Source organism: Rhineura floridana, chromosome 22 (assembly GCF_030035675.1).
Source record: "Rhineura floridana isolate rRhiFlo1 chromosome 22, rRhiFlo1.hap2, whole genome shotgun sequence".
Lineage (NCBI taxonomy): Eukaryota > Metazoa > Chordata > Lepidosauria > Squamata > Rhineuridae > Rhineura > Rhineura floridana.
The window spans coordinates 803,410-947,588 of record NC_084501.1 but is presented as its reverse complement, the minus strand read 5'-3'; the positions used below and the strand labels follow the sequence as shown (position 1 = coordinate 947,588).

Sequence of the window (144,179 nt, the reverse complement as noted above, 5' to 3'; positions counted from 1 at the left end):
GGCACAGACTGCCAGCTTACATGACACAAGTTAGCATTTGGTAGGTGGCCATCTGTAGTATTCACCCACTAGAAAATCCTGCAGAATAGTTTGGAGGATTTTAACCACACTTCTTCCCCCAAGAAGAAATCCTCCTCCCCACTTGGCAGCTGACAAAGCGTGACACAGCGGCACACACAGGAGGCTGCCTGCCTTACCCCAGGCACCCTCCGTTTGTCTAACGAGCCCAGGATGGTCTCCTCTGACTGGCAGCTATTGACCCCAGTCTTCGGGCACAGAAGGGTCTACCCCATCACCTGACCCTTCTATAGATCCCAGCACGGATTGAACCTGGGAACTCCAGGGACCACGCAATGGCCCTTCTGACCATTTGCATGCCATCCACGTTCAAGACAAGTCCTGCCCAAATATCATGGCAGTCCTGAGGGGGCTTTTTACACTGACCTCTCTCGACTGCCTGTCTTCTGCCACAGAGCGGCCAGATCTGCCCTTCCCGCATGAACAGGACGGAGCGGTTCGCTTGCCGGCTTGCTTCAGAATCATTTGGCATCTGAAACTGATGACACTCCCCACAGTCTCTCCCTTTCCAACGATCCCAAGGAGGCGTGGAGATCCAGAGCCTGGAGCCAGTAATGAGCAGCACGAGGACTAGGAACTAGAGACTAGATCCAGGCAGGGCAGAGGTTCCTCTGGTCAGCAGGTAGAGTTACAGTCTCAGAGTTCAGCCACCGAGGGAAAGGGTTGTGCACCCTCCTAAAGTACAGGCATGCAGCTTTGGCACATTTCTTGGATCTGGATTTTAAGTCCTTGGCTGTGGCCCGGAGCACCTTTGCATAATTAAGATTGGCATGCCAACCGTGTCCCTTCCCGGAAACTTCCTCTCTGACTATGAGGATCCGTGCCTAACAGCACATTCATTGCCTGACAGTGCATCGTAATGCACTTTATGTATGGATTTCTTTGAAGACTACACAGAATGTGGCAGGAAGGATCCTCACAGGGTTGGGATTTGGGGCTCCTTTACCTCCCCCCACTTTGTATCAACTGCTCCCGCTGCCTATTCATTCCCAATGCAATCCAAAGTGCTGACTGAAACCGATAAAGAGCTAAACAGTTTGGGTAAGTTGAAGGGCAGCCTTCCTCCATATAATCCTATCCAAAAACTGAGATCTTCCACAGACTCCCTCTCACTGTCTCTTCAGCTACTCATAAGATGACAATGCAGGAGATGACATTTTCTGTGGTGGCTCCTTGCCTCTGGAACTTCCTCCCTCAAGAGACCTGTGTGGGTCCTTCAGTGCTTGTACTTATGAGGGCAAGTTAAACGTATCTCTAATCCGTCTTTTGCACAGTACTTGCATTGGCCCTCCACCCACCAGAGAGCTTACAAATGGAGGGACGAGTCAGCCGGTGTCTTGCTACTTCACAGGACCACCCCCTGGCAGCGATGGGAAGGGAAACTGCAGAAGGAGCCAAGTGGCCCAGGGCACCAATATGGGCACTGCTGGTCTTATACAAGAATTGGCCTGGCCTTGCCATAGACCCTGGTTTGCTCCATGGGTCTATTCAGCCCAGGGGGCCAGCAGTGCCCCCAACACTCTCAACCATCATCTCTTTCCCCAGAAGAAGCAACTAGCTGAGGACCCCAGGACTGCTGCCCAGGATAGCTGCTGTCGTGCCTCACCTGACACTGATGAACATCAAGTTTACCTGCCACGTTATTGCTCATCCATCTCATTTGTTTGCTGAAACCTCTTTAGTGCGGGGGGGGGCAACTTGTCAACAGTCTTTCCTGCCTTGCACCATTGGCACATTTTGTACCCAAAGGCTACACTTGCACAAAACATTTTCTTTTAAGGTAGGAACAGTGGCAGCTCTTTGGCATTAACTGTTTTGCTTCTGCCTAATGTGTGTCTGGAGCGAGAAATGCCTGACATCCAAGCTGGATTTTGAAAGGGAAGAGGCACCAGAGATCGAATCACAAACATAGAATCACAGAATCATAGAGTTGGAAGGGGCCTTGTAGGCCATCGAGTCCAACCCCCTGCTCACAGCAGGAAATCCACAGCTAGAGCATCTCCCGCAGATAGCTGTCCAGCCTCTGCTTGAAGACATCCAGCGAAGGGGATCCCACCACCTCCCTAGGCAGTCGGTTCCATTGCCGAACTGCCCTTACTGTCAAGATGTTCCTTCTAATGTCCAATCTGAATCTACGCTCCTGCAACTTAAAACCATTAGACCTAGTCCTACCCTCTGGGGTAGCAGATGCTGGATAATGGAACAAACCAAGGAATTTCAGAAGAAAATCACCCTGTGCTTTATAGATTACAGCAAAGCCTTTGACTGTGTAGATCATGAAAAACTCTGGAATGCTTTAAAAGAAATGGGGGTGCCACAGCATCTGATTGTCCTGATGTGCTACCTATACTCTGCACAAGAGGCTACTGTAAGGACAGAATATGGAGAAACTGACGGGAAAGGGTGTGAGACAAGGGTGTATTTTATCACCCTATTTGTTTAATCTATATGCAGAACATATCATACGGAAGGCGGGATTGGACCAAGATGAAGGTGTGAAAATTGGAGGAAGAAATATCAATAATTTAAGATATGCAGACGATACCATACTACTAGCAGAAACCAGTAATGATTTGAAACGAATGCTGATGAAAGTTAAAGAGGAAAGCACAAAAGCAGGACTACAGCTGAACGTCAAAAAGACTAAAGTAATGACAACAGAAGAGTTATGTAACTTTAAAGTTGACAATGACAACATTGAACTTGTCAAGGATTATACCTCGGCACAGTCATTAACCAAAATGGAGACAATAGTCAAGAAATCAGAAGAAGGACTGGGAAGGACAGCTGTGAGAGAACTAGAAAAGGTCCTCAAATGCAATGATGTATCACTGAATACTAAAGTCAGGATCATTCAGACTGTGGTATTCCCGATCTCTATATATGGATGGGAAAGTTGGACAGTGAAAAAAGCAGATAAGAGAAAAATCAACTCATTTGAAATGTGGTGTTGGAGGAGAGCTTTGTGCATACCATGGACTGCGAAAAAGACAAATAATTGGGTGTTAGAACAAATTAAACCAGAACTGTCACTCAAAGCTGAAATGATGAAACTAAGGTTATCGTACTTTGGACACATAATGAGAAGCCATGATTCACTAGAAAAGAAAATCATGCTGGGAAAAACAGGAGTAGAAAAAGAGGAAGACCAAACAAGAGATGGTTTGATTCCATAAAGGAAGCCACAGACCTGAACTTACAAGATTTGAACAGGGTGGTTTATAACAGATGCTCTTGGAGATCGCTGATTCATAGGGTCGCCGTAAGTCGTAATCGACTTGAAGGTTTATAACAACAACATGTGTCAGCATTATATTAGCCTTTGCCAACCTGGTTCTCTCTAGACATTTTAGACTGCAGCTCCCATCAGCCCCAGTCAGCATAGCCATAGGATGCTGGGACTGATGGGGAGTGTGGCTCTGCTGGTGGAGGTTGATGGGAGTTGCGGTCCAAAATATCAAGGGGGGAAGGGGGAGAGAGAGACAGAAGCAGTCATGCACAGGTCTGTATTGAATCTCACATACAGGCATTTCACCTCTCTTTGCAAACAGCAATGTTGTTTGCTAAAAAAAAATGCATTTTTTTACAGTATTTCATGTCTCTACCATTTTTGCATAGCTGCTTCTTGGATTTTAAACCACCCCCATTAGTCTTTGCTTGCCTCCAGGCTTTCCCACAAGGAGGTAGCGTGCAAAAGAGCACTACCCTAGTCCACTGAGCTATTAGTTATGACTTAGGAAAGTATTTCTGATTGCCTTTCTGCCTGCAAGGGGCCACAAGGCAATACACAGTCAACAGCAACAACATTTAAATCCTCCCACAGGAGCCCAGGATGGCAAACATACAAACAATAAAACACATAAACACATCTAAAAACAATTCCAATACAGATACAAACTATACTGCAAACACAAATACAGACTTAGAAATCATCAATGAAAAACAGAACATAACCATGGCTACAGCAAAACTAGAGAGGATGAAAAACCCATCAAAAGCCAGGGGAAACAGCTTATCCTGGAAACCCACCAACCCAGGCTCCGTCAGGGTAAGGTGACCCTTCCAAGATGCTGGCTCAAAGCTATTTAGGGAGGACCCAACAGCACGAAATTGGCTCTGTGCCACAGCCAGACCCCCAAAGCTCATCCCTCCCCCGTGGCTTCTGTGGACAGGATGCAAGAAGAACTAGAAGCAGAAAAGCATAAGCAAGTGGTCCACAAAGACTTTCAGCTACATTCAAATGGTTTGGGGGGGGGGAAGCTTGGAAACTACAGGACTAGAACTCAGAGCCCTCCTCCCAGATGGACTGCAACCACACCAGGATGTTTACCAGACTACGCTTTCCATTCACAAGAGCTCTCCCTACAATGAGACAAACGTGTGATCCTGGAGGAGGGGGTTATCCCCCTCCCGTCCTCAACTGCCCGTAGATGTCTTGCAAAGAAGACATTCCCAGCTCTAACAGGGTTAAGTTGACATCTTCCTCCTGGAAAGAAAGGAACAGAGATACCCCTCTGAACTGGGGGGAGGGGGGGAGGCTTCAGGTTCATTCTTGTGGGAATTGCTTAGGTTTTAAATAGAAACCAGAGGCCCAGCAACTAAAGACAAATAGAAAACAATGACTCAAGGGAGATGGACAGACTCACTTAAAATTCAGTACTGAATTTGTTTGCTGTTCCTGTACTGAGCTCACAGCTCTGTCACCCAAAAAACTACTACTGGTTCCTCCCAAAGCTGGGGGGGGGGGCAGATGGCCAGATGTAGGAAGCCTGGTGCTCTCACCTCTTGGCTCCAAGGCCAGGCAGGCACTAATGAAGACTAATGAAGAAAGGAGCTTCTCCAGGGATGTGGCTCCATCAGAGGAGGACTTTGGGGAAGAAGACAAGGGCCACTCTCAGCAAGATAAGCAGAGGGGCCCAAATGCAAGTGGGCCAGATTCCACATTTTGACATAACTGAAGTAATACACATAGCAAGAACATAAGAAGAGCCAGCTGGATCAGCCCATGGGCCTTCTAAGTCCAGCATCGTGTTCTCACAGTGGCTAACCTACCAGTAATATTTTTATTTATTTTTCAAAAAATAAATGCTCATCCCTCTCCCCTCTCCTGCCAGTAAACCATTAATTCCAGAATCTAAAACTGCAGCTCTGAGTCTCATCATCTCCAGGTGCCCTGCTCTGGACCCTGCAGCCTTCCGAGGGGGTGACTGGAGGCAAGGCATATTCCAGGGATGGTGCCCTGTTGGTAGGATGCTTTCCCCACAGAGGTGTCACAAAAAGACTATTCTTTGCCCGGGCCATCCTGAGGCCCTCCAGATGTGGTTGGACAATTCCTATCATTTTATTTATTTATTTATTTATTTATTTATTATTTTATTGATATCCCACCCTTCCTCCCAGCAGGAGTCCAGGGTGGCAAACAGAAGCGCTAAAAACTCTTTAAAACGTCATAAAAACAGACCTTAAAATACATTAAAACAACGTTAAAAACATTTTTTAAAAATCCCTGACCATTGACCATGCTGGCCACTGGGGCTGCTGCAATGCAGAGTCGGGGGGGCTCAGATTGCCCCCCACTGCTCTGTAGAAAGCTGGGGTCCCCTTGCTCCTTTTTCTCACACACCTCAAAGGGCTCCAGATTACTGTTGTGGTTCAGAACAGCTGTAGTTCTCTAGGGACTGATGAAAAGCCCCATAGAGTGGTCAAGGTCAGAGAGTTCTGGATGCCCTGAGGCGGCCAGCAGTCTCTTGCTCATAGTGGCTTGAGGAGCAATGACGGTCCTGCTGGAATGGCTGAATCTGGAATAAATAGATGGGGCCTTTGGTTGCCGGCTAATTTTCACCATAACAGCTGCATCAGGCTCACCCACTTGAGGGTGCTCCCTGTTCTGCTTTAAAAAAAAAAATCTGATTGTTATTATATTTTTATATTACCTTTCCTTGAAGGAGCTCCTGTGAAGCTTCAGTCCATTTTTATCCTCACAACAAGGAGGTTCAAGGTTCTAGTTTTGGTGTACAAAGCCCTGTACAGCTTGGGGCCAGGATACCTGAAAGACCGTCTTATCCCATACATACCCAGCCAATCAGTGTGGCGGCATCTACTCTGTGGAATTCCCTCCCTTTGAATATTAGGCAGGCGCCATCTCTGCTATCTTTTCGGAGCCTTTTGAAGACTTTCCTCTCTCAACAAGCCTTTTAAGTTGAGACCTATCCCAGTCTGTGTTAGAATTGCTTAATATGGTTTTTAGTAATGTTTTTAACCCTTCTTTAAAGTTTTTTAATGTTTTTAATGCTGGTTTGTTTTAATGTATTTTAAGATCTGTTTTTACGATGTTTTAAAGTGTTTTTAGCACTTTGTTTGCCACCCTGGGCTCCTGCTGGGAGGAAGGGCGGGATACAAATTAAATAATAAATAAATAAATAAACCTGTGAGGTAAGCTAGGCTGAGAGATGGGGATTGGGGCAATATCACTCAGTCTCCCCAGACCTAGCCCAACACCCTCGCCAAGGTGGGGGCTTGTGGCTCTCCAGTTGTTGCTGGACTCCCACCCCAAGCAGCCCTAGGGTCAGTGATCAGGAGTGTGCAGTGTTCAGCAACTGCTGGACAGCTCCCATACTCTCCTCTACTCGTGCTCCTAGCTGGCCGGCAGGCCACTCATTCAGAGGAGCTCTTTATTTTATCAGCTCTTGCCCTGTTATCAGTAACACTGTAAGGAAGAATCCATGCAGGGATGCAGGGGGTGGGGGATGGTTCTGCTGTTCTTCTCTGCGATTTGCATCCAAATCCTGTCCAACCCTGGTGACCAAACTGCTGTTTCATTTTATCAGTTTGCTCCAAACGCTGCTCCTCCTGACATTATTTGAGACAGCTCTGCAGATTTATCAGCTGAAATTAATGGCTCGGGGTGGCTATGTGTGTGTGGTGTGCGTGGTGAAGCCTCTCCAGCTTCTGTGCCCTTGAAGAATCCACGGGGCTCCTTTGCATGTTGCGGAACTCCCAGAATAAAAAAAAATCTGAGATGCAGGATTCCCCCCCAAAAAAGTACTGGGATCAAGCCCCTGCAGGAACCAAATATTCTGCTTGCAGACCTAACCTGTATAAAACACATGCTGATGTCTACTATTGCACTGGAGACTGAGGTGGCAACCCTGCACATACCTCCCTGGGAGTAAACCTCACTGTCGGAAGGCAGAGCTGGGGTCCCAATCCCGGGGAGCTGGATCCCGGAGAGTTGGGAGAAGAGTATTCGGATGGATGGCAGAGGGAAGGTTGAGGAACTTCCCCCCTTTGGAGCGAAGACGAAACAGAGGAACTGCCAGTGATAAGGTCACTTAGCAACAGGGAGCCTGAGCCCTCCCTGGACATTCTCACGCCTCCCCCTCTTTCAGGCTCAGAGCAAGAGGGGGAAGAGGGAGGGCTGCTCACAGCCGAAAAGCGGGGAGGCAGTTTACCATCAGCCCCTCCCCTATCCCCCATCCTGGAATCGGAAACTTCAGAAGAGGAGGGGGTGATGCTTCCCCCCTCACCGCGCACACGAAGACAGCTGAAAAGACAGGAGAGAAGGGGGGGAAGGCGGGCAGTACCTGAGGGGCAGTTAAGGAGGAGCGAAAGATTGCGCGCCCGTTTGGCCTCTTCTTAAAGAACAGGCGGGAAGAAGTCCCTTGCTCTGTCAACTTTCTCCCAGTGCCGCAGGACCTGTATCCCTGTATTGCTTCATGAGAAAATGCAGTCTTTGTTTGGACATTACCCTAATAAAACACGAATTAACTACAGCCGTTGGTCTGGTTCCTGAGTCACATCCTGGGCCTGACAGCTTGACAGAGCCACCTAAATCACCCTCAACGCTCTCTTCACTTGACTGGGACAAGATGTCAAAGGGAGCAGCGGGGGGGACGAACCCCACTTCTGAGACGGAAGAAGTGGAACTCTTGAGGACTAAGGTAGCTGATTTGCAGACGGATGTTCAAGCCCTGCTAGCAGCAGTCAAGGCGCTGAAGACGGATAATCAAACCTTGAAGGCCACGATAGACCAGATGCGAACAGCCCCTCCAGCTGCCTTAGTAAAGGTTCCCATTGGATTGCCCCCAAAATACGCGGGACAAAGTGATCAGTTGGCAACCTTCGTGGCTCAATGTGAGTTATATCTGGATGTCAGGCACACGGAATTTCCAGACGATGGGCCTAAAGTAGCTTTCGTGATTAGCCTCCTGGAGGGAGAAGCTGCAAAATGGGTGACTCCGTATCTCGTGAGAAAGGATACTGTCTTAGGAAGGTACAGAGGAAGCAGGAGGTCCCGAGATACTCAGCCTCGGCATCCCACAACAAGACCCTTCCCACTGCAGGGATGCCAGGTAATGCAACTGAGGGACAGGGAGGGGCTAGGCCAAGACTGTCGGAAGAAGAAAAGGAAAGACGACACCAGGAACGTTTATGCTTTTATTGTTCAAAGCCGGGCCATGTGGCCAGAGACTGTGGACTGAAAGGGGGGAAAGCCGAGCCGTCGGGAAACTAGAACACCCAGTCCACGTGCAGGCCGGTGGACTGGGGGCAGCATTGTATAAAGGCCCCCCAATGATCCAACCTCCCTCAAAGGGGGTGTTGGTCTTGCCTATTCGGATTACAACTTCCAGAGGAGTGGTGTTTAATTCCACTGCCTTAATTGACAGTGGGGCCTCCACAAATTTTATTGATGCAAAGTTAGTCAAGCGTCATGGAATTTCCCGGTGGAAACTGGACGCTCCCCTAGCTGTGGAGACTATCGATGGGAGACCCCTGAAGTCAGGAGGGGTGACACAAGCCACGGAGGAAGTGAAACTTCAAATCCCTGGGCACGAAGAGTTCATTTCGCTATACGTGTCAGATCTCTCGAACTTTGAGGTGATTCTGGGAATGCCCTGGCTAGCAAAGCATGAACCCAAAATAAGTTGGAAGGAGGCGGTGGTGTGGTTCACCTCACAGTATTGCCAGGAGAACTGTCAACCTGAAGGAATCAAGAACACCATAGCGGGGGCAGTGCAAGAGATCGAGCAAGTGACCCTGCCGCCAAAGTATGAAGAATTCAAAGATGTGTTTGATGAAAAAGAGGCAGAGACTTTACCCCCCCCACCGCCCTTACGACTGTGCGATTGACCTAGTGCCAGGAGCCAGCATCCCATCAGGGAGAATCTACTCTCTCACAGAGAATGAGAGGGAGGCCCTGAAGGAATTCCTGGATAAAAACCTGAGGCGAGGATTCATACGCCCCTCACAATCCCCTGCTGGAGCGCCACTATTGTTTGTGCAAAAGAAGGGGGGGGAACTCAGACCCTGTAACGACTATCACGCATTGAACCAGATCACCATCCCCAACAGCTACCCGCTGCCCGTGATCTCAGAGTTGCTGGACCGACTGTGCTCTGCAAAAATCTTCACGAAGTTGGATTTGAGAGGAGCGTACAATCTGATCAGAATGAAGGAGGGAGATGAATGGAAAACAGGATTCTTGACCGCTTACGGACAGTATGAATACCTGGTCATGCCGTTCGGGCTTTGTGGAAGTCCACGAATTTTTCAAAAATTCATGAACGACGTGTTTAGAGACTTGTTGGACACGTATGTAATCTGTTACTTACATGATATCCTGGTGTTCTCAAAGAACCAGGAAGACCACGACCAGCATGTGAAGACGGTGTTGAAGAGACTGAGAGAAAATCACCTGTATGCTAAATTAGAGAAATGTGGATTTGACCTCAAGTCTCTAGACTTCCTTGGATATCGAATCTCAGCGGAAGGCGTGGAGATGGACCCAGGGAAAGTAAGCTGCATATTGGACTGGGGCCAACCTGTCACCAAAAAGGATGTACAACGGTTTTTGGGGTTTGCCAATTATTACAGAAAGTTCATTCCAGGGTTTTCCAAATTAACAGCTCCTCTGACTGACTGTTTAAGGGGGAAGAAGAAGTTTCAATGGACAGAGAACGCCACCGAGGCCTTTGAGGAGCTGAAGAGAAGGTTTGCTACTGAGCCCATTCTGCGCTTTGCTGATCCGAACCGCCCTTTCGTAGTGGAAGCAGATGCTTCAGATTTTGCCATCGGGGGGGTCCTACTACAATTAGACCAAGAAGGGAAGGAGCTGCACCCCTGTGCGTACTTCTCTCGGAAGTTAAAGCCTGCAGAGAAGAACTACACAGTTTGGGAGAAGGAGCTGCTGGCCATCAAGGACTCTTTTGAAAACTGGAGACAATACCTAGAGGGGACCTCTCATCGAATTGAAGTGCGCTCCGACCACAAGAATCTTGAAAGCCTCCAAACAGCCAGAAAGCTGAACCAGAGACAGATAAGATGGTCCCAGTTCTTCACTAGGTTTAACTTCCAGATTACTTACCATGCCCAAGCCAAAAACCAGAGAGCGGATGCCTTATCCAGACAGCCACAATACAAAGAAAGTGAATCCGAGGACCAGCCTCAGTACGTAATCCCGCCAGAGAAATTAACGTTGGGAGTATGCCAGCCTTCATGGGAAGAGGAACTCAAAAAGGCACAACAAGAAGATGCAGACATGCTAAAATATCAGCAGGAGACGGGACAAGGTCAAGACTCAGAAGTAACCTTTCACTGGAGAAATGGACTGTTATGGTTCAAAACCGCCAGATATGTGCCAGAAGGGGAATTAAGGCTCAGAATCCTACGCCAGTGTCATGATTCCATCACAGCGGGACACTTTGGGATTTACAAGACCATTCAGAACGTGGCCAAGGACTTCTGGTGGCCTAAAATGCGTCGGGATATTGAGAGTTATGTAAAGTCCTGCTCTGTCTGTCTGCGGACAAAAACACAAACAGGGACACCAGCAGGACTGTTACAACCGTTGCCTGTCCCACACGAACCCTGGAAGGACCTCTCCATGGATTTTATAACTGATCTACCCAAGTCCCAAGGAATGACAGCCATCTTAGTAGTGGTGGATCTACTTACCGAAATGGCACACTTTCTTCCTTGTGCAGGGGCCTTAGAGGCTAAAGAAACGGCCAAGTTATTCATAAAAGAAGTCTACCGGCTGCATGGATTGCCAAACAGCGTAGTCTCAGACCGAGGAACTCAGTTCACAGCCAAATTTTGGAGAGCAATGTGGAAACAGTTGCAGATGGAATTAAAACTCTCCTCCGCCCATCACCCCCAGACAGATGGGCAGACGGAACGCTTGAACGCCGTTTTGGAAAGATATTTACGAAGTTATGTGTCCTATCAACAGACTGACTGGGTATCATATTTGCATTTTGCAGAGTTCGCCTACAACAATTCTCTGCACTCCAGCACTCAACAAACCCCGTTCTTCGCTAATTATGGATTCCATCCTAAAGGCTTTCCAAGCAGCTCAGAAGGAATGCTGGTACCGGCAGCTGAGAACTTCCTTAAGGAATTGCAAGCGGCGCAACAGACACTGAAACAGCAGTTAAACGAAGCCAAAACGGAGTACAAGCGAGTTGCTGACCTGCACAGGAAGGAGGGCCCCCCCCTTCAACCGGGAGACCAGGTATGGCTGTCCACCCGCTTCCTCCAGATGCCGGGCAAATGTAGAAAATTACAAGACAAGAGGGTGGGTCCTTTCGAAATAGAAACTCAAATCAATCCCGTGGCGTACCGACTGAAGCTGCCTGACACGTTTAAAATACATCCTGTGTTCCATCGATCCCTCTTAACGAAAGCCGCCCCTCCCAGTGAGTTACGGCCGGAGGAACCTCCCAGAGCTCCACTCCTGGTAAATGAGCAGCTTGAGTTTGAAGTTGAGGAGATCTTAGATTCCAGGATCAGACGCCACAAGCTGCAGTACTTGATTCACTGGAAAGGCTATGGGGTGGCTGACAGATCATGGGAAGATGCAGCTGATGTGCATGCTCCAGAATTGGTAAAACTTTTCCATCAACGTTTTCCCCACCGTCCCAAGCCAGACAAGGGGAGGGGGGCACAGCCTGGGAGGGGGGATGGTGTCGGAAGGCAGAGTTGGGGTCCCAATCCCGGGGAGCTGGATCCCGGAGAGTTGGGAGAAGAGTATTCGGATGGATGGCAGAGGGAAGGGGGAGGAACTTCCCCCCTTTGGAGCGAAGACGAAACAGAGGAACTGCCAGTGATAAGGTCGCTTAGCAACGGGGAGCCTGAGCCCTCCTTGGACATTCTCACGCCTCCCCCTCTTTCAGGCTCAGAGCAAGAGGGGGAAGAGGGAGGGCTGCTCACAGCCAAAAAGCGGGGAGGCAGTTTACCATCAGCCCCTCCCCTATCCCCCATCCTGGAATCGGAAACTTCAGAAGAGGAGGGGGTGATGCTTCCCCCCTCACCGCGCACACGCAGACAGCTGAAAAGACAGGAGAGAAGGGGGGGAAGGCGGGCAGTACCTGAGGGACAGTTAAGGAGGAGCGAAAGATTGCGCGCCCGTTTGGCCCCTTCTTAAAGAACAGGCGGGAAGAAGTCCCTTGCTCTGTCAACTTTCTCCCAATGCCACAGGACCTGTATCCCTGTATTGCTTCATGAGAAAACGCAGTCTTTGTTTGGACATTACCCTAATAAAACACGAATTAACTACAGCCGTTGGTCTGGTTCCTGAGTCACATCCTGGGCCTGACGCTCACTAAACACAATGGCAGATATTCCTGACTGAAGAGGTAGAGAATTGCATCCTTACTTTGGGGGGGGGGGATTCTGTTTTTGTGACAACAAACTCCCCCTTGCTAAGAAGTCTTGCACTTGATCCGCAGAAGCGCTTTGCCTGAATCCCAGATGTTTTGCATCTGGGGGTGTTTAGCCACTGCCTCTCCTTTCTGACACCAAATAATGGTAGGTTGATTTGGATTCAAAATCTTTCCAGGCCAAAGCAGCTCCTGCTGCCTCCTCCTTCACTGAGCCGAAGAGATGCCCTTTGCCCCAGCTCTGGTGGGCCATTAAGAAACCATCAGAAGTCAATGTGGAAAAGGAAGTTTAGAAAAATCCCAGGGAGGGAAAGCAGGGGGGAGGTCATTCAAGCTCTTAATGGCCTGGCAATCTGGGACCCCCTGGGTGGAGAAGCACAAAGAAGAAATCTTTGCTATAATCTCTCCGAGAGCCAGTAAGTACCTGAGGAATTCTTTGAGGGCCTGAAAAAGGCAAGGTTGTTGAAAGCTCAGTCCTGAAGTTGGGAAGCTGGCCCTGTCTTCACAAGCAAGAGAGCCTCTGCTTTTGTTACAACTGTCATAAGAACAAAAATAATCCTAGATTTCACGTCTCTGTGACTCTGCAATATATATTTTTTACTCCCTCCATCTACCACTCCTTGATTCCCAAAGCTTTGTTTACTCAAATTCATGCTTGGAGTTTGCTTGAAAGGCCACGGCACTTCTGTTCTGAAGTCAGAAGCCAAATGAAGAGGTCCTTCTGAGGTTCAGACATCCCCCCCAAACCACTCCCCTTGGCCTGGAAGCCTCTGCCTTGTCCCGCTTCTCGCACCCGGGATATCCAGCAGAGTGCTGGATGGAGCTCCATGCTTCAGGGTTTATTTATTTATTTTATTTATTTAATTTATATACCGCCCTAAGCCCAAAGGCTCTCTGGGCAGTGTACATAAAAGATAAAACAAAAGGGTTATTTTTATGCACAGCAGCAACGACTAGTGGCAGCAGCAACTCTAATCAAGACCTTAAAGTGAAACACCTTAAAAGATCCATAGATTTCAATCTATGGTTCACTCTTCTGCCAGAATCAAACGGGATTTAAACGTGTTTGACTTTGTATCAACTGTGTCCATCCTTATTAAAAACAAAAAAGCCCACATGCAGTGGTGTCACTAGCGGGGTGCGGGGAGTGCAGACCGCACCCGGGTGACACCCAGAGCCGCCGCGTCGCAGGGCAGGGCACCCGCGCCGTTGCCTAGCAAGGGAGCCGAGAAGCACTCCGGGTCAGCATCAGAGCAGCCAACTCCTCCTCGGAGGCAGGCAGGCGGGCGGGCGGGCAAGACCGGCAGCAGCGTCGGCGGGGCGAGGGAGGCGCGCCGGCATTCCCAGGCCTGCTTCTCTGGCTGGGTGCCCCTCCAGAGCGCACCCTCCCAGGGTCATGGGTGGCTGGCTTTATGCGCGCATCCACGCTCAGCAGAACATTTGGGGGCTCACCAAGAAGTTACCGCACGGGGTGACACCAACCCTAGTGACGCCACTGCCCACATGACTGAACAAATGTGAAGGCCAGTGTCAGTATCCTTTGCACCAAGCTTCTATCTGGCCTCCCATCCCCAAGTCTGGAGTTCTTAATGTTCCCAAAACCCTAGGTTAGGGAACTCAGATTATTTCTTCCTTGTGAATATTCTCCAGTACTGAAAAGCCTCCTCTGAAGAAAATGGGAACACTTGCCTTGCATTAATTGGATTGATAAGAGTTTGTCTCAACATATACAAGGTTGTTTAATAAAGCTATTACAAAATGAGCAGTACCCAGTTCTAAGATGTAATTTTTAAAAAAGACATCAACTTTCAGACACTACAGAAATTTAGAGATATGCAGGGCTCCAGTGATATTCCAATAACATCACATAAATTTTATTTGGGGCAGTTTTCAGAAAGACTGGGGAGGGGGCACTTTGTTTAGGTGTTAACATTTGAGGAAGGTAACCCTACAAAGACCAGAGGACCCACCCAGGAGATCCTGTTGTGCCCATTCACCTCATTTCACTCTCCCTGCACCTGCTGCTGTTAAAAGACAGCCAGGCTGAAGATATTGATCCCCAAAATATGACCTTGAAGGATCAACCAAAGAAGGGCATCATTACGCAGCCTCAGAGGTGGTACCCTCCCCCAGAATGTTGCAAAAGATGGGGGCAACTGCTGATTTCTGAGGCAGGCCCTACTGGCTTCTTAAATGATAGCACAGTATTCAGAGCCTGACTGTGGGAAAGGCAGGAAAATTAATGGCCATTTAGGCATCCATAAGAAAAACAACAGAGAAACAGAGGACTTTCCATGACTATTAGTCATCATCCCCATTAATAAATGGAGGCACCCAAAAATAAGACAGTGGTTTCTGCACACTCAGGGAACTGCCTAGATACTCAGAGGTACATAAGATTCTGAACTGAAAAGTTGTTAACAACACACCAGAAATGGCCTCACAAGCACCTGAGAAGTCTTACAGGACTTACAAAACTTTGATTGCAGGATGGGAAAAAAAACATGCAAGTCTATCAATTAAGCCTATGGTTGAGAGCAGTTGAGACAAGGTATGTTTAGGAAACCTTTTTATGCCCAAGGGCCACTTCCCTCTTGACCACCACGTGGCCAGTGGTGGGAGGGGTCCAAACGAAGAGTATGTATGGCTACCCCATACTCTCGCGCACATCACGGGGGCGCACAAAACACAAACACACACACCAGCCCACCCATCATTTCAACTTTTCCCCCCAAGCCCAATTGCCAAGGGCATGATTTGCACAAAGACTGCACTCTCCACAAAACACAAGCAAAAGCAACAGGGAGGCAGACCAAACCAACACCTGGGCTTGATGTTTTCAGAAGTGGGATTTGGTCATTTCTTCAGTAAGGTATAGCTCAATACCTGCAAGCACCTAACAGCCACTAAATAAGCAAGCTCCATCTTTCGACTGAGTCAACATGCATACCTCAAGGATTCAACATCCAGCCTCATTTGTGGCAGTGATTTGCCGCCTCCATGAGCCTTGTGTAACCTCTAGCCTGATGAAGAGTTCTGGAAAACATGGAAGCTGACACACTATTTTGCAACATTTCAGTTAGTCCTAATAAAGGCATTGTCCATAATAAAGGCATCATCCAACTGTTAATTATGATGCTTTAAATGTGTATTTTAGAATAGACCTTCATCTGCAATGTTTTATCTTGATATTTTGTAATGCTTTAATTTAGGTTGTAATCCACTTCAAGATTTTTTTTTAAGTGTCTGGAAATGATTTAAAGAAATAAAACTGAATAAACCATGCGGTTTGATTTTTTTCTCCCCTTATGGACCAAAATGGTTATACAGTATTTGTTTTTTAAATGTATAGTGAGTTACTGAAGTGTTGGAACTGTTTCCTTGAAGGAAGCCTTACAACAGAGAGGTCCCCCAGCCAGCCCACTTGTAACTACACAATGAAACCCCGGAGGTAGTCAAGAAGCAACTATTGGGATGTTGCAGAAAAGACCCCATGCAATGATGGCCTTGCTAAGTTGGGCCCAGAGCAGCCTGGCAAGCCACAGGGAGGCATGGGATGCTGGATGTCTGCTCAGATTAAGCACGGCAGCTCTTAAACCAAATCCTAGAACTGGGATTTGGCTTCTGGCCATCTGGCCCAGTCTTCTGCTCGATGCAGGCAATGCACAGCAGGAGCATCCTCACCCTCTGCTTGCAGACCCCCAGTGAGGGAGGGCAGCCCACCTTTCTAGGCAATGGCTGAACTTGCTATTATCACCATCCAGGCGTTTGAGCTGAAATGCCCCTTCTGCAACTTAAGCCCACAAGATGTAAGATGTAGTCCTGCTCTCTGGGTCAGCAGCAAAGAACACGTCTTTTCCTCTTCGGTGTTACAGCTCTTCAGGTAGGTAAGGCCAACACCCACAGATCCTCCAGACAAGGCCCCCACCCTCCCAGAGACCTCCACGTGCAACCCTTTGCAAGCCAGACGCAGGCCTTTGGAGGGGCCTGTCTGCCTGCCCCAAGCCTTGCTGCATATGTAGGCAATAGTTGCTCCAGCATATACAGCATCCCCCCAACTCAGAAAGCACATGCCCAGTTGTCCCATCTTCCCTGCCAGAGTACGGCTGGCTTTTGATTCCTCTCTTCCAGATTTCAGCACACACAAGCGAGCACTTCATCTGAGTCAGGGTTGATCAGAGCTGAGCTTTCGGGGGGGGGGGCAGGCCCAACACTTGTGGTGGCTTTGGACATGCATTCATCATGCCCAGGTACCTCCCCAGCACACCACACCCCCTTTGTTCCAACCATTCTGTTACCGCCTTTACCACTTGCAAAAACAGCCTTTGCCTGAAGACCTAGAACCCAGCCCCCCCCCCCCAATCCACCTGGGGTGACTCCCCGCCCTCAGTGTGTCCTGTCCGGTCCTGTCGAGACTTGCTTTCTGGTCTCCCTGAGCCACCTCCCCCCGCCCTCAGCCAGCACTGCAGTGGACCCCAGCCTGCCTGCCCAGACGTGACCTACCACAAGGCCCCTTCCCCAGCTCCTGGTGACACAGAAGCCACCGTGCAGGCATGCAGGAGCCCGGGGCCACTCCAGATGGCTTTGAAGATGGGATACAGGCAGGGCCTAGGAGTCCCCTGGCCTTCACAGCTGACATCCTGGAGGCTGCCCCATTGTTTCCCGGCTCCCTCGCCCTCCTCTCTGCCAGCATCTCTCTCCCTCTCAGAGATGGTGTTGAAACAATATTAGACTGCAGATTTACAGCCAAAGATTTGACTGGTTATATCAAATCACCGCTTGAAAGTCAAAGACATAAAACAGACACTGCCATCTATGCAGCTTGCCTGGCCTCCTATTTCACTCAGGGCAACAGGTCCGTTGGAGTCTCTGCCCCATGCATGGGGCGGGGAGAGAGGGGTTTCTCCCAGCCAAACTGACCACTCTCTTCCATCACAGCAGCCAGAGTGTTTTGCAGCATTCTACTGCTGGCCTCTCCCCCACCCCCTGAACAGTTGGAATGTTTGTGAGCATCCCATGATGATGGCATCTCCAGCAGTGGTGGTGGTGGAAAATGCTTGCAGATAGACTAAGAACTGGCTGGTTACCTGGCTGTTACCTGATATAAGACCCAAAGAGACACAAGAGTTTAGGTTTTATTGCTGCCTCTCATTTTACAAATTTGTCATAAATGTTGATATTTTGTTCTATTTTCTTCCGTTATTAATAGTTACAATGCTCCCATGGTTCACTGCCGTGGAATTGATTTGGATGAAGGGCTGTCCAGAAATATTTTAAGTGAAACAGAGAAAAAATAAAGCACCGACTCCTTAGCTGTCCAAGACACTAGCTCACCCAAGTCTTCCCCTGCTGACAAGAGCCCATTCTCAGACAGCTTTAAAGGGGGCTTAGGTCAAGTCAAGGAGGATATGGCTGTCAATGGCTACTAGGCACAATGGCTACACACCGACTCCAGCACACAGCCTCTGGACGCCAGCTGCTGGGGCACAAACAAGCCTTGCTCCAGGCTTCCCAGAGGCGTCTGACTGGCCCTCACAGGCTCCTCTGAGGCTCACACATTCCCACAGAAGGACTCTGCTAGGGAAGCAGAAGAGCGGCCTGACCCCCACCCGACCCCATCCCCATCACAGAAGCACATGGTGGGAGGAAAACGAAACGCCACCAGACTTAGCTTTATGCAGAGTCAGAGCAATGGCCTCTCTAGCTCAGTATTGTCTACACTGACCGGCAGCTGTTCTCTGGGGTTTAAGATCATACGAACCACCCTGTAGCTGGATCAGGTCAAAAGCCCATCTAGTCCAGCATCTGGTGCTCAGAGCAGGCAAGCAGATGCCTCCCGGAAGCCTGAAAGCAGGACCCGGGTGCAACAGCAGCTCTCTCTCTCCCCCCATCTGCAACACCCAGGCACCGGCATCCAGGGCTTTCTGCCTCCGAGAGCAGCAGCGGAGCACAACCTCATCCTCCACGAATTGGTCTAATCCTCTTTTAAAGCTATTGACGTTGGGGGCCATCACTGTGGGCGGGGATTCCATAGTTCCCCTATGCACTGTGGTGAGATGTACTTTCTTTTGTCTGTTCTAAATGTCCCAAGATTCACCTTCATGGGATGTCTCTGGGTTTTGGTATTATGAAGGGGGGACTTTTTCTGTCCACTTCTCCCCACTATGCATAATTTTATACTCCTCTACCATGTTCCCTCTCACTCACAGAATCATGGAATAGTACAGTTAGAGGGGGTCTGTAAGACCATCGAGTCCAGCCCCCTGATCAATGCAGGAATCCAACTTACTCACTTTTCCTCTAAACTAAAAAGCCCCAAATGCTGCAACTTTTCCTCATCAGTGAGTCACTCCATCCCCCTGATCATTCTGGTTGCCCTCTTCTGAACCTTTTCCAACTCAACAATATCCTTTTTGAGGTGAGGTAACCAGAGCTGTACACAGTATTCCAAATGCAGTTGCACCATAGATTTATACAATGGCATTCTGATATTGGCAGTTTTGTTTTCAGTCCCTTTCCTGATTCCCAGCACAGGATTTGCATTTTTCACGGCTGTCGCACACTGGGTTGACATTTTCATTGAGCCATCCTCTATGACCCCAAGGTCTCATTCCTGGCCAGTCACTGTCAATTCAGACCCCATGAGCAGATATGTAAAATTAGCGGGGGTTGCCCCAGTGTGCATCACTTTACACTTGCTTACATTGAACTGTATTTGCCATTTTCCTGCTCATTCACTCAGTTTGGACAGACCCTCTTGGAGCTTCACACAATCCTTTTGTTTAAACTACTCTGAACAATTCTGCACTGCTGACCTCTAATTATGGTTCATTTATGAACCAGTTAAAAAGCACTGATCCCAATCCGAATCCTTGGGGGACTCCACTTTCTACATTCCTCCATTGGGAGAACTGTCCATTTATTCCTGCTCTCTGCTTCCTGCTCTCTGCTTCCTGATCCTTAACCAGTTAGTCATCCACAAGAGAAACTCTCCTCTTATTCCACAACTACTAAGCTTACTCAGGAATCTTTGGTGAGGTATTTTGTTAAGGTAACTGGTCTGTAATTTCCAGGATCTCCTCTGGATCCCTTTTTAAAAATTGTTGTTACTTTGGCCACTTTCCAGTTCTCAGGGTGGAGGCTGATCCTACAGACAATCTACTGCACAAGGTTTTGTTAGACAATAGGTACAAAGAGTTCATTCAGCTTCTCATAATCTCCTTCTCCTCCTTTAGCATACCTTTGATTCCCTTGTCATTCAAAGGTCCAACTGCCTCCCTAGCTGGTCTCCTGCTACTAACGCATTTAAATATTTTTTGCTGTTGGTCTTTTATGTTTTTAGCAATGTGATCCTCAAATTTCTTTAAGCATCTCTTATTGTCTGCTTGCATTTCTTTTGACAAAGTTTGTGTTCCTTTTTGTTTTTTACATTTGGACAAGACTTTCATTTTGAAACGAAATTCTCCTAGTGGAGGGCTGTACAAAGCAGAGTCAGTATGAAGATTTGTGCTCTTTAACTTTTTCATAAGTGATCTAGAGTTTGGGTGCACAACTAGTTTCAGATTGAGGGGGTCTTTCTAGCTCTACCTGGAGATGCCAGGGATTAAACCTGTGACCTTCAACATGCAAGGCAGCTACTCTTATCAACCCACACAAGGACCCAACCACAAAAGAAACTCATGCAATCACCCAAGCCTAATACTTTAGAGGAAAGCAAAAACATACACACACACACACAAAATACTAGAAGGTTTCACATGCACAACAGTTCATGACAGCTTTGCCTTCCACTTGCTTTAAGCTTGTTCTGTCACCTTTCCAAACCCCCTTAACTGCTCATCAACATAGGCTCAGTCACTTTCTGCCACTTCAAGCCAGCTAGCAGTCCCAAGGGGAGGCTTTCTTTGGATGCCCAGGTTTGCTCTCAGACTCTTTGGAAAAGGAGTTCATGCAGGCAGAGATGTCTCACCAGAGGTCAATCCCACCCACCCACGTTTTAATGCAAAGGTCCTGGACTCCTCTTTCATTAAGGAGTCCTTTAGGAACATGTGGGGCTGCCATGGGCCTCATCCATATTGCCATCTAGCCTAGGGGTTTTCAAACACCCCACCAGCACAGACCATTTGGAAATTTCTGGGGGTCTCAGTAGACCACTTAATAAGATTCTTAATGAGTCATCCTCCCTGTAGTGTGGAATGGGTTACAGGTGGGATCTTTTTCTACCATTTGAAAGATGTTTTTGTATGCTGTAACCTACTCAGGGACCTTCTGTAAGAGACGCAATAAATAACAATATCAATAATATACTGTAGAGTGAACATAACATTTCAACTCTGGATTAAATGCAAAGAAAAATTAAATAGCATGATCATTAAAACCAGCACCATATTAAGAAAATGACTTTCTTTGGGCCAGAGAATGGCCTTTTTCACTGGTGATTTTTTAAGGGGGAAATAGATTGCACCAGCACTATGCAAAAATCAAAGGCCTCGGCCAGAACCTGTCAGCCTGTTTGATAATCCAACCCGGATCAAAACAGCCTTGATCTCCACTGTCAGAATAAAATTAATCAAATATGGGGCCCAGGGTAGGTACTCTCAGCTGTTACACAGATCACCTGATTGGAGCTCATGGACCACAGACTGAGGCCCTCAGGTCTACTCTGACTGGAAGCAGCTATCCAGGGACCGTCTGCATGCAGACCATGCACTCTACTACTGAGTTATGGATGCAGCTCTGCAGGAGCTAGCTGTACTAGCTCTGATCCTGGGGGAAACTCTGTCACTCAGGGGCAGAGCAGGCTTTGCATGCAGACTGTTCAGTCGTCCTTGGCTGAGCCCAGTAGTTGGTCCACACCGCCTTTGGTTTTTCCAAAGGAGGAACTGGTCTCATTGGCTGCGTTAGCAGCTGAGGGAAGCTAGCCAGGGATATACATTTGGAATGACTTAGCGAGGGAGCCCACTTCATGATCAAGGGGGGAGCCTCAACTGATGAAGTGTCAAGCCAACAGGCAAGTTCAGCAGCTGGGCAAGGAGGCCAGGGGAGACTGCTCTCCCCCTCCCCTCTTTGACCTAACACATAAGTACTGAACCCTAACTCAATACGCTCCAAAGACAGATATGCAGGCAGAATGCCAGCAGGACTGTGAGGGCTTTCCAGCGTATGGCATAGAATGCCACAGGTGCAACTATCTGCCGGCTGGAGGGAAGTCCTGGGGGGGGGGGCTTGGTGCATTATCTCCTGGCCCACTCCAGGGAATGAGTTCATTTCCTTGAGGCTAAGGTGGCTGACACAGAGATACTAGAAGAGGCAGAGAGGTGGGTGGACCAGGCATTTGGGGACATTATAATTGTATCCCACCCCTGGGGTGGCAGCTCCCCTGGTGTCCTGGAGAAGCAGGGAGTCACACTGAGGAAGAAATGGGAAACGATCCTTTAGACGGGACCCATTTCTTGAGGGATGAGCAATTATCCTTTCACTGCCAAGGACACTCTTCTGGGAGACCCTAGCGGTCATTAGGGACATGATTAGCAGGGTGCAGGATGGGTGCCTACCTAATGTGAAAGTTGCAGCTGTCACCCACCTGGTAGATAATGCTGGGGAACTGTCAATGGTTTCAGTGCATGTTGGCACCAATGATGTGGAGAAGTATAGCTGTGCAGTCTTGGAAGCAAAATTTAGGTTGCTGGGTGGGATGTGGAAAGCCAGGACCTTCAAAGTAGCTTTCTCTGAATTGCTGCTGGTTCCACATGCAGGGCGAGCAAGACAGACACAGCTCTGTAGTCTCAGCTAGAATGCATGTCACAGATCAGGAACGGTACCACCAGGGCCATGAGGATGCCAGCATGGTTAACAAGCAAATAAACTATTAGAAGCATGCAAGTTTCTTTCAGAAAACAGAAGTCTTGTGCAAATGAGGAGAATAAAAAGGAACACAAACCTTGGAAGAAGAAATGCAAAGCAGGTTAAAAAAGCTAAAAAAGAATTTGAGAACATTGCTAAAAACAAAGCCAAACAAGAAAAAAATCTAAAAACATTAGTAGCAGGAGGCTAGTGAGAGAGGCCTTTGGAGAGCAAGAGAGTCAAAAGTGTACTAAAGGAAGATAAGGATATTACAGAGAAGCCAAATGAATTATTTGCATCTGTCTTCAGAGTGGAGAATATAGGGCAGATGTCTGTGCATGAACTAACTTTCTCAGGAAGAGGGTCTGAGGAACTTAGTGGTAACAAGAGACAAGAGTTCCAGACCTTACTGACAAATTAAAGACTGACAAATAATTGGGTACGGATGGCATGCACCCAGGAGTTCTTAAAGAACTCAAATATGAAATTGCTGATCTTCTCACAAAAAATATGTAACTCATCCCTCAGATCAGTTCCCACACAATGAAGGTTGGAAAGTGACTAATGTAATATCAGTTTTTTAAAAAATGGATCCAGGGGTGTGAGGATTTGGGAAATTGCAGGCCAGTTAACTTAACATCTGTTCCAGGAAAACCAGTGGACCTTGGGCCAGTCACTGCCTCTCAGTCTAACCTACCTCATAGGGTTGTTGTGAGGATAAAATCGAGAGGGAGAAGATTATGTTTGTATGTCACCTTGAGCTCCTTGGAGGAAAGGTGGGATATAAATGTTATATATAAATGTTATACATAAATGGCTGGGAGAACAGGATTGTTTTTACTTGCCAGTGGAAATCCATCAGAGTCTCTACCATCCAAACTTCCAGGGGAAGGGCATTCCAGAATTGGGGAGTGGGCACAACAGAGCACCCTCTCACACATCACCAAGACCAATGATGGGAAGGTCACAAGAGGCTCACAGAAGAAGAAAAGGTGGCGGACTAAGGTATAGTCTGTCAACCACTGGTCAAGAGATTCAGGGTTGAACCACATATTATGGGATTTATTATGTGCCCTCAGGCAAATGATTCTCTGTGCACCTTAAGTTTTCCTATAGGAAAGATAGGGATAGCCCTAAGTGTTAACAAGCTTCCTCACAAGGTTGTTATGAGAACAGACAAATGAAAAGATATGAAGCACATTAAAAATGCTATATGAAATGAATAAAGAGGATTGCCCTGTTAACAGATTTGCAAAGAACTTTTCACCTGATGCAGAAAGAAATATAAATTTAATATTTGAAGATGCAGAAGGACCCTCAGCTCTGGCTAGTACACCCTTGCAGGTCTCCCTCTCTCCCATGACAAGATCAGCTTTTAAAACCGGTTTGCAAGATCAGGTTCAAATCCATGCTCACAAAACACACACACCTCCGCAAATCGCATTTCAGGCGCCCAGGAAAAAAAATCAATTATAGCCCGCCCAAGGGCTCATTTTGTGTATTTTCTTGCTGCAGGGAGAGAAATTATTCATGTAAAATTTATCTGGGCCAACACTTTAAACCACTCCTGAAGAGGACAAAGTAGTCTGTACCCACAGAATGACATGTCTTGGAGAGATGGAAGAAGGTGCAATGGGAGGGGTGGAGAGGCGGCTCCCTCTCAGTCCTGACCAAGGCTCAAATGTACCAATTTGCTACAGTGGTGATTTTGTTTTATAATTGGAGGGGGTGGAGAGAGAAGAGAAAGGGGGCAAAGCAGCAGGCTGTGAGGGAAGAAAAAGCAACAGAGTGGGAGGGAGACTCCATTTAGAAAAACTGGCACCAGCTCACACACACACACACAATCTGGAGTGAATTAAAGGAGTTCTGGTGTGAACATTGCAAGTGGATGATAAGGAACTCCAACAGAAAGAGGAATTCTCAAGAGGTTTATGCTGCTGTTTTTTATCTGAAGTGATAACGCCTCTTCCAGTGAAATATTCCAAAGGGAAGCTCTGCAAAGTATACAGCAGGTATATATATATATACACACACACATACACATACATATATATAATATATATAAAAAGAGCAAGCAAGAGAAAGAAACCTGATAGAAAAATGTCTCCTCTGCATGAACCCCGGTTATGCAAAGTGGAATTGGTGCTCATTCTAGGGCTGGCCCAAGACATTTTAGTACTTTGTGCAAGCATCCCGGCATCATCTCTCTCTCGCCTTCTATCCCACAATTCCCACTAATTAACAGTGGGCATGATCCAACACAAACTTCTTCTGTGTGACACAAACCCTGTGGAGCTGGCACTCGCTCCTCTGGGACTCGCGCAAGAGAAATCCCCATGGACTGTGCCCATTTCCCTCCCCAACAGAACCCGGGATGGTCTGCCTGGCGTGGCCTGGCCTGGCCCCACCAAGCAGCTCCTTCTTGCCATTCCAGTTGTTTGCTTCCCTTCTTGGCAGGGAGAGGAAGGGCCTGGCTTCCCCCCCCATGTGTTACCATAAACGGCAGCCAATGCAATGTATTCAGCACCTCATTTACACCCATCACCTCCACCCCAGACTAGTCTTCAAGGTCCAAGGAGGCCTTTAGGGCAAGCATCCAGGCCCTACCCAGCAGAATGAGCAGCAGTGCCCCAAATGCAGCAAGGCCACTGGCTTCCCACGTTATGGAGAGAGTGAAGGAATGCACAGACCACCATCGCACACAATATCACACAATCCATGGCACAAAGCCAGAATCTAAAATTACCTTACTAGACCTTTGCAGAGATATCTTTGGAATGACACCACTGCTGTTCCCTTTCTTCAGACGGAAAAGGCAAGGCAAGCATGCTCAGGGTGGAGACGAACTCAGACACAGGCCTGACACCTCATCGTGGGTCCCTACCTGTCTTTCCACATGAAAGGTCTTCCAAGCAGAACAAACTCCTAGATGATAGCCCACTTTCAGGTCATCAAGAGCAAATGCGGGGCAGAATTACTCCCCAGTCCTGGCAAAACTAAAGGTCATCCAATGTTAACTAAATGCCAAACAGCACCAGAAACAGGAAGATGCCGGCTTAGATCAAGTCAGACCATTGTCCATCGAGCGGAGGGCTGGACTCCAACTCCCATCAACCACAGCCAGTGTGGGCAATGGTCAGGGATGATGGGAGTTGTCGTCCAGCAACATCTGGGGCCCCACAGGTTCCCCACCCCGATGTAGCTCACGGCTGTCTACAGGGACAGGCAGCGCCTCTCCAGGATGTCATACAGGGCCTTTCCCAGCCCTGCTGGTGGGGATTGCAAGGACTGAACAGGGGCTTCTGCTTCTGGGACATGTGCTCTGGCCCCTGTTCATCCCCAGGTAGCTGAGGACCCCTTTTCAGCGCACAGCTATTGGGCAAGGTCACCCTGCAAGGCTGGCAGGGCAATAGTGAAACAAAGTCCCCATGTTACCTCTGTGATTGACTCATTTAAGACCTTTGCGCCCCACCTCCTCTCCTGGCACAGCTGGATGGATAAACAGGGCAGACACTGCTTGGAAGGCTGGCTGCCACCGATTCTTTTTAAGATGGCTACTCAGAAAGTGCTGTCCTTGTGCCCGACAAATCTCTAAGTGCCCCTTGAAGAATCTCAACCCATGCAGAAGATCACACCCTGCTTAACACCTGATAGCTAAAAAGACCAGCTTGGCTTGGCTCTTACCACCCATAATGCCAATTATGAATCTTTGCACTCTACTGATAAAAGCAGGTGAAACATTCAGGGGTAACGGTGCAGACTTCAACAAGTTGCTGTTTCTCAGCCTCAGTTCCCCTGTTCTGTAAAGTGGGAACAATATTCACCTCTTTCAAAGGGAGGAACGGAGGCTTCAACAAAACCAAAATGGTAAAAACAGGGACTAAGATGCTGTGGGGTGGGAGTGGGGAATGTAAGAGACCTGAGCAGCCTCAGGCAAGTCCTTCTTTCTCTGTCTCTCTCAGAGCCCACCTCACAAGGCTGCCGCAAGGATGAACTAAACTGTCACAAGAATCACAGCACACCCTGTCATGCTGAAAATTGTATCACAAACATTAAAGACCATTTCCAGCTGATCCGGTCCCTTCACCATGGGCAGACCCAACAAAACAGCCTCACTGCAACAGGAGACACACCCCCACCGGAGCAGCCATCTCCAGGTGTGGACAAAGCAAGCCCCTCAAGCTGGAGGGAAGGCGCTCATGCCCTCTCTTCTCCAGGCCTGGCATTGCACCCAACCGCAGGGCTTCCAAAGCAGTCCCCAGACTGAGCCGCCTCCCGGAGGTACGGCCCATACAAGCATGGCTCTGCTGCTCTGCTTCAGCTTCGCTCGGCCACCATCCCTGGGGCCAAACTGCTGAGGCTGTAGCAGGTGTGCTCCTCAAAAGGACAGCTCCACACCTGAGCCGCTGTAAATACCTGCCACTGACATTTCTCTCTCTGGTGCTCCTGTAGAAAACATATTTGTCATGCTGCCCTCTTCCCCCTCCTCTGCTTGGAGCTGCTGCAGCCCAAGGATGCTTCTTGGGCTAACAAATATCCCTTTGGCTTCTTAATAAAAATTAATTAGCACCATTGAACATGATGGCTTTCCCCTTTGCAGAGAGCTGATTTTCCCAGAGAGAGAATCATGTAGCGGTTTTATTTATTTGCAAGGAGGGAAATTGGGATTTCTTGCCATCTCTTCTCTTATTCCTAAAGAAAGGGCCCTTTCAAATATAAGCAAATTGCTAGCAGATTTTTTCAAATATATATATATATATTTATATATATATAAATTTCAAGGCAACCACGCCACTTGTTACCAATCTTTCTGCCCTTCAATATTGCCACTGATCTTGTGATAGAAATTGACTGAGGACACACAAGAGAGGGAAGAGTAACCCACAACACCAAATAAATAATATAAATGTCTGCAACACGCAAGGAGAGAGAGCACTACCAGCCAGACAGCCCTCCTTTCTGGAGCCCCCCAAGGCAGTGCTGCTCTTACAGCCCCCTCCCATTCCCAGCTCTTTCCAAAGGAGTGCATTACTCCTCTTCTCCCCCCCCTTCTTTGCAGAGAGCCCCTTTCCCTTAAAATCCACATTTCTAAGGAAGGAGGGAAGCTTCATGGCGCATGACAAAGGCTTGAGCAGGACCTGTATTGCTGGGATCCATTCTCAGTGTTGGGGGGGATTCTGCCCACAACTCCTCCTTTAAGCCCCCCAACCTACTAACATTGGGTCACACTCCACCACCCCGGTAGAAAACCGTTCCTGCAAAGCCCTCATGACACAAAGAGGGAGCTGCCAGACAAGCTGGGTGTGTGTGTGGAAAAAACACCCATTTCAATATATTTAGATCCTTCTACATTAAACAACCCAGTTCCTTTCAGCAGGGATATTCCTTACCAGCAGAAATATAGCGCCAGGAGAATGCCATTTTTCTTAGCACCTTCCCCCCTCCAGACACACAATCACACAGCCCACTTGTGCAGCAATGCTCCCTGCACACACACCCCCCATGGTGTCAAGCAGCAAAAGCAAGAGGCTGGTTACCCTGCAGGAGAAAGCGCAGAGGGAAAAGATGCTCTCCTCCCCCCCCCTTTTAAAAGATGCCAGCCACATCTGGCTCCAAGGGCTGGGTTGGTTTTTCCACAATAGAGGCTACCAGGCTGAGGCAGGATCAGCCCCTGCCTAATAGTGAATGGCGAAGGAGGACCGGCGGGAGCTGGCATTGCAGGGCTGCGGGGCTGCCAACGAATACGGCGGCTAATCTCACCGGGCGCTCCGAGCTGGGCGCTCCAGCGGGCGGGAGGCGGACGCTGCCCACACCAGCCGCCTGGCACCGGGCATCGGAGCGGCTATGATTTGCACCAAGGCTGCACAGCGCCAGACTCGGCAAGCGAGGAACATCGGGAGATCTGGGTGGAAATGTTGGGGGGGGGAGGCGGGATTGGAGGCGCCGAGAGAAAAGACTGTCCGAAGGGCATCGCCACCGCCCCACAACGAGCCCCCCAGAGGGGATGTCAAGCCCGAAAGGCGGCGGCGACTGAAAAATAACCTCCACCTCGGGAGATAAGGCGGGATGGACAAACGCCCCTTAGCCGGGGGGTGGGGGAGTGAAAAAGCAGCCCACCGCGGCTGGCGCCCCCTCCCCGAGACCCCGCTCGCCCCCCAGCCCCCTCCCCCGCAATACACCTCCATCCCGGGCAGAAAGCCAGCGAAGCAAGCCCCCCCTCCGCTGGTACCGCAGCTCCCCCCCCCCCCGAGGCGCATGTGTGGGGCGCGGCGGGGGGCGGAAAGGCGACCGCGGATGCTTCCTTGGCAGCCGCCCAAGCGGGGCCCCTCTACCTCCGTCCCCTCCCCAATGTGCCACCGCCTGCAGAGAGGACCCACCCCCACCGCAAGGGCGCACCCTCGGGGTACCTACTCGCCGGCGGGCGGAGGCGATGCGGCGGCGAAGGAGCGAGAGAGACAATGGCCGGGGCTGCTACTGCTGCTGGCCCTCCTCCCCCTCTTCCTCCTCGACGGCGGCGGGGGCTCGAGCAAGGCGGCGAACGAGGCTCCACCGGAGGAGGCGGACGGAGATGCACGAGGCGGGGCCTGGACGGGCGGCGGCACAGGCCGAGGCAGCGACGCCGCCCCTCCGCCTCCAAGCGCCGCCCCGGCTCGGCCCTCCCCCTCTGCCCGCCCAGCGCCTGCCCGCGAAGAAGGGGACCGGGCCGGGTCGGGCTGGCGTTGCGCCCGCCCGGGAGGGAGAGCCGCGCGCCACAGCCCCCTCCTCGCCCCCGGGCCCCGCCTCTCCCGCCTGAGAAGGGGGCGAAGGGGCACAAAGGGGGAAGCAGCAGCAGCAGCGGTTCCCGACGGCGGAAAGGCGGCCGTCGCGCCCCAGGCCAAGGGGTCTCGGGCCCAGCCGGGCGGGGGAGGGGGCCGCGGCCTTCCGCCCAGGCACCCGCCAGGCGCTTTGCAGCGATATCTGCCCGTGGCCTGCCGAGGGGCTTCCAGCGCGCCAGGAAGACAACGGAGCATGTGAAACCAAACGCAGCACATGCTCAGAGACCGGCGTGGCCGCCGCCGCCTCCGTTTCAAACCCTCCTCGTGTTACTTCGTTTGCCCGCGTATTTCCACATCCTCGGCTTCTGCCAAGGAGCACCGGGCAGCGTACATGGTCCCCCCCCCCGCAACACCCCTCTTGTCTTACCAACAAGCCTGCCAGGTAGGTGAGGGAAGGAGCGGCCTTGTACCTCCAGGCCATTCGTCCACCTAGGTCGTTATTGTCTACACTGACAGGTAGCCGTCCAGGGATGGCTCGGGCTCCTGCAAAGAGGCGGGGGGGGGGGCTCCTCTGTTAGTCCGCCGCGCCTGGTTTAGCCGCTGCACCCGGTTGATGCCAGCCAGCCAGCCAGCTGGGTCTAGCCATTGGCCTGACTTCCCAGAATGCTCCAGGGCAATGCTCGTTTGGGGCATTGTTTGAAAGAGCTCAAGATGGCGGCTAGATAGAGGTGCCTGAACTGTTCGGCATTGGGGGCCCGAAATTAGGAGAGGTGCAAGGGCAGCAGCAGTGGGCACTGTCAGGGTGCTAGGGCCCTGATAGCTGCCCAAGGGTGCCGCATGCTGACGCCAGCCCTGACTCCCATCAGAACCTGACTCCCATCGGAAATCTTGGAGAGTCAGCACCCGTCAGTATTGCCATGACTGAGGGGCCTTCCTGTGCCTGGTCACTTGGGAGAACCTGTAACTCGCCTCAGACAACTAGGCTGAGCAGAGGAAGTTGCTCTCTACCCAGTCAAACCGGGCAGCAGCTCTGCAGGGCCTCAGATTGGGGACCTTCCTGGTCCCAGCAAAGGGACTGAGGGAGAGACTTCCTTAGAAGAAGGGACTGGCTCAAGGTCACCCGAGGGCTGTGAACCTGTGTGCTAGTCCTAGCAGAGTAGACCCATTGACATTAACAGACATGACTAACTTGGGCTCACTGATTTCAATGGGTCTACTCTGAGTAGAGCTTAGTTGGATACTAAGATCACCCTGGCCCAAAAGGTTAATGGTTACTCCGCCCTGACTCTCTTCCTGCAGTTTCCTTTCAGAGCTGATCCCTTGGCGCAAATTAAACACTGGCTTCTCCATTCCCAGCTTGGCAACTTTTCTCACAGTGGGATTCCCAAAGAACATGAGATCTTCACAAGCACAGCTCATAAATGGCTATTTGGCAGCAGTGGCCACAGGTCCAGCAGGACCAATGGCCCTGCGCTGCGCTGCCCTGCCCCTTGCCTGCCTTCTTAACGCGTAGCCTTCCGAGGGTGGCCCCCCTGGCTGCCAGCTCCTCCCTCTCAGCATTGCCCTTGCCAAACTCAGCTGGGAGGAGGAGGAGGAGCCAGCTCTGGCTCCGCCTGCTGACCTCACTGCCTTCCGCGCTCCCAGCCCCAATGAGCAGCAACCCCCACTGTCTGTGGGTGGGGCCTGTCACATTCGTAGCTCCACCGCAGGCTGAGGGCTGGCAGTAGGACACAGCCACTGAAAACACACAGACACAGTGTGGGACCTAACAGGAGCCTCAGCTGTGGGTTGCACATTTCAGTGCTCAGTGGCCCAGCCCTGGAACTTGCAGATGATGTAATCACGATCTAAGTGCCTCTGAGCAGCTGCGCTCTGGGCATCTTTCACTGAGGATAGTGCCAGGAACACACACCACATATGCTCAGAGGCACTTGACTGTGGACTGGCCACAAATACTTCAAGCTGAGAGACAGGGCTTTTGGAGCACAGGGGATGTGGCATCCATGGCTTGAACCACCAAACGTCTTGCTGCCACCATCAATGTGCAAAAATGGTCTCTTGAAATTCCCCACCCTTGTCGTGGGCAGAAAAATGGAGGTGGGGAGTGGACATTTTGCCACTAGTAGCGGCAAGGAAGCAGCCCCTGGCTTTGCCCTCCCTTCCCCCCTGCAAGTGGCTACAGCAGCTGTGCTGCCAGCCTGGCCACCCTCTGGCACCTGCCCCAGTGCCCCAGGATCAGCCAGATTCAAAGTGTTGGTATTAACCTATAAAGCCTTATACGGCGCGGGACCACGATACCTGTCGGAACGCCTCTCCCGATATGAACCAACCCGTACACTACGGTCTACTACGAAGGCCCTCCTCCGGGTTCCGACTTATAGAGAGGCCCGGAGGGTGGTGACAAGATCTAGGGCCTTCTCAGTGGTGGCCCCCGAATTGTGGAATAGTCTCCCCGAGGAGGTGCGCTTGGCGCCGACATTGTTATCCTTTTGGCGCCAAGTTAAAACCTTCCTCTTCTCTGAGGCATTTTAATTTAAGTGACTTAGTTTTAAATGCATTGTAACTGTTCTTAGATTGTTTTATTTTTATATGCTTTGTTGTATTATATTGTGTGATTTTATTTCTGTTGTTCACCGCCCAGAGAGCTATTGCTAGTCGGGCGGTATAAAAATCTAATAAATAAATAAATAAAATAAATAAATTCAGGGGGGTGGGGAGGCAGCCACCATTTTTTTAAAAAGGTGGAGAATATTCACAGAAAATTCTGCAAAGTAATTTTTTCTAGAGCGAGGTCTCTGAAATTTTATCAGAAAAAATGTCTTGAGAAGTTTCCGTCCAGCTCTAGCCCAGGCTGCAAAGAGAGCGCCAGGCTTATTACTCTGGCTTCCTCTGCTTATCCTGTCCGATGCAAGAACAGCTTTCTCCCCACTCAAAGTACACACACACTTTCTCCAGATCCCTCTAGATAACTTGCTGCTGTCCAAATGGCCCTCCAGGAACACAACTGTCTCCGTTTCCCCAGTAGTTCCTCCTCCTCTCCCCCCCCCCACTGGCTGTCTGAGGCAAGTGACCCTGCCCCTCTAAGTGGGCCACAGCCGCCAGGAGGGGCAGGTTTGGGGAGCGTAGGCTCCGCCTAGCATTGTTGGCCTATGCAGGGCCATGGAGGTTGCTGGATCCAGGCACTCCCAGCCACAGGCTGCCAACTGTGTGGGGAGCTGGACTCCAACAACCCATGGAGCACTGGAAGTGTGGCAGGAGCAACTCCTCTTGATTCTCTTTGCCTTCCTACAGGGAGGGGAGAGGGTCCTCCAGCAGGCTATGCTGCCCGACCTTCTCCATGGTCCTCCACCTGTCTCCCTTCCATTGTGAACCCATAGTCTCAGGGAGCGGTCCTCGCTTCCAAACTCCTTCCTTCCTTCTCCATCCAGCCGAGGGAGAGGAGACATTTTGCCTTTGTTCCTGTCCCCAAGCCTGGCTCCATTGCACTTCCAAGTTAGTTCAGACTGGTTATGCCTTTGATATCAACGATGTATTTCTATAAATAAAGCAGCTTTTCTTATTTTACAAAGTGATTTGAATGCAGGGCAAAAGCCTGCTGCTTTCAGGTAAATCACACACAGCACACGTAGCTTGGCTCCGCTGTATCTTAAATTCTCTGCTAACATGTAACATGGAGGTTCCCCAGCCCGTCTGTTGCTGTGACAGAACAAACCCACAACCCCCGGTCCCCTTCAGAATCTCCCCTCCACCAGTTAGAAATGAGCAAAGCATCTGCACACAGGTGGGCTACTCCGCAAGACAAGGCTGCAGTGCTAAAGTTTTCTGGCACCGGGAAAGAGGCCCTTTAATGAGGCCTATAGGAAGCTGCTGCCTGTTCAGCATATTCCGTGCACTGACTGGTAGGCTCTCCAGGGCTTCAGACATTCCCAGCCATACTTGGAGATTCCAGAGGTGGAACTGAGATCTTCTGCAGATGCTCTACCACTGAGCCACAGTCCATTCCCACAGGTCCTCTACCATTGAGTTGTAAGCCTCCCTCAACAGGAAAAGGAGCTTTTTTCTTTTTCTCTGAAGCCTTAGATGCACCACAAGCCCCCTGTGGGCACATGGGCTAGCAAATGTTCACATGGGCTACTAGCTTTTAAGACTGATTTGGAAAGGGTGCTCCTGAGGACGTGCAAACTGCATCACCCCCTCATCACTAGCATGTGACAAAGCTAGCCAGCACTTACAGAGTGGATGGATGGATGAGTCCCAGCAGGCGAATCCTCTGCAGCCCCAGAGAGCTGCCATCATCACAAGCCACCTTGGGTGGGTGAATGAAGCCTCATCCTTCTCTGCCTGCTTTAGACAGCATCTAGCACACCACCGGCAGCATTATTGTTTAAATACATACACAGTGCCCACGACTAAGCCACCAGCACCATGCCACCCCTTTCCAGCCAGGACTTGTTCTTCTGTCGCCTCCTGTCTTTAGCTCATATCATCTTGCTCCTTCGTTACTGTCAAGTCCTCCCCCAAAAAATCTCACCACAATCTACTGTCTGCCTGGATGGACAGACAGACAGACCAGCTCAGTTGTCATTTGCATGAATGCAGCACGGAGCGCTAATGCAATATTGATCCCTGGGAGCCCAGCCAAAAGCTGACAGTGGCAGAAGATGATTGGAAAGGGAGGGAGGGAGAAGTTGATACAGGAATGAAAGGGAAAGGACAGTGGGGGCTGGAAACCGGGGGGGTGCGGGGGTGCAGATGCTCACTCTGGGCCAGGGTGACAGAGCTGTGGCTTTCAAATGAGAAGCTGATTTTATGCCTTCTACATTAAATTTTACCCTTGTAGTTCCCTTTAGTACAATATATATATTGTATTTTATGTATTTTAATTGTATTTTATGTATTTTAATTGTATTTTATGTATTTTAATTTATTTTAATATTTTTGTGATTTTATTGTTTACAATTTTATTATGTACGTGTTTGATTTTATTTTTGTAAGCCGCCCTGAGTGCCCTATTATAGGGTAGAAGGGCGGGATAGAAATATTTGAAATAAAATAAATAATAAAATAAGCGTCGTTCAACCAGTGAAGCTTTGCCGTCCTACCATAGCCAAATCAAGTGAGTAGCTTTCCAGATGGTTTATTTTAAAGGACTCCGACTGTCTGAACCCCTTATCCAAACCGTGGGGCCAGCCACCTGTCCATATGATGCTAACCACACATCCTCAGAAGTTAGAAAGCAGGTGAAGCACATCATGGGGGTCCGCCAAATTACAGATCACACAAGCAAGCAAAGCTGCTTGTTGCCAAGGATGGCATGGGGGGGGTTAAGAGAGGGCAAATCCCTTTCAAGCCTTAGGGTAAGCAGCCAGATGGCTAGCCAAACCCCAAAGCTGCTCAGTCATCCGTCCCAAAAGGAGGTTTTACAGGGTGCAGCTCCATGCCAGCAATTTTCCTTTCTCAAGCAGCAAGAATCGACGAGGCTCCTCCGAATGCTGGGGACTACAACTCCCATCAACCCCAGCAGCACTTCCAGAACCTCAGAAGACTCAACTGAGACCCTCCTGACATCAGCCGCAAGATGTGCTGCATCTTTATAGACGTGTCTCCAACGCTCCCCTGGTCATTCCTGGGAAAGGTTTCCCAGAGTTCAGCCCCTTCTGCTCCTAGCTGTGGCTATCTCAAGGGATACAGCATGCTGTTTCTTCCCTGGAGCTTCCTAAACCTGAGCAGGATGGTTAGCGCTACATGGAAATGAGCATGGCACAAGCCCAATTGCTCAGTCGTCCCAAGAGCTCCTTGCACACCTAACAGGCTGCTTTGATCAGACATGCTTCAAAATTGGGAAGCTTAAATATTTAAATACTTCCTCCTGCGTTTGTAGGGTGATGTCACATTAACATGACTGCGTGTCCAAAGATTTTAAGATTTTCCTTCCAGAAAAATCCACCACACCTTGTACTCTCCCGTCTCCAGGATAAGGAAGGCCTTGCCTAGCAGAGAGCAAATATGCCCTTTCGTGGCTAAAGTAGATACGAGACCATCTACATAATTAGCAGTTGCATGAACGGTGCTGATTTAAAATAAATAGCAGGTTCAGAGCCCTCAGTTTGGATCATTACCCTGGCATGGGATGGGGGGTTAAATCATTTGCTCCTGTTGTGGTCCCAATCAGGACTTCTCCCCCCACCTGCCATTTGCCTTGCCCAGATAGCTCCTGTTCACAGCAAAGGAAGCTTTTCTTTCAATGCAAATGACATGCATAGTAATGGGGGCAGAATCCAGACTGGGACCACAGCAGGGGCAAAGGATTAAAGTCCCCTTGATACCACCCTCCCTCTATCCAGGGCCCCAATCCACTAGTTCTTGCTGTTTATTTTGTAGGAAGCTGTTCGCACAACTGCCAACGGGGTGAATGGCATCCCGTCTAGTTTGGCCTCACCACCTGACTGTTCACAAGAATGGAGGATGGCACACCTCACCAGGCCATATAAATAAACCATGCACTTTCTCCAAGATCATCTTTTTAAATTAAAATATTTTATTTTGTTTATTTAAATTTTGTATCCTCTGCCTTTCAGAAAAAGTTCTCAAAGCAGAGAACAATAAACATGAAAAACACACAGTTTATCCACTAATTCAATCTGGACAGGAACAGAAATGAGATACATAATCCAGAGTTTCTTAAAATGATCAAAGTTCAAAAGCTTGACTAAACAAAAGGTTTGCAATGCATGAACGGACGAACTCCATTGCCCCTCCCAGGGGTTTTTCTGGCAGTGTCAAGCCGGCCAGTTCTGAAAATGGGGTGCTGTACTGCTAGATGGTTGCTGGGCCCAATCCATCAGGGCTCTCGTGTTGAATTACAGCCTGCTGTAAAGCTCTGGGTGGCCTTCTCCCTCTTGCAATGAGTTATTCTAAGAGGAAGGAAATAATGATATAAAGTAAAGGTAGGTGTCATGTCGATATTCAAAGCACAGGGCTGGGGGACAGAATAGACCTCCACAAGAGAGCTCCCCCCCCCCAAGGAAGGCCAACTGTGATCCAGAACCACCTTCTGGAACTGTCCAGGGTTCTGGCCTGCTGGGCACAGTGGTGGATGCTGAGAGTGGCTCAGGCAGTGGGCAGCAAGTACAGTGAGGCTGGCATTACAGGACCTTGGACAGCGCCAAAGACAACTCTCTCCGGTCTCTTTCAAGGACCCTTTCAAGGCGGGAGGAGTTTGAAACGCAGGTCGGCTGGACATCCAAGCACACCCCTCCACTTCTGAGGGGCCATTTGTCCCCAGCAAAAACAAGGACAGATATTTAGGGGGTGAGATTCTAAGGATGTTTTGGGAGGGTGGCCACGGTTCCCTCTCCCCCACCAAGCCACTTCAGGCAGTAGCTTGAGTGCTTGCAGCAGCCCAACAATGTTATGGAGAGACAGAGCACCAGAAAGGACATGGGGGGGGGAGAGAAGAGAGATAGCTTCCTTCATTGGCTGATTGACAGTTTCTCTTCCAAAAAAATATTAAAAATTGCTGGGCCCACACTAGTTTTCAAGGGGTCATCCTCTAGCCTGGAGATGAGTCCTCCACCACCTCTCAGGCACCTCTTGCTTTCTGCATTGCCTATATGGGTGAGCAGATCCCCTGTGATATGGGGGTGCTAGTTACTCAGGAGATCTGGCCCAGGGAGTTCTACCTCTGAGGCCTCCAAGTTTGGAGGCCGCTGGGTCAATGCAAGGGCCATCTGGCCTAAAGGATTCTGGTCCAGCTTAGTGCTGGGGCCTGGATCCCACTCCAGAGCCACCCCTGTAGCTTCTGCCCTTAATCTTCTTGATCTAGCCAGTTCCTCTCCCTTCTGAGTTAGTGGCTGCTTTCCCTGCTGCTCCAGGTCAGAGTGGGGGGCATCCAGTGAGACAAGAGGAGCACACTGCAGAGGGGTTACTCCAAGCTCCTTGCATGGCCAACAGCATCACAATCAGCTGAGAGGCCTGGATCATTGCCCTCTCCTGTTTCTACCTGTGAAGGCCACCAAATCATATGGTTGTATCCCACCTTAGCCATTCATTTCAATAGGTCTACTGTGAGCAGTTCCTTTAGGATGCACATCTTAATGTGGTGAGAGGGTTTGAGAGTGTTGAAGAAGCTGAGAACAATTCCATCAGATGTCTAGAACAAGAAGCTAGACTTCTAGCAGGGGCACCCAAGGCGGAATGGTCAAAGTTGAGACACCAGACTAAGATGCATCCAAACTTGGAGGAAGGCAATGGTAAACCACCTCTGAATACCTCTTACCACGAAAACTCTATGAACAGAGTATCCAAAATGCAACACGAGATAGTGCTGGAAGATGAGACCCCCAGGTCAGAAGGCACTCACCGAGCTACTGGGGAAGAACAAAGGACAAGTACGAGTAGCGCTGTGACTAATGACGCAGCTGGGTCAAAGCCGAAAGGAAGCTCAGAGGCTGATGCGCACAGATGCGAAAGGAGAGTCCGGAGTTGTATGACGCACACAGTAGGAACATGGAATGTGAGAAGCATGAACCAGGAAAAGTTAGAAATTGTCAAGCAAGAAATGGAAAGCATCAACATTACAATACTTGGCGTGAGTGAATTAAAATGTACAGGAATGGGACATTTTCAATCAGGCAACTACAAAATATTTTATGCAGGAAATGACAAATTAAGAAGAAATGGGGTTGCTTTAATAGTGAGAAGTGATGTAGCAAAAGCAATTAGGAGATACAATGCAAGGTCTGAGCGAGTGATATCAATGAGATTACATGGGAAACCTATCAACATAACCATCATCCAAGTCTACGCTCCAACATCAAACGCAGAAGAAGAGGAATTGGAGAGATTTTACGCAGAAGTACAGGAAGAAATTGATCACACAGATATAATGATAATCATGGGGGACTGGAATGCAAAAGTAGGGAACAGAGAAGAACTAGGAATTGTGGGGAAATGGGGCTTAGGAGACAGAAATGATGCAGGAGAGAGACTTACAGAATTCTGTGAAGCCAGTAATTCATTTCTTGCAAATACATTTTTTGAGCAACCGAAAAGACGACTGTACACGTGGACATCACCAGATGGTCAATATAGGAATCAAACTGATTATATAATTGGTAGCAGAAGATGGAGAAGCTCCATACTTTCTGCGAAAACAAGACCAGGAGCAGACTGCAGTACGGATCATGAACTGGTTGTATCAAAAATCAGAGTAAAACTAAAGAAGAACGACAAAGCAATCATAATGCCAAAATACAATTTAAATAACATCCCAGAAGAATATAAAGATCAAATAAGGAACAGATTTGAGGCTTTAAACTTAGTTGATAGAGAACCAGAAGAACTATGGATTGAAGTCAGAGACACTATCAGGGAAGAATGCAGAAAGACAATACCTCTAGCTAAAAAGAGAAAAAGACCTCAATGGATGTCTGAAGAAACTCTTAAAATGGTTCAAGAGAGAAGGAAAGCAAAAGGAGATAGAAACATGGTTAGGACCGTAAATGCAACAATACAGCAACTAGTACCTACGGACAAAGAACTATTACAATAGTTATTGTAGAGAAATAGAAGAGGACAATAAAAAAGGGTAGAACAAGAGCCCTATTCCAAAAGATTAGAGAAATGAAAGGGAAATTTAAACCAAGGGTAGGGATGCTGAATAATCAACAGGGGAACACACTGACCAAGATGAAATAAAAGAAAGATGGAAGCAATACACTGAAGAACTCTATGAAAGAGATGCAAGGATAACTGATTCATTCACAGAGAAGAACCAGAAATGTTAGAATGTGAGGTGAAAGCTGCTCTTAAATACTGGGAAGAAACAAATCACCAGGAACAGATAGCATACCAATAGAGTTACTAAAAGTTACTGAGATTGAATTTGTCCAAATGTGACAATACATTGTCAAGAAATATGGAAAACAAAACAATGGCCTTCAGACTGGAAGTGTCCAATATACATCCCAGTTCCAAAGAAAGAGGATCCCAGGGAATGCAGTAATTATCGAACTGTTGCCTTAATATCCCATGCAAGTAAAGCAATGCTCAAGATTCTACAACAAAGCTCTTACCATATATGGGGCGAGAAATGCCAGATGTCCAAGCTAGATTTAGAAAGGGAAGAGGTACCAGAGATCATATTGCAAACATACGTTGGATAATGGAATGGACCAAGGCATTTCAGAAGAAAATCACCCTGTGCCTTATAGATTACAGCAAAGCCTTTGACTGTGTAGATCATGAAAAACTATGGAATGCCTTAAAAGGAATAGGGGTGCCACAGCATCTGATGCACAACATATACTCTGGACAAGAGGCTACTGTAAGGACAGAATATAGAGAAACCGATGTTCCCTATCGGAAAGGGTGTGAGACAGGGGTGTATTTTATCACCCTATTTGTTTAATCTATATGCAGAACATATCATAGGGAAAGCAGGATTGGGCCAAGATGAAGGAGGTGTGAAAATTGGAGGGAGAAATATAAATAATTTAAGAATTGCAGACGATACCATACTACTAGAAGAAACCAGTAATGATTTGAAATGAATGCTGATGAAAGTGAAAGAGGAAAGCACAAATCAGGACTACAGCTGAATGCCAAGAAGACTAAAGTAATGACAACAGAAGATTTATGTAACTTCACAGTTGACAATGAGGACACTGAACTTGTCAAGGGTTATCAATACCTTGGCACAGTCATTAACCAAAATGGAGACAATAGTCAAGAAATCAGAAGAAGGCTAGGACTGGGGAGGGCAACTATGAGAGAACTAGAAAAGGTCCTCAAATGCAAAGATGTATCACTGAACACTAAAGTCAGGATCATTCAGACTGTGGTATTCCTGATCTCTATGTATGGATGTGAAAGTTGAACGGCGAAAAAAGCGGATAAGAGAAAAATCAACTCATTTGAAATGTGGTGTTGGAGGAGAGCTTTGTGCATACCATGGACTGCGAAAAAGAGAAATAATTGGGTGTTAGAACAAATTAAACCAGAACTGTCACTAGAAGCTAAAATGATGAAACTGAGGTTATCATACTTTGGACACATCATGAGAAGACATGATTCACTAGAAAAGACAATGATTCTGTTGGAAACAGAAGGGAGAAGAAAAAGAGGAAGGCCAAACAAGAGATGGATTGTGTTGCATGCCTCCCCCAATCTCCGAGTGTGAGATTTCTGGGGTCCCTGCACTTCTCCAGGGTTTGGTTTCCTTTGGGAAGAAGGTCAGCGGAGACTGCGGTGTCTTTATGAAATATGGTTTATTTATTTACACACATTCCAACCTGAGCTTAAGAATGGAGGGGTTCAATGCATCAGCAGTCCAATATCCAGCTTTTCCATCTGGGTTACAGGAGGCACCCCAAATGCCATGGTGCAGACAGCCAGTCTCTCTGCCTGCCTTCCAGGTCCCCACAAATCTCTAGACACAACTCAAACTACCAGCCTCTGCTGGTCTCCAGGATGGGGGGGATCCTCTCCTGAAGAGTTTCAATGACAAAAGGGTCTCCCTGGCCCATTCACCATTGCTAGGCAACTGATCGGCCCATTATCTTACCAGGCCATTCTATTTGGTTAACAAAAGACTCATTTGACCAGCAGAGTTCCTCATTCCAAGGCACAGGATTCCAAATCAAAGGCTGGAAAGGGGACCCACAGGAATCATCCATCCCAACCCCCATGCTCATAACAGATTGATTCCATAAAGGAAGCCACAGACCTGAACTTACAAGATTTGAACAGGGTGGTTCACAACAGATGCTATTGGAGGTCACTGATTCATAGGGTCGCCATAAGTCGTAATCGACTTCAAGGCTTGTAACAACAACGTGTGTCTGCATTATATTTTATCCTTTGCCAACCTGGTTCTCTCTAGACTGCAGCTCCCATCAGCCCCAGTCAGCGTAGCCATAGGATGCTGGGACTGATGGGGAGTGTGGCTCTGCTGGTGGGAGTTGATGGGAGTTGCGGTCCAAAATATCAAGGGGGGAAGGGGAGAGAGAGAGAGAAGCAGTCATGCATTGGTCTGTATTGAATCTCACATACAGGCATTTCACCTTACTTTGCAAACAGCAATGGATGCTATTGGAGATCACAGATTCATAGGGTCGCCATAAGTTGAAATCGACTTGAAGGCACATAACAACAACTCTGAGTAGGGCCATTAATGTCAATGAGTCTACTCTGAGTAGGACTAAGTTTGGAGACAGCCTAAAGTCAGTTCATTTATATGCCCACAAAAGCAGTTCACAGGACAGGCAACTTAGGTAAAATAACCATTACAAATAAAAATAATGAACTGCAGTTATATACCATTGACAGTTCAACAATTGCAATTCATTGAAAACCCATCAAAAGTTTAAATGAGCATGAAACATACCAATAGGTCAGTAAACAATATCCAGTAGCAATCACATCAACATTATACTCGCATCACAGAGCCATTCATTCAGCAGCCCATATTAAGAGACCTCACAATAAGATGGCTCACAAAGATCAATCTAACAGCAAAAGAGGGAAATATACAAGTCACAAAATCGAACTACCCTTAGCTGCATTCTCCAGTCAAACTCTGCACAAATACAGCTAAAGGCCCAAGTAAAGGCCCCACTTTTGTCTAGATGACGCACACACACGCTCCACTCACTGTTGATCCCCACTCAAGCCTCAAAAGAAGAAGCTTGATAAGTACAAGACACTTCAAACAACCGACCCCCTTGCAACAGAACGCCATCCTCTTCTTAGCAGGGTCTCCTCTCCTAAGCCAAGAAAAGGCACCCTGTAAGGAGCAAAAGAAGCCCACCGGGGGAAAACCCTCTCCCCTGGCAGAGGTCCTCATGTTGAGGGTAGTGCTCAAGGCAGCGGAACGTAAGAAGAGCCTTCCTGGATCAGGCCAGTGGCCGGTCTAGATCGAAGCCGAGGGCAAAATGGCTTTTACAGTAGGGCCCCGCTTTACAGCGCTTTGCTTTACAGCGTTCCACTAATACAGCGGTTGTCAATTGCAGAAAGGCCCCGCTCCTAGGGCGCTTGTTCCACTTTTATGGCTTTTTTTGGCCATCGGGTGCCATTTTGGTCAATGTTAGTCAATGCGTTCCGCTTTACAGCAGGGGTCCAGAACGTAACCTGCTGTATGAGTGAGGCCCTACTGTACAAATATTCAAGGAAGTGCCCATACATTTTACAGTTGCACACAGACAATTTTGGAACGCAATTGTGTTTTGAATTTTAAGGCTTTGAATAGCTGTAAGGAAGGGTTTGCAGTTCAGCGATGCATTGATCTTATCTGGATTCTTCAGCTGGGATTACAGAGTTCTTTTTGCCTTTTAGACAGTGAGGATAAATAAAAATGGTTTTACAAATGTAAAAAATGAAAAAATGGAAGGTCAGATGTGAGAGGGATTACTAAGAATTAAATATATGTCTGTTTCCATGGGAAACAGTTTTGTGTGTACATGTGTGATTGTATAGTTGTGTGCATTCCCTGGTGTGTGCTAAAGGTATCCAGTTATGTGTGGCTCTGTCCTTGACCCCTTTCTGGTCTTGCTCTGCTGACTGCTCCCCCACAACTCAGCCTGTTCAACTAACTCATTGCCCTATCAGGAGTCGGCACAACAATCCCTGCTAATCATAATTTAATAATAATAATTTCATTTTTAGGCCGCCTTTCGGGCCGAAGCCACTCTAGGCGGCGTCCATATTAAATTCAATAAAATACAAAATACAGTAAATACAATAAATACAATAAAATACAAATAATCAACAGTGACAGAATAGCAGCAATTGTAATACATAGCAACGGGCATTGAGTATGTAATTAGCCCATCCCGGCGGTCCCAAAGGCCTGTCCAAAGAGCCAGGTTTTTAATGCCCGGCGAAATATATCCAGGGAAGGGGCATGGCGAAGATCGAATGGGAGGGAATTCCAGAGAGTGGGGGCCGCCACCGAAAAAGCCCTCTCTCTAGTCCCCACCAACCTAACTACTTTTGTTGGTGGGATTGAGAGAAGGCCCTGCATGGCGGATCTTGTCGGGCGGCATAGTTGGTGACGCTGGAGGCGCTCCTTCAGATAAACCGGGCCGAAACCGTATAGGGATTTAAAGGTTAACACCAACACCTTGAATTGGGCCCGGAAAACTACTGGAAGCCAGTGTAGATTAAATAATACTGGTGTAATATGATCACGGCGACGGCTGTTTGTAAGTAAACGAGACGCCGCATTCTGTACCAGTTGAAGTTTCCAGACCATTTTCAAGGGTAACCCCACGTAGAGCGCATTGCAGTAGTCTAATCGAGAGGTGACCAGGACATGTACTACCAGTGGGAGCTGATGAACAGGGAGGTAGGGTTGCAGTCTGCGTATGAGGTGTAGTTGGTACCAGGCTGCCCGGCTCACTGCCGAAATCTGAGCCTCCATGGACAGCCTGGAATCAAGAACAACCCCCAGGCTGCAGACCTGGTCCTTCAGGGGCAATTGTACCCCACTAAACCTCAGGTCAACAGGACCCAGCCTACCCCTGTCTCCCACAAGCAGTACCTCGGTCTTGTCAGGATTTAGCTTCAGCCTGTTCCTTCCCATCCATCCACTCACGGATTCCAGGCACTTGGACATGGTCTCCACAGCCAACTCTGGTGAAGACTTAAACGAGAGATAGAGCTGTGTGTCATCCGCATATTGGTGACACCGCAGCCCAAATCTCCTGATGATAGATCCCAGCGGCTTCATATAGATGTTAAATAGCATGGGAGAGAGGATAGAACCCTGTGGCACTCCACAAGTGAGGGGCCAAGGGTCTGAAACCTCATCTCCCAATGCTACCTGTTGGTGCCTGTCAGAGAGAAAGGAACGGAACCACTGTAAAACAGTGCCTCCAATTCCCAGTCCTTCCAGGCGATCCATCAGGATACCGTGGTCAACGGTATCAAAAGCCGCTGAAAGATCTAGGAGGACAAGAAAGGTGAATTCTCCCCTATCTAATGCCCTCCTCATATCATCCACCAGAGCGACCAAGGCTGTTTCAGTTCCATGTCCAGTCCTGAAGCCCAATTGGTATGGATCCAGATAATCCGTTTCATCCAAGTGTGCTGACAATTGGTTAGCCACCACTCGCTCAATGATCTTGCCCAAAAATGGTAAATTCGAAACAGGGCGGAAGTTGTTCAGAACTTGGGGATCCAGGGAGGACTTCTTTAAAATAGGTCTTATAATTGCCTCCTTGAGGGCCAGTGGCATCACACCCTCCACTAAGGATGCGTTTACCACCGCCCTAATCCCTTCGCCCAGTTTCTCCTTGCAATTCACAAGGAGCCATGATGGGCAAGGATCAATCAGACAAGTGGTAGGCTTCACAGATGAAAGCACCTTGTCCACTTCCTCAGAAGGGAGAGGCCGAAACCGATCCCACTGGACCGGATTGCAAATGGTCAACTCTGGTTCATTCACTGCATCCACGGCGTACAGAATCGAGTTCCTTAGGTGTTCGATTTTATCAGCAAAGTGTTTTGCCAATTTGTCACAGGAGGTCTTAGAATGTTCCAGGGGTACCTGAGCAGCTGGACCGACCAGGCTTCGGATCACCTGGAACAACCTCCTGGGACAACACTCTGCAGATGAAATAGAGGCAGCAAAGAAATCCTTCTTTGCTGCCTTCACTGCCACCTGGTAGGCAGCTACTGCTGCTCTGACCTGTGTCCGAGCACCTTCGGAGCGAGATTTCCGCCACCGGCGTTCTAGTCGTCTCACCTCCCGCCTCAGATTGCGCAACCGTGGTGAATACCATGGCGCTATCTGAGTTCTGTTCAGGGGGAGAGGACGTTTCGGGGCAACTCGGTCCAATGCCCCGGTGATCCCCTCATTCCACTCCATCACCAGGGTTTCGACCGAGCGACCTTCAGCAGGTTCCAATTCCCCAAGCGCAGTCAGGAATCCATCTGGATCCATCAAGTGCCTGGGGCGGACCATTCTAATAGGTCCTTTGCCCCTGCGGATGGCGTGTGGCAACGAGAAATCTATATTCACCAGATAGTGATCTGACCATGACACAGGGGTATAAGAAATAGCCCCCACTTTCAGAACACTTCCCTCCTCTCCCAGGACAAATACAAGGTCGAGAGCATGACCGGCTACGTGGGTGGGCTCAGTATTATTAAGGTGCAGTTCCCAGGAAGCCATGGTTTCCAGGAAATCCCGAGGGGCTCCAACGAGAGTGGTCTCAGCATGCACGTTGAAGTCCCCGAGAATTAATAGCTCTGGGGACAACACTCGTACATCTGAGATCACCTCGAGCACCTCGGCCAGGGAGTCTGCTGTGTTGCGGGGCGGGCGGTACACAAGCAGAATCCCTAAACTGCCCTTCGGGCCCAACCTCCAATACATGCAATCAACAAACTTGGTCCTCGGGAGCGGAGGTCTGGTAAAAACCAAAGATTCCCGATAGATGACTGCCACTCCCCCTCCCCGCCTTCCCACCCTCGGCTGCTGGGCGCAGCGGAAACCCGGCGGACACATGGCCTCAAGAATGGGAGCTGAGGCCTCGTCCAGCCAAGTTTCCGTAATGCACACCAGGTCTGCGCATTCATCCAAAATCATATCATGGATGATAGATGTTTTTTGTGACACAGACCTGGCATTACACAACAACAGTCGAAGGTCGGTAGGAATCCTGCGTCTCCCAGTTGTCTTCTGGATTTGGGCAGACCTGGAACAAGGGATGGATATTATACATCTATCTCTTGGTCCTCTAGACTGACATGGTCTGCCCCCAGCATCAACCCAGCGTCTGCCGCCCAATCTTGATATAGCTTGGCCCCCCTCCCTCTCTGTCATAACCCCCCCGGATCTACACATGCCCCTAACCCTGTCCGCTTAATGGACAGGCCACCCACCCTAAACAATATACAAAACAGAGGCCCACATCCGTAACACACGCTGAGAACAATCAGCTAATCCCTCAATTAATGGGAGGGTACATCCAACTGCAACAACACTACTAAAATATAAGAGTTATAACCACTACATCTTCATACATTCCCACATACAATTCCTGTCACAGGACTCCCTCTCCTCCCCCCACACCCCCAGATGCCCTGGAGGGCCAGGTAGACTCCCCAAAATGCTTACACTGATGGAACAATCTCCTTAGCACTACACTGAATACAACCCATAGTCATGGCCGGGACCAGCTCAGCCAGCAAGCCTATTTCTGTTTTGATTCCAGCAGTGCCCGAACAGAACTCCCAATCTAGTCCTTGTGCCTAGTATCAAACAGGCACCCTCAGTTCTGATTGTATCCCCAACGTGGTCACTGGCCCAGGAGATGCTGATGTTATGGGCAAGGTCAACAGGTTCGCCACCTCCTCACTCTGATGCTCCTTCTTCCTTTTCTTTTTACTTGGAAATTACTCTGAGAGCTTTTGTTATTGGGTAGTACTGTATATAAACATTATAAATAAAACAAATATGCATTTGGCAGCAGCTGAGCCTCCACTTCATCCAGCCTGATCCCCTGTTGTAAAGGCCAGCCTTCCTCAAGCTGGTGCTCATCAGATGCTTTCCCATCAGCCCCAGCCAGGAGGTCCATGTCCAGGGAGGATGGACGTTGTGAATCCAGAAACATCGGGAGGCACAATGTGGAAAAAGGCTGGCAGCATATTTCTCCAGAATGAAATTGCAGCGCTTGTTTTCTCTGCAACCAGCCTGATATTTAAAAGGGGGCAAGTTAAGCTTCTGCGCGGTGCTGACATGAACTCCCTAAGAGCAGAATGTTGGGAAGATGACCAGGAGTGAACAGAGCTCTTAATTGCCTGAACCCCCTTCTCCCTGCCCCCATTGTGGCATGCCACTTCCTCATCACCTCAACCCAACCAACTCCACAACCGGGATACCAGTTGTGTCTTCCTTCAGTGCCAAGTCTGAAGACACTCAAGGAAACAAAGCCAAGAGTTTACATATCTCAAGACTTCTATGATATGTGCCCTGGTAAACTCGAGGCTAGATTACTGCAATGTGTTAAACACGGGCTTCCTTTGCAGACAGTTTGGAAACTGTAGCTGGAGCGGAATTCAGCAGCCAGATCGCTCACTGGGGTAAGATGGTCTGAGCATATAGCACCAACTCTGGCACAACTGCACTGGCTATCAATTAGTTTCTGGGCTCAATTCAAAGTGCTGATTTTGACCTTATACAGCCCAGGCCCCAAATAGCTGAAGGACCGCCTCAATCCGGACCCTGCGCTCGTCACCTGAGGCCATTTGTGTGCCCCTCCAACCACAGTGAATGGGCTGATCTGTTCAGAAGAAGGCTTTCTCTCAGACAGACTGGTGAAGCTATCCCAGGGCTTTGTAAGTCAGCAATAAAACTGTAAAACTTGGCCTGGTAGAGAACAGGCAGTTAGTGCAATTCCTTTTCAGTCCAGCAGACAGTGGGCCATTTGACAGGTGGGCAGGGGTGCCCATTTGTCAATCACCCAGCATTACTATGACGTCAGGGGGCCATTGTTCCTTTGCAGCACAGCTTGAACTCAAAGGAAGATCCTAGCCAATCCAAGCGTGGCTCAAAATCACCAATGACTAGCTGATCAGCAGCAGCGTCAAGCTGCACTTGGATCAGCTACACTTCAGAGTTCCCAGGTGGAACCAATCCCAGCGGGGCTTACATTTGGTGCCAAATCTGAAAGCTGCAAACACAAGCCCTACATGCCAAGGAACAAGCAGGAGAGCATGTTAAGACTCCCAATTGTTCCTTTACCTGCTCGACAGCTCATATATAACATCAGGGGGTGGGTTGGGGAAAATGGCTTCTTGGGCCAAGTTAGGGGATTCTGCACCACGGATGTCCTCAGGATGATGCTCCACTAGCCTCCTGGCTATCATGGCATTTTGCACTAGCTGCAGCTTCTGAACCAACCTTAACAGTACATAGCAAGAACCCAATAGGGAGATTCTTTCCTAAAAGGGGCTTTTAATGTATTTATTAAAATGAATTTATGGGTCACCTTTCTGCCCACAAGGCAATAGGCAATAATTAAAAAACAAATGGTTAATTATGTCACCAGTTAATAATGGAATAGAACCATTATTAGAACAAAACCAGAGCAGAATTTGAAACTCATCAAAAACCAGGTGAAACAGCCCACCTAAAGCTTGGCAGAAATGGGGCCAGCCTGGCGTCCCTAGGAATGGAGCCCTACAATCGGGGGAGGGGGGACATCTGCAGAAAAAGGCGTCCCCTGGGTGGGGACCTCTCTGGGGGGTGGGGCATGCAACAGTTTATTCCCTATAGCTATTCCCAGACAGAAATCCAAGGCCAACCAAGTAGCCATGCCAAAGGACATGCAGCAAGTCTGTGGCAGAGGTGCCTTTTGAAGTTAGGTCTCCAAAGTCCTGCTTCCCAGCCACAATGGGTCACATCATAGATACACTTTTCCCTGTTTAGGAGCTGCAGATGGGACATCTCTAACCTTTATCTGGAATCTATCCTGATAAAGGGTAGCATATATAGATAGCCTACAGAACTTCCCACTGTCGAGACGCAATTCTCTATGAATTGTACTCTGTGGTGCCCCACATCAGACACATCCCCCTCTATATGCCCTCACTTTATAACATTTCCACACACAGTCTGAAATCTTCAGTTTAAAGCTTCAGTTTAAAAGGAATGATTTCTGTGACGAGGTGCACCTGGCGCCAACACTGTTATCTTTTCGGCGCCAGGTCAACACTTTCCTCTTCTCCCAGGCATTTTAGCATGTGTTTTTAAATTGTTTTTATATTGTTTTGAATTTTAAAATTGTGTTTTAAATTGTTTTTAAAATATGTTTTTAAACTGTGTATTTGTTTTAATGTTTTTGATTCCTGTAAACTGCCCAGAGAGCTTTGGCTATGCGGCGGTATATAAGCGCAATAAATAAATAAATGAGCAGCCATGGCTACAATTTCATTCCTAACTAGTGAGTTCCTCGTCACCTCCTACCCACCCACAGAGCATGACGGAAGAGCGATGCTGAACAGATGCCCAGCTTGAGGCACATGATTTTCATCCACAAATAAGAGGAGCAGAAGACTTCCCCTGCTCCCCCCCCCAGTAACACCCAAAAGTAATTCTGGAAACATTACAATTACTCCTCAAAAGTAATAAAATTACTCTTCGTTCTATTGCAATCAAAATATAAAGAAATTGCCCCCTCATTTGTTCCTCAAAAAAGTTATTGCAAGTAATTTGGTTTTTTGTAACTAATTAGTTCCAAGCTCTGCTCATTTGGCATTTCCTTGGAACTCTGTGACCCCAACAACTTCCCTCTGGCATCCACAGAGGTTGACATAGCTGCCACTACTAGCGTGGGGGGCTCCCAGTAGCTCTCATCCGCCTGCATCCATTGCCCAGCAAGGCAACCCAAAGGGTGTAGCACTGCAGACAGAGCCAGGCAAACAGCTTGCACTATTGAGAGGAGGGCTGAAGGCAGAGCAAGGCCTTATGAATAGCCTAGACTTCAGCCCCCTCCTCCCAAACTCTGTCCCTTGTTCAATGAAGGGAGACCATCACAATCCGGGGCATACCTCAGGGACTAAGGTCTCCATCCCAGAAATATCAGCCTCTCACAAAAATACTTACCAGCATAGACAGGGTTCTGGTGTGGTGCAGCCCAAAGAAACAAAGGCCGACCACAGGAAGGTCATACAGGTCAAAAGATGATCCAGAAGCAAGGCCCAGAAGCAGCCCAAGGTTATCGTATATGATTTTATTGTGAGCCACCCTGAGCGCCCTATTGTAGGGTATAAAGGCAGGATAGAAAGAAAGAAAGAAAGAAAGAAAGAAAGAAAGAAAGAAAGAAAGAAAGGGTGAGATTGGAAAAATATGCAATTTTTTAAATGCCCTTCACAGAATGAAAGTCATTTTAGGAACATAAACTATTATGTATAAATTGGTTTGCCATTAATTTGTAGTGTTTGGTACATTAAAAGGACAGTTTATGTGGACAATGATTTACTTTTGAATTTACTTTTTACTTTTTAATATATTTTTTTACAAATGGAGCTACAAGCTGCTGAACTGCAAGGAGCCAAAAGTAGCATTTGTTTCATTTTGCTGGTTTATAAGGAGCAGGGGGAAAAACAATAAAAGCAGGAGAATTCATCAACATGATAGCAAAAAATAATAATTATTACATATTTTGGAAATTATTATGTCTCCTGCAGTCCTCCACAGTGTCAAGCAGGCATAAAACATCCATCTCCATAGAAAGAGCTGAGAAAAAGTGCCAGGGTTTACCTGCGCATACGCACCATACATTGAAATGTTCACCGCCCAGAGAGCTATCGCTAGTCGGGCGGTATATAAATTTAATAAATAATAATAATAAATGAAAGCACATGGCTTCCAACAAAGAATCCTTGGAACTGTAGTTTACCCCTCACAGAGCTATAATTCTCAGCTATAATTCCTTAACAAACTACAGTTCCCAGGTTTCTTTGGGGGAAAGAACGTGCCTTTGATGTGCCTTAGATGTACGGTGCGCATGCAGCCCAGGACTCTATGAATACGACAGGAAATTTAATCAGTCTCCATTTCTGCTTCTTCCGATTCTCCATATTTGTCATCATATTTATTATGGACATCTAAAAACTGAAGGTTTGTCCAGACTGAAACAAGCTTCGGCACCCTTTCACATTATTTTTCAATTTTTCAGGGGGGAAAATCACAGGGGGAAACCATGCCCCCCTCAACTTTTCCAGTTTTTTGCCCAGGACCTTTGCATCTCCAAGCAGGTTGCAACCATTTAAAACACAACATTAAAAACAGTTTACAAGTATTGGTGGAGGATGGAAGCAGAGAGACAAAAGATGAGATCCCAAGGAGAGGCGGGCAGGGGAGCCCTTTGCTTCCTTAAGCAATATTTTATTACTATTTATTATTTGATTTATATCCCGCCCTTCCTCCCAGCATGAGCCCATTTAATACTAATTTAATATTAAATTAAATGTTAAATGACATTGAAACTGGCTGGACGTTTGTAGCCAAAATTCAGAGATAGTGAAATCGCCAAATATTCTTCAGAGGAGGAAATCCAGATAAGCCTGAAAAAGGTTTTCAAAAATTTGTCAGAAAATAATTTTGAGAAACATTGGCTCAGCCCTACATCCCAAACAAAGCAAGGGGAGGGAATCTGGGAGTCCCCCAATAGACATTGCTAGACTACAGCTCCCATCACCCCTGAACGTTGGCTCTACTGACTGGGTCTGATAGGAGTTGGGACCTATGGAGAGCCATGAGTGGGAAAGGATGCATATTTCAGTTTCAATTTTTTTCCAGTTCTTCACATTTCTGCATCAGTTTGTAATTTTTTTTAAAAAAAGTCTCTTCATGAGAAATTGCCAGCATTTTAGTGCATGTCGTTATGTGCTTCCAAGTCGACTACGACTTATGGCGACCCTATGAGTCAGCGACCTCCAAGAGCATCTGTCGTGAACCACCCTGTTCAGATCTTGTAAGTTCAGGTCTGTGGCTTCCTTTATGGAATCAGTCCATCTCTTGTTTGGATTTTAGTGCATATTTCCCCTAAAAACACACTTTGTGTGCAATTGTCCCTAAATTATAATTCATTGTTGTATATTATTTTCATTCAAGTCTGCGTTTTTATACGCATTAATTGGTTGGAGAATTGCATCACAAAATTTGGAGAAGTGTGAATTTCAAAGGATATCCATTTCAGTTTGTTATTTATTTATTTATAAATATATTTGCATATTGCTATTTCATTTTAAAAAACATCAAAGCAGTTTACAACAAATAAAAAGCCATGCAGTAAAAACCATTAAAAATGCAGTAAAAACAAAGGTCAGCTATTGTAAAAAGGCATCTTCTTAATTGCCTGCATAACCCTGGCAGAAGAGAAAGGTTTTCAGCAGGCATTTAAAAGTTAAAACAGAAGGTGCCTGCTGAATCTCTGTTGGCAGACCATTCCAGAGAACTGGGCCAATAACACCGAAGGTTTCATGACGGTATTAAACAAGCCTCGCCAACTCGGGGGATGACCAAAGCCACTCCTGCAGATGATCTCAGTGATTGAGCTGGGATATAGGGGTCCAGGCGGCCCCTAAGATACCAGTTCTGGGGAGTCCAAATTAGGTAGTCTCCGCACACACACGTACCAGCCATGGGCTCCACATGCCTCATGTATCGTGAGCTCTCCTAAGAAGGGAACCTGATGCTCAGCACTGAAGCATGATGTGCCCTGCAAGGAGGAGCTTCCCCAGGTTGATCCTTGGTGGTTTTTCCAATCAAGGCAGGCCTACAATTCTGAACTGAAAACCACTGTGATGTATGACTTGGAGCGTCATCATCACACACACACACACACACACATACCTTGCTTTTATTTCACCAGCAGAAACTCCCCCTCCAGACTTTATGATCCCCACATGCTATTACGCAACCCGTTTGTGTCTGCCTATCCCCCACACACACTCTGGGCATGTCACCTCTGAACCAGCACAGGCAAACCACAATCCCTACCGTTCAGGAAAATGCTCAATAATAGTTCATTTGCCAGTGTCTGCAACTGAGTGCTGTACTGAGGAAGCAGCAGCAGCAGCCCCGAAGTTTTGAAAGCCAGCCCCCACCTACAGGCTTACAAGAAGGAATGGGCCGTTTCTGACCCAGTCAGTGGCACTTTGGGGTTCACCCTCTGTCCATTTATCCCATTCCCATATTAATATAGGATTGTTTAAAAAAAAGCAGCCCTCCCCCAAATGCACTTTTAAATATGTATGTTTGCGAGGAGGTTCCAGGGGAGCCAGTGGAGACCAGTAAGTCTCCCAGGCCCTGGGAAGAGAGACCGGCCTGGCCTAGCCTGACCCAAGTGGGGAGGGGCTGCAGGTTTGGAGGCACCAACCCTGGCCCTTCCCTTGCTGTGGACCACCAAGCTCACTCCCAGGAGCAGAAGGGCTGGCGTGTCCGACTGGAAGCTCGGAGGGGGAGGCCAACTCTCCCAAGGCCCACGCATGAGCGAGACACCCAACCCGCCTCCCCACGGGGTCCAGATCTGGAGCTGGGCAGCAGCTCAGGGGTCACTGCAGCTTCTTCAGCAAGAGACCTTCTAGCCTGACTGATCACATCGGCTGCCAAAAGAGCAGCTGGGCTTGGGAGCCAGCAGTGGCTGGTGCCCTCTGGGGAGGGGGCGGCAGGGAGCCCATTTGGTCCTCCCGGGTAGGAAGCAGTAACCGTGAGGACTGAGGCGGGTGGAGGCACTTCTCCAGATCTGCCCTCTCAGGGTGGTGACAAAAAAGGGAGAGGGCCTTTTCCGTGGTGGCTCCCAGGAAGGTCTACCTGATGCCTTCATTGACATCTTTTTGGCACCAGGTAAAGACTTACCTTCTTTCCCAGGCATTTGATAGACAGAGAGGATGGCTGTATTAGTGTGCTGCCAAAATGTCCTGTGGCTGTATGCGACATGGGTTCTTTATGTTATGATATACCTTTATTTTGGATTTTCACAGTGTTCCAAGATGCTTGGAGACCTTCGGGTAACAAGCAACTACTAATGCTCATGATAACAATCATGTTTCATGCTTTTGGCTTTGCTCTTTGGTCCTTTTGCCCCCTGATCCAGATTGCTCTTTGCTCCTGATCTGTTCCCAGCTCCTGGCTCACTCCAGGCGTCACCCACAACCCAGGCCGGACAAAGCCTAACCAGTGACAAAGCGACATCTAATCTGCTCTGGGCTCCCTGCTGGACAGCTCCAGCGGCAACTGGTGGCTCCAGGCGAGTGGGGCAGTAGAATCCGCTCTGGGTTTTAGTCTGAACTTTCAAGGAGATGTTTTAAGTTCAGCACCTTGGTCAGATCCTTGAAGGTTTGAGCTAAAACCTGGAGCGGATTTCACTACCCCATGGGCATGGAGCCGCCAGCTGCCACTGCGTGGCTCCTCTGCGAATTTGAATCTCCTCAGCCATGAGTGCGGGATCAAGCCCAAGGGGGGACCATCTAGTCCAGCATCCTGTTCTCACATTGGCCAGCCAGAGGCCCCAGTGGGAAGCCCACAAGGTGGATCTGAGCACAGCAGCAACTCTCCCCTCCTGTAGTTTCCAGCAGTTGACATTCAGCAGCATTCTGCTTCTGAGCATGAAGACAGAGCACAGCCCTCGTGGTGAGTGGCCTTTTCCTCCATGCATTTGTCTAACCCTCTTTTAAAGCCATCCAAGTTGGTGGCCACCCCTGCCTCTTGTGGGAGTGAACACTATCGGTTGTGTGAGGAAGTCCTTTCTTTTGTCTGTCCTGAATTGTCCAACATTCCGCTTCATTGTCTGTCCACCAGTTCTAGTATTCTGAGAAGGAAGAAAACTTTCTCTATCCATTCTCTGCATGCCACACATAATTGTATACACTTCTATCATGTCCCCTCTGACTCGCCTTTCCTCTAAACTAAAAAGCCCCAAATGCTGCAGCTTTTCCTCCAAGGGGAGTCACTTCAGAGAGCAAATTCAGAGGAGCAAAAGCACCTCAGGCTAAAGCACAAGGACTGAATGCATCTGGAGAGAGACACTGTATACTATAAGCCTCTGAGTGATTGGTCTTAGAGGGCAGCACAGAAACTGTGGAATGGAGGACACCTGATGGAATGAAGAGAACTGGGAGGCTATAAACTCTATAGGAAGGATGTATTGGAGGAGGCGTCGCTCTATACGTCAAAGAGGGCATTGAATCCAGCAAGCTAGAAACCCCAAAAGAGGCAGACTCCTCCACAGAATCGTTGTGGGTGGTGATATTGGGTTCCAAGAGTAATTTCGTACTGGGGACATGCTATGCCCCCCCCCAACCAAAGTGCTCAGGGAGCTCTTGAGATGGAGAACCAGGCACCTGGTTGGCCACTGTGAGAACAGGATGCTGGACTAGATGGGCCACTGGCCTGATCCAGCAGGCTCTTCTTATGTTCTTATGAGAATGAAATCAAGGGAGCATGCAAAATGCTGTTGTAATGGGTGACTTAAACAACCCTCATATAGACTGGCTTGGCATATGTTCCATGTATGTCATGTGTCATGTGACTGCCCTATCCCTCCCTGGGACTATGCTTGCCATTTTAGCCAAGATAGGGCCTGGTACTCTGGAGAAAGCTGTCATATGAATGCCTGTTGTGTTTATCACCACCGAAACAGTCAGTCTTCCGTTGTTAATTGAGCAGCATGGAAGTCCATTGAATGCTGTTGTAGGACTGAATTCCTCAGCTGCCAGCAGATGGCAGCAGTGCTTTATTTATTTTTATTTTTATTTTTTATTATTTCAATGTATATACCGCCCTTAGCAGAATAGCTCTGAGGGCAGTGAACAAACAAGATAAAATACAATATATCATAGTAAAAAATCACAAAAACATGTACAAACAAACAACAGAAAGCACAACAAAAATGAAATACAACACAAATTAAGGATACATATTAAAAGTAGAAAGATTAAGAAAATTAAAAGATTAAAATGCCTGGGAGCATAAAAAGGTCTTTACCTGGCGCCGGACTCTTAACTCTGGAGGACCAGCGACTGAGGCCAAAAGAATCCAGGGATGGGACTTATATCAGTCACACAGGCAGCAGCCGCCGCCACCAGTCCCACCTTCTTCAGAAAATAAAAAGCCTGTTAATTGCCAGTGGCTTTTATGAGGTCGTCAAGCTGTGAAAATGCTTCTGAAGCAAACAGACTCACGGGCACACTGTGGAGGGCCATCCTGCCCTGCCATTGAGGCCACTGTCTCTATTCACAGATTTTCCATTCGTTTACCTTTGATGGTGAGCTCTCTCATGATACTCCAACTATCTCATCAGAGAGGATTTGCCTGGGGGCTGGAAGGAGGGGCAGGAGCAGTATCAAAGGGAGGGGCCAGCACCTGGGGCCAAATGGCTCCACACAGAATGCCCAGTCGCTGTCATGCAAATGAAGATTGCCTTCTGTTTCTCATGCCCAGGTTCTGGAAACAGCCATAATAAGGTTTTAATTAAATGTTTTAATTAACAAATAAATATTAAATTGAGGGCAGACTTCTCCAATCCGTTATCCATTGGACTACAGCTCCCACTGGCCCCAGCCAGCACAGGCTAACTGTAGTTGAAAATGTCTGGAGGGCACCAAGTTGGCAAAGGCTGCCCTACATTTAATATTTATTTATTAATTAAAACATTGATGGGCTGCTTTTTATTTAAAATAACCAGGCAGTTTATAGCATAAAATCAATGCAAAAGAACAGGGCCGGCGCCAGGTATGACTGGGCCCTTGGGTGCCAGCCTGGCCCTGGCCTCCTACTCCCAGCTCCCCCCCCAACTGTGCAGGACCCCTCCACCTACCTCTTCTCTCTTTCTGTGAATGCCCTATGTGCTGGGCATGCAGGTCGCTGCCATCAACCAAGATGGCGGCAAAGGCTTCTCTAAAGGCCTGATACTCCCACCGCCATCTTTGTTGATGGCATGCATGCGTGCTACACTGCATGCACACACATGCCTGCCATCAATCAAGATGGCAGTAGAGGCATCTGCCCTTATAGAAGCCTCTGCTGCCATCTTGGTTGATGGCATTCACAGAAAGGGAGGAGAGGTAGGTGGAGAGGGTGGGCGCCATGGGCCTGCACAGTTGGAGGGGGGCTGGAAGCTCCATCTCTGCGATCTGCAGCAGGGTTAGGAGTTGACCCTGCCAAGGATTACAGAAGGGGAGCGCTACCCCCACACTAAGGAGGGGCACTTCTGGGGGCCCTCAGCCAGGGTCTGACCTGGCCGCCCTTTGGTGCCGGCCCTGCAAAAGGCAATAAAGTACTTTTTTAAAGCCTACAAATACTACAGGTACTCAAAATTCCAAATAGAGACTATTTTAAAAATCAGTGCTCATTATTCATGCCTCACAAATAGGCATTGTTTAACCAGCAGGCAAAATGTCATTACTGTACGAGCCTAAAGGGAAAGGTTATTATTGTTATAACAAAATGTATATCCCTCCCTTTCTCCCAGGAGCCCAGGGCAGCAAACAAAATACTAAAAAATAATCTTAAAAACAGAATTTAAAATATATTAAAACACCTTTAAAACAATAAAACAAAACATTTTTAAAAAATATTAAAAAACAACAAAAAGCTTGTCACAGTATGGGGGCCACCATGGAGAAGACACACACCCCCAAGTTGCCACCAGACAAATCTCCACTGGGCATGGAACAACTTGAAGGAAGAACAACTGTTTCAATGAATGGGCTGGACTGTACGGACACATGGATGGATGCCTTCTTAGATAACCTGCTCTTAGCTGTTCAGGGCCTTGGTGGTTAGCATCTTAGGAACCACATTATGCACTATATATTTATTTATTTATTAATAGCATTTATTAGTCGCTTTTTTCCAAAAACAGGACTCAAAGCGACGTACAAAAAGGAAAAGGAAAACACACTGCATATGAAATAGCTTACAGCAAATCAAACAATTGCAAAAACAATTTCAAGCTAAATAACAATAATAGAGAAAATAACAAATGGCAGATATAACAGCAGCACAAAAACCATACCAGCCTGAAGAATAGCCCCACATAAGCGCATTGCAATAATCCAGTATTGATGTCACCAATGCATGGGTCAATGTGGCTTTAGGAAAGGGCATAGCACCAGCAAAAGTGGACATAAAGTGCCCTATGAGGACTGAGCATGCTCAGTAGCCAAGGAATGCTGACTGATTGAGGCAGGGGCGGGACGGGATGGAATAGAGTGCTCAGAATGCTGAACAGTGAGCATGCTCCACACTGCAACATTTTGTTGCCATTCCTACTTGTATACCTAGCTTACTTCCTCACTTGCTCGCCAGAAAGAGCCTAGCTGGTTGGGTTTTTTTTTAATCAGTTACTTAGAAAACAATCCATAACTCATTTCAACCTCAGATGTATTTATATGCTTTGAAGATAAAAATGGAATATATAAATAAAGAGCATAGAAGGCTGGGAACATTCAAAAGAGTGAAACATATCCCCACACTGAATGTATAATAATAATAATAATAATAATAATAATAATAATGCTCTTGCAGATTAAAAAGTCACCCCATACCAGCTTCATTGGGGAGTCTTTAAATTCAGCTCAAACAATGGTGGTCTACCTCTATTACTGGGGGAATGATTGCACTTGGCCTCTTCAAACCTCCAGGGCCCTCTTCCACACACACCCTTTCCCCCCATTGCTGTGGATGCGGCCCTGAGCAACTGGAACGAGGGGTCAGCAGATCAAGAAAACAGCAGTGGGGCAGAGAGGCCGGAGAACCTCCAAGGGATGAAGGGCTTCCCAAGGCATTGGGCCGTCTTGGGCCAATCATTCTCAGTGGACACATGATGACGGCCACACGGAGGCCTTCACTGACTTCAAGATTGGTGAGGCCCGTCCTTCCACAATGTGAGGGCCCTCCTGGTAATTCTGCTGAGTGGGGCCCCAAGGCCCAAACACCCAGCTCTGGTGGCACCCGATTTCTCCCTCTCCCTCCAAGTCCAGCGTATCTCATAGGACCATTGTGAGGGGAGAACTGAGCCGGGAGAGCCAAGAGCAGGATAGCGGTGCAATCAAATTAATAAAACAAAACATTATTCATAGGTCAAAACCTGACGGAGCCAGAACCAATTGCAGGGGGGGGGGATAGTGTGTTCTCAGAGCGGAGGATGCCCTGCCAGGTCTGGACGTTGGCAGCTGTGCTGGGTTAGGGCAGCTGCTGTGGGTGAGGCACCCACCTGGCGGTCCTGGGCAGCTTGGCATAAAGCCTCAAGATGCAGACTTGGGGCTGGCAAAGGGCATGGCCCAAACTGGGAGCAGGAGGTGGTGAATGGGGGGAAGTGAAGCCCCCCAGTGTTTCTTGCACAAGGAAGGAAGGCCTGCTCATTCCAGCAGCTGGCCTCTGAGAAAACAGCACCGGGTGGGCTGGCAATGTCGTTCTTCTTCCAGGGCTCTGGGAGTCTTCCCTGACTCACACCGTGAGGCGCCTGCCTGGGAGGGCAAGGAAGGCATGATGCCCAGGCCTCTGGCACTACTGTGCCCGGCTGGGAATGCCCCCGGGGCAAGGCCTGCATGCCATCCTGCAGCCATGTGGTCAAGCCTTAGACAAAGTAGCCAAATTAGGACTTAACTGAGGGAACCGAGAGGAAGGTGGCACCGCGCCCAGCTCGCCTCCCAAGGCAGGAAGGGGAGGCGCTGTGCCCACTGGAACATTCCTGGCAGGACGCAGGAGCACCCTGTGCTCAGGGACATGGGGGGCAGGGCAGCAACTGGCTGCATGTCCCTGGGGAGGGCGCTGCCCCAGGCTCTTGCACATGCACTCCCCTATGGTAGATGGGGTGCAGTCGTGCCAGGCTCACCCCTTCCTGGCTGGACATCCTTCTGCTGCTTCCTGCGTTGCCTAGCAGCCCTGAAGCTCCGGAGGCTGCTGACTGCCAGGGAAGTCCCCACAGAGCAGCCGATGACCTTTCCTGCCCTTGAATGGCAGAAGCAATTAAAATCAAGCACTGACTGGGGTGGGGAGGGGGCAAGGGTGAGGTGGCAGCGCTGCAACAAGGCCAGCAGCAGTCTGCGGGGGGGGGGGGAGGAAGAGAGCAGGAATGAGCCGGGAAGAGGTCAGGCAGGAGGGGGACAGGCCACCGAAGAGGTCCAATCTCATGCCCCTCAAGCTGCCATGTCTGGAGGAGGGGCGGCAGCATCACGGAAGGGCCAGGCAGTCTCCGTGGTGCCCAGCACAGAGGAAAGGCCTTTGTCTTGCTCACATTTGACAAAGGGGGGGGCAGCCCTTTTTCTGTCAAGGGCCACATTTCCATGGGTGTCATCTGCTGAGGGCCGCATCCCCTCCCTGGATCCAGAAGTGGTCAGCAACGGTGACCCAGGCTGGCCAGTGGCAAAGATCCCCCTTTGGGGGGCGGGGCGGCTCAACTGCTGCTCCCCTTTCTTGCTTTTGGAAAAAGAGCAAGGAGCGTTCAGCTGCCCTGTTGCCTGCGGATGTTGTTTTGGGTTAGTTTCTCTTTGTGTGGCTTGCTTGCGTGCACCGTTCTGTTAGCTTGGATTGTAAGCTGCCTGGATGGGGCCTTCCCCTGGAGCTGGCCAGGTCGGGGTGCCAACTCCTGTTCACCCTGAAAGAGACTCCTGCGTCTTCCACAGGGGCAGGGCAGGAAGAGGTGTGACGCTCTGTAGACACAGCTCCCCAACTGCTGCGAAAATGAACATAACAGCTGACTTGACAGAGAGGTGCCTCTGAGTGGGTACAGAGTATACCCTCCTCCTTCACAGACTCATTGCTGCCCACTAGGGTTGCCAGGTCAGAAGCATCCCAAAACCTGAGATTTTAGGGGCGGGCCCGAGTGATGTCACGGGGCAGGCAGAGTGATGTCATTAAGCATGATACATTAAGCATCAATCACAGTTGCTTGGAGCATACAATTAAAAAAAATATCTGACTGGAAATTAAGCTAGACATCTTAGCAAAAAGATGTAGCCTGGGTAGGGAACATTTAATCTAGCCTACTTCCTTTCGGCAAGAAGGGTTTAAGTGCCCTCAGGCCAGGCCAGTCACCAGAAGGCCACTGCAGCAAGAAAGGAGCCTAGTGTTGTGGAGATGTTAGATGGGAGCATTCGGGAGTAAAGATGGATGCCCCTGAAGGCTGCAGTTCTAAACACACTTACTAAGGGACTAAGCCCCCATAGAACTCAACAGGACTTACTTCTGAGTAGATATAGTTTGGACTGTGCTGTTGGTAAACCTTGACTAGGGATCCTCTGCAAAGACATCCATATCCAAACGGGGTTGGCAACCCCCTGCCTGGAATGCCCTGCCCTTATCTTTTAATGTGGCTGCTCCAAACTTCTTTACAGATTTGACCCTTCACTTCAGAAGGAGGTCTGAGAAATGAGTAAGAGTAAGAGATTCTCTACCCTTTCTGTCTGCATAGATGCCCTCCTCCATGCCCTGTGCCCAGCAGAAGCTCTGGGCCAGGCGGGACGCAGTGGCATCTCATAGAGGACACCCTCCCCTTTCCTGGGGTATATGATTTGTGCTGTCCCAGAGCAGATTTCGGGGTGGGCACCCCCAGTTAATTATTTTTTTCTATATGTTTTTGTCCATTTTGATTTTGCATTGATGCACCCGTGCGTGCCCGGTGCACAGCAGAAGCTGTGGGCCGGATGGGATGCACTGGCATCTCGTAGAGGACACCCTCCCCTTTCCTAGGGTATATGATTTGTCCTGTCCCAGAGCAGATTTTGGGGTGGGCACCCCCAGTTTTTTCCTGTATGTTTTGGTCTGCTGTGATTTTGCATAGATGCTCTTCTCTGTGCCCTGCACCGAGCAGAAGCTCTGGGCCAGGCGGGACACAGTGACATCTCGTAGAGGACACCCTCCCCTTTCCTGGGGTATATGATTTGTCCTGGCCCAGAGCAGATTTTGGGGTGCACCCCCAGTTACTTATTTTTTTCTACGTGTTTTTGTCCATTTTGATTTTGCATAGATGTCCTCCTCTGTGCCCTGCGCCCAGCAGAAGCTCTGGGCCAGGGAGGACGCAGTGGCATCTCATAGAGGACACCCTCCCCTTTCATGGGGTGTATGATTTGTTCTGACCCAGAGCAGATTTTGGGGTGGGCACCCCCAGTTACTTATTTTTTCTACGTGTTTTTGTCCATTTTGATTTTGCATAGACATTCTTGTCTGTGCCCTGCGCCGAGCAGAAGCTCTGGGCCAGGTGGGGCACAGTGACATCTCGTAGAGGACACCCTCCCCTTTCATGGGGTGTATGATTTGTCCTGGCCCAGAGCAGATTTTGGGGTGGGCACCCCCAGTTACTTATTTTTTTATGATTTTATGACATCATTATGTATTTATGATAATATCAGAAGCCTGGTTATTTTGATTGCATAAGTGTATTGTTATTCTTGATGGGGAGAGTCCCCCGATCACAGTGATATATCATACAGGGTACCCCAATATATATTGTGGGGTTCAGAGACATGTTAAGTTTGGTTTGAAGTTGCTGTACTTGTCAACTCTTCTTCTTTTTTAGTGTTTTGAACTTTCAAGCAAATAAGGAACTGGGAACTAGGAACCAACTTCAGCGTCGTATCAGTTAAATAGATTAAACAGCTGCGAGGGGCGGCTGACATTTTGGTGTATATCTCGGGAATAGACCACCTAGAAACTTAATTTTTTTTTCATTGAAGCTGAGAGTCCAGAGATTAAGGGGTGCTAGCTGGAGAGGTGGAGGGCCCCCCAAAAAACCGGAGACTCCAGCCAAAAACCAGAGACCTGGTAACTCTACTGCCCATGCCTTTGCCCCTTCAGGACTGGGGCAAAAGCAAAGGGCAGGAGTCCCAGCTCTTCCTGGGGCAGAAACAAATTGTTGCACGACTCCACTTTGCCATCTGCTCCTGTACACATTTATTCAATGCTGTGAAGAAGAAGAAGAAGAAGAAGAAGAAGAAGAAGAAGAAGAAGAAGAAACACCCACCCTCAGAGGAAGCACAAGCCTGACATAAATCCTGCTGCCTGGGAGGGAGGAGGTTCAACAGCGCCCACAGGGGGGGCGAGTGCCAAGTGGGCACTGGTCTTTGTCCAGGGACCTTTCGCCTGGCACAGAGGCCTCTTGTTCTTTTCCGCTTCCAGTCACAATGAAGGGGGCAGGGGAGGGGAGGCAGCCACGGGGGGGGGGAAATGTGTGAAATGGCACACATGAATTGTCTGCCACAGCTGCAGATCGCTCCTTGCCACCAAACCATTGGCTTGAATCTGGCCCAGAAGGGCAACCGGCAGGCTATGGCAGGGCCATTTATCATTATAAAGTCACAGGCGGGGGGGCACGTGTCCCACTGTAGAGAGAGCCGCCTGCTCTTGGAAGGGCTATCAGAGGAGAGTCTTTTGCCAACCCAGTGCCCTCCTGATATTTTGGACTACAACTCCCCTCAGCCCAGCCAGCAAAGACTGTGGATGGTGCTTCTGCTGAAGCTGCCAGGGGCTGAACTTGCAAAATAGGGGTCCTTGCACTGAGCCTTGGTCCCTCCCCGGAAGGAAGGCCATGCCTTGGACCAGGTCCGGCCATTTATCCAGCCAACCAGCCAGCCGGCTTCTGTTCTCTCTGCCTAGCAAGTTTTGCCAAGAAGGCAAAATAAATCTTGGACAGTTATTAATAAAAATGGACTGCTTTCAAGTCGATCCCGACTTATGGTGACCCTCTGAATAGGGTTTTCATGGTAAGCGGTATTCAGAAGGGGTTTACCATTGCCTTCCTCTGAGGCTGAGAGGCAGTGACTGGCCCAAGGTCACGCAGTGAGCTTCCTGGCTGTGTGGGGATTTGAACCCTGGTCTCCCTGGTCGTAGTCCAACACCTTAACCACTACACCACACTGGCTATCAATAAACCAACACTAAAATGCACAAAATAAGTATACAGCAGCTATTTAAAAAAACAGATAAAATCAGTACAACAAATCAGTTTGTTTTAAAAACAAACACAACTAAATTATATGTCTGGGTAGGCTTGCTGAAATAAAAGTTTTCAGCAGGTGACTTACAACATTGTTGAAAACAAAAATAAATATATCATACTGTAAAAACAAAGCAATCAAACAACCAGCCCATCCCCCCCACCCCATACAGCCACAGGAAGCTCTGGCAACAAAACACCATCCTCTCCATCTATCAGAGGCCTGGGGGAAGGTCATGTCAAAAAGCAGGGAGTTCCAAAGTACAGGTGCAGCCCTGATGGCCCTGTGCCCCTCCCGCCTCTGAATGCCAGTGGCTGGGAATCAGAAATAGGGAGCTGCTGTTGTGCTCAGGTCCTGCTCACAGGCCTTTCCCGTCGGGGCATCTGGTCGGCCCCGGTGAGAGCACCAGATTCCCCCCCCCCCCCGATCCAACAGGCTCCTTTTATTCAATCCACGCATATAAATTAGCACATGCAGATTGTGTGCAAATCCACCTCCCCTTTGGCCCTCTCTTTTGCGATGAGTCAGGGCCACTCTCAGCTTGAGCATCTTTCATCACCACCCCGGCCATTTTCCTTCGCCCACCAAAGCCTGAGGAGTCATTTGCTTTCCCTCCATGTAACGTGTGCAGCTGACATGGCAAGAAAGGGAGGTTTGTTGTTTGTCTGCACGACAGCCAGGTCAAGGATGTCACAGACAAGACCTCATTAGGAATCCATGCCGACGTACCTTGGGGTGGGGACCCTTGCCTGGGCTCCCCAGCCATGGGAGATACACAGGGCGGGGGGGGAAGAAAGAAGGAAATAATCGAAATAAGGGCACGGAGACAGGGGCACCTCCCATTCACCCATCACAATCCACCAGCAAATTACCTCCTGCAGAAGCTCCAATTAGTGCCAGAAAATCCCTGGCAGGCTGGGCCCCATTAGTGAGGAAGGGGAAGGGGAAAAACCATTTGGATTTTCTGCCTCAGACACCAAAATTACATTTTTAATTACCTCATTTTTATACCAGTCTGCATGATATCCCAGGATGGTTCACAAAATAAAATACATAATACACAAAACTGAAAGCAACACTTGTTGTTGTTGTATGCCTTCAAGTCGATTACGACTTATGCCGACCCTATGAATCTTTTGGATGTATTTATAGGGTTTTCATGGTAAGAGGTATTCAGAGGTGGTTTACCATTGCCTTCCTCTAAGCGTATGGCGCCTGGTCCAAGTACTAACCAGGCCTGACCCTGCTTAGTTTCCAAGATCAGACGAGATCGGGCATGTTCAGGGTAGTGTGGCCGTAGGCATAAGAAAGCAATATATCAAAATAATTAAAACCAACAGTAGCAAAAATATAGTTCTAATGAACCGGTGCACTAATTCCAACTGTTCTTATCCTCCCAAGGCCCAAAGACCATGTGAAAACCTGCAGAACTGACGTAGGCAAGATGACTGACTGACTCGCCTCCAGGGGAGTTCCATAAGGAGGGTGCCACAACCAAAAAGGCCCTCCCAAGGAGGCTCAAGTGACAGGAAGCCTATTTCAGCTGAACATCAGGAAAAACTTAGTTAGAGCGGTACGATGATGGAACCCATGACCTGGGGAGGTGGTGGACTCTCCAACACTGGAGGTATCCAAGAGGCAGATGGACAGGCATCTGTCGGGGATATTTTAATTTGGAATCCTGCATTGGGCAGGGGTTGGACTCGATGGCCTTAAGGGCCCCTTCCAACTCCTCTATGATTCTGTTCTATGGTTCTTCCATGGGTCACTGCCCCCCCAATGCTCTACTCAGCAGTGGGGCCATAAAAACGGCCCCTTCCACAGATCTCAGCTGCTGGGTTGGCAGATAGCTGGCGAGGCATTTGGTCAGGTCCTTGGATCCCAAGCTATCAGCTCGGAAGCAAATAGGCACCAATGCAGATGACAGAGAATCCGTGCGATGCGACCTCAGTCCCAGGAGGAATAGACGAGCAGCGGCATTCTGCACCAACTGCAGCTTCCAGATAGATTATTTGCATTGCTGTTGTTACTCCTGCCCTTCCTCCAAGGGGCTTGGGGTGGTATGCATGGTTCCCCTTCCATTTTATGCTCCTAACAACCTTGTGAGGTAGGTTCAGCTGGGTGAGAGAGTCTAGAGCAAGGCCACCCAGTGAGCATTGTTAGGGGAGATTTGAACCCAGTCTCCCAAATCCTAGGACAACATTATACTGATTGATTGGTTCATTGGGTTTATTTATATGCCACCTTTCCACAGCGACCTGTGCCCACAGTGGCTTACAACAAGCACTCATAATAAATGCAATGGGGGAGGGGAGAGAAGTCAGTTTACAAGACATTCAAATAAGACAAAAATAAACAATTTAGCAAACATAAAACTAATTAAATATTACAAAAGAAATAACCTAAACTTAAATACATAAGTACAATCCATCTCTTTGGCCTTTGTCAAAGGGTTTATCTGCACTCTTCTTAAATAAGTTTTGGGGCTGAGCTCCAGTGAACAGGCCTGACTCAGAGGAGCCCTCAGCAGGGGAGGGGCTTTGGAGGAGGAAAGGACAGGAAATGGGCCTTGCGGAACAAGGAGCGCTGAAATAAAAGAACGGAGGGTCACAGTTTACAGAAGGTGGGGCTTCCATGCTGAAGTACGGATGGAAAATACTCCCCCACCCATTCTCTTGGGTTGGCAGAAATTGCATACTTCTGCACTTAGGACCCAGCGCCGCACTTTTGGATTTAGTAAATAGCAATTCCAGAGGAGCTCATATGGGAGCTGGGAAGAGGGGTGCACAGAGTTATGTATGTATATATTTCATGTATGAATGATCACTCCCCATGAGGCATCTTGAAGCAATTTACAAGTATAATATAAATGTAGCACCACTCTCTGGAGACCTCACCTCTATAAAAAACAGACAAGTTTCTGGTCCCTATGTTATGACTTCAAAAGCTAGGCTAGTGCCTTGTGGAAGTTCAGGAGCCAGAGGTCAATGTCATGGACGCATTCAGCTGCCATGGCCACCACTGCATAAGCCCCAAGGTCGCCAACAGCAACACACCTGCACGGATTTGGGAGCCACCTTCAGTCCAAACTTGCATTTTCAGACCCACCTCTCATTGTTTTACCCTATACATATCTATGGTGATCAGGCTGTTACTGACCAGTTGAAGACTAATGAGCTAGGGGAAACACTTGCATCTCCTCTCCCTCCCTCAGTGAAGTTAGCAAGGTGCTGCCCTTCAAGAGATGGACTAATGGGAAAAGGCAGGTTCTCTCTATCCCATGTTCAGATGGCGAACTTGCAAAACGTCCTCTTCTCCCAGACATTTAGCATGTGTTTTTAAATTGCTTTTTAAAAATGTGTTTTTAAATGTGTATATTTGTTTTTAATGTTTTTAATTGTTGTAAACCGCCCAGAGAGCTTCGGCTATGGGGCGGTATACAAATGCAATAAATAAATAAATATTGGGTACAACTGCTATCATTGCTAACCATTGGCCATGCTAGCTGCTGGGAGTTGGCATCCAACATCTTCAGCAGGGGTTGTCACCGTGGCCCACAAAGACCTTCATTGGTGCCCCCAGGCAGGGGCCCCAGCCTCTGTGATTTCTTAAAAAAAATGAAGTAAGTCTCTATTCCTCCTCGAAAGAATGATGTGAAGCAAAATGTGCAGGCAGCCTTCTAAGCAATTTATGTGAAATGAGACGGCCTGGCTTCTCCTGCCTGTCAGTGTTTTCAGCTTATGAGTGAAGTGAGAGCTGCGACTGATAAGTGAGTTGTTTGACACCAGGCAACAGGAATCTCTGGGGAGCTGCTGTTTCCCCCCTGCCTTTTAGGGTACTTTTCTTGCTTCTGTCTTATTTTTGTAGTCCTTGGAATCCCTGTAGTTTTCCCTTCCTTTTCCCCTAGCAACCAGGATGCATCTTTCCTTTGGTTGATTCATCTGAGATCAGGTGTTCCCTAGAAACATTTTCTGCAAATACTACTACCCAATGTGAATTTTTTGTGAATAAGCACAGACAAGTCTCCTGTTGTGCAGGCCCCAAAGCCAGCCATAAACTCTTAAGAATTGACAACATAGTTAACTTACAGTACAATGGTATACATGTCTACTCAGAAGTAAGTTTCTTTGTGTGTAATGGGACTTACTCCCAGGTAAGTCGGTACAGGATGCCAGCCTAGGCTTTAGTTGAGGATTGGTATTGGGGGAAAAGGGTATCTCCACAATCTGGGCCAGCAGGGCATCGCTGACTTCCCCTGGTAAATATGTGGTTGTCCAGGGCAAGGGAAGGCGCAGCAATGGCCGTACCTTCTCCCATGCTGTGTTATTCCACATACTGCGTGGTCGCTGTTCAGGGTTATGCCATGCCCCCATGGCAGCCATTTTGTGACTGGTGCCTACAGCACTCTTGAAATGTGCCCAGAGGGCACAAAACCTTTTGTGGCTCCTGATGTAAAATAACAAATCCATTGAAAAAGGCAAGCTATCCGTTTTGGTCCATCATAGAACTGAGTCTACAAGCTCTGAATTCATGGCAGAGCATGATTTGTGTATGTTTTTAAAAACGTTGTTTTTCTTCCCGCCTCCCCTACCCTCCCCAATCCCCATGTTAAGAGCTTGAGAGGACTCGAAGGTGTGCCACAATGTTGTCACCTTTTGGTTGGTCCCAATAAACTGGAACTGCCCAACTATGGACTTTGACATTTATCTGCTAAACTCACGATTGTAGATCTGAAAAAAATGAAGCTGGCAAAAAGATTAGTATATTTTTCAATAAAAAGAAAGTACTGAAAAATCTTACGCCTCAAGAACATTCATATGACTCAGTACCATGATATTATCTTGCTGTCACCTTGCAAATGCAGAAGCCCTTCAATCTCCTTGCTGTAGTTGCAAGGAAAGAAAATGCTAGCCCATGATTAGGTGGGCGAGGAGGACACAGGCGGAGATGCAAATCCAAATTCACCCATAAAGTGGGTGACAAACTGTTTCCTGACTCAGATGAGGCAGATGCCCGAGGAAAAACTCTGCTTGACAGCACAACCCTTCCCCTACATATCTACCCAGAAGTAGAGCACCTTGAGTTCAGTGGGGCTTACTCCCAGGCAAGTGGGAGGCAGGCTACAGTCTGAGAAGTTGGTTTACATGTGAATTAGCATGTGCAACTTTAATGCAAATATTGTTCTTGGTCTCTCTCTCTCTCTCTCTCTCTCTCTCTCTCTCTCTCTCTCTCACACACACACACACACACACACACACACACACACACACACACACACACACACACACACACACACACACACACACACACACACACACACACACACACACACACACACACACACACACACACACACACACACACACACACACACACACACACACACACACACACACACACACACACACACACACACACACACACACACACACACACACACACACACACACACACACACACACACACACACACACACACACACACACACACACACACACACACACACACACACACACACACACACTCTCTCTCTCTCTCTCTCTCTCTCTCTCTCTCTCTCTCTCTCTCTCTCTGCATCAAAAATGCAAGGGAGGCCCAACAAGGCAGCAGATGTCAGCAATGGGCCCTGACGCTTCCCAAAGAGGCCAGCTGCTGATGCCAGCTTTGACTGGGACTAATTAGCTGGTCTCAGGTGGGGAAAACTAGTTTTTAACAAGGTAATTAAAGCTGCACTGGTAACTCTATCAGGCTGGCCGAGGGGGACCCACACCAGGGGCATGGATGGGGGGCATGGAACAGGGTTCAGCCAGAGCTTTTTTAAAACTTTTTTTTTTTAACTTAGTGTCAGAATGTTTGTCAGACAGTGGCTGAGTGCATTGGGAAGTGCTGTACTGGAGAGAGCCCAGCTGCTGCCATCTTAATTTCACAGAGGCATCTATACATAAGAGCCAGCATGGGCAAACTTGTGCTCGCAACCTGTGCATCAAGAGCAAATTTGATTCCCAGCCACGAGGTGGTATCCCAACTCCAACCTTCCCTCCCCACCAAGATGGCAGCTATGACAAAAGGTTAAGACTCGGCCTCTGGCCTTCTTGCAGAACTGGGGAAGAGGAGAGAGAGGGGGGAGGAAAGAGGCCCACCAACACATGCTGTGACCTTCAGGGTTGCCATTTTCTCATGCCAAGATAGTGACAAAGGTGGGGGGAGCAGCACAACAGATGCAGCATTTAATTAATTGATCGATTGATTGACATCCCGCCCTTCCTCCCAGCAGGAGCCCAGGGTGGCAATGATCTGAGCATGATCCCAGCATGATCCGAGTCCTCTCCAGAAGGAGACTGCAAAGCAGCATGGCTGGCCATGCACACACACGCCAGAGACCAACACATGTTCAGATGTCTTTGGGAGCCATCAGCCAGCCTGACATGCATTCTGATCCCAGCCAGGCCAGTCCTGAAGCCCACGGTCCGTGGAGTGAAGCGAGGTGGGGAGAGAGAGTAAAGAACACACACATACCTAACCTTCCATGGGTTACATGCAAGGTCTTGGAATAAAGACAGCCTTGCAACAATGAAAGCAAACCCTTTCTACTTTTCTTTATTTCCACATGCTGGACTAAAGAAAGCCACATGGCTGGTGGCCCTACCATTAGGCAAAGGGACGTGTCTGACAGTCTGCCCCAGGCAGCCAATGTGGAGATGGGAAGCAGGGTTTCCTCCTGCGCTGCCCTCTGCTGGAGGGCGCAGCCTGCCCTGCATGCTGTAGGCGTACAGTATGCTCCCCTGCTGCCCTTAGGCGAGGAGGAGGAGGCTGTTCTGTTGCAGCCAGCCTTGCCCTTAGATTCAGCTACAGATCTGACTGGCTTCTAGCCTTGAAAAGTGGGAACCCCCTCTTGACCTTGTCTCAGCCAGAAAGGGCCCCTGCTGCCCCTTCAACAGTCGGGTAGAAGAGGGAAGACCCCTCGCTGGATTGTCACCTTGCAGTGGCTTGCATGTTCCTGTGAGCGATGCTGTCAGGAGTCATGTACTCCAGCAGAGTCACCCATGGCGGTAAGATCAAGGTGGAGGAACCAGACAAAGAACGATCCAAGAAAGTCCTCAACGGCAGAACAGGCGGAGGATAACAATGTGTATGTTACAACGGCTGTGAAGGCGGATGAAGGCTGCAGCAGATAAAAGACTTCCAATCTTTGTGGTACCCATGCCATTGGATCAAAGCCTTTTTCTGTCAAGATGGTGTGTTGATCGTGGTGCACCGATCTCTCCACATGAAACAAATTCACACACAGGCGTCTTCCATAACAAAAGTCCCATGGCGATTGGCAAATGGCGACGGGGGCAGGATTGTGAAATCCAGAGCCCCTAGTCATGGTCTGGTACATCGGCGTTGAATACAGATTCAGACGGATCCATTGTTAAAGACTCTATTTTGGAAGACGATCTTACTCGGTCACAGTGATCACCAAGAGGAAGAGGGAAGAGAACCGCTTGGCAAGAAATGCCCTCTGCTAACCAGCCGTCGAAGGGGCAGCGGGGCCCTCTGCTTCCCTCCGCTCTGGCACCAGGCCACCCTCCTTTTGCCCCAGGCAACAAATCCCCATTCCCTGCCAGAATGTTCCCAGGCAAGGAAAGCTGGAAGGACTCCTGTTAAGCTTTCTAAACAGCTGCTGCAGGTCAGGCAGACAAACAGGTGACACATTTTATTCCCCCATCTTTGCACTAGCAAAAAGCTGCACATGTTGAATTTCTACCTGCCAGAGACACAAGAGACCCTGTCCAGGGCATCCTTTTGCAAGGGCGTCTTTGTGTGGACTGTGGAGCCACTTACTCTATGCCTTGATCTGGTACAGCACATGCAAAAATGAATAAATCTAACAGGTGCAGCTACAAGCACACAACCCCCCTCCAATCTCTTGGATCTTTGCTTGATACAGCTGCTGAGGCACAGCACTAAAAATAACTGCCTCCTCATTCGAAAGGGCTCCCTGCCAGGTCCTGCTCTGGTCACTCTGGCCAGGCCTTGTTACCCAATCTAACCTTTCGGTGTGGTTTAATTGCCAATCAAATGATCATACCCCTCCCTTGAGGCAATGTGCAATAAAGGAGGCAATGCTGTTGTTGTTATATGCCTTCAAGTTGATTATGACTTATGGTGACCCTAAGAATCAGCGACCTCCAAAAGCATCTAGGAATCCTATAAATAAATAACTATGATCTATATGTAATTTGATGTTTTGTTTCTGTACTCTGAGGAAGAAAAAATAGTCATTGTGGATTGAGCTAGTTTCCTGCATGGTCATTTCTAAATAGGAAGGAGGAAGCCGAGAGGGACTCCAGAAAGAACATGAAGCTTGTTTTATATATAGGCTCTAATTATTTTATTTTGGTTAATATCTACACTATGTTTAAGCTATGTGATGTTTGCTTTTAGAAACGTATGTCAAAAATGTTCAAAATTATTTTTTTAAAAGTTGGATCAAGCCAGTAGCCAGAAAGACCTGAGTGCAAGTCTCCTGCCTCATTCCAGCACCTGCTATCTGGAAGCCTTTTGCCTCTGACTGTGGAATCAGAGCACAGCCATCCTGGCTAGTAGCCTTTTCCTCCTCCATGAATTTGTCTAATCCTCTTTTAAAGCCATCCAAGTCGGTGGCCATCACTGCTTCTTGTGGGAGCCAATTCCACAGTTTGACTGTGTGCTATGTGAAAAAGTCCTCTGTTTTGTCTGTCCTGAATCTTCCAACATTCAGCTTCACTTGGAAAAAACGTTTTAAAAAACAGAAGACCACAAAGCTGGAAGAGTAGCATTATTCCTGCTTGTACTCTTGTCTCTACCACACATTCATACCCTCCCATTTACTTATATCTTTATTCAGTTTTAGACACCAGCTAAAAACATACCCTTTCCTCCAGGCTTTTTAAGCATAAGTGATGCCTGGACTGCAGAAATTCAATATACTAGTTAGACGTCTGGGTTGTTTTAAAAATTTATTTCAATATTTTATTGTTGTTATTTTGGTGTGTTTTATTGCTGTCACCTTCCTTGAGGTGGAATAAAATGTTAACAAATAAATAAATAGGCAAACACTTGCACACCAGAAGTAGAGGTATGCATATATAATGCACTTTCAAAAACAGGAGTCCACATCCCTGTGCTTTTCTTCACTTTGTCTTGCCTCTTTGGGCTAAAACAGAAGCTGCTGTACAAGAAGCCTCAGTTTTCCCATCTGTGAAAGAGGAATAACCATTGCCTGTCTCCCCAAAGCCACACAAGCAAGCTCAGCAGGTTCACTTTGCACTGTTACTCAGTCAGCCACACAGAGACTAAGGGGGGCAGCCCAGGATATCTCGCAATATCACAATGGGTGCTGGGGCCGCAGGACAGGCACCCCTCACGGGCCATGCAGCTCAGCTGCAAAGGGTGCCAAAATGAATCAGACTGGACCTGCCTGCCTGCCGGCATCTGTTGTGAATGCCCCAGATCAAGGAGGCAGAGCAAGGCAGGCATTCAAACAGCAGTAAGCACCCCTAGGACTGCAGGCTGAAGATGGGTGCCTTATTATGCCACATGCAGCGAAAGCCATTTAAGGGTGTGTTTAAACTGTTAGCAGTCACGGTGCTCGTGGCTTTCCTCAGGACCCTCTCACTGAGGGGCAAGAGGGTGCATGGAAGGGTCTGTGGCGTGGGGAACAGCAGGTGCCCCACGCCTTTCCAGCTGGGCCCCCCCAGTTAAAACTGTCATCACACCTAAATTGCAGCTGTGCCATTTGTAACCATAGGGCACCTCACCTAATGGCCACTTTGTAGCCAGTTGTTAAACACTTATTTATTAATGCATAATTAATTTGCCACAAATAAATAATTCAGCATCACCCGGAGTCCTTTGCCTTTTCCCTTCTTTCCTGATGGCATTTTGTGTGAGTAGAACGGAGACAAGCCACAGCAGACTAACCTCCCCTCCAGTGTGGCGGGTGGCTCCAATGTAAGTGGGCAGTGAGTCCGCTCCGCATTTCAGTCTGAACTTTCAAGGAGAGCTCCTTGGAAGTTCGGCCTAAAACCCGAAGTGGATACCCAGCCCCACTGACCCTGGACCCCCAGTCTTTACTGCTCCCCTCCACTCAGAAAGGGAGGAGGCCACACCCACGTGTGCACCCACCCACCTCCACACCCACTCACACCTGGTATGTCAGGAGCAGGCCTGGGGGACGAGGACCAGGGTGTCCACTGTCGGAATTCTATTGAGTTGCATAGCAGAGCGGAGAGTATTGAGCGAGCTTAGTGTGTATGTTTGAATCTTTGCTAAGATTCTACCTTCCCTGCAAATTAGTCAGACAGAGACTTTAAGCTTTAAAATAAGAAACAACTACTTTATTCTGGAAGTACATGCTTGATAGGAAAGAGTCCTATATCTGGCTAACTGGTCCCAGTGCAGCTCTCATCCTGGTTGAGAGGGAGAAATAAAGGAAAGATGTCTGCTCCTCTCTCCAGAGAGAAGAAGGAACTGGGAAGGCAGGAAGGAACTGGAATCAACATCCTTTGCATATCAGTCTAGCAGGAGGGGGAGAGACAGCAAGGATCAAAGGACCTGTCAGGTATAGCCTGACAACGAAGAGGTCTCCTCCCTAGCTACCCTTATTAACTCCATGCAGCCTCAACCCACCAAGTTAGAGTTGAACCTCATACATTCCAACATCCACTTTGTGGATACAGCCTTTAGATTGATTCCAGGGCTCGGATTATTGGGGGGGGGGTGAAGAGAGAGAAGAAATCCGTAATTAACTGCACACCAACCCTCACCACCTGATCTCCCCCTTTTTACCTGTAGCCTTTTAAAAAACAGCCGCTGAAGGAGCCATCACTAAAGGGGCCACCTCTGCCCCCCCCCCGAATTCAAGCGCGGAGCTGATTTATTTACTTGGAAGAAAGGCGGACATAAAGGGGATCATCGGGGCAGGGCCTGCATTATCCACCAGCACAAGCCACCCTCCCCCACTAGTTCAGGGCCTCAGAAGCAAGGGGAGATCCAGGGGATCTGCTGCGATCCCCAGCAGGAGCTCCAGGCACAAAAACCTCCTCGGCCCCGTCACCTGGAAGGGGAGCAAACTCTGACGCCCCCCCTGCTGTTCTGCCTGGGGAAGGAAGGAAGGTGCGGTCAGCCAAGGCGCCCTTCCTGCCCAGGTCACGTCGCACCTCCTCGTTAATCCTCTTAGCAAGAGGGCGCTGAGCGCTGGGCCCCGTTTCCCCGCCCGCTGGAGGCTGCCTGGCGCTTCTTATCGCTGGTGCCATCCACCAGCCAATCAATATTTGCCATCAGTCAATTTCGCGCTCGTTCTCTGCTGCTGAACCGCCTGAGATTCCAGACGGAGAGCCCCCCCTCCCCCAGCAAATCCCCCCCCCGCAGGATCGAACCGTAGGAGGCCCAGCCGGCTCCAGACCCCTTTTCCCAGAGCGGCCACCCCCTTCCCTCCCCCCCGTCTTCTGGAATCCAGCGGCAAAATGCGGGGCGGGGGGCAGCTGCATCTCTGTCAGGCTGCTCCTGGCTGGGGGGAAGAGAGACCTCTCTGCTCTGAACTTGCCTGTGGCAAAGAGAGCTGAGGCTTGTGAAGGGACGAGAGTGCCCTTTTGCATGAGCAGAGTGGCTTTTGCTTTGCAAGGAGGCAAACACGGCCAGCCTCCCCCCCACCTCATATTTATACAGCTTTTCTAGAAAGTGCAACAGCTGGTATACCCCAGTGGGGAGGAGAGCCTGGCTGGGAGTCCAGTGTCTGGGAGTTAAAATCCCCGCTCGTGTCTCCTGGGCATCAAGGGCCAGCTAAAGATCACCCCCACAGGGAGTGGCTCAGGGGTGATGTGCCCTGCCACCTGGGCAGCCGTGGGCAAGCTGCATAGTCTCAAGGAGCCCAGTTGCCCCCCAGCTGGCAGTTGCAGACAAGGCAGGGGCTGGCTTGTGCAGCTGTGGCAAGCTGAGCAGACCCTGGCCAGCTGGGGAGGACTAGCCTCAGAGGGAGGCAATGGTAACCCCCCTCTGAATACCACTTACCATGAAAACCCTATTCATAGGGTCACCATAAGTCAGGATCGACTTGAAGGCAGTCCAATTGCAATGCACTAGAAGAGCCAGTGTGGCGTAGTGGTTAGAGTGTTGGACTACGACTTGGGAGACCAGGGTTCAAATCCCCACAGAGCCATGAAGCTCACTGGGTGACCTTGGGCCAGTCACTGCCTCTCAGCCTCAGAGGGAGGCAATGGTAATCCCCCTCTGAATACCGCTTACCATGAAAACCCTATTCATAGGGTCGCCATAAGTCGGGATCGACTTGAAGGCAGTACATTTCCATTTTACTTTCTAGACTGTGCCGTGTGGACTGTTTCAGCAGCGCCAAAGAAAGGTAAACAAAAAAGGTATGGAAAGGAAAGGGGGGCACTTGAGAAAATGGGGGGAAGGAGCATCTAATCTGTGGGTGGGAGCTTGGAGGGCAGAGGGAAATGTCGCTTGATAACCCCTCGCCAGCCATCCTCCCAGGCCGCTGTGACAGAAGCCTTGATGTGAGCGACATGGAATGAGAAACAGCAGCTGTCACCTGGGAAGAACCAATGCGGGCATTTCATTTTGATCTCCCCCCTTTCCCTTCCTCAAGAAATAAGAGGGGGGAGGGGAGAAATCATATAGCTTGTCATCCAGCCAACTGAGCCTCCCTCTTTCACCTCACCTTCTCCATTCGAGATATTATATATATATATATATATATTAAATGCTTCCCCCCACCCCAAAAGGAATAGCAATTCTCACCCAGTGCTGAGGTGGGCTGAATCCTAGAGAGGCGACAGTGCTTTCGTATCCTGTCATTTGCACTCACTGTGCATATGCACAGATGCCGTTTGTAAGTGTGATAAATAAGTTAGATGAGGGATGGTGGGGAAGCTTTGCCTGTTGAACTTCCACCTGCTGCACAGCTGCTAAAGTGGGCAAAATGGGACCAAGAGGAGAAACCAGACAAGCATGCGAAAGGGAGGGAGAGGGAGGGAGGTGAGTGAGGATTGGGCCCACTCAGCAGCCTGTCAGAACCAGAGACGGAGGGGGAGGGAAGGAGAGGGGGGGGCTCCTCCTTCACACTCCCAGGAGTGGAATCCCACCTGAGGGGAAAAGATGGGCCGACAACGGGAGGTGTCAAATTTATTCGTTATTATTACACTGTTTAAGTCCAGTTCTTGCTACAAACATACACGCACATTTCGGGAAGGGCCTGCAAGGCAGCCCCCAGCGTCCCTGGAAGGCATGGAAGAGAAGAGGGTGCTCTGGACTCGATCGTGGCTTTCCTGAGCCTCAGCAGGATCATCTCTCTCATCATCTCATCAAACCCCCCCACCCTTGAAACACACAGAATTCCACTTAAGGGGGTGGGGAGGGGAGAGGGTGTCACTTGGACCGGGCTGAGGAGGACTTGAGGGTGGCGGCGGTGGCCAAGGAGGTGAGGAAACAAGGAGATCTTTCTGCAAAAACAAAGACAGCAAGAGGGTGGGTTAAATGAGCCGCTGTGGCCCAGGGCAGCATGCACAGCCCCACTGCCTACTCCCAGCCCTTTGACGAGTTCACATGTGTTCCATCCAGTTTCTGCAATCATCTGCTTTGAAAAAAGTTTGTACAAAAGTTTGTATTTTGTCTCAATGCAGACATTCCTAAAGACATTTTATCCTAAAATATGCATTTTAGTGCTGCTGCTTCTTTTTTGTACTTTTGCAAATCTGAAGCATGCCTGACCTCCTCCCCCTATCTGGTTTCTAGATTGCCCAACCGTGGCTCAATTTCTGTTGGCATGAGGGGGTGGAATTGTGCTTGCGATTAGAGTGACCCTGCCCACGGCTGCAGCTATTCCCAGAATCACAGACGTGACACTGAGTTCCACCAGATATGTTGCTGGCCTCGAAGTCTTGTCAGCCCCACCAGCTTGGCCAATGCTGAAGGGCAATGGGAGCTGCATCCCAGCTACGTCTGGAGGGGTGCAGAGCCCCTCTCCCTTGCACCCCCCCAAAAGCGCCTCAAGCAAAGTGTGTGCTCCATGTAAAAACCACAGCACACAGCAAGGGTCTGGGCCACGGCCTGCAGGGCAGCCCCAAGAGACTCCTTCCACTTCCAGAACCACAGCAGAACACCAGGAGCCCTCAAGAATAATCACCTGGTGCCAGGCTCCCTCCAGCATCCACCTCATAGGTGGACATCAAAGACCCCGTCCTCCAGGGCCTGGGTGCCCTCCTCCTGGATTTCTGCAAGGAGACCAGAATGTGAACTGAGCTGAAATGGAAGACACTTTTATTTGGCTCCCTGAACATCCCAGCCCCCCAACAAGGAACTAACTGCCAAAGCAGAAGGAATGGAGGGAGAGTCCCCCTCCCCTGCTTCCTTCCAAGATGAATAGATTCCTAGTAGATGACCCTGGGTGGCCATTTGCCATGAATTGTGTAGTTGCATCCTCCACTGCAGATCCTGCATTGAGCAGGAGGTTGGACTAGAGAACCTCCAAGGACCCTTACACTCTACAGCTCTATGGCTGAGGGGTGCAGCGAGGAATGGCACCCTGAACTCAACATCTGTATTTTCATCTCTAGGTATTAAGAAATGCAAAACAGACAATCATGAAATTTAAAGTTGACTCCAGAGATCATCTAGACTAGCACTCACTCTCTCTCTCTCTCTCTCTCTCTCTCTCTCACACACACACACACACACACACACATTCTAAAAGCATTGCTGTCTGTTATGGCTGGCTGGACCACTCACAAAATTCTTCCTCATAAGAAACTGCCTTATGCCCCATCAGAAGATTTGTTCATCTAGCCGAGTATTGTTCACTCTGACAGGCAGGGACTCTGCAGGGTCTTTCCCACTGCCTGTTCCCTGGAGGTGCCAGTTGTGATGGGGGGGGGTCTTCCGCATCCAAAGCGGGTGGTGCTACCACTGAAGCTATCTATGTAAATAATCTAAATCTAATCTTGTAAATTTTTTAAAAAACCATTTTCTTTCTACATGTCTAGTTATCTTACATGATGAGACAGGATGGAATAATATGCTGTTTCCTTCACCTTGTGTGAATCTGCCATTCCACTGGTAAGAATGTTTCCACACTTAAAACCTTTCAGCATTCTACAGCAATCACTTCCATAATGATGTTGGTTGCACATCTTTGTAGTAATAATAATAATAATAAATAAATAATAATAAAAATTTAACCAGAACTCTTCACCAGGCAGACCAGACCAGAAGGTCAATCTTGGGCATATTAAAAGAAGCTCTGATGAAATGCCGGAGAGGCCATGGTGGAGATTTCAAAGTCCTTTCTGCTATGCCTCATCCCAGGCAAGCCGGAAATCTATTCCTTGCCCTAGAGAAGTCCTCCCAGAACAGATATCCCTTTATTCATTTTCCTGGTCACTTGGATCAGCACAGAACAACCACTGCCTAGCCTAACGTATCTCAAGATCCCCCGTGTGAAGCAGATTTAGGACACAAGGGGGAGATGATGCTTCATCACAAATCAACCACTGCAGATATTTGGCAGAGTGGAAGGTGGGGGGCGCAGAGTGACGACACTGGGTGCTTCCACACAGGGCCATACTGCAAATGGGCAATTTAGATATTGCACATGAGTTTAGTTTAACATCGTATTTTCCACAGAAAGCACAAATCCAGATTAAATCGGGAGGGAGGGAGGGATACAGCCTGGCATTTTGGTGCTGCAGATGTGATGTGGATGCCGGGTAAAACCTTGCATGTGTGAGCAGCCCCCATCCCACAATAATGACCAGCCTGGAGGCACTTCCCACAACCAGGAAAGCTGAGAGCATTCACGGTGTGGAAATATTTGCACTGTCTCCCCTGCCCCTCCCAGCAGTGTGGTCTTTTCCCATCTTAAGCCAAATGTTTCTGTTTTGTTACAGAAGTAGTGATGGAGAGATCCCAAATCAGCAGCCCAAAGAACTGAAGTGTATAGAATCATAGAATCATAGAGTTGGAAGGGGCCTTGTAGGCCATCGAGTCCAGCCCCCTGCTCACATCTCTCCTCCCATCCAGAGCTGCCTTATCCTGAGCCAGAAAATGGGCCCACTTAGCTCAGTCTTGTCTACACTGACTGGCAGCTCTGGGGTCTTAGGCAAAAGTCTTTCCCAGTCCCTCTTGGAGATGCCAGCAGGGATTTGTCACGGCTCTTCCCCAAAGAGCAAACACCCAGAGGGTGGCACGCACAGGAAGCCCCTTCTGAGAGAGAGAGAGAGAGAGAGAGAGAGAGAGCGATTATCAGCCAGAAACAAACAGGACAGGAAGCCACAGCTGGGCTGAACGGTTATCTGGGGGGGAAGTGGGTTTCCGGCAGAGGGCGAGGCTCCCCGGGTGGGAAAGGAAGGGGGCCAGTGGCTAGGGGTGTGCTGGTGACCTCAGATGCTAAAAAGACAAAAATAAGAAAAATGGGAAAGAAGGACAGGAGACAGAAAGTAGCTTTGCAGAAGGCAGAAGGTATTCAGCAGCTGCAAATGGGAAACAAGCCGATTCAAGAGATAAATACATCAGGTGGACTACTTCTGGGAGGAAGGGTGGGATTGTTGTTGTTGTTATGTGCCTCCAAGCTGACTACGACTTATGGCGAACCTATGAATGAGTGACCTCCAAGAGCATCTGTCATGAGCCACCCTGTTCAGATCTTATAAGTTCAGGTCTGTGGCTTCCTTTCTGGAGTCAATCCATCTCTTAATAAATAAATAAATCCCAGAAAGGATTGCATAGGAAGCTGCCTGAGAGAGAGCCGGAGTTGGGCCATTGGTCCACCTGGCTGAATATTGGGTGGGCAAAAGATGGGGAACCAGGAAGGGTGGGGGGCGCACTCCTGCTGTTGTTCAGCTCCAACGTCCATCAGCCCAACCGGCACAGCCAATTGCCTGGGAGGGGCAGCAGCTTCTGCCCCCCCCAGGTTCCCCCTCCTTCGTCTGCACTGACTGGGAGCAACTGTGCAGCGTTTCAGGCAGGGAGTCCCTCCCCGCCCTGCCTGGAGATGCAGAAGGGCAAACCTGGGACCTTCTGCACACCAACCCATCACCTCCTGGGCTTTTAGAGGCGAAGTGGAGACGGAAGCCTGTTCTTCTTTAACCCTTTGGCACCCTCTCATTCCTAAGTCTCACTAAAGCTTTGAAAACGATTAAATCCACATGCAAATTCCATGCAGTCCAGAAGCCTCCTTCTGTTATTTCCCACCTCTCCTGAGATCTAATCCACCAGCTGCTTTCTAATCATCCTCTCTCTTTGGAGGTCCAGTTGTTGTCATCATAATTTTATTTATTTATTACTTTGTATACCGCCCCATAGCCGAAGCTCTCTTGTTGTTTACAACAATTAAAACATAAAAACAAATATACAAATTTAAAAACACATATTTAAAAGCCAATTAAAACACATGCTAGAATGCCTGGAAGAGGAAAGTCTTCACTAATTCTCCACTATCATCACTGACTGCCTGGGTCCAATTAGCCACCCTTTGGCCCTTTCCCCCCTAATGATGCCATATATTTTTTTTTTATTTGCCATCCCAAGCATCACTCTTGGCTTGGGGCTCTCTCTACATGGCTGCCACAGCCAACACCCTCCTCTTCTTGTCTTCCTAATCTTTTCTCACCAAGAACTTCCATATTCTTCCCCTCCGGGTACCAAGACCCCTTGTTCTGCTGCCATCTTTCTCGACACTTTGATGTAAGAACTAGTAAACATCATCAAAACATTAGGAAAGTGCTGATTGCTATTGTATTGTTACTGAAAGATGTTGCTGTTGCTTTTTTAACAATGCTATTTTTTTTGTAAACTGTATTGTTCTTTTCTGATGTGTATTTTTATTTGTGTGTATTTTTTGTGACCTGCCTTGAGGGCCTTTTTGGCCAAAAGGTGGCATAGAAATAAACCGTAACACAACATAACATAACAAAGCAGACACTCTGCCACTGAACTAATGTCATTCCCCTAAAAATAAAGGAAGATTTCCGTTTGCACAATTCTAAAGAGGGAGCTGGTTTAAACAGAAAGACAGAAAGCTCCCCAACGCCAAGTCAAGCCACAGTGCCTGCGTGGCCTGCAGGCTCACTCCCTCAGCAGCATCTTCAGAGAGGGCTGGGAAGGGCTTCTCCCTGAAACTCAGAGAGCTGCTGCCAGTCAGTGTAGACAATACTGCGCTAGGTGGACCAAGGGGTTAAGACTTGGTCTTAGGCAGCGTTCGGTGTTCCCATGAGTAGGAGGGGCTCTGCAAGATGTCCGTCTTGGGTCTTTCCCAGCCCTGTCCAGAGATGATGGGACCTTTGAACTTGAGGCCTTTCGTGAGCAAAGCAGGCGCTCTACCATCTCTCATGTGTGAGCAGTGACGGCCAAAGAAACCTCCATGCTAAAAGGCAGTCTACCCCTAAGTGCCAGATGTTGGAGACAGAACAATATGGGAAGGCCTCGTGTCTTAACTACATGGACATCAGTCCTGGGCTGGACTGGTCCCACTTGGCCCAGCTCACGCAAGCAAGACGGGGGTGGGGGAGGCAGAGCGGATGAGGCCATCCCTACCTGCATGACGCAGAGATGGCCGCCCAGGGCGGGGCAACGAGAGGCTGAAGGAGCGGGCGGGCAGAGCTGCTGGTCTGTCAAGGCTGACACTCTTGGCGCGCTTCCGGCATTCCACGGAGAGGAGGTCCCGGCACTGTTTGTGGCAGCTCACACCGCAGGCTGGACGGCAGCACACCAGGGAAGGGAGTCAGAGCATCAGGATGGCGTCCTTCCTCCACAGGGTCAAAAGTCAGCTTGCCCAACCCCATTCCCCTGGTTACACTTCTGCAAAGCAGGGGTGGACAACCTATCTAGAGTCAAGGGCCTTGGGGGAAGTGGGGGTGCAAAGGAAAACATGGGTGAGACCCTGTCTAACTCTCCCTCTCTCCCTCTAACACACACACAGAGCACTCGCCCTGCCTCCCATTTCGCTTTCTCTGTCTCATGTACACCACCTCCTGCAATCATTCCTCTCTACCTTCCATCCATCCATTCTCTATCTTTTTGGGCTTGGAGGGCAGCATGTGCACCTGTGCTGCAAAGGTTGGAAACACAAGGCTGGAAAATATACTCTCTGAAGGGAAGCTCTGGCTCTAATCCAGTGGAGAAGGGATAACACTCTGTGCATGCTCAGAGGAACACCAGTTTTTGTATTATTTGACATTTTCCAGAGCTGACTCCTGCCATTCGAAACAAGCTCTGGTCTTAACCCTTGACTGAAATTAAACCCTGTTCCACCCAAACCTAGGGAAACGCCACCCCTCCCCACACTTTTCACCAATTTGAGTACCTCCCCCTACAACTTACCTCGACATTTTAGTCCTTTCTTGTAGAGACCAAGAATCTGGGGAGAGAGAAGCAAGTCCACTGGAGGTCACGTAAGGATGGATGGCCGAAACAGCCTCACTACACACCTATTCTCCGAATCAGTTTCTTCTCTTCCCTTTGAAAGTCTTAGAAAATAAATTAAACAGAGAGGCTGGCCTAAAAAAAAAAAAGACCCCAAAAAGTTCCTTGGATTTTGCTTATTGAGCAAACTGTGTTGGAAAAGTAAAGTCACAGTTTCAAAACTACACAGGTCTCTTCTTCAGCAGGACAAAGAGACGTGCCCAGCTTAAAAGCTTGCTAACATCAAAGTGTGTGATGGGGGGGCACGACAGAGAGGAAAACACTCAAAGCTGCATGAAGAGCAGTGTATTACAGCCCAGCACATTTTGAGTCACAAGGCCCCTCTTCAGGAGCAGTCTTCAAACCAAAATATGCAATCTGTTTTACAAATCTACATCAGGACGATGATAAAAGCATTCCTGTCCTGGAACCTCAAATATGTCGTAAGAGCAAGCAGTCAAAATAATAAAATAGCAAATGCCCTTGTAATGGGGAAGACTTAAAACTGCCGTGGGGTTTATTTATTTATTATTTGATTTATATCCCGCCCTCCCTCCCAGCAGGAGCCCAGGGTGGCAAACCAAACAGAAGAGCTTGTTCCTGTTTTGCTTTGAGAACACCAACCGTATCACAGGAGGCAGGTTTAGAACAAAACAGAACACTTCTTGCAAGCACTGTGCCAGCTCCAAGGTTTTTTTGGGGGAGGGGGTCTCCTCTTCTTCACTGCTGTCATGTCTGTCAAATTAATGTGCGCTTCCTCTCCCCCACACACACAGGAGAGTGCAAGGCAAGTGATGAATGATGCCCCAGCTCCTCCATGGGAGAGAGCAGGAGGACAGGCAAGCAAGGAGGAGTAATAGCAGCAGGGGCAGGAAGATGTGGTGGTGGTGGAGGGGGATCTGCAGCCGGCCCCCTGCAGGGGGTGGACCCTGGCAGGTGCCTGACAATGGTGACTACTGGCGCCAGTCCTGCATCCAACACCCAGCATTATTTAACACACGCAGCTCACTGCCTGGGGGATTCCCCCCCATCCTTCTCCATCAGCCCATAACATCTTCAGCCAAAGGCCATGCCTCTTTCCCCCTCTTCCCTGAAAGGAGTGGGAAGGGGAGGAAGAGCCTGAGGAGGACAGTGGCCAGAAGGGGATGGGGACCATCTGTGGCCCCTCCAGATCAATGCAGCTGGAAGTCAACGTCCGCCAGCGTGGCCAACGTTCAGGGATGCTAGGAGTCATGGTCTAGCAACTGGGAGGGTCCAGGGTCGTCCCCCCTGCTTGAGGGGTCTGATCCAGATGGCCAGTTCTTCTTTAGCACAGACGGGAATGGAAACACGCCACCTACACACATGCACACACAGAGCAAATGGCTCACCAGACCCTTGCAGTGGCGACAGGCAATGGGGCGCAGGAACGTGGTCTCATGGAAACTGTGGATGAAGCCCATTTTGCCATTGAGCTCCATGCTGGACTTCATGAAGTAGGAGATCATTTCTTCCCGACTGATGCAGCCGTCCCTGTGGGGCAGGGATGCCCATTGAAAAGGGGGGAGGGAAAAAAGATTTGGGCCCTTAATTTGGGCCAAGGAGTCAACCCCTACAACAAGTGGCATCTCAGTGGCCACATAACCCAGCCCCCCCATCACACTTAGTCTATCGGGGTCTTCTCATGTTATTTTTGAAAAACTGTAACAGGGCTTCTTTCACACCAGGATCCCATCCCAGCCAATCAGGGGTCACAAAGTGTGGGTGAGGAAGTCAGGGAGCCAATTAGTCTTGACTATTTTTGATGCCAAAGTTAGTGAAGGTCCATTGGAGGTTCTGGAGCACCATTTAGTTACCACCTGCGGTAGCAGTTTCTGCTGTTACCGCCTGAGGACTGGACAGGACACTGTGGTGAGGATCCCTGCCTGCTACGGCTGTTAAAATATGGGAGGAGGGGGTTGACTAGACACCTCACTACATGAGGGGGCCATACCCACTGCTTTGGAAGATGTGCTGGTGCAGCCACTCTTCAAGAGGTCCTCCCTGGACCCAGAAGTTTGAGAAAACGACCACCGAGTCTCCAACATTCCCTCACGGGCAAAGTGACTGAGTGGGTGGTGGCTGGCCTGCTACAGGCATGCCAAGAGTGAGCAGACCATTTAGTCCAGTTTCTCTCTGGCTTCAGGCCCTGTTTTAGCACCAAAGCATCCTTGGTCCCTCTGACTGATGAGCTCTGCCAGGAGAGGGGGAGGGGGTCCTGCTGGGTCTCCTCAATCTCTCAGCAGTTGTCAACACTGTTGACAGTGGTGTCCTTTGGGGGTGGGAGCTGAATGCATCACATGGGAGTGGTTTCGTTCCTGCCTGCAGGGTCATTACCAGAAAGCAGTTTGAGGGGACTGTTGCTGAGCCCCATATATTTTCATCTGTGGGGCCCTGCAAGGGTTCATTCTGTCTCCTAGACCCATGTTGTTTAATATCTACATGAAACTCCTGGGAGTGGTTATCTGGGGATTTGGAGGATGGTGTCTTCAGAATGCAGATGACATGGAGCTCTGACTTGCCAATCCATCTGGATCAGGAGAGGCTGTGAAGATGTTGGGCAGGTGTGTGGAGGCAGCGATGGGCTGGAGGGCCCCCCACAAATGGAGGCTGAATCCTGATCAGACAGAGGTGCTAGTGGGTGGTTCCTGTGTCCAGCATTCAGGGGGACAGCCTGCTCTGGGAAGGGTTGCACTCCCTCTGCAGGAACAGGTTCACAGTCTGGGAGTACATCTGCGTTCCAACCTGTCACTGGAGTCCCAAGTGGCTCCTGTGGCTGGGAGCGCTAATGCCAGCTTAGGCTGGTTCACCACCTACACTGGTCCTGGACCAGGAGAGCCTGGCCTTAGCTGTCCATGCTTGAGTGACCTTGGACTACTGCGGGAGCGTGGACGACAGCAATGCACTCCAGGTAGTCTTGCTGCAGCAGTTAGTGCAGAATACAGCTTCAAGGTTGGTGGGTGGGGCAGCCTGATGGGACCAAGCGTCACCAGTCCTGAAAGTGCGGCACTGGCTGCCAGTGAAGTACTAGCCCTGATTCTGCATTAGTCCAAGTGCATGCAGCCCTAAGCCACTTGGGACTCAAGTACTTAAGACAGCGCATCTCAGCCCCTATGATCAGCAGGGCATGCCCTGTTGGTGGTGCTGCCAGGTTGGCACTGACCCATGACAGGGCCTCCACAGTGGCAATTTCCCCATTTGTGGAATACCTTCCCTGATGAGCTGTGTCTGTCTCAGGAGGAAGTGAAAACCATTCCTGGTCCCCCAGGCATGTGAAGGCTGAAACAGACCTTGAAATTATTAGCTGGGAGGGTATGCAACTGTTTTTAAACCTGCTGTTAGATCTTACTGTTTTAAAATGTGTTCAAGATTTAATTTTTTTAAATCATCTCTTTTAAGTTGTATTGTTTTTGTGGTTTGGTTGTTTGCCGCCTGGGCTCTTTTGGCAGGAAGGGCAGGACAGAAACTTAGCAAAGAAATAAGACGTGCAGTGAAGGGAGCGAGAGCCCACAAAGCAGCCTTGCCTCCTGGCTCTGCACTGGCCCAGCGGGGAGAGGCATGCAGCACACCCCACTGCAAGCAAGGCTGGGCGGGCAGGCAGCGCCCACAGGAACTTGGTCCATCTAGCCCAGAATTACCTGCTCTGACTGGCAGCAGCTCTCCAGGGTTTCAGGCAGGGAGACCCTTCATCTGCTGCCTGACCTTCCTAGTTACAGATGCTGGGAACTGCACCTGGTGGGGGGCGGGGGGGGGTTCTGCAGGCAGAGTGCATGCTCTCCCACGGAGCTATGGGCCTCCCACATCCACACTCGGATCCCAGATGACGCTCCCCATGTTGTCCCTGGGTTGCACCATCCATGCCATGTCCACAGCTGGAACATGACACTGAGCACAGGACCATGGACCTGGAGATATGTCCTACACCTTCTCTTCCACAGGAAGACATTTGCAAATGCTCTCTCCATCCCTTTTGGAAGGAGCACAAAAATGGCTTTGAGGGCCTGTGCGATGCAGCAATTAGCAAGTGGGGGGGGTACAACCTGCGCCCCAGATTCATGTAGGTGGCAGAGAGAAGGGGATCGTGGGGAAAATGGGGGAATGCACCCTCCCTCTCCTAAAAAAGATTGCAGCCTTCAATAGAAACAAAGGCACTCCCTGGATCAGAATGCAAGGTTAGGGTAGGAAGACCAGAGTTCAAATGTTGTCAACAGCCCAGAGAGCTTCGGCTATGGGGCGGCATATAAATGTAATAAATAAATAAATAAAATAAAATCTCCCCTTTAGTCAAAACCTCACTGGGTGACCGTTGGGCCAGTCGCTGTCTCTCAGCCTAACCTCCCTCACAGGGTTGTTGTCAGGATAAAATGGAAGTGCAGGGAAGACCCATGTACCTTTTTGAGCAAAGAAGTATGGTAAGACAATAAGTGAAGGAATAAAATGTTGCCCCAATTCAGCTCAACTCTACATGAAGCCAGAAGCAACAGTGGGCAAAAGGAAGGAAGGAAGGAAGGTGCGTGTTACGGCCAGAAATGTCATGCCTCAAGCCACTCTAAACTCCAGCCTCAGTGCAGGGGGAGAGGGACTGATTTTCCACAGATGAGACCTGCACACCAGAATGTGCGTCAAGGCACCCTGTGCACTTGTCTGCCTCAGCAGCAGCCCAGCTGTCCGAACGGCAGGTTAAGAGGGGAAAGTTGGGGTGCCAGGCCTTTGGGGGTCCCCGGGGAGGAGGACAAGGAGGGGCAGACTTGTGCACAGCAGATGAAACAGTTCACTGGAGAGGCCACCACGCCCAGCCCCTCCCTGTTCCCACCCTCTGAAAAGAGGCAGGGTGGAGGCAGCGCCCCCACCCCGGAAACCACAGAGAGAGAGCAAGGGAAGCCCCCCCTTGTTCGTTTTAGGTTGGAGGAGTCCAGCAGCTGCTTGGGAGAGCGGCAGTCAGCCAGGCAGGTCACCACATAAGGACTGATGTGGCTGGAAGGAAGAAGGACCCCTGGGGTGTCCTTGCCCCCTCCCTCCCCACCCGAGGAGGCTCACAGAGTGGGAGGGGTGGGCTGGGAGCCAGAGAATGGAGTCAGCCCTGAAACGTTTGGACTGCGCATCCAACCCTGCCAGAAAAATGTGCAATTCACTCCCACCTCTCTGCCCTGGCCTCCCACATACTAAATTCAAGCGGGATCCAGAACTCATTGTTCAAAGTAGATTTTGATCATGAGCAGAATATGCACACAAAACCACTGAAATAAAAAACATCCAGCCTCTAAAGGGCCTCCTGTTTTGCTAAGGACTTTTTGTGTCAAGCTGCGGCAGCAAAAATAACCAAGAAGTTGTGGCACAGAAAGAGGAGCAGGATTCTTTAGGAAGAGGTTGAGGCTGGTTCGCAGTTCCTTATTTGCAGAAAAGTTTGAAGCGCAGCTCAGTCAGAAAGCTTTTTTTTAAAAAGAGCGGAAGTTTCCCCATCCCAGAAACTCAAACACACTCTCTCTCTCTCCCTCCAGGACCAGGGACCGTTCCCCTTCAAGGTCCACTGTCATTTCCTCCAGTCAAAACTGTTGCACTTCATAGAGGTGTGAGGACCCCAGATGGCAACAGCAAATAAGAAGCTGGGAGTGAGCACCCCAAAACACTTTGGCCCACCCCAATTATACACCTCTCCCTCCAGGAGAGCACCTTTGCACTGCACCCAAAAGGAGGGCTGGCCATTTTACTGAGGACACAAATTACCGATTTCAGTTGCCACACTTCTCCACAGTCCAACGGCTAATCTTTAAAGGTGCCACAAGCCACTTAACTTTGCTGAGCTCATCTCTTGCCCCTAAGATACTCCTCTCTTTAAGACTTCACAGTTACTCTTTCTCACACTCCACCTCAAGGTTCTAGTCCTCACTGCTGAACCTTTCCTCCTCTTCATTTGGTTCCTCTTCTTCCCTTCGCCGTTCCTCTGTTCCACACAAGCAGTTTCCCATCTGGATGTCTGCTACGTGCTTCCGATCCCCAGAAGAGCCCCCAGTTCACCATAGCGCCTCCTATTCTCTTCCAGTCTTCCTTCCCTCCTAGCCAGGCAGAGAGAATGCCCCACTGAGCACACATCATCAGTCCTCACCCAAAGTTAGCTGCTAAAGAGGAGCCATAGCAGTAACTTAAAAGATAGCAGTGGTGGCCGGGGGGGGGGGGGGAGATAACATCTCTCCCATGAATAACACTGTGTCTCTCACAACAGTGGGTTTTCTTTGAAGCAAGAATTAGTTTTAAAAATGAGTGGTGCTGAGGTGAAAACTATCCTGGAAGAGTTGCCTTCTATATGCAAAGTCCAAGTGCCTATTCTAGATCTGGCTGTCGTTTCTCAGTACTGAAGGAAATACACTCTGTACATGCTCAAAGGCATGCTCTTTGCCAGCTTGCAGGTGACACCATTAATGCAGCCAACAGAGTGCAAGGTATAAATTATAGCATGGAGGTAGGTAGTAGGGAGTATTGGGATGCAACAGTGGGGATCATTCAGTTTGTAAGTTAAGGGTTAATTCTGTTAATGTTGAAGTCAACTATTCAAGAGGGGGACAGGTGGAAGTGTTGCTTAGCAACCAGGCAGAGTGGCATGCTCTTCAGTGAGGTGCTGTGATTGGCTGTGTAGTTCTGAGGGAGTTTTCCTCCTATACATTTGCTTGTATGTCTCCCTGCTCTGAACAAGGCCTGAAAAACAAAACCTCTCTGTTTCTTTCTCCTCACATTGTAAATGTATTGCCTTCAAGTCGATTCCAACTTAGGGCGACCCTATGGATAGGGTTTTCATGAGGCTGAGAGGCAGTGACTGGCCCAAGGTCACCCAGTGGGCTTCATGGCTATGTGGGGATTCGAATCCTGGTCTCCCAGGTCATAGTCCAACACCTTAACCATTACACCACACTGGCTCTCACTCTCCTCACATTATACACTGCTTTTGTTCAGTTTATCCAGTGAAGTATTATCAGGAGGATCCTTTCTCTCTGGGTTCTGTCTGCATTATTCAAGCGACTCTGCCAACAGGGAGGCAGCCTCAGAACCTCAAATTAAGTCTATTGATGGGCCTTCAGGTGGTTTTTGAGAAAAGGAAGACAACTCTGAGGTATCTGGGTGGCTGCTGATGCTTCACTGCCATTACTAATGTTTGTGAGAAGAATTTATTTTCAACATATGTGGTTGTCTTATGAGTTGTGGAAATAGAGCCTGTTAGTGGGGGGAGAATGAAGTTCAATTTTACATTTTAATTTGTGAACACAGAAGCCTACATTTGTTAGTGAGAAAGATTGTCTCTTAAAGCAGGCACAAAAATTAAATTAAGAATGTATGATTTCCTAGTCAAATTTATAGTTCTCGATTTTAATAATAATGTTGTTATTATTCTGCTCTTTGCTGAACCGTTTTCATATTTTTGATGTATGCCACTTTGGGCACTTCTAAACAGAATGATGGGGTACAGAGGTGTTTAAAATGAACAAACCAGGGTGGGGGTGGGGCCGGTGTTTGAACCTCAACATGGCTTGATCCCCCCTGGCAGGCACTCACTGGTTCTCATCCAGGTCTCCAAATTTGCACAGGTATGGGAAGTTGTTCCGGATGATCTTGAACTCTTCCTGGGAAATATGCCCATCTCCATCCACATCAAAGTTCCGGAAGACAGACTGAAAGACAGGAGGAGGAAGGCAACAGGCCCTGAGCCACGGCCCTTCAGCATCCCAGGTGACAAGATGACCCCTGCACTTACCCAAATCCTACTTGGACCCTGACCCAAGCTGAAGACGGCTCAGGATAAAACAGGTCTGCCCCCTCTGTAGAGTGTGGGACATCCCCCCCCAAAAAACCGAAGCAGCTCATCCTGACCTACCCCTCAAGCACCAATATTTTTGAAGGCCAGTTTACACACCACCTTAAGTATGTAGAGCTGATGTAATCACCCATGCTTCACCCCTGGTTAACCCCTGGCTCCATTTCCTTCCCCCTCCTCTGTTGTCTTCCGGGTCTTGGATTTTAGCTTGACCTCTCCCCTCCCTCCCCCGCAAATGGAAGTGTGCCATACACACGCTGCTGCTGCTGCTGTACAGATTGCAAGAGAAAGATGTCCTGCTGCTGCCAGATTGCAATCCTGTGCTCACATATCTGGGAGTAAGTTCTATTGAACTTCTCAGGTCTTCCTTCTGAGCTGACTTGGATGGGACTACACTACACGAGGCACAAAAACTGCCGGAAAATCAGCTTCTGGAAAACATGGGGGATGCCTATTTCTCCTTCACGGCTTCTGCCAGGTGTTGACCGGCTCATACTCCAAGACTTTTGCCCTGATCTCCACTAAAGATCCATCTGGTGCTCCCAGATACATCGCTGAGTTGTTGCAAGCAGGTTGTTGGCAACAGGTTTTTAAAAAAATTTTTTTTTATCGGATTTACTCCCAAAATGGTAAATCCAGATTAAATGGGGGAGGGGAATACAGACAGGCATTTCGATGCCACCAACTTCATGTGGATGCTGTCCAAACCCTGCAGTGTGAGGAGCACCCACCCCACAACACCCATCCCCCGCCTGGAAGGACCCTTTGAAGGGGCATCCACATGGTTTTGCCATCAAGTCATCGCTCTGTTGGGCTGTCCCTGGGCTTCTTCTTTTAAAGCCACGGACAATCTGAACTGCACGATCTTGAGCTCATAGGAGAAAAGCCAAGCTATAAATGCAATAAATTAAAAATAAAGATGCAGATCTAACCTTCTGGAAATGCTGCCCTTGCTGAACTGTCCACCATATTCTGGAGACGGGGGGGGGGGTGTCCAGGGAGCAGTTTTTGTTCCAGCAGATCCACAGCCACCCCCCATCTCCCAGTCGTGCCCAATAATGGGGAGAGGGGAGGGGACTACAGGAGCCCTGGACCTCTGTGTGGGTCTGGGGAGGCCCAGGGAGGAAAGTGTTAAGAGCTGCCCCCCTCCTGCCCTGGCCACTGTGAGCCCAGCAGGGTTGAAGAAGTGTTGGCTCCTTGACGAGCAGTCTCTCCGTGCCCTGCCTGACTTCCATAGTCCTCTTCTGCTCATTAAAATAAAATTCCATTTCAGTTGTTTTATCCTCATTCTTGAACATCCTCCTGTTCTAGCGTTCCTTCCAGACCGGTGTTACTGTGGGATTCCCACTTCTCAGACAGGAAGTTTTTAGCAGTGCCCCCGCCAAGTCAGATTCTTCCCAGCACCCCACTTTAATTTGGATTCTCTCTTTCTGAGGGAAATCCAATTAAGTAAAAAAAAGGCTCATTGGTGCTTGGCAGAGCGAAACAACCCTCTATCGCTGCCACGCTCAGGCTGGGGGGTCTTGTGGAAAAGGACAAGGTCAAACAGAGCCACGACGAGGACCTGGGCTCATCTCTCATGTTGGGGGGGTGACAGATCAATTGGAGGGAGCCTGCCATGCGTGATCCGGACCTGGTATGCCAGGGCCTCCCCTCCCCTCCCCAACCACAGCCCCCAGCCCCTACCTCAACCATCTTCTCAATGTGCTTGCGCACGACCGCCTGGTCCGGCTTGGGTTTTGGCACCGATGCCCACTCCTCAATGACAACAGGCTGGGGTGGGGGGGTGGAGGACGTGGGGCTGGAAGGCTGGGAGAGAAGGGGGGGAGAAGAAACCATTCATTCATTCATTCAAAACTGCCTTTGGGGGCAGGGGAGGAACCCTCCCAAGATCTATTATATTTATTTATTTTCATTATTTTTACCCCACCCTTTTTCCAAAACTGGAACTCACGGCGGCTTCCAGATAAAAGCACACATGTACTTAAAAACATACAAAAGTCTAGATTAAATCGAATTAAACTATTTACAGTATTAAAACCATTCATACATACAGTTAAAATAATTCAAACTCAGTTTAAAATAATACAGTTAGACCATAGCAATGCAGCACCCTTCAAGTCCTGTCCTTAACAGCTTTCACTTCCAAAGGCTTGTTGAAATAAAAAAGTCTTTGCTTGCCGACGGAAGGACTGCAAGGAGGGGGCCGTTCTTGCTTCCCTAGGAAGGGAGTTCCAAAGATGGCATACATATAAACAAACAAACCAGAACACTGTGATTCTCCCCTTCTTACAAAAATTTAAAAATAGCAGTTTCAGACTCCAGAAACAGAAACACACTCATGTAAAAATAATTTAGCACAGTAAACAATTTAAAAACAGCAGTGACAACTCAAACCATTCAAACTCAGCTAAAATCTCAACTACAAACAGCATATTTGCTAAAACTGAAAGGGTAGTGCCGTGTGTTGCAGCAAGAGGCAGCTGGCTCTGGGGGTGGGGCGTGGTTTAAAAACAAGATGCAGAAGGGGCACCCTCCCCACCCTATCCCCCAAGTTTGTGCTGGCTACCTTTCTTCCCAGGAGCCCAGGAGCATGTTTTTATCCTTATGACACCCCAGGGATCTTCTCACTGCACAGCAGGGGTGCTTGGGGCGGGGGGGGAACAAGGGGCCTTGGATCTCCTCACCACAGCAGGGCATACTGCAAAGACCCCAGCCATGCACCCTATGCAATTCCTGGAGGGATCTACACATATAGATTAACATATGCAGATTTTATGCATATGAACCTGGGAACGACAGACCAGTCAGCCTGACATTGATCCCTGGGAAAATCCTGGAGCAGATTATAAAGCTGTCCATCTGTGAGCACCTTGAAAACAATGCAGTGATTACTAGGAGCCAACATGGATTTACCGAGAACAAATCCTGCCAGGCTAATCTTATCTCATTTTTTGATCGGGTAACCTTCCTTGTGTACTGTGGGAATGCTGTGGACGTAATATATCTCGACTTCAGCAAAGCTTTTGACAAAGTGCCCCATGATACTCTGATTAGCAAGCTAGGTAAATGTGGCCTGGATGGAACAACTCTCAGGTGGAGCCACAGTTGGCTACAGAATCGTACTCCAAGAGTGCTTCTCAAGGGTTTCTTCTCAAATGGGGGGAGGTAACGAGTGGGGTACCAAGGGTCTCGGTCCTGGGTCTGGGGCTCTTCATTTTGATTAATGACTTGGATGAGGAGGTGCAGGGAATGCTTATCAAATATGCAGATGATACAGAATTGGGAGAGTTAGCTAATAACTTGGAAGACACAAAACAAAATTCAAAGGGATCTTGATAGGCTGGAGCATTGGGCTGAAAACAACAGAATGAAATTTAACAGGGATAAGTGCAAAGTTCTACACCTAGGAAAAAGAAGCCAAGTGCACAGTAATAAGATGGGGGATACTTGCTCAGCAATACTACATGCAAGAAGGATCTTGGGATTCAACAACAATCACAAGCTGAATATAAGCCAACAGTGCGATATGGCTTCAAAAAGGGCAAATGCTATTTTAGGCTTCATTAATAGTAGTTTCCAAATTGCATGATTTGGCACTGATTAAGCTTCATCTGAGTACTGTGTCCAGCTCTGGACACCGCACTTTAAGAAGGATGCAGTCAAATTGGAACGGATTCAGAGGAGGGCAACAAGGTTGATCAGGGGACTGGAAACAAAGCCCTATGAGGAGAGACTGAAAGAACTGGGCATGTTTAGCCTTGAGAAGAGAAGACCAAGGGGAGATATGATAGCACTTCAAGTACATGAAAGGTTGTCACACAGAGGAGGGCCAGGATCTCTTCTCGATCGTCCCAGAGTGCAGGACACAGAATAATGGGCTCAAGTTGCAAGAAGCCAGATTTCGACTGGACATCAGGAAAAACCTCCTAACTCTTAGAGTGGTACAACAATGGAACCAATGACCTAGGGAGGTGGTGGGCTCTTCCATACTGGAGGTATTCAAGGGGCAGCTAGACAGCCACCTATCAGGTATGTTTTAATTTGGATTCCTGCATAGAGCAGGGGCTTGGACTTGATGGCCTTATAGGTCCCTTCCAACTCTACGATTCTATGATTTGATGCAAGCATGTGCTATGGGTCTGTGCACCCCCTGGTCCTTGAAGTAGTACCTAGCGACACCCTGGCCTTTTCAGGGGTCACAACAGTTTGCAATGTTCACGTCATGCTGTCCTCAGAAGGAGGCAGAAAGTTCACCTCAGGGTGACCGTGGAGACAAGAGGCTGCCTTCCACTCAGCCAAGCCGTTGGCCTGTGCAGCCCAGTAGCATCTGCTCTGGCGGGCAGGAAAGGGTCTTATTCCCCACCACTGGTCCTAAAATGGGAGATCCCGGGGATTGAACCAATCAGATACGGGCCCAAGGCCACATGCTCCATGTTAAGGGCTTAATTCCAAAAGGAAAAGTTGCCAGGGCTCAAGGGTGCCTGAAAGCCACACTATCTCGCCTGCACGTCTCCCCCACCCATCCCAGTTGCAGTTACGTGGAGGCAAGGAAAACACACGCGGTTCCTGTTTTGCCACTGTCACTTCCCATATGGCCGGGATGGTCCATGTCATTGAACACCCTTTCTGGGACAAATCTCCAGACACAAATGACAGGGCAACGTGGAGGAAGCGCCCAGCTGCCTTGAGTCAGGGTCCCATCCTGATCCTGCCAGCATCACAAGACTCTCGCACTTACTGTGGACTTGTTCCGGGGTTCCCTTTGCAGTGAGAGCTGGTAGATCTCCTCTTCCGTCTGGTACTGATCCAGGGAGACCTGCCACCAAGAGGACCATAATCAACACCAAGTTTCCTCCTTGAGAAGGCTGGATAGAAGTGGGGTCCTTCAAAAGCTACTACAGTGAATGTCCTCTCCTAATTTTCAGCAAGTCTACCCATTTCCCACCCCCCAACTTTGTGGGTTCATTTTAAAAGCAGGAGATAGTGACCCTCCCAAGTCTCCAGAGGAGTAGATGTGTTAGTCTTTGCAGCAACAACAATGGAGTCTTATGACGCCTAAAAGACTAATAAATTTATTATGGTAGACGACTGTCCTCTTCATCAGCGGCATGACATGTTGAGCTGAGTGACACAAACACACACAGAGTTTGGAGTGGGGGAAAACTGTAAAAAGTAGGATCAGACAGAAATTAAATGCAGAAAAATATAATTTTTATTTTATTTTTATTCATTTATTATTTAATTTATATCCCGCCCTTCCTCCCAGCAGGAGCCCAGGGTGGCAAACAAAAGCAGTAAAAACACTTTAAAACATCATAAAAACAGACCTTAAAATACATTAACACAAAACAACTTTTTTGTAGCTGCCCTGAGTGCCCTATTGTAGGGTAGAAGGGCGGGATAGAAATATTTTAAATAAATAAATAATAAATAAAAAACATTCTTTAAAAAAGCTTTAAAAACATCTTAAATAAAAAGGGTTAAAAAAACATATTAAAAGCAATTCCAACACAGACACAGGTCTTAACTTAAAAGGCTTGTTGAAAGAGGAAAGTCTTCAATAGGCGCCGAAAAGATAACAGAGATGGCACCTGTCTAATATTTAAGGGGAGGGAATTCCACAGGGTAGGCGCCACCACACTAAAGGTACATTTCCTATTTTGTGCAGAATGAACCTCCTCGTAAGATGGTATCTGCAGGAGGCCCTCACCTGCAGAACGCAGTGATCAGCTGGGTATATAAGGGGTAAGACAGTCTTTCAGTATCCTGGTCCCGAGCTGTATAGGGCTTTGCACACCAGAACTAGAACCTTGAACTTGGCCCGGTAGCAAATGGGCAGCCAGTGCAATTCTTTCAGCAGCGGGGTGACATGTTGGCGATACCCTGCCACTGTCTTGCCACTGCATTTTACATCAGCTGCAGCTTCCAGACCAACCTTAAGGGCAGCCCCACATAGAGCGCATTACAGTAATCCAGTCTGGAGGTTACCAGTGCATGGACAACAGTGTCAGGCTATCCCGGTCCAGAAACGGTTGCAGCTGTCTTATCAGCCACAGCTGGTAAAAGGCACTCCTAGCCACAGAGATCACCTGGGCCTCTAGCAACAAAGATGGATCCAGGAGCACCCCCAGACTACGAACCTGCTCTTTCAGAGGGAGTACAACCCTATCCAAAGCAGGCAACTGACCAATTATCTGAACTCGGGAACCACCAACCCACAGTGCCTCCATCTTGCTAGGATTCAGACTCAGTTTATTGGCCCTCATCCAGCCCACCACTGACTCCAGGCAGCAGTCCAGGGCTTGCACGGCCTCCCCGATTCAGATGTTACAGAGAAATAGACCTGGGTATTCTCAGCATACTGCTGATACCTCACCCCAAATCTCCTGATGACCACTCCCAAGGGCTTCATATAGATATTAAACAGCATGGGGGACAAGATGATACCCTAGGGCACCCCACAGCACAGCTGCCAGGGAGCCAAAAGACAATCACCCAATGCTATTCTCTGAAAACGACCTTGGAGATAGGATCGGAACCACTGTAAAACAGTGCCTCCAATACCCATCTCACCAAGTCAGCCCAGAAGGATACCATGGTCAATGGTATCAAAAGCCACTGAGAAATCAAGTAAGAAGAACAGGGTCGCACTCCACCTGTCCTTCTCCCGATAAAGGTCATCCATCATGGCAACCAAGGTCGATTCAGTCCCATAACCAGGCCTGAACCCAGACTGGGATGAGTCAAGATAATCTGTTTCATCCAAGAGTACTTGCAATTGGCGCGGTGCAACCCTCTCAATCACCTTCCCTAAAAAGGGGGTATTTGCAACTGTGCAGTATTTGTCGCAGACCAATGGGACCAGGGTGGGCTTTTTCAGGAGTGGTCGGATCACCACCTCTTTCAGGGTGACTGGAACCACTCCCTCCCGCAATGATGAGTTGACCACACCCTGGATCCACTTGGTCAAACCCCCTCGGCAAGCTTTAATAAGCCAAGAAGGGCAAGGGTCGAGAGGACACGTTGATGGCCACATCATCACAAGCACCTTGTCTACGTCATCAGGCTGCATCAACTGCAGTTCCCAAGAAGTTGCAGCACTGGACACCTCACTGGGGACTACAGTAGATGTGGGGGCGGCATCAAGGCTGCTATGAAGGCAAGCAACTTTACCCTTGACGTGCCTTGCAAATAATTCACAGTGGGCCTCCGAAGGGTCTAAAACTAAATTTCCTGGAGTTGATTGTGATGTTCCTGTATTAATGTAAATATGGTAAGTTATATAGAAGACATATGGTAAGTGGAGTGAAAGAGGAGGGGGGAGTACATGAGCAGTAGAATGCTGGGTGATTGGCTGAGCGTTTGAATGGCTGGGGGTATAAATGGAAGAATGACAGCTGAATCAGTGTGGATGTTGGTAGTTGGTAGATGTTAGTAGGTGGGTGTGAGTTGGTGGATGTGAGAGGAAGAAGGTGTTTGGTGGTGGATGTCAGGAGAGTGTGGAGAAAGAGGGAGTGAGAGTTCGGATTAATAATAAGTCAAGTACCACAGGAATAGATGAAACTATATGCTTAAGTACCATTAGAAAAGTAATCTTGTTATTTCTGTTATTTAATAAATACTATTTTGGTTTACCGAAGGCCTGATCCTTGGCTGGGGAATATACAGACCAGAAGGGAGGGCAAGGTAATTACCAAGGCTGAAGGGAAACAGTAACAAATGGTGGCAGCGGCGAAGGGAGGAATAATAACATTTCAAGTATCCAGAGCAAGTATATAGATACAAAAGGGGTTGGGGACAGCATACGCACGCAGTCACAAAAGCAACCAGATAGACTCAGGCACAGTCTCTGGGAATATTGGTTACAGGACATGACTGGTGGTGCTGCCTAGCAGGGGGATCTAGTGAGATCTGTGCTAGAGCGGAGAGAGAAACCATATAAAGGACAGTCCGGACTGGTGGAGTCCCTGGTGGTGCCTAGTGAAAGGCAGTAGCCACGATCAGGTAGGAACCTGACAGGGAGAGCCAGGGAAGGGCATCACATTGATGTCAACAGACTCCTGACAATACAGAAAAGTACCACTGGATGGCTACTTGAGGATGCAATGGAGGCAGAGAAGTGGGCCTTCTTTGCCGCCCTCACCGCCACGCAGTAGGCACAGTTATGGTGTTTTACTCGTGCTCGATCAGCCTCACAGCACATCTTTTGCCACTTGCGCTCTAGCCGTCATCCAGCCTGTTTCATTGCCCTTAGCTCACTGGTGTACCAAGGTGCAAACTGGGCTCCACAAAAGAGAACGCTCGAGTGCAACTGTGTCAAGAACCTGACGCACCTCACTGTTCCGCAGCGTGACAAGGGCTTCAACAGCGTCACCTGCTCTATCTATTGGGAACTCCCCCAGGGCATTCAGGGATCCTGTGGATTCCATTAGGCTCCGGGGGTGGACCATCTTAATTTGTCCACCACCCCAGCAGGGAGGGATTGGAGCCATAAGTCCAAACTTCACCAGGAAGTGGTCTGACCATGACAATGGGGTGACATCCACCCCCCCAACTCCAGACCACCCCTTGCTCCATCTGGAGCAAAAACCAAATCGAGGGTGTGCCCTGCCCTATGCGCCGGGCCAGTGACAACTTGAGACAGCCTCATGGTCGTTATGGAGGCCATGAAGTCCCAAGCCATAACACTAGAGGCAGCCTCAGCATGGACATTGAAATCACCTAGCACTATCATTCTGGGCTCCTCCAACACCACAGCCAGGACGTCCTCCATCAGCTTAGTCAGAGAAGCTGCCGAGCAGTAGGGTGGATGGTACACCAGCAGCAACCCTAGTTTACTGTCTCCTTGGCCCAACACCAGGTGCAGGCCCTCAGAGCCAGCTCCAAGACAGAGTGGTTTCCTGGTGACAGAGATGGAAGTTCTGTAGGCCACAACAACAACTCCCCCCCCCCATCCCTGCAGCCTGTGCTGGTGTTGCACCAAGTATCCAGGTGGGCAAAGCTGGGTCAGATCAACTCCTCCCAGCTCACCCACCCAGGTCTCAGTAATGCACACCAAATCGATACCTTCATCCACAATCAAATCATGGATGAGAGTGGTCATATTGTGTACCTATCTGGTGTTAAACAACAACACACACAGGCCAGTGGGCACAGCAGATGAGAAATGAGGAACCCATCCATGAGAGGAATGGCAGCAAGGAACAAGGCGCAGATAGCCTTGCTCTCGTCTTCTACGGTAATTCACCACATCCCCATGGCTATATTTCCCTCTACCCCTGATCACTGAAATTGGGGTGGAATCACCCATGTTCCTCCGTACTAAGACTCCTCCTAAACACCTGATATGGACCCAACATGAGCCCACCAACAAAACCTGCCAGAACCAGTAGGCCTCTGTGAGGATTGGGAACAGTCATACCCATTCAAACTTTTTCACACAGGTTTACTCCCCCTCCTGTCTCGCACCCAGGGAGGACGAGCCTTCAGCCAGTTACAGACTCTCACTCTGAAGGCATCTGGCGACTTTCTCCTATCATTCATTTTACTGCACAGGCTCTCACCCTGTGCAGGAACTACACATGCAACACATGCAGCACACGCCCCCCCCCAATCTCCTCTAGATTGGTTTAACAGAAATTTTTGTTAAAAAAGGTAATAGAAGGGGTTAGCACCCTCACCCTCGGGACACCCTAAGAAGTTCCCCAAGGGACAACTCCCTTTGGTGTTACCCCTTCGATGGCGACCCCTTCGGTGGCAGGCCCGCTGCCCAAGGGCAGCTGGGCTTTTATGCCTCCTGCCCCAGCCAGCAGCTGATGCAAGAGGCTGCCAGATTAACTGCAGCCTCTCTCTGGAGCCAGGGTCAGGCAGGGGGTCCCAGTCCTTGCAGCACTTACCAGGGACTTCAGCTGTCTCAAGGGACAGCACCTCAAAGGAGCGAGCAGCAAGCGCCCAGGTGCTCAGAGACTCACTGCCAGGGCAGGTCTTCTTCAGTCCCCTCGTGCTGCATTATCAGTGATAATGACATACTTAACAGTGGTGTTCACAAAACAATGTTTGATGACTCAAACAACCTGGCACTGGTAGCCTATTAACACATATAATGTGCTAAAAATCCTGTCTTGGTTCACTTCCAAAGTGATAGTGTCGAAATGGCTGGTGCCTTGTAATTCACTTTATAACCCCCGCACTCCCCCGTGAAGGTCTTTTGTTCAGCATGGCCGCTCTAAAGTCGCTTACAGAGGGTCCTCCAGGGAGGGTGAAATGTTCCCCCACTGGCTTTTGAATTTGGTTTATATACATTTATTCTTTTACATGGAGACTGGCCTGTTTGTCAGGTGACTGTAGTCCACAAAAGCTTAGACATTTGTTAGTCCTGAAAGTGCCACAAAACTCTTTGTTCCTCCTCCTTGATCTGCAACACACACAGGAGGGAAAGATTCTTTCCCCTAAAAGAGTTTTGTGGCGAGGGTGGGACATTGAACATTGGGGGACTCAGGAAGTGGCTGTTTAACTGCAGCAGGGAAACCTTTACAGGTCACCCTCCAGCCCCCTGAAAGGCTGCTGGCCTTCCTTGGAAAGGAGACTGGCGCAGGGGCGGGTCACTACAGACCACAGGCACCCCAAGGAAGCAGGTTTAATTAATTGGGGCTGTCCGGGATCCTGGGGGTGCAGTGGGGGGAGAGACTGACGGGGAGCAGCCTGGAATACTTTAAGCCCGCTCCAGGGGCTGATATTGCCAGAGACACCAAAGGGAGGAAGAGGCGTCATGCTGTCCGCAGGGCGGCAGGCGCAGATCTTACCGTGAGCAGGTTGAGGAGGTCGGGGTTGGCCTCGAAGGGGGGTCGGATGCTCTGGACCATGGCGAGCTCACTGAGGATGCTGAACAGCTGCTGCATCTTGTTCCCATTGAGGCGCTTGTGTGCACGGTCCAGCCAGTCAGGGAGGGCCACGTGAACAGCCACCAAGTCCTTGAGGTGGACCCCCAAGATGGGGAACTTGAAGCCCACACACTCCGCAAAGCGCCGCCGGTAATGGCTGTAGTTTCCCACCGAGGTCAGCAATTCTGTTAAGGACTCCCAGACCTGGCCGGGAACAGGGAGAAAAGGTTCAGCAACTGAGGAATAAGGGGTGCCCGGCTTCTCCCTCCCCTCAAATAAGGGGGTCTAGATGAGGATGAGGCAGCCTCTTGTCTCCAGGGAAGCTCAGCACTTCTAATGAGGGCTAGCCACTTGCTTTTATTCTCAGGGTGTGTCCAGACTGTCACCATTCAAACCACAGCCTGGCAAAATTCAGATTGCACAATTATACTTGATTGGGAGATCTTGCACAAGAAACCCATTTCCTCAAAAGGTCAGAATTTTTATGATGAGGAAAGTGACAGGAAAAGGCACTGGGACTCTGTGGGATGGCACTTGCTTTGACACTGCAAACAAACCAATCAGGGCGAATGTTCAATACACCAGTCACCTGGAAGCGCCCGCAAATGAACAATAAGGACGTGTGCCCAGGGGGAGTGAGCGGGGCAAACAGAGTGACAGGTCTTCAGGCGCTCTTTCCTGTAGTGGATTTAAAACCGGGCATCCACCTGCTTCTTTTTCTCCTTCCCTGCCCTGCCTCTGGGGGTCTCCCAGGGCTGGCAAGAGAGGTCAGTGCCATTGGACAGCTGCTGAGGCCCACCCCTGCCAACCGCTGGAGCCCCCTGGCACTCTTGCACCTCCCCCTCCTCCCCCTGCCCTCTTCATCTGCCTTCTCTGAGCAACCAAGCACCAGCACCAGCGAGGGGAGAAGGAACAGCCACCTTAACGTGTGCGTGTGTGCATGGCTTGGGCCCAAAGGCAAATGAGCAGCAGGAACAGTGGCGGCAGAAGAAGGGAGTGGGGCCCACTGAGCACCCCACCAGAAGACCTGCCAGCCCCCCCCATCTCCTGACAGGCCCCTCTGCTGCAGCCAGGACCCTCCTCGCCACTTACCTTGGTGGTCTCGGGGCTCACGAAACTGTGTGTCTCTTTGAGGCGGGAGATGGAGCTGTGGCCAAGCCCACCCACCACGGCCATAAGTGTGTTGAAATTCTGCAGTTGGAGCAGCCTCTGAAAGCACCAGGAGAAGGGGAAGGAGAGAGGCACAGTCAGTCTTCGGCGCCTCACAGTTTCATTGGATGCAATTTAAAAAAAAAACCCTTTGTTTTTAATCAATGTTCTTATTGTTAGCTGCTTCAGTTTCTTTTTGAGGTTAAAGAGGGGCAAGCAGTACCTGCAACAAAATGTTGCAGCATGAGGGACTTCCTCTGCAGGACTTCACCCAGACCAACCCCCGGCTTTCATTCCAACTCCAAAGGACAGCCACCATTCCATGTTGGGGGGGGGGTTCTCCCCCTAAAGACTTTTGTGTGTGCTTCTGCAGAGGTCAGGGTTCCCCCTGAGCCTGCTGACCCTTCCCCCTCTTGGGTTTGGGTGGTACTGTTTTGGACACATGTCACTTGGAGAACTGAGATTGCTAAGAATATGTATGACAAACTTTTGACATAAGCAACCAAAACAGACATGCACAGCCGAAGGAAGCCACCTCTCCTTTTTCCAGAACTAGCTGTATGGGCCACAGGTTGTGGGTTGGGGAAAGGGGAGAAGGCTCCCAGGCCAAGAGTGGTGGTGACAGCAGGACTCACTGATTGTCAGGTCAGAGAGCCAGTGCACCTCATTTTTATTGTGGTGGGTTTTTTTTACTATTGGAACAAATAGCCACTTGAAGGCAGAGGAAGCAATTTTCTAAAACCAGACGACAGATTAAACTCCTTCCCCCATGTCACAATCTCAATCAGCTCCCACTCCACGCTGTTGTCTGTGATTTGAAAAATAATTAAAGAGATGGACTTTTCAGGCATTTGGAACTGTGTAATCATCACGGAGGGCTGGGGGCGGCCGACCTCCCCGGCCAAGAACCCTGACCTTCCACCCGCATCTCCTTGGGGGCTGTTCCTGCTGCTGCGTGAGTCCCAGACACAGGGTGCTGAAGTGGGGGCAGGTGTGCGAGGGGCAGAGAGGGGAGCAGGCAGCGTCCAAAGGATGCTCCTCAGAGCTTCTTGGAATCTGGAGCCAGCACTGTTTTTTGCCGGGCGATTCAGATATTTCGTGCCTTCTCCTGCACCCCTTCCATTTCTGCTCAGTCTGTGAATGTATAAATACATGTTTCTAGAGACTCCCTGTGCCCGTCTTCTCATTCTCCCCTTCAAAGGAAAGCAAGTAGACAAAAGTTTGCCCGTAACGTCACGTTAGGGTCCAACAAACCAAATACGTTTGATTAATCCAGCTGCCACTTCCACTAATTGATGCTGGAGGCTCCTTACACATACTCACACAAAAAACAGAGCTCTGTCTAAAATCAAGTTTAGAATCATTGAAGCAGGAAAAAATATGGCAAGATCCGTTCTGGGGGGTTTTGAAGTCGGGGTGGGGGTGCTCATAGCTGGACTTGGAAGAAGCTTGGAAGGAAATGCACCAACTCATGTTAGCGGTAAAAACTAAGATGTCTGCTCTGATTTGAACTTGTTTGCAAAGTTCACAGTTATGGAAGCAACTGGCTTAAAGGCCTTTGGAGACGAGGCCATAAAAGACTGAGCTTGGGCACTGGGCACAGCTATTGTGTTGGGCAGCCCTATAGCCAGCATGTCTTGTTAGGTGGGGCATTTAGGGGGGAGGGGTGCATAGCGCCAGCCAATCCCCCCCACACACACACACACACAATGGTGGAGAGGATGTGAACGCCAGGCCAGGGGTAGGTTTGAAAGGCAGTGAAGTCTTTCCTTCTCCTCCTTCATCCAGAGAGTATGTTAACTTGCATGAATTCTGTTGAATTGTCTCACCCTTTTTTGAATGCCAGACTCAAAAGCTTGACTTTGCCTGTAGCTACAGTCCTCTTTCACCTGTGGTCTGTCCCTGTGATCTGATTCTTCACAAGCTGAACTACTTTGGTAAAGGCAGTGATGCTTTGATCTGGATTCCTGCATTGCACAGGGGGTTGGACTTGAGGGCCTTATAGGCCCCTTCCAACTCTACTATTCTTTGATTCTATGATTCTATTATCTCCTGGGTTTGGCTCTGATGCTGCATGAGATATCTCAGGGTGGAAACACAGCAGCTGCCTAAAACGTTGCCAGTCTGTTTTTTCTCTGTGCAATTCAAAAGGAATCTCCCCTGATGCACACACCTTTATAATTTACTTCTCTTGGATTCTCTTTGGGTCCTAATGGATCCATGTGCACACCAGTGGGCAGAACAGGTGCTTATGCTGTACTCTGATACGCATTCTTTACTGATTGCCACCCTGCCCTCTCAACCATGGCGCATGCGGGCAGGAGTTTTCCACCTGCCCACATGCCTCTTTTATTCCCCCTTTTTACTTTTTTGGAGGAGTGATTTAACGCTCCTGCTGAGCCTTTGCTTCCCTCATCAACTTGTATTAATTACCAATCTGCGCACATATTTATCAGTTATGGCTGGGTTCATTCTACACTAAGCATTTGCTTTCATTGTGCTGTTCTCCTGGAGGAAGGTGATGACAGCAAGGGAAGGGGCAGGGGAGGTGTGAAAGGAAAGGGGGGAGGGCGATTCTCTTCCCTCTTCTCTCCTGCACCCGCCCACCCACGGTGCCACCAGTGTTTTCCTGCCCAGCAGCATTACTTCCACCTCCTTGTAGTTTTTCATTTCTTCTCCCCCCACCTCTACCCTTTGCTTTGAAAGCGTGGCAGCGGTGGCTGTGATGGTGCCACGTTTTCCCAGGGGGAAGAGGCATCATGATGGGGTTGTTGTTACATGGCAAGGCAGCAGTGGGTTGGAACCCCCCCCCATAAGTCAATAGGATGGTAAGTCAACAGGATGAAAACACTGAGGCATGTGACTAGGAACCGTGACTTTTTTTATTTCACTCCTTGGTACACGCCAACGAGGTGCTGTCTGAATGATGGAGAAGAAGGAGCGAGCGCTTTCACAGGGATAGCTTTTTAAAAAAACAGACTATTGTCCACTTATCAAGAAGAAGGAGTTGTTTTTTTAAAAAAAAAATAACTTTGCTTTCTTCTTTAAAATATGGGGGAAGCCCTTGAAAAAAGTTTGTTTTGCTGATTCCATTTTGCCCTCATGCGAAAGTGTGCTTATTTGTGAAAGCACCGTTTTGCATTTTCACACAAACACACAAGCGAAGCAATACTCATTTTCTGCTATTTCCGCAATGCCAAATATCACTGTTCTTTTTATTTATTTATTTATTTATTTATTTCATTCCATTTCTATACTGCCCCCAGCCAATGGCTCTCTGGGCGGTTCACAGTTTTGGCCCAGAGCTTCTCCCCTGTTGCTGTTCTATGGATAGGCTAGTGACATTGCAAACACAACTCCACTGCCTATTGTGTTATTTTCAAAGGGTGTGTGTGTGCATGGGTAAACAAGATGCAAAGCATCATGGATAGGGAATTGTAGCTTGGGGCTAGAACATGTGAGTGGGGGAAAGACATCAGATGATTACTTAGAAATAAGAAAAGCAACAAAAAAAGGGAAATGGATACTGTAGTAGAGCTTTCATTTTTAACACAGAAAAGGAGCAATGTTTATTGTGAGGAGCCTCTCAAAGGTGAAGGGGGGATCCGGGGAAATGCAGCATCCGGTCTATCGCATGATCAGGAAACAGAAAGCAAAAAAAAAAAAAAGTGTACAAATGTTGAAAAACTAAGAAAATAAATGACACAAACTAGCAGAGCTAGGCTAGGAACTTTTCCCAGAGTGTCTACCACTAATGCACTCTCAAAATATTGAAGACTTTAGAGAGTACACTAACATGCAATACACATGCTATCTATCGATCCATCGATCCATCGATCCATCGATCCATCGATCCATCGATCCATCGATCCATCGATCCATCCATCCATCCATCCATCCATCCATCCATCCATCCATCCATCCATCCATCGATCCATCCATCGATCCATCCATCGATCCATCCATCGATCCATCCATCCATCCATCCATCCATCGATCCATCGATCCATCCATCCATCCATCCATCCATCCATCCATCCATCCATCCATCCATCCATCCATCCATCTAAAAAATTAAGGACACTCCGGGGCACCAGCAAGAAAATTTTGCTCCACCACGGTGTCCAAGGAAGGTAGTGAGGGTGGAGAGAGGTCATATAGAAAACCAGAAAAAAGCAGCTAGAGGACCGGAACAGAAATGAAACTGAGAGAAGGTTTCTGCAGGTGAGAAGCTGCAATACACACTGCTCAACTGCTTATGTCAGAACATTGTGCATCGCCCACAGCAAAGTGTTTCCATTAGAAGCACAACAGACTAGGATGGATTCATCCAGCAAACAGTGAAGCAGAGATCAAGAAAATACACATCCAACACCCAAATTCACAAATTGTGGATAAAAAATGGGCGAGCTTGACTAACGTCATGTGTTCCTGTTTTCAAAATACGGAGTTGAAGAAGCACTGAAACCCTTTTAAGTGCAAGTGTGTTTCCACCCTCAGTTTTAGATTCCACTTGAAAAAAAATCTTGCCCATACTACAAGTTTAGGGAAGGGCAGAGAGAAAATCAATATTATAGGATGTGTTTGTTAACTCCTCCTTGAGGGTTCCTCCTTCTAGTCTTGTTCCTGGCTTTAAGATTTTCCTTCCTGTTGGACACACAAAGGGAAAACTTTTTAACTGGCTGCTATATAAAGGATTACCTAAGCAATTGGAAACTAATTGTGGAAAGCAATTGTTGTTGTTGTTGTTGTTGTTCACTGGTTGCTGGGTTGATTTTTCTGTCCAGAACCCTGAAAAGGCCTAATGCTAAGCTGCACAATATTGAGAAAACCAGAAATTAAGCTGAGTTACAGCCTAGGCGGCCAGCCACCCAGCTAGCTAACTGCTGTGTACACAGCAATATTTTTATTTCTCTAGGCCTGTTTTCATCCTTTGCCATCAAGTACTCAAGAAAAAGAAGAAAAAATAGCCACTATGAATATTTGTTGTTGTTATGTGCCTTCAAGTCAATTACGACTTATGGCGACCCTATGATCAGTGACCCCCAAGAGCATCTGTCATGAACCACCCTGTTCAAATCTTGTACGTTCAGGTCTGTGGCTTCCCTTATGGAATCAAACCATCTCTTGTTTGGCCTTCCTCTTTTTCTACTCACTTCTGTTTTTCCCAGCATTATTGTCTTTTCTAGTGAATCATGTCTTCTCATGATGTGTCCAAAGTATGATAACCTCAGTTTCATCATTTTAGCTTCTAGTGACAGTTCTGGTTTAATTTGATCTAACACCCAATTATTTCTCTTTTTCGCAGTCCATGGTATGCACAAAGCTCTCCTCCAGCACCACATTTCAAATGAGTTGATTTTTCTCTTATCCGCCTTTTTCACTGTCCAACTTTCACATCCATACATAGAGATCGGGAATACCATGGTCTGAATGATCCTGACTTTGATGTTCAGTGATACATCTTTGCATTTGAGGACTTTTTCTAGTTCTCTCACAGCTGCCCTACCTAGTCCTAGCCTTCTTCTGATTTCTTGACTATTGTCTCCATTTTGGTTAATGACTGTGCCGAGGTATTGATAATCCTTGACAAGTTCAATGTCCTCATTGTCAACTTGAAAGTTACATAACTCTTCTGTTGTCATTACTTTAGTCTTTTTGACGTTCAGCTGTAGTCCTGATTTGTGCTTTCCTCTTTAACTTTCATCAGCATTCGTTTCAAATCATTACTGGTTTCTGCTAAGAGTATGGTATCATCTGCATATCTTAAATTATTGATATATCTCCCTCCAATTTTCACACCTCCTTCATCTTGGTCCAATCCCACTTTCCGTATGATATGTTCTGTGTACAGATTAAACAAATAGGGTGATAAAATACAACCTCACACTCTTTCCAATGGGGAACCAATCGGTTTCTCCATATTCTGTCCTTACAGTAGCCTCTTGTCCAGAGTATAGGTTTCGCATCAGGACAATCAGATACTGTGGCACCCCCATTTCTTTTAAAGCATTCCATAGTTTTTCATGATCTACACAGTCAAAGGCTTTGCTGTAGTCTATAAAGCACAGGGTGATTTTCTTCTGAAATTCCTTGCTCCGTTCCATTATCCAACGTATGTTTGCGATATGATCTCTGGTACCTCTTCCCTTTCTCAATCCAGCTTGGACGTCTGGCATTTCTCGCTCCATAAGAGCCTTTGTTGTAGAATCTTGAGCATTACTTTACTTGCATGGGATATTAAGGCAATAGTTCGGTAATTACTGCATTCTCTGGGATCCCCTTTCTTTGGAACTGGGATATATATTGAACGCTTCCAGTCTGTGGGCCATTGTTTAGTTTTCCATATTTCTTGACAAATTCTTGTCAAAATTTGGACAGATTCAGTCTCAGTAGCTTGTAGCAACTCATTGGTATGCCGTCTATTCCTGGTGATTTGTTTCTTCCAAGAATTTTAAGAGCAGCTTTCACCTCACATTCTAAAATTTCTGGTTCTTCATCATATGGTTCCTCCATGAATGAATCCGTCATCCTGTCATCTCTTTTATAGAGTTCTTCAGTGTATTGCTTCCATCTTCCTTTTATTTCATCTCAGTTTAAATTTCCCTTTCATTTCTCTAATCTTTTGGTATAGCGCTCTTGTTCTTCCCATTTTGTTGTCCTTTTCTATTTCTATACAGTAACTATTGTAATAGTTTTCTTTGTCCCTACGTACTAGTCGTTGTATAGTTGTATTTAGGGTTCTGACTGTGTTTCTATCTCCTTTTGCTTTTGCTTTCCTTCTCTCTTGAACCATTTTAAGAGTTTCTTCAGTCATCCATTGAGGTCCTTCTCTCTTTTTAACAAGAGGTATTGTCTTTTTGCATTCTTCCCTGATAATGTCCCTGACTTCAGTCCATAGTTCTTCTGGTTCTCTGTCAGCTAAGTTTAAAGCCTCAAACCTGTTCCTTATTTGATCTTTATATTCTTCTGGGATGTTATTTAAATTGTATTTTGGCATTATGATTGCTTTGTCGTTCTTCTTTAGTTTTACTTTGATTTTTGATACAACCAGTTCATGATCTGTACTGCAGTCTGCTCCTGGTCTTGTTTTTGCAGAAAGTATGGAACTTCTCCATCTTCTGTTTCCAATTATATAATCAATTTGATTCCTATATTGACCATCTGGTGATGTCCACGTGTACAGTCGACTTTTTGGTTGCTCAAAAAATGTATTTGCAAGAAATGAATTACTGGCTTCACAGAATTCTGTAAGTCTCTCGCCTGCGTCATTTCTGTCTCCTAAGCCCCATTTCCCCACAATTCCTAGTTCTTCTCTGTTCCCTACTTTTGCATTCCAGTCCCCCATGATTATCATCATATCTTGTTTATTTATTTATTTATTTATTTTATTTAATTTATATACCGTCCTAAGCCAAAAAGGCTCTCTGGGCGGTGTACATAGAGGATAAACAAGAAAATATATGAATAGAACAAATATAAGAAAATCAAAAATCAAAACAAACAAAGAACAGAAACCAAACAACATCAGAATATACCAGTAATGAAATACTGTTTTAAAAATACACTATAAAACAATTTTTTTAAAAAAAGAATATTTAAAATTTTTAAAATGCCTGGGAGTATAAAAAGGTTTTCACCTGGCGCCGAAAAGATAGCAGCGTCGGCGCCAGGCATACCTCATCGGGGAGACTATTCCACAATTCGGGGGCCACCACCGAAAAGGCCCTGGATCTAGTCACCGCCCTCCGAGCTTCTCGATGTGATGGCGCTCGGAGGAGGGCCTTAGATGTCGAGCGCAGTGTACGGGTAGTTTCGTATTGGGAGAGGCGTTCCACCAGGTATTGCGGTCCCATGCCGTGTAGGGCTTTATAGGTCAAAACCAGCACTTTGAATTTAGCCCGGAAACAAATAGGAAGCCAGTGCAGACGGGCCAGAACAGGTGTTATATGAGCGGACCGTGTGGTCCGCGTCAATAGTCTGGCCGCTGCATTCTGGACTAACTGCAGTTTCTGAACTATCTTCAAGGGCAGCCCAACGTAGAGCGCATTGCAGTAGTCCAACCTAGAAGTTACCAGAGCGTGAACAACTGAGGCGAGGTCATCACTGTCCAGATAGGGACGTAGCTGGGCTACCAATCGAAGATGGTAGAAAGCGTTCCGGGCCACCAAGGCCACCTGGGCCTCAAGAGACAAGGAAGGATAGAAAAGAACTCCCAAGCTACGAACCTGTTCCTTCAAGGGGAGTGTAACCCCATCAAGAACAGGATGAACATCCTCCATCTGGGCAGTGAAGGCACTCACCAGCAGCGTCTCGGTCTTGTCTGGATTGAGCTTCAGTTTATTAGCCCCCATCCAGTCCATTATCGCGGTCAGGCAACAGTTTAGTACGTTAACAGCCTCACCTGAAGAGGATGAAAAGGAGAAATGTTGTACACCACCCTGGGAGCTGCTAGCTATAGGGCGGTTTAGAAATGCAACTAACTAACTAACTAAATAAAATAGAGCTGCGTGTCATCAGCATACTGATGACAACGGACCCCAAAACTCCTGATGACCGTACCCAGCGGCTGCATGTAGATGTTGAAAAGCATGGGGGACAGTACCGATCCCTGCGGGACTCCACAACGGAGAGTCCAGGGTGTCGAGCAGTGTTCCCCAAGCACTACCTTCTGGTGACGACCCACCAAGTAGGAGCGGAGCCACTGCCAAGCAGTACCTCCGACTCCCAACTCCGTGAGTCTCCCCAGAAGGATACCATGGTCGATGGTATCAAAAGCAGCTGAGAGATCAAGGAGAATCAACGGAGTCACACTCCCCCTGTCCCTCTCCCGACAGAGGTCATCATACAGGGCGACCAAGGCTGTTTCGGTGCCAAAACCGGGCCTAAAACCGGATTGAAATGGATCAAGATAATCAGTGTCATCCAAGAGCCCCTGGAGCTGGCCGGCAACCACCCGTTCCAGGACCTTGCCCAGGAACGGAACATTCGCCACAGGTCTATAGTTGTTCAGGTTATCTGGGTCCAAGGAGGGTTTCTTCAGGAGTGGTCTCACCACCGCCTCTTTTAGGCAGTCAGGGACCACTCCCTCTCTTAAAGAGGCATTTATTACCTCCTTGGCCCAGTCGGCGGTTCCGGACCTGCTAGCTTTCACCAGCCAAGAGGGGCAAGGATCCAGAACAGACATGGTCGCCCGCACCAGTCCAAGGATCTTGTCAACATCCTCGAGCTGCACCGACTGGAACTCATCCAATAAATGGGGACAAGACCGTGCTCTGGATGCTTCATTAGGACCAACTGCTATAATATTGGAGTCTAAGTGCCGACGAATGCAAGCGATCTTATCTTGAAAATGCCTGGCAAATTCATCACAGCGGGCTACAGATGAATCTATAATGTCCCGAGGGCCAGAATGTAAAAGCCCTCGTACAATTTTAAAAAGCTCCGCTGGGCGGGAGAGTGATGACTTAATAATATCAGCAAAATATCTCTTTTTTGCTACCCTCACCGCTACTATATACTGTTTTGAACAGGCACTTACCAAGGCATAATTACATTCATTGTGAGTCCACCTCCATCTGCACTCAAGCCTTCTCCGCTCTTGCTTCATCGCTCTCAGCTCCAAGGTATACCATGGAGCTGTATGAGCTCTGCAAGGGAGAGGGCGCATGGGAGCGATCGTGTCAACCGCCCGGGTCATTTCCATATTCCACAAATCAACCAGGGTTTCAACAGGAGCGCCAGTCTTCTCAGTCGGAAAAACCCCCAGAGCCCTTTGGAAACCCTCAGGATCCATTAGTCTCCAGGGGCAGACCATGTTAACAGGTCCCCCGCCCTTGCGGAGGGAAAGGGTCGCTGTGAGCCTAAACCTCAGCAAGCAGTGATCTGTCCATGACAATGGTATAGATGATAAGTCCCCAACCTCCATGTCCAGTGGCGAAGATCAAATCAAGGGTATGTTCCAACACATGTGTCGGGCCAGTAACAAATTGAGACAGCCCCATGGTCGTCATGGAAACCATGAGGTCTTGAGCCGCCCCAGATAAAGCAGTCTCGGCATGGATGTTGAAGTCCCCCAGTACCAATAGTCTAGGGGACCGCAACAGTACTTCCGAGACTACCTCTGTCAGCTCAGTTAGGGAATTTGTTGAGCAGCAAGGCTCAACAATAAACAATAAACAATAAATGGACAGTTCTCCCAATGGAGGGCTGTAGAAAGTGGAGTCCCTCAAGGATCGGTATTGGGACCTGTACTTTTCAACTTGTTCATTAATGACCTAGAATTAGGAGTGAGCAGTGAAGTGGCCAAGTTTGCTGACGACACTAAATTGTTCAGGGTTGTTAAAACAAAAAGGGATTGCGAAGAGCTCCAAAAAGACCTCTCCAAACTGAGTGAATGGGCGGAAAAATGGCAAATGCAATTCAATATAAACAAGTGTAAAATTATGCATATTGGAGCAAAAAATCTGAATTTCACATATACGCTCATGGGGTCTGAACTGGCAGTGACCGACCAGGAGAGAGACCTCGGGGTTGTAGTGGACAGCACGATGAAAATGTCGACCCAGTGTGCGGCAGCTGTGAAAAAGGCAAATTCCATGCTAGCAATAATTAGGAAAGGTATTGAAAATAAAACAGCCGATATCATAATGCCGTTGTATAAATCTATGGTCGGCCGCATTTGGAATACTGTGTACAGTTCTGGTCGCCTCATCTCAAAAAGGATATTATGGAGTTGGAAAAGGTTCAGAAGAGGGCAACCAGAATGATCAAGGGGATGGAGCGACTCCCTTACGAGGAAAGGTTGCAGCATTTGGGGCTTTTTAGTTTAGAGAAAAGGCGGGTCAGAGGAGACATGATAGAAGTGTATAAAATTATGCATGGCATTGAGAAAGTGGATAGACAAAAGTTCTTCTCCCTCTCTCATAATACTAGAACTCGTGGACATTCAAAGAAGCTGAATGTTGGAAGATTCAGGACAGACAAAAGGAAGTACTTCTTTACTCAGTGCATAGTTAAACTATGGAATTTGCTCCCACAAGATGCAGTAATAGCCACCAGCTTGGATGGCTTTAAAAGAAGATTAGACAAATTCATGGAGGACAGGGCTATCAATGGCTACTAGCCATGATGGCTGTGCTCTGCCACCCTAGTCAGAGGCAGCATGCTTCTGAAAACCAGTTGCCAGAAGCCTCAGGAGGGGAGAGTGTTCTTGCACTCGGGTCCTGCTTGCGGGCTTCCCCCAGGCACCTGGTTGGCCACTGTGAGAACAGGATGCTGGACTAGATGGGCCACTGGCCTGATCCAGCAGGCTCTTCTTATGTTCTTATGTTCTTAAGGCGGGCGGTACACCAACAAAATTCCCAGTCTGTCTCTCTGGCCCAACACGAGGTGGAGACATTCCAAGCCAGTCGTCACTTGGACAGGGTGCTTGGTGAGTGAGCAAGAACTCCTATAGACCACAGCAACCCCGCCTCCCCGACCTTCGGTTCTACCACAATGCTGAACCATATACCCAGGTGGGCAAATCTGGGAAAGAGCAGCTCCTCCCTGGTCACCCACCCAGGTCTCAGTTATACAGGCCAGGTCGGCAGCTTCTTCCACAATCAGATCATGAACAAGAGAGATCTTATGACATACCAACCTGGCATTTAATAACAGCATGTGGAGATCCGAAGGCTGACTGACAAAACAACCAGCAGTCCTGGGGATGTGAGGAGAACCAGAACAAGTCACAGGCACTATTTGTCTGGGACGAGTTCCCCTTACCTGGCACGTTCTCCTCACAACACCATACCTCCCATTACGCTAATTGGGGCCCCCGAAAGTCTCCCCGAACGATGTATAATACTCTCCCCCAGGCACATATTAAATAACTAAAACTCACAAATACACACACACTGGGTAACATTCACACCAGACAATACGTATTAACACAATACACGCAAAAATTCATACATACACACACACACACATCATTAACTCAGGCAATAAAATTCACACTATGCAGCCAATCAATTAACTACATAACAGCAAAACAACAAAACTTCCAAATAAAAACATAAATACCAACCAACTCAATCATTCATACAAACACCATACACATTCAACCATTAATTACATCCAGGTGCGTGTTTTGGTGCGTGATCAATTTCCTCCTGTACTTTTGTTTAAAATCTCTCCAATTCCTCTTCTTCTGCGTTTGATGTTGGAGCGTAGACTTGGATGATGGTTATGTTAATAGGTTTCCTGTTTAATCTCACTGATATCACTCGCTCAGATCTTGCGTTGTAGCTCCTAATTGCTTTTGCTACATCACTTCTCACTATTAAAGCAACCCCATTTCTTCTTGATTTCTCATTTCCTGCATAAAATATTTGGTAGTTGCCTGATTGAAAATGTCCCATTCCAGTCCATTTTAATTCACTCACGCCAAGTATTGTAATGTTGATACGCTCCATTTCTTGCTTGACAATTTCTAACTTTCCCAGGTTCATGCTTCTCACATTCCATGTTCCTATTGTGTGCGTCGTACAACTCCGGACTCTCCTTTCGCATCTGTGCGCATCAGCCTCTGAGCTTCCTTTCGGCTTTGACCCAGCTGCGTCATTAGTCACAGCGCTACCCGTACTTGTCCTTTGTTCTTCCCCAGTAGCTCGGTGAGTGCCTTCTGACCTGGGGGTCTCATCTTCCAGCACTATCTCGTGTTGCATTTTGGATACTCTGTTCATAGGGTTTTCCTGGTAAGAGGTATTCAGAGGTGGTTTACCATTGCCTTCCTCTGAGTTTGGATGCATCTTAGTCTAGTGTCTCAGCTTTGACCATTCCGCCATGGGTGCCCCTGCTAGGAGTCTAGCCTCTTGGTCTAGGCTCCTGACGGCATTGCTCTCAGCTTCTTCAACACTCTCAAACCCCCTCACCACGTTAAGGTGTGCATCCTAAAGGGGGCTATGAGTGAGTGCTTTAAGAGAGTAAAGGGTAACTTAGGGTAGCCATTTTTTCAGATCACTTTATCTCGTTATTTCACCATTTAGCAATAAGCACCCAGTCCTGCTCTACTCATCATAATAACTGCAGAATAAAACAAACTCTTACTTCTTACTGCTGGCAAAAAAAATGCTTCTTTATTGCTGGCTGGGTAGACAGTACAACTGAAAATGAAACTGAAAAGCTGAGCAAAGGAAAGTCCAAGGAGTGGAGTCTCTCTAGTCCATAATACAATGTTCTAATATTTAACTCTTCAAGGGTCATGATATTATACAGGCTGTTTTTTCAGGATCACTTAAGTAATTATAGGCTGATTGTGAGCATGAAAAATCCACCCTCAGGCAGGAAAAGTTTTGAGTGAGCAGACTTTGGGGGAATCTTCCAGTTGAGGCTTTTGTTGTGCACTTGCCCTGCCTTATTCACTGAATTATTCAGAGGGTCCTATTCTTAAATGGCTCCTGTTTTTAAAATAAGCTGTCATTCCCTTACATGGAGGCTGCCATTGTCGATCATGTCACAAATTAAAAAGAAGACAATTTTCCCTAAAACATTCCTTGGCGGGGGGTGGGTGAATAGGGTTGCCATATTCCAGTTCCACAAATTTGGGCAGGCTAATTTGCATATTATGCATATTATGCAAATTATTTGCATATTAATATTTGGATTGTCCAGTTGTTTTATTTTTGTGCCTAGGAATTACCACCAAAAACTGGGGAAAGATGTGAGAAATCTTTTGTTAAAAAGCAGTAGTAGTAGTATTGTTTATTACAGTCGAAGACCAGTAAGAATACATAACAACATACAAAATATAAAACAATTAAACACATTTAAGATTGTTAACTAACATGATGGATGAAAATTATTTACCGTGAACAGTCGGGATTTGGTTATAGATTTTATACATTTATATATGCATATACATATACAGTATGAAATAAATTACGGTATATGAGATGGGAAAACATTCAAATATACTAAAAATTGAGCTATAAGTTAAAATTATTATCTAAAATGATAAAACAGAGTTAATTACCATGGACATTATCCATTTACTTATGAAATTAAACTTACGTAATATAAAGCACATCACAGTAGATAAGGAACAGCTAATCTAAGTACACAGGCTTATACCTTTCCTAATAGAAATACTTATGGCACAAAATTTGGCTACTGGCTCAGTAATATGGGCGAGTTGACCGGCAAGGAGATATTTAATATAGAAATCCTCAGTTCTGCCTGGAAGGTGAGTAAATAAAGGGTTGATTAAGGAATTTCTGATTTCTTGGTAAAAGGAGCAGTGGAAAAAAACATGATTAAGTGTTTCAACTGCCTTCGCATTATAAGGGCATAGCCGCTCATTAAATGGAGTATTATTGAATCTGCCCAGCTTTGTTAAAAAGCAACATTTTCAGCCTTAAATGCCAAGACCAGCCTTTCTCAACCAGAGTGCCTCCAGATGTTGTTGGACCACAACTCCCATCAGCCTCAGCCAGCATTGCCAATGATCAGGAAAGATGGGAATTGTGGTCCAACAACATCTGGAGGCACACTGGTTAGGAAAGGCTGGCCTAGACTCTAGCTTCCAACACTATGGAATATTGATTGATTGATTAAGAGGATTTATATCCTGCCCTTCTGCTGTTAAAAACAGAGCTCAGCACAGCTTACAAATATAATAAAAACAATAAAAATACACAATCAATATAAAAACATAATAAAAACACAAAATAGCAACAAACATAAAGTAAGTCAGGGTAGCAGTATGGTTAACCATTACATATACGATATATTTCAGAGATGTGGTGGGTGGAGAAAAACAAGAAACCAAAATGTTTTTTTGGAAAAGGAGTCTTTCACACCACATGCTCAGTTCTAAATACTGTTGCAGCAAGTTAATAATAATAATAATAATAATAATTTAATTTATATGCCGCCTATCTGGCCGATGGCCACTCTAGGCGACGAAGTTTTACAAGTTCCTCCAGTATTCCACTGGTGCAGGCACCCAGACATTAAAAGTATCTGTATGTTTCTTAGGTTTTATAAAAGCAGAGCTTTGCTTAACTCAAAATTTCTTCTCCCTTTGATCAACCACATCTACACAGGTTCCACCTCCATACTCAAAATGAAACTGGGCAACAACCCCACACATACCTTGCTAATTAGATTACCAATGCCAGGATGACTGTCTTATCGACTGCTCTCTTGCTCCCCCCCCCCCACTGGGCATCATGAAAGACCCAGTCCTGGGCTCAGAAAGAAAATAAATATCTGGTCCTCTTCAAAGTACTGATAAGCCTCTTGTTTTAATTAAAATAATAATGATAAATTCTTGCTTTTATCACTAATGGGAGTTAATTATCTTGCATATGCTGCTGTTGCTTCTATGGCTGTAATGGAGTGAGGTTAAAGATAAGTGAAATGCAAATAGGGAAAAAACAATACAAAAGGCAGTAACACTTTCCTAAATGTAATACCATACCAACCACAACAAGATTCCTATGAGTAAGGCAGAAAACTCAGCATCCCACAACCAGCCAGGATTCCTAACCAAAAACCCAAACTAAAAAAATCCTAGCAGCCAGTCAGCCAACGTCACAGAAATCCCCATGCAGCACAACCTGACCTGGGGACTGCAGTTAATGCAGAATGCTGCAGCACAATTGCTGACATGAGTGAGATCCTATCAGCACATAATACCTCTGCTCTGAAATCTGCATTGGTTGCTGATTTGCTACGAGGCCAAGTTCAAGCTGTGCTTTCCATGTTATGGGTGCCACATAGTACTGGTTCTGCTCTTGTAAGAAATCAGTCCTGTATAGTAGCAGCACCTACACGTTGGAACTGCCTTATACGGATTCAGGCCATTTCGTACCATGATTTCTTAAATGCAACACCATACCAACCACAAGATTCCTATGAGTAAGGCAGAAAACTAAGCATCTCACAACCAGTCAGGATTCCTAACCAAAAACCAAAAATATGATAAATGAAGAAATATTTATATAAGCATGACTATCAAATATATTTATTATTTACACAAACTGTAAAGATATTTATAGTGCAATCCTAGGTTTATTTATTCAGAAGCAAGTCCCAGTGTATTCAGTGGGGCTTACTCAAACAGGGGCAGAAATGCAACCTCAAGTGATAAGCAACTTCATTCACACAACCCAAAATTCCGAATCATGCCACTTTACACTGTTTTTATGGTTATTGGATTTTAAATGGCTTTATTTCTTGTTGTGAACTGCCTTGGTTTCCAACCCTACCTCACAGGGTTGTTGGAAAGACTACACACACACACACACACACACACACACACACACACACACTGCAGATGTATAAAAACATACAGCCCATATAATAGTTTATTGTCAAACCAGTTGGTCATTGCAGAAAAATCAGTATTAGTTTTTAAAAAATCAGTATTAGTTTCCTACAGAATAAAAACTGTAATACCTAAGTAAGCCCTGCCTACTTGCTTTAAAATAGGACTGGAGCGGAAACAGAAAGAGTTAAAACACAAACACAATTCTTTTTTACATTCACTCCAAAGTCCCATTGATTTTCAGCACATTCATAACCATGTCTACTCAAAAGTAAGTCCTATTGAATTCAATGGGATTTACTCTGGGCATATGGGATTAGCATTGCTTTTACAAAAGCAAGTATTGGGAAGGTTTTCAAAACACTGCCCAGGATCTGACTCCTGCACACAAGAGGAAAAAAAACTGAAATGTATATACTTACCCAATTTATGAGATTTTCAGATAAACGGGGGGGGGGAAGAACCACCGTTTTCTGGCATTGCAATGAGGTTTTTTAGACACTGCCTCAGGTCAATGAAACTGAAACACAACCCTGGCTTCACTGATTGGCTACAATCCTGAATGGGCGGGGTTAAAGCTACGAAGTGCTATACAGTACTGTTTAAAGAAAGATTTAACAGTCGGGGGCGGCTGATATTTTTATGTATATCTCGAGAACCGGACCACCTAGAAACTTAATTTTTTTTTAATTAAAGCTGAGAATCCAGGCCACCTAAGGGGCTAAACGGACGCCGGGTGGCATGCAAAGAATCCGGGTAAAACCTGGCTAACCGGGCAATATGGCACAGCTCGGGAGGGCAGTGCCCCCATTCCCTCCCCCCTCGGCTACAGGGCTGGTGTTGGGTACTGATGATAATCACTCTTAAGAGCAGATGCTTTCCAGTCCAGTCCTGAGCATCTCAGGCTAATATAAGACCAGGGAAGATGTGATGGGAAAAGACCTTTCTGTGCAGGAGATCCTAACCCCACCCCCTTCAAGAGCCACTGCCAGTCAGAGTAGACAATACTAGGCTAGGTGGGCAAACTCTCCAGGTGGAAAGATCAGGTAGGGAGAAGACAGCTTGCTATGCCTGATTCTTTTTAATCAATAAGTTGAAGGTAGCACCTTCTTTTTAAAAAACCACCCCTCAAAATCTAACCCAGCTGCAACTCTCAGGAGGGTGGCTAGGAAGTCTGAGATGCTGCTGGCTGTTTCTCACCTGGGCCACCATAACGAAGCGTGTGATCACCTGGGCCCGCTGCTGAGCTGTCGGCTTGCTGAGCACCATGAGCTGCACCCACTGGGAGACGCTGTTGAAGAGGGTGATGAACCGCTCCAGGATAGGGTTATCCACCGTGCAGCCATGCATGACAAAACTGTGATAGTCTTGGAACTGAGGGAAGGAGAAAGCAGATCAGTCAAGACTCAGGGAAGGACAAGGAAATAGGGCCTTGGGACGGGTCCCCAATGTGGAGGTGCCCGCCACCTCCAAGGCCTACATAGTAACCTTCCCTTGGGTGGTGGGGAAAAGCCCTTGCAAGCGCACAGCACAGAGGCACATTTGGTAACTGGAGAGAGCCAAGCCCTCAGGCTGCTGTTGCCTATAGGGGAGCGGGCCAGACCTCAGTGGCAGAGCACCTGCTGTGCACATAATCCCGGCATCTTCCGTTAAAAGGATCAGGCAGCAGCAAGTAATGGAAAAAGAGCTCCACTTGAGATCCTGGAAAGCTGCTGCCTGCCAAAGCAGAGAATATTGGGCTGGATGGACCTAGTATAAGGCAGATCTCTGTATTCCTATAACACTCCCAGCCACGAAAGAATCACTGCCCTGGGTTTCAGGCAACAGGCAGTTTAAAAGGGGAATGTATACCCTGGGGCATGTATGTGATTGCTATAACCATTATGCAAGGCTGCCTTATTGCTTTTATATGTATAAGTGCCTTTAGGAGGGTAAGATTTAATAGTTAAGCTCACAATGTTGTCTTCTGTAGCTTGGACACCTGCCAGAGAACTAGTTTGTTAGAAGATGAGGTTGTGGAACAGTCAATGTCCCTCAGCTGGGCCTTATCTATGAGGAGGCTAGATGTAGCCTCAAGAACACCTCTTTGAAGCTCATCTAGTCAGCCACTAACAAGCTGCATGTGCTGAGAACCGGTAGCACATGTGATAGGAGGGTGGTAGGGAGGGAAAGGACCGTTTGATGTACAGTAGCCTTGGCACTGATCCAGTTAGCTCTAAAGAGCTACATGTGCCAAGGATGGGCTGCACGTGCTGATTAACAGTAGGGCACGCGCCATGGAAAGAGTAGCATAGAGAGGTCAAGATGTGCTTTGGCACCAGACCAGTGTCCTCTCACGTAAATAGGGTGATCCATCCGGTGCCTTGACACCCCAGATCAAGGGACGGGGATACTTCAAAGATAGTGAGATAGTAGCCATTGTCTATTAGGCATAGGGCAGCTTTGATGCCTAGTCTGATTAATGATGGACCCTGTCAAGATGTGCCGATTTGATGTTAGATATAGCTAATGATGCATTCCGTCATTGTGTATGCCTTGCCAAGATTTTCTCTATAAAAGGTGCCTGTGTCATGAGCTCAGGTTGCAGACCTTAACACCTCTATGTGAGAGACCTTGGGTCTGTTCCGCTGGGTAGGCATGCCTGATATGTACCCAATAAAGCTTTCTCCTTTGTGAGTAAACCGTGAGTCTGCCTCATTGTTCTCCTTGATACCGACCCTAAAATATTTGGAAGCCCACGGCCGGGGCAGTACAGGGAATAAATGTACTAGCAAAAGTGAAGTGACCAATGGCTTGTGGTTGAAGCCCTTCGCCCTGGGAAAATGGCAGCCATCAGGGCCCGGCTCAGGTTTTTGTGCCTCCTAAGACAAGGCTGCCCCCTTTAAATAGCGGCACTAGTGTGGGAAGTGTGGAAGACTGTAACTCAGTGGGGGGTTGAAGTCTGCATGGGGGGGAGGGAGAGAGAGAGAGAGAGAGCGATCGTCCTCCAAGGTGTCTACGCTCTCCACCTGACCTGCTCATCCACCCGTCTTCCTTGCTTTGTGTGTTAGTTAGAACTAGACTGCCTTTCCTATCAGCTATGCTCGTCTATAAACAAAGTAGCTTTTTTCTCTTTTTTCAACCAAGTCTGCTTAAAGCAGGGTCAAACCCGGACACCTTGTGCAGGGGAACCACTCACACAGAACTCCCAGTTCCGCTCCCAAGGCTGCATCACAGCCAATCTCTGCCGATAGGCCACACCCAGCAACACAGCCCCTAAACCAGGGGGGCTGGTTTCAGGAGGAATAGGTTTGTGTCCCACTTTTCAACTAATATGAGGCTTACGTACAAGTGGCCTTCTCTAGACCAGCTCATGCCTTCCCTCCTCCACAAGGAGGAGATGGAAAGCGTCACCTTTCACTTTCAGTTGACTGCAGTTCAGCATTATGTCTAAAAGTGTATTTAATCTAAACCATGGTTGTTCTTGAAACTTCAGCTTCATAAACCATCGTTTGGAGTTCACTTGTTTCACTATACCAGGGTTAAGTTTAGCCACCATTCGTCCAGGTGTGGACATAATAAAGCTAAATTCTGGATAGTTTAAAATGGAAATGAAAATGTCCAAACCATTCCTGTCCGTACCAGAGGAAGAGGAGGAGAAACCGGATCAAGGGACCTGCCGCTCACTCACGTAAGGTTAAACTAGTGGTTAGTATCACATCCAAATGAGGACAATGCAAGAAGCAGGGGTTGTCAAAGGAGACCCACTGAAATGAATGGCCATAACTAACTGCAGTGGGTCCACTCTGAGTAAGACTTTGCTGGAAACAACCCAATGTCAGAAGATAAAGCGCCACAAAAGAGTCTCTGTCAGGTACAGACAGAAGACCAGGGAAGTCCCAGGCAGGCCTTCCTGGAAGGGGCACCACCATCAGCCAGACTTCAAACCTGCCACGATGTCATCGGGGAACACCCAGGGCGATGTGGAGAGAGGCCATCCTTCAGAGACCCAGTCCCAAGCCATAAAGGGCTGCATTTGAATGGTACCCAGATATGGTTCAGGAGACAGAGCAGCTCTTTTAAGAACACCAGCATCAGCCCAGTGCGGCAACTAAGATTTTGCACCTGGGCTCATTCCCTTCTCCCTCTCAATCCACTTTCCTCTTATGTCATGCTTTTGTAAGTGTGAGGGCAGGGACTGTCTTGTTTATAGATTTGCAAGCTGCTCTGGGAGCTCCCCCTTTTTCCCTTTCTTTTTTGCTGAAGAACAGGATAAAAATTATTTAAAGAAAAATAAACATACAGTGACCCCTGGGATGATGGCACATGGAGGATACGGCTATCAATGGCTACTAGCCACAGCGGCTGTTGGAGGCAGTAATTGCCGCTGAATACCAGTTGCCGGGAATCGCAAGTGGGGAGAGTCTGCTGCTGAGCTGTTTACGGGCTTCCCAGGGGGGCATCTGGCTGGCCAGTGGGAGAAACAGGGCACTGGACTGGTCCAGCTACAGTGGTCTTATGGGAATGGGGGACAAGGGGACTGCAGAAAAGCCAAGCCTGGTCTCAGAGAACTAAAGAAAAAGAGCAAAGGCAGGCTGGGAAGATGTGCGAGATTGAGAAAATGGTGTCACTATTTTTATTTTGTCTATGGTGTGTATCTAGTATAAATACTGCACTGACTATTGTCTGTTTGCTGGCTATATTAAAGATTTTGTATGCTTTAAAAGTTTCTGAATACTGTTGTTTTTGATGACTCTTTAATAAGTGCACTTGTATCTTGTTAAAAGCAGGAAATAAATTTTATTTATTTATTTATTTGTATCCTGCCCTTCCTCCCAGCAGAAAATTGATTAAATAAATACAGAGATGCCCCCATCCAAACACACACACGCACACAGAGGCCCCCAATGGGTCTCACCAGGATCTTGCTGAAGGAATGGTACTCCAAGTGGGTGAGATGCTCCGCCAGATCCCCTGACTCCAAGTGGTCAAAGAGCAGTGACATCTTGCGCTTTTTCTGTGCCATGGGGTGGCGCTGTGTGACTTGCCGCTTCCACTTGTAAGTAGGGCTGGAAGGGGACACAAGAGGTCATGCTTTGTCTGGGTTGTGCAAACAGAGATGTGGAGACTGGCTAGCCCCTAAAGGGTGCTAAGGTCCTGCCCGACAGTCTGGCCCTGAGTCTCTGATACTCGGGGGGGGGGGGCTGGTTGCAATTGTCAAGACTTTCTGGTCTCATTTCTTTTAAAGGCTTTACAGTCTTGCCATAAAGCTTGTCCTGCAGCTCACAGAAAGTTCTGTCTCTCACACACATGCTAAAAACAAACACAGAGAACAATCAATTATACGCCATCCCATCAGAGCTGCCATTTCAACTTTAGCCCACACACACACACACACCTGGCTAAAAAGGCTTTTCTCAGCTTTCTGAACTCTACTGGTGAGCAAGACTGGTGGGCCTCCTCAAGAAGCAAATTCTAAAGAGGGGGTAGGGCCACTGAGAAGGCCCTACTTTGAGAAAGGCAGCCTGTGCATACTCCAAGGAGTATCCTTCTCCATCACCACTATCCAACATGTTGCACTCAAGGGCTCAACAAAGCAAGTTCTGGGGCAGAGCTTGGCACATGCCACTCTCATACACATCAGGAATGCAAAGCTCACAGTCAGATGTTTGTGCACTGGAATTGCATCTAATCTGACCCGCACCTCCCAGCCATCAGAAGACAGCCCGCAAAGAAACATGGGGAGGGCTTGGAAGGACAGCTGGGGGGGGGCTGTTTACCTACACGCTCTCTATGTCAATGAGGCTGGAGTGATGCTGGTTCCCTTCCTGGCCCAGAAGCTCTTTCAGCTTCTTGATCTGTTCTGCCAGCTCTGGGTTTAGATCAAATTCTGCGGGGAAGGCCGAGATCCAGTATCTGCTAGAATCAAGAATGCAGGTTAGTGCCAAAGCCAAAAGGCGGGATGCAGCCTCCTCAGGAGGGGAGAACAGGAGCCACAACAGCTCAAAAAAGTATCAACGTATCTAAAAAAAGGCACATTTTAGGGAAAATCCATGCCAACATATGAAGTTTTGTGCATCTTTTTTTCCTCACAGAATGAGAGATGGGATGGAATGGATTTATGAGGACATGTGAAACTCACATGGACAGGAGGAGACCGACTCATCCATCTGCACAAACCTCTAATACAGAGAACCAAAATGTCTTCCTTCATCCCACAAGTCATTCTGGAGCCAACTCCAGGAATACACACGCGGTCAAGCAATAGTGAACCAATCCCAGCAAAGGGTTTTTTTTAAATCCAGACATACCTCCAGCACATAAGAGCGAGGAGCTCCTGAAGCATCCTCACTATCCCACCATTCAATATCCATAGCAGCCCCCTACCCTCTCCCCACTTGCCGCCTTTCAGCAACCAGCCACACCCAACCTCCCCTGCTCTGTCCTACCTGACCAGGTGGCAAGTTTTAACTTGCAGGGAACTGTTTTCTGACCCACGCGATTCCTGGTAAGTTCAGGGCAAAGTTAAGGAAAAAAGAGAGGAAGATTGTCTGTGTAAATGTGTGCATTATGGGGAGTTTCAAACTGGAGAATATCTGACAGGTGAGTAGAGCAAAGATTTTATGGTGTGGTTGCATCAAAGCCATTAAATGATGCTCCCTAGCCACTTCTTTAAGTTTCCATTTAGTTCATGCATACAGTTCTGTTTTATCAGCGACCAGGTCCCAGGAGTTCACAAGGGCTTAAAGAGAGTTCATCCATCCAACCATTGTTGTTTATAAGTGTGAAGAGGACAACACCAACATTAATATGAAGAAAAAGATCCAGGTTGGTTCAAGAAGCTACAAAGGGAGGGGAGACTGGGGAAATAAGGGGGCTGGCAGAGAGATCTGGGTAAGAGAAAGTTCCATTGTGGACAGCACTTCCAACTACTTCTTTCATCCTTGGGATTTTAGAGGCCACAAAGCAGCTGCCCATCCATCAAGTCCATCTGTCCCCCCCCCAGCTTGGAGACATGGAGAATAACAGGCTCATTTTCCACAGAAGAGATTTTGGCTGCTTCCAGGCAAGGAGGCTCCAAGTGCTAATAAATCATTGCTCATCCACTGTAAGCTGCAAACGGAACTGACCTTCTGGCACTTTTCTGGGTGTTCCTCCTGCTGCATTCCATCCACACCAGTGGGCATGGCACAGCTGCTGTGGGTGGGGATTGGGAAGGTCCAATTCTCTTGCACAGCCTTTTTTTTTGGGGGGGGGAAGGATCCTTCTGAATATATATTTAGTGCTAAGTGCTTATTAATTTAAACATGAGTGTTGCACATTGCTAACCATGAATGCCAAACACAAAAGCATTCCAACGTTTGTTCTGGATCAGAGGCATAGACTGAAAGTGTTTAATTGGGGGGGGGATACCTTACTACAATGATGATGACCTGAAAGGGTTCCCCCAACTTAAAATTATATTTAGTGTTATTACACTATAACACACTTTCATTTAAGCAGTTTTTCAAAAATATTTTATTACCTTTGAAAAATTATAGCCAGAATAGTGCTTTAGCATTAATTAATTAATTAATTAATCAATCAGGATATGTAATTAGTTATTTAATGCATGATTAAATAATTAGTTAACCATGATATATTCAGAAGGCCCATGAGGCTACCACCTTGCTGAAGCTAAGCTGGTCAGTTCCTGGATAGGTGGTCCCATGTACACTGCCTTGGGATCCATGATGCATAAAAAGGTAGAATATAAATGTAATAAAATAAAATGCTGGTTTTAGAAAAAATAATGGGCTGATAAAATTGTGATTTTGTGTTGAGCTGTGATAGGTTCACCTGCCAGATAGGTCACTGCCTACTACCTCAAAACCCCGCCTCTTGCACGAAAAGCATCTACCCCCTGTGGAAGCTGTGCTATTCTTCCATCCTTTTAAAAAAAGATGGACTTTCTGCAGTAAGAAAAAAGATGGTAGAAGAAACCATGGGAAAACACAGGAAGATTTCAAGTGGATGACCACGCTGTGTGAATTCTCCCGACACCACCCCACACGTAAAATGTGAGCGAACAAGGCATGGCGATTCCACCACAAATGCCTCGTGTGGAGTCAGGCTTTGTCTGACAAAAATGTTTATGCCTGGGAGAGGAGAGGCTCCAAATCAAAGTGTGGCTGGGTGTCGAGGGAAACTAAGCCCTGAAGTACTAGAATTTTGGATGCAGGTTTTCAGGGAGATTAGCTCCATAACAGGGCAATGGGTGCATCCATCAACATGTTTAGCACTGCTGAATGTTTTTCTAGGTTTGGATGCAGATTTACATCCTAAGGAATTAATTAGCCTTTTGTTGTCGGCAGCAAGACCAGTGGCTGCATGACAGTGGAAATATTTCAAGGGGGTTAACAAAGAGGAATGGCATCGAAGAGTACGGCAATTAGCCCTTTGGGAAAAATTAACTCAAAAACAGAAAGTGATCTGGGAGTTTAAAAAATATATAATTTTGTTTCTGCATGGTGGAGATTTATAGAATTTGTTAACATAATGAATCATGGCCAGACACCACCAACAGCCCTACCCTGTCCCTGGACGAATTAGTTTTTTATCTTTTTTCTTTAGAATCCTTGGTTGTATAGAGAAGAAAATATCATGACTGGAAATTAAAAATATTATTTCAGACTTTTGAGATTGGATTTTCATTTCTTTCATCTTTTTTGTTTTTGTATCTGTATTTTGACTGCTGTATTTGATGAAAAATGTAATTTCACCAGTGCAGGGAAAGGGGCAAGTTCTAAATGTTTAAGACGTAATATTAATTGTGGAGAAAATGTAATCAAAAGTTAATGGAGAAGATTAAGCAGACAACTTTTGCTCACCAAGTGTCCTCCAGATGTTTCGGGCCACAACTCCCATCAACCCCAGCCAGCCAGCCTATGATGCCTCCGGCTGATGGGAGATGTAGTTCAAAGCACCAAGAAGGTACCAGGATGGCAAGACATTTGCTGGAGGACTCAGCAATATTGGCTGGGAATGGAAGCTGTAGGAATGATGATGCCTCGTCAGCTGAAGAAGGATATATCTGAAGCAGCTTCGCAGCCAGCTCTGAGGAGGGAATGTACCAGGGGTGCATCATGAGGAACATACGGACGAGCTGGGGGTCTCGTACCTTGCCCTCGTCATCTGCAAAAGAACACATATCAGAGCATGTTCCTCATGCATATTTGTTAAGAAGAAGAACAACATCACACACCCCGTGACTCCTGCTCCACAAAGCCCCAGCTACAAAGGCCCTGCCCCCCATATGCTGCTTCCAGCACACCTCCCGCACAGCAGGAAGGGACAGCCAATGTGGTTCAACTCCCATCAGCCCCAACTATTATTATTATTATTATTATTAATCATCATCATCATCATCATCGACCCTTCAACCGAAGGTCCCAGGGCAGGTTACAACTTTAAACACAAAATTAAACACAGTTAAAAATGACCTAAACATCACAGAAAATAGGGTGGGTCCTAAAAATATTAATCTCAGGTGTCGAAGGCCAGGGTAAAGAGGAACGTCTTCAGCATTCACTTAAGGTTGTACAATTTATTTATATATTTATTTATTTATTATTTGATTTATATCCCGCCCTTCCTCCCAGCAGGAGCTACTTTTGAAAGTCCACGTACACTATGTCTGCTGGATCACCTATACGCTTGTTGACACTCTCAGAGAACTCTAATAAGTTAGTGAGACAGGACTTACCCTTGCATAAGCCATACTGGATCTGCTTCAGCAAGACTTGTTCTTCTATATATTTGATTATTTTATTTTATTTAAATGATTTCCCCCCCAGTTTTCCAGAAACAGACATTAAGCTAACCAGCCTGTAATTTCCAGGATCCCTCCCCCCAGATCCCTTTTTAAAATTTGGTATTACATTTGGAGGGCACCATGTTGGCCACCCTTGGAATATAGGATGGGTGCAGATCGCATAAAGGCAGCAGCCAACCGAGTACCAGATTTGAACAGGACAGTCTACTCACCATGCTGGGCATCTCAAAGGCAACAGTTAAGTCAGTATAATTTGAGGTGGGCCACAGCTTATAATGGGGGTGTGAAATCCCCAGTTCTCTTATGCCTGAGTATGGCCTAGGAGTATAAAACATGTTACACGGAAACAACGAATCCTGGTGCCTCTTGAAGGGGAGAGTCATGGAGGTGCACAATATAGGGGGAGCCAATGCTTATTTTGGGGTGTGAGAGCATCTATGTCTTGACTGCATCATGACCTGCATTAGTTGCCAGTTTGCTTCTAAGCTCAATTCAAGATGCTGACTTGAGGCACCTTAAGGGCTGCCTGCGTACATATGCCCCACTCTGTATGCTGCCAGGTGGGCCACTATCAGAAGCACAGCCTTTTTGGTAGTGATGCTCACTCTATGGAATGCTCCTCTGCCAAATGAGGTTTGCCAGTCCTGGCCTCTTTGTTGTTTTAGGAGACAAGCAACAAGGCCTTTGACTAAATACATTCCCTTGTCTGATTTGAACACTTCGGAGTTTTTGATTGCTGCCCTCAAGATATTGTTTCTCCTATTCTACCTAACTATATAATATTTTGGCAAGTATCACACTCACTGTGAATGCTTCAGTGCAGGCATGCAGCGGCAGCAACAGCAGCTTGAGCCACCCACCTTGGAAGCAGTGGCAGTAGTCAAGGGGGGGAGGCAAGGGGGGGAGGCAAGACCAGCAGATGAGCCAGGGCCTCCCCGCAAGACAACTTCCCTGCAGTGAATGCTTGAGTTGTATGCCTTGGTGGTGGCAGCAGGAGCAGGCAGGTGCATGGTGGCAGCTGAAACGTTCACGGCAAGTGGAGCAGGCAGGTGAGGTGAGTGGCTAAAGCAAGCAAACTGCAGTGTTAATGCTTGGTGACCCATGGGGAGGGAAGATTGGCAACCTGGGCAAGGGGCTTTGGTGACTGGGGGGGGAGAGGCCTTGGTGACCTGGAAAGGGGAGGGGTTGGTACAAGAAGCATACGGGGTGGAGCCGCTAGTAGTTGCCTAAGAATGTAATCGCGCTGCAGGGGCAGGCCTCATCTCCATGGAAACATGGAGTGGGAGGAGCAAAGCAGGGATGTGGCTTCCAAACTATGTCTGTGCATACTCTTAACAATACTGAAATTCTACCCTGCCCTGGCGAAGCAGTGAGGACATAGAGGGACACTGAGAGTGGAAAAGTGGCAATTTAAAACAACAGGAGAGGTCTGAGTACACTGGGAAGGAAAGAACACTGAGGTTTTTTTAAAAAATGTTTTAACAAGGAGAAATTGCAGAGATGGGTACAACACAGAATCTAACCCAGGTACAACAGAGCCTTTCCCAACTCCCTTCTTGCTGTATTCAAACCTTCCCTGCTGTTTAAACTAATGCTTTCTGCCTCTCATATTTCTCCATCCCTGCTTTACTCAAACCTCTCCCATTGTTTAAAACCAGCACTTCTCAGAATTCCTTACCAAAGGCCTCAATGCATCCATGCAGAAGTTCATCCACTGTGCACCCCTTTTCCAGGTCCAGAGTCTCACACATTTTGACTCTCTGCCCCCTTCACTTGAGAAAGACACCAGTGTTGATGGGGTGCTACCCCCAGGAGTGAAACCTAAGAGCAGAAAGAAGAATGTGAGCAAAGGTGCAATAATCTCTGAGGTTGTGAGGGGCTCTTCTTCTCTCCTTGGGGTTCAGCCTGAGGGGAAAAGTGGGTGTGGGATGCTAGCTGAAGTTTATTCCCAAATTAATAATGGGCCCAGGTTACTAGATCACCAACAGTGAATACAAGGCCATCATCACCAACAATCAATTTAAGTGGCTTGAGAAAGAAAAGTTGTTACTTTTTGATCTCTGTATGGTCTGAATTCTGCACAGCAAAGATTTGTTAGGGACACTTATTTATATTTATTTATTTTATTTATTTGTTAAATTTCTATACCGCCAGACTAGCATAGCTCTCTGGGCGGTGTACAACAGAAAAAATATAAATATATACAATAAAATCCTATAATTCAGTGCGAGGAACACGTAAGTAAAAATCCGCAGATCTAAAATCAATTAAAACATACTTAAAAAACTAAAATGCCTGAGAAAAGAGGAAGGTTTTAACTTGGCGCCGAAAAGATAACAACGTCGGCTCCAAGCGCACCTCATCGGGAAGACTATTCCACAGTTCGGGGGCCACCACTGAGAAGGCCCTAGTTCTTGTTACCATCCTCCGAGCTTCCCTATGAGTCGGAACTCGGAGGAGGGCCTTCGATGTTGATCGTAGTGTACGGGCAGGTTCACTTCAAATGTGTTGGACTCATTTAAACAAGGCACCGTTTAAAATGAAGCTCTGGGTAGGAGCAGCTCCCATGCTAGGCAAGGTCTGTGCTCAACTCCTGTGGGGGATATGCCTGGCACCTGGGACACTCCCATGTCAGAGGTTTCACATTTTCTTTCCTCTGAACACAGATCTTACTCCAGAATTAATTATCTGCTGGTATCCCAGGATGCCAAATACACTATTCTACATGCAAACATCACGGTAATAACTGCCTCTGATCACACACTGGTGTCAGCTGTGTTCTCTCTTGGTCATGTCATTTGTAAAGGGTCGGGATGGCAGCTACCATCTGGGCTATTATTATGCCAAGAAATTAAAGATAGACTTCTGGAAACAATCTTGCACCCCTGAGGTTGAAAGTGCAACTATATGGGATGCTATAAAAGCCATAATTGGGGGTACTGCATCCAGGAAGTGACTCAACTTAAACAGGATACGAGGTTTCTCAAGGATAAACTGCTGGAAGAGATTGTGAGGCTTGAATTAAAACATAAAAGGTCCAGTTGCTCCAAGACATCTAGACATCTTATTCAAAAATGTAAAGAACTAGAATCTAGAATTAGACTAGTTCTGATACATCTTTATAGGTCTGTTATGAATTTGGCAATAAACACTCTTGATTTTTGGCTACAGCTGTAACTAAGAAAATTACATAGGAATTGGGTGGCTAATCGCAGTGGTGTCTGGAGATGGCGTCCCATGCTGATATTAACTCTGCCTTTCAATATTTTTACAAATCTCTGTATGAGTCACACAATCCAAATTTGCTCAAAATATGCAAATGTATAGCTAAAGCTAACCTTAACACCTTTGACAGAGTCTCACAGAACAATGCTTGAAGGAACCTATTTTTTCGAAGGAAATACTTTTTGCCATTAAAAAGCATAAGCGCAGCAAAGCACCTGGCCTTAATGGGTTTGGGAGTGATTTTTATAAGGTTTTTTACTGAAAGATTTCTCCCCCATTTGGAGCCCTTCTTTAATAGCTGCTTACCACAATCCTGGAAATAATCCCACCTGATAGTGATGGCCAAACCAGGGGGGGATCCAATTCACTTGGACTCATATCACCCCGTTGCTCTGATCAATCAGGATGCTAAGCTTTTTACAGCAATTTTCTCAGCCAGACTGAACAGAGCAGTGAGGTGTTACTTGGTGACCAGAAAGGATTTATACCCAATAGGTATATTTCAGACACAATCCGCAGGACACTTAATGTAGTGAGCGCTAGCGCCTCAAAGCAAACCTCTACAACCTTAATATTGCCCTATATCGCTAAAGCTTTTGATTGGCTAGAATGGCCCTTGCTAATGTCAGTGCTCAGGCCGTGCAGTTTGGTATTAAATTCAGGAGTGTTATGCGGCTATTGTGTCCTGAGACGAAGTCTGTGGTGAGGGTGAACAGTTTTGACTCCTGTAGGTTCGACGTACACAGAGGCACGTGGTAAGGTTGCCTCCCATCTCCACTTCTCTTTGTACTGTCTATGGAGGTTTTAGCCAATATCATTCGACATACGGAATCCATTACAGGAGGGGAGATGGGCGGGACCATTCATACTATAAACTTGTATTTGGATGATATCCTTCTTATCATTCGCAATCCTCAGGAGACTATTCCAGATTTAAAGAGTCTGCTGGATGCTCTTAGTGAAGTTTCAGGGTTGGTGATTAATTATCAAAAATCTGCCATGTTGTGTATTGCCACCCTATTGGAGACGCAAAAGATGTGAATGATGAGAATGGGCTTTCCCTACAGCCGAGCAGTATAAAATGTTTAGGGACAGTATTAGCCAAAGACCTCTTGAGGCTTACAAAATGGAACCTTGGTCCTTTACTTAAACAGACAAGAGAAGAGCTGAAGAGCTGGAAGGGGCTACATCTTTCTTTCTTGGGGATTAACCAGGATGGTTAATCTTGCGCCAAGTTTCTGTATCTGTTCCAACCATTGCTAATATGGGTCTCTTAGACCCAAAAGGGCTCAGTTTAATAAAAATGCTAGGTTTTGCTCTCAGAAAGACGGGGGACTGGGAATTCTGAATTTACAGCTGCATTTTGATGCTTAGTACAGTTGATTCTGGTAATCTGATCAAACAAACCAGTGGAATGGATGGATACAGAAATGGGTCAGGTAGATCATAATGTAGGTGCACTTCAATTTCTTCTGATCTGTGAAAGTTGGACAGTGAAAAAGGCGGATAAGAGAAAAATCAACTCATTTGAAATGTGGTGCTGGTGGAGAGCTTTGCGCATACCATGGACTGTGAAAAAGACAAATAATTGGGTGTTAGAACAAATTAAACCAGAACTGTCACTAGAAGCTAAAATGATGACACTGAGGTTATCGTACTTTGGACACATCATGAGAAGACATGATTCATTAGAAAAGACAATAAAGCTGGGAAAAACAGAAGGGAGTAGAAAAAGAGGAAGGCCAAACAAGAGATGGATTGATTCCATAAAGGAAGCCACAGACCTGTACGTACAAGATCTGAACAGGGTGGTTCACGACAGATGCTACTTGAGGTCACTGATTCATAGGGTCGCCATAAGTTGTAATCGACTTGAAGGCACATAACAACAACAACAACAACAATGGACTACATTAAAAGTGTGACTGCAATGGACTCAGGAAAAGAACCTGCGGCGCCCTCCGGATGCAGCTGGACCCCGGCTCCCACCAGCCTCAACAGCCAGCATGGCCAGTGGTCAGGAACGAGGGGAGCTGTCGTCCAGCTAAATCCGAACCCCATCTCTGAAAGCTTTGCACTTCACAGACACATTGCAAGGCCACAAGAACACAAGAATCTGCTTTATACCACGTCAGGCCCTTGGTCTATCTAGCTTAGTATTGCCTGCCATCTGCAGGGTTGCAGGGAGTCTTTTCCCAGCCCCGCCTTGAAATGCAGAGGCCGAATGTGGAAGCTTCTGTGTGCAAAGCAGGTGCTCCGCCATTGTGCTATGATCATCGCTTCCACCTTCCTAGTGTGGGAGCTATTGGAAGTCATGTCTGCGTGGCACTGGTGCCTGCATGGCACTCACTCCGCTGGATCACCCACTGGTCACATGCACACATTGCACACTGAGGTGTAAAATGCTTCCCCTTCCTACTGGACAATGGGTGCCCTGCTGGGGTCCTGTTTTCCAGCCCTTTTAAAGTAACGCAGAAGCACAAATTGTGTGCCCTCTCAAGGGAAGCTTTGCTAAGCCTTGGCTACAAGAATTAGCTTGGTTAATTTCATCCCACTTCTTGGCACTACAAAGATGTCCTTTGAAATTGAAGTGGAGTAACAAGGGCAGTCTACTGATTAAACTTTAAAGGCTGGTTATTAATCAATTAAATTGCAATACACTTGCACAGTACATGGACATAGACTCCCTCTGAGATACCAGAGGAAGCACAAGAGACCAAAAGCTGCTCCTCGCCGTGTGAGATGCAAAGGCCCTTCCCTTCCGCTGCCCGACTGTTACTCACCAGAACCAGAACAGCCTCAAAACAAACATGTCCTGAACTCTCAGCCTCACTGATTAATCAACTGAAGCTTTAGTTGATTCATCTACTAACTCAATTTTGTTGCTCTAGCCATGACTCCAAGGTCAGAATTAAAGCTGAGAGAGATTCCCATTGTTAAGGTTCAGTTTGCATCAGTTCATTGGTCACATTCACACGTTAATCATAAGCCAGAACATTTCGTGGTGTATTGGGAACAAGCATCCAACTGCTTCTGCGGCTTCCCTGGCCCAAACAGGATAAGCAAAGCAGGAATCCTTGTGTAACCCAGGGATTGTGGTTTGGTGTTCCAAGTCACGCGCAGCAAGCAACATCAAACCATGGCTTCAGGCTGGCTCGACAAGGAGAAACACACCACAATCCCTGGTTTGGATTCAATGCGAAACAAAGGCTTCCTGGTTTGTTTATCTCGCTTACCCCAGATGAGCAGCAGGGCAAGAGCAATCCTGGGCATGCTGTTCATTGTCAGTAAACCATGATAAGCCAGGAAGTCTGGCTTATGGTGACTGCCAATGCAGGCCGTTCTCTGTCCTTTGAAACAGTGTGAACCTTTTTCACCTGCCAACACATCATTCATCTCTATCCTGCTGTTCACTTGCAAGCAACTCTGCATTCTTCACAGTGTTCCCCTTCCCAACAACCCTGCTAGGTAGATCTGTATTTGTTCTTTGTATGCTGGGGTAGTGAGGGGGTAGACCAAGTGGCCTTTTGGCATCAAAAACAGTTCAAAATGCCTATCTTGAGAGGGAATATATTTAGAAATGCATATTTTAAATACATATTTCAATATATTTGCATTGTTTGTTTTAAAAAAATCAAATTAACATAGAACAGAATGGATGGGGTGGCAGGAGAGAGATGCCAACGTTACACAAATGGGAAAGAGAGAGATTTGCCCATCCTGAGATTAAATTAATGCCGGAAGACTCAGCAGGATTTCCAAGCATCTAGGGAGAACAGGGTGGGCTGTTCTGGAAGAGGAGACCTCCTTGCTTGCTTCTCTCCTTCTGGGCACAGCTGGCTACAGTACCTTTCCAAAGCAGCCCCGGGGCCCACCAAGTACTGAAGCAGCAGCATCCTTCTGCCCTGACCGTGGGATTCCCTTGAGGGAAAGAGGACTCAAGCCCAGGTGGGCTGCCTTCGGCCTGGTCCAGCCGCCAGGCTCCTCTTAGGTGCTTATAAGCAAAGTGTGCTGAAGATCACAGGAGAGGGAGGCATGACTGCTCTTAGGGGGCTGAAGTCAGGCCTGGGGAATCTCACCCCCCCCCCGTGCCCTGGGGCTGCATTCCTTCAGCAGAAAGTGACAGAGAGCCAAAATCGGAAGTGGTCAGGGCCAAAACACACATATACACCCCACCCCTGCAGAGGCGGCCTGACTCCAAATACCAGGAGTTGAGGACTCGAACAGGTGGGGATGGCTCTGGAGCCGCTCCCTGCTGGGAACCTTCAGAGGAATATGTCTGGCTCCCGCTGGGGACGGCGCTAAGCTAGATAGACCTCCGGTTGGGCCCATCAAGGATTTCCTTCTGAAATCAAGACTTAATCCCATGCTCTTTTTCAGCTCAGCTCTGATATTTGACTTGCCTCCTCTGAACATGCACCTTTCCCTCAGAAACCACAGCCAGTGCACGCACATCTGGAGTCAGGAGGCAGGCTTTTCCAGGTCAGAAGCCCAATTCCTAAGCAGACTGAAGCCTCTCCCAGCACTTGTCTTTGCAGAATGGAAGCGCCATGCTGTCTGAAGAATGAACTTTTTAGTCTTCTCAAGGCACCCCTGGGCTTTCTACTGCTAGATAGACAGACCTCCTCCCGCCCACACACCCCAACCAGCATTTCGAACTCCGACAGCAGAGAAAAAGTTCCAGAGATCTTGGCTCTGAGCAAGGCCTCCGTCTCCTTTTGGAGATCTGAATCCCAGCCAAGGGCTCTTCAGTCCCTGGCGAATGCTGGACCAGTCCCCTCCTCCTCCTCTGTTCAGTAGGAAAACAGCAGGCAGTGGGGGGGGGGGGAATAGGGTGGCGAGGCACAGTTGGGGGGTGAGGGATTCATTCCCAGCCTTTTTTCTGGTAACAACCTCACACCTCCTCCTCCACCTCCTTCCAAATGGGGGCAGCAGCAGAAAAGGTCCTGGCAAAGCCATGGCCCCCCCAACTTTAAAAGTCTTAGATAGATTCTCTAGCACATCTACACAGCCGAGGAATGTTTGGAAGGCCAGGGCCCTGGGGCATCTGCCAAGGGATGACTCAGGGCTGGCAGCTGACTTGAGACAGGCCCCTCAGCCTGGGAATCCCAGCCGGCAGCCTCTCTTGAAGCTTTGCTCTTCTCCTCTGTGGAAACATCCGGCCCAAACTGGGGCCTGTTTTGAGAGATGATTCTGTGACCCACGTCCCTCCCTCCAGAGAAACAACATCCGCTCTAGGCCTTGAAGCTCCCCTATGGGAAGCTTTGCCCTCCTGCCGGGCAACGGCTGCCTCCCCCCAAACACACACAGTACCAGGCCCGGATGAGTCCACACCCAACAGGCTCAGCCCCTCCTGTGTGGGACAGTGGCTAGAGTGCCAAACTCAGGCCTGGGAGACCAGGGGTCAACTCCTCACTCAGCCATAGACTTTCCTGGGTGACCTTGGCCAATCACTGAAATGAATGGACACATCTTTACTCTCAATATGTCTACTCCTAAGAGAACTTAGTTAGATACAAACTCATTATCTCTTACCTTAACCAACCTCACAGGGTTGTTGTGAGGACAAAATGGGGAGGGAGAGAACCTTATTTGTATACCACCTTGACCTACTTGGAGGAAAGGGAGGATATAAATGTAATAAACAAACAGACAGACAAATGTTGTTAATATGAGGAAGAGGAGATTTAACTAAACACACATCCAGAGTAGCGTGACTCTTGCACATAACAGATGCTGTCAAGAGTCTATGAAGTGTCCTTTGGGTGCTTCATGCCAGCCCTGGGCTGCCCAGCGGTGCTCTCCTGCAGAGGGCTGGGGGCTGATCGCCCAAGACCGAGACCCTGGCCCACCTGCAGAGAGGGTCAGGGCAAGGAGGCAGAGGGGGAGGAAAAGCCACCACCTCGCCTCACCTTCTCCTTCCGGGCAGTGGTGCAGAGTGGGCCCACAAGGAGGGGGCAAAAAGCGAACAGGGACGAGAAGGAAAGGACGAACCTTGCCCAAGCCCCCTCCCCCAATCTGGAGGCAAAACTGCCAAGGCTCAGCCTTGTAACATACGGCTCATGAAAACAGTGCTCCCGAGCATGCACAGAGTGCCTTTTTCTCCTTTCTTCTAACCACAACCAACCAACACACGCTGGGGATTGAGAGGACGGGCTCACCTCCGATTGTGTCCTGGAAACACTTCAGAAGAAAGAAGGAAGCCTCAAGCACTGGTTCTCTGTCACCCACCCAGGAGGGCAAAATACCCTCCAGGCTCTCTGAAAGGACCACAGCATCATCCTGTCCGCTTGCAGGATCTGAGGAAGGGCCGCAGCTCAGTGGCAGAGTGTCTGCCTGGCATGCGGAAAGTCCCAGTTCAATCCTGGCAGCCTCTCACCTGAAACCCTGGACAGCCCTTGCTGCCAGTCAGCGCGGACAACATTGGCCTAGATGGACCCAACGGCCTGACTCGGCGAAGGCAGCCTCCTGTGTCCCAGTGCTGCACCACAACAGCCAAGGAAGGCCGCCACCGCCCCTGCATGCGCCCGACTGCCTTCTCAAAACACGCACGTGCTTTCAGAGAGGAGGACCTGCCCGGCTGCTCTTCTTGCTTCTCACCACAGACACAATGACTAGTGAGGGCCGGCAATTGTACATTCTGTGAGAGCCACGGTGGCCCAGTGGCTACAGCCTAGAGGAGAAGGGGCACCTCAGGCTTCTCCATCTGGGCCTCAGAAATCCCCCTGCGTCAAACCAGGAGAATTTTTGCCTGGCTGGCAGGTGTCCTTGAACTGACCGTGCCTCTTGCTTCCTTGGATGGAGCACAGAGAGGGGCAGGCAACTCGTGAGTAGAACCTAGCTGACTGTACACAAGGAACATTAACATTGGTAGCTCCACCCACTTTTGCCTCTGGCTCCACCCACCTCTTGCATTTGCCTCTTGGAAGGTTGCCAAGAAGGACATTTCATTTCATTTTTAATTTGTATACCGCCTTCCTACATCACTGCACTCAAGGCAGTTTACAAACCTAGAAATGTCATAAATAGACAGAAATAATCATACTTCATCCTATAATGCTACAAAATACAAAATAATACAAAAAACACTTAAGCAACAAATGTTACAAAAATACATAATGTTACATATACAAGTGTTGCACCAATACAAATTACTAATAAATAAAAGCCATATCAGTCCCTTCTACTTCTAACATGCACATCCTCTCAGGCCCCTGGCTTTCACCCAGGACTCCATGCATCCATCCGGGCTCTCACCCAGGACCCAAACACAGCTCACCCCCAGAATCTTGCAACAAAGAGGGGACCTGGGAAATATGGCCCACAAGCTGGAAAGGTTCCCCACCCCAGCCTAGAGACTCTAAGGTGGAAGCCCGCCTGCACGCAGCTGCCCCCTCCTAGCACTGAGGCAAAGATGGCACCCACCCGAAGCCACCCAGAGTGGCCCTTGACCCGGATCTCCACTCCAGCAGCAGGAGGGTTGGCAGCAGAGGGTTAGTTCGGAGGGGTGTAGGACAGGCTGCATGGTGCATGCGCGTACACACACACACACACCAGCACCTGTCGTCCAGGCAGCCCCCTCACTCTGCCTCATGGTACACCTAGCCCTATGGCCTCACCTTCTCTACCTGCAGAGACACTTAAGATTCACCGACGCAGTTTTCCCAGCTACAAAGCAGGAGCCCTGCAAAGACATTGCAGGTGGCAAACACCGTTAAAGATGATGCCCATTTAGTTTTTAAAGATGTCTTCTGAATCATGAAGGGCAGCGGTAGAACCTGCTGTGGGGTACAGCAGACCGAGTATCAGCGTTCAACTCTCTGGGTGACCTTGGATCAGTCATGATCCCTAGGCTAGCCAACCCTGCAGGGTTGCTGCGAGGATAAAATGAGTGGTAGAGAATGACGCACACCAGCCTTGAGCTCTTTGGAGGAAAGATGGAACATCTGTACTGGAAACCAGGCTGTGCAAAAGGAGGGCGGCCAGGCAGGCATCAGGCTATGCTCCTTTTTATTAGAACCCCAAGATCCACCATCTGGATCTGCTGCTCCTGCTCCTGCAGAAGACAACCATGGAGAACTGAAGAATTCTGACCCCAGGAATTTGCCTACTGACTCCCAGAACTAAACTGAGCTCACAGTCTGCCACATAAAGCTATCTTTATTTCAGCAGTATAATTTAGGCTAGCATCATTTCGCTGGTGCTGTTATTCAACAACTGGGTGTCAGAACTTCCAGCAAGCCACCCAGAGATCAACCAGTAGCTCCCAGCCTATCTTCTTCCCTGTGTGGGGTGCTGGACTGCAACTGCAAGGGCAGGCTGAAGAAGGAAAGACTGAGGCATGGGGAAGAGAACCCTCTGCAGATCCCAGAAGGGCTGTCCTCATGACGCAGAAGAGGGCAAAGGCTTGATCTCTGCGTTGCCCCAGAGGGTAGGACTTGGCCTCATGGGCTTTAGTGGCACAGGATGGGAGATTCTGGATGCCCTTCAGGAGAAACTTCTGAATGGAAAAAGCACCTCAGGAATGGACCCAATGAACTGGGGTGGGGGGATGGTGAGCTTTCCCTCATGGAGGTCTTCAAGCAAAGGCTGCTCAGCCACCTGTCATGAGAGCTCAGGCTCTGGATTACCTGCATGGAGCAGCTAGGGGGTGGACCAGATGACCTCTAAGAGTCCCTCCAAACTCCACAAGACTGGAAAGCAGGTTCCAATCCCCACACAGCCATGAAACTCACTGGGCTAGTCCTACTCCTTCAGACTAGCCTACCTCACAGGGTTGTTATAAGGATAAAGTGTGCATGGGGAAGGGGACCTGTGCCCACCTGCCCCCCCCAAAAAAATCTGCAGAGGAAGGGCAGCTCAGGAGGAGTGGGCTCTTCCCTCCCCAGGAGGGCACACAGAATCCTGCACGTCTTAGGAATGTCTTGATGTCGGAGAAGGGGATTATTATTAATCTTTTGAGACAGGCCTTTGTGCTCGGAAATGGTGGGTTGGTGTTTTTCTGGCAGAGTTATTTTTAGGCAAGTTTTTCTTTTTCATGCGCATCTTGGGGCTCAAAACCCAAGCAGCAACCGGGAGCAGAGATAACATCCAAGGTTTGGTAATTTCAGTGTGGGAGGGCACTTAGAGACACCCCTTCTTCCAGATCCCACACCTTTTTGTTTACGTTCACCCTGTTTGTAAACTGATGTCATTTTCTCTCCCCCTGCCAGCTCAATGCATTGCATACCCAAGACCTTGTTGCAAAATATCAGCCAAATTACATGTTGCAAAATGTCATTTCTCAACATCCACCCTCAACAGTAGGATAAATATATTGACAGCAGATTGTCTGAGTGGCAGAAACATTTATCAACACATGCAGCTACTACTGCTGCTGCACACACAAAAGGCAAAAGAGCGCATTAAAACCAATGTGCTGCCTGCGGGGAGACGCACACTCGCACACAAAGGCAAACCCACACATTTGAGAATGTAAAGCCTTCACACAGAAAAAGGAATGCAGGTTGCCCTCTGCAGACCCCAACCTGTGCATGACCCCCCATGGAGCGTGTGCGTGCGTGCACACACATTCTTTCTCACACTTACTCCATGCACATACCAGATGCAGTCATTTTCTGTGCTGCTTCCACGCTGCAATGCACAGACAGAGCTTTTATGCACGTCCTTAGTGGGAGCACCACTTCTTGAGTGCATTACACAAAAGTCCACACCAGACACTCACCCCACGCGTGGTGCACCAAGGAACCCTATCTAAAAATATTCTAAAAATAATGCTACCGTCATGATCAGCACAAAACGGGGGGGGATGCCCCCCAGGGCTTCCGATTCCCGCCTCCCCCTGCCACAGCCCTGTGTGGACAGAGGGGCACCCGCTTGTCCAAGTGTCTGCCTGGCCCTCCCCGAGGGGGGCATTCGGGCAGGAGGTGGCTGCAAGGACTGCGCGACAGGCACACGTGACATGACCGGGGGGGGGGCGAGGGCAGACACCGGCTCTTCCCGCGACCACCGGCTCAAGCCCACCAAAGCAAAGAGCGCGCGCGAAAGAGGCGGCGCAGTTGCCTGGCCGAGAAAGCTCTCCTCGGGCTCCCCTCCGCTTCGGAGGATGCCATTTGGGCTACTGGGAGCGGCGGCAAGGGGCCCTGGGCCGGCAATCCGGCGTCTCCTCCGGCGACTCCTTTCCCTCGAGCTCAGTGCGCGGGAAAAGGCGCTCTGCACGCCCGCAGAGGCACTCTCGTCTCCCTACCCACGGGGCCGCCTTCGGCTTTCGGAGCGCCTTTGCCAGGCCCCTCGGCCGGAGTCCAGCCCCCGCGCCGCGCGCCCCTCGGCCCGGCCCCACCAGCCGCCCGCGAGGAGGGAAGAGGGGCAGCGGCACTCACCAGGGCTTCGGGGCAGCAGGAGCCCGCCGGTCCTACTGATGCTGCTGCCGCCGCCGCTGCGCGCCAACGGCTGCTCCGTCCGGCTGTGCCTGCGGGTGCCTCGGTCGCGCAAAACGCAGCCGCGTCTCGCCACCGGAGGGAGGGAGAGAGGGAGGGACCGAGGGCGGGGAGGTCCGCCCGCTCGCTCGCTCGCCCGGCCGCCCTTGGCCCGTCCCTTCCTTCCTTCCTTCCTCCCTTCTGTGCGCGCCTCGCCGCCGCCCTTCCGACGCCCGTCGCCGAGGCACTGCGCAAGGCCGGCGGAGGCGAGGGGAGAAGGAGGCGGCAGCGCCATCCCGCCCCCCCGCCCGGAGAATCTCCTGTTCCCCGGCCCGGCTCGAGCCTGGGGGCTTCGTCCCGGGCGACCTCTGAGCATGAGCGGAGTGCTTCCTTCTTCCTCTGAGCCCCGGCACTGCGCGCGGGATGCGGCGGGTCCTTCTGTCGCCAAAAGCCAAACGCTGCGGGCGAGGCTCCGTTCCAGCCGCAAGTCCTGAGCCTTGGCCGGCCACAGCATGGCCAAGGAACGGAGCGGGGGACGGCGTCCCGGAGGGCGTGCCGAGTGTGTTCCCCAAAACTCAGAACGGAAAAGTAAAGCAGAGTGGCCCCGAGTACGAGAGAGGCAGAGCCAATGGCAGGAGGCGCCAGAACATGTGCAGAGGGCATCGTTTGGAGAAGGGCCGCGGCTCAGTGGCAGAGCACTCACTCGGCAGGCGGAAGGTCCAAGGGTCAAGCCCAGCGGCGCCGGCCTCCTGTCGGGCAGGGAAAGTCGCCTGCCTTGAACCTGGAGAGCTCCCGAAACACGGTCCGATGTAGTAAAGAGCCGATGACCCGAGGAAAGCGCCTGCCCGCCCGCCTCTCGCTTCTGGGGGAGCCTGGGGGAGAGGGAGGGCCCCGTCCGGACCGATCCCTGTGGTGGGTGAACGCCTTTAGGTCGGGGAAGAGGGGAGATTGCCCTAAAGCCTGCAGGAAGAAACTGCTTCTCCCACCTTCGGAGCAGCAGATTGCATTAGCCAAACAAATGCAGATGAGGGAGGTCTGGGGGAGAAGCAAGGGAGGGGACTCTTGGACTCGCCCCAGCCAGGCTCTGTTTGGAGGCAGCCTGGGAGCGTCGGTAGCTCTGACCCAGCAGGCACAACCAACGGGGAAAGGCACGGTGGCGCAGTGGTTAGAGGGCCCTCGGACTAGCCCCGCGGAGGCCTGGGCTTAAATCTTCAGCTCCTCAATGAAGCGCTCTGGGCGTCCATGAGCCTTTCACCACCGCCCAGCCAGACCTTCCAAACAGGGGCATCTGCCAAAACGCCCCCCACCCATCAACTCAGGCTGGCCTCTCCACAGTGCCCTGCGGAAGCA

The 144,179-nt window shown here is 48.4% G+C and overlaps 2 protein-coding genes across 11 annotated transcripts in view; both read right to left on the bottom strand.

Moving 5' to 3' along the window:
- LOC133375143 (neurexin-2-like) overlaps positions 1–29,214 on the bottom strand; it is a 224,977-nt gene extending 195,763 nt beyond the window's left edge. The window contains exon 1 of the mRNA XM_061606708.1: positions 28,992–29,214. The gene's annotated coding sequence lies outside the window, so the exon portion shown is untranslated. The remainder of the gene's footprint in view (positions 1–28,991) is intronic.
- A 47,729-nt stretch (positions 29,215–76,943) lies between these two features.
- Positions 76,944–143,818, bottom strand: RASGRP2 (RAS guanyl releasing protein 2). 10 transcript variants are annotated; one of them, XM_061605644.1, is made up of 17 exons: positions 143,533–143,818; positions 130,868–131,010; positions 128,447–128,549; positions 125,825–125,887; positions 125,160–125,294; positions 124,294–124,444; positions 120,597–120,770; positions 103,022–103,138; positions 101,852–102,133; positions 95,788–95,865; positions 92,733–92,855; positions 90,788–90,903; positions 84,598–84,739; positions 83,147–83,183; positions 82,361–82,519; positions 77,958–78,045; positions 76,944–77,274 (listed from the first exon to the last, which is right to left on the bottom strand). In XM_061605644.1, the coding sequence occupies exons 2-16, from the start codon at positions 130,938–130,940 to the stop codon at positions 77,987–77,989; spliced, it is 1,812 nt and encodes a 603-aa protein (XP_061461628.1). In that variant the 5' UTR covers positions 130,941–131,010; positions 143,533–143,818; the 3' UTR covers positions 76,944–77,274; positions 77,958–77,986. The 10 variants fall into 10 exon arrangements, with proteins under 10 accessions (XP_061461628.1, XP_061461632.1, XP_061461627.1 ...); XM_061605648.1 differs by lacking the exon at positions 143,533–143,818 and adding an exon at positions 142,794–143,138 and having other exon boundaries at positions 120,627–120,770; XM_061605643.1 differs by lacking the exon at positions 143,533–143,818 and adding an exon at positions 142,794–143,137.
- Between the last annotated feature and the right edge of the window lie 361 nt (positions 143,819–144,179).

What these genes read in the sequence shown, in the direction of transcription:
- RASGRP2 (XM_061605644.1), bottom strand. Translation starts at nt 130,940, where the DNA reads ATGTGTGAGACTCTGGACCTGGAAAAGGGGTGCACAGTGGATGAACTT. An exon ending in CTCATTGACATAGAGAGCGT is followed by an intron (nt 124,445 to 125,159) that starts GTAGGTAAACAG and finishes GTCCCCTTCCAG; the next exon opens with CCCTACTTACAAGTGGAAGC. An exon ending in GGAGACCTGGATGAGAACCA is followed by an intron (nt 84,740 to 90,787) that starts GTGAGTGCCTGC and finishes CCTGCCCCACAG; the next exon opens with GGACGGCTGCATCAGTCGGG.